At 44.9% G+C, this 144,179-nt stretch overlaps 2 protein-coding genes and 1 pseudogene across 2 annotated transcripts; 2 read left to right on the top strand and 1 right to left on the bottom strand.

The window, feature by feature from the left end:
- The first annotated feature begins 30,932 nt into the window (after positions 1-30,932).
- On the top strand, positions 30,933-32,423 carry LOC132211841 (ubiquitin-conjugating enzyme E2 Q2-like). The gene has a single exon (XM_059656493.1). The coding sequence runs from the start codon at positions 31,038-31,040 to the stop codon at positions 32,178-32,180; it is 1,143 nt and encodes a 380-aa protein (XP_059512476.1). The 5' UTR covers positions 30,933-31,037; the 3' UTR covers positions 32,181-32,423.
- Positions 32,424-56,036: 23,613 nt separating this feature from the next.
- On the top strand, positions 56,037-117,548 carry ACO1 (aconitase 1). Its single transcript, XM_059656491.1, has 21 exons — positions 56,037-56,193; positions 75,049-75,167; positions 76,469-76,637; positions 77,708-77,845; positions 89,613-89,682; positions 89,802-89,985; positions 90,494-90,633; positions 92,758-92,929; positions 95,043-95,143; positions 96,716-96,832; positions 97,600-97,759; positions 98,985-99,120; positions 99,856-99,940; positions 100,735-100,891; positions 102,023-102,147; positions 103,694-103,798; positions 104,680-104,822; positions 106,543-106,690; positions 112,727-112,849; positions 115,693-115,878; positions 116,701-117,548. The coding sequence occupies exons 2-21, from the start codon at positions 75,071-75,073 to the stop codon at positions 116,812-116,814; spliced, it is 2,670 nt and encodes an 889-aa protein (XP_059512474.1). The 5' UTR covers positions 56,037-56,193; positions 75,049-75,070; the 3' UTR covers positions 116,815-117,548.
- A 10,568-nt stretch (positions 117,549-128,116) lies between these two features.
- On the bottom strand, positions 128,117-133,338 carry LOC132212680 (procathepsin L-like; annotated as a pseudogene).
- Positions 133,339-144,179: the final 10,841 nt, after the last annotated feature.

Below are 144,179 nucleotides of genomic sequence, written 5' to 3'. Positions count from 1 at the left end.
TGGAAATTTAGGCTCTCCACTCAGGCTTTGCTAACTGGGGTAGCAGGGGACCAGTGTTTTTCTGTGTTAAAGTAAGGTGGTTATTGTCAGAAAGTTTTGCTAAATTGTCCTCCCAGTTCTTTAGCTAGAAACAGCAGGCTTTACTTTGGCTTTTAATCCCTGCCTATTGATCTTTCCTGGTACAGGCTTCTTCAGCACATAATCTGAGATATATGGGTGGGTGGCAAAAAGGATTCTCAGGGAACTAACCACTGTGTCATTCCTGGGTCCTGAAGTCCCTAATCAGTCTGCCTTTCTCTCTCCACTTTCGGCATCTTTTTTCTTATTTTTAAGACAAGTATAGTCTATTATAATATAAAATGTTAAATATTATATTGTAGGGCGATGAGGACACATTTGTAATACCTTAACCAATAAAGAAATTAAAGATAAAAAATATTATATTGTATGTTATAAAAAGGGAGGAAAAAGAGACACAAGTAGAGGTTTCTACACTTCAAACTGAACTACTAAAATGTTGACAGCACTACACAGTGATAATTTTTATGTGCATAACTGCAATCACTAAAAAAATCTATACGAAAAGATACACTCAAAAACATTATATCTGAATCAAAATGGAACCCAAATTTAAAATTATAAAATATGTTCAAGTAACTCAACAGAAGGCAGGGTCAATAAAAACAGAAATAAAACACAGAGGGAAAAGCAGAAAGCAATTAAGTGGCAGTTTGAAACACCAATGTGTCAAAACTTACATTAAATGTAAGTTGGCTAAATATATAATTAAAAGATAAGGATTTGTAGAAAGATAAAATCAAAATGACTCTACTCTGTGTTGTCTAAAAAAAATCACTTTATTTATAACTGATTGAACATAAAATGATGAAGAGATTTAGCAATCATTAATTAAAAAAAAGAGTGTCTATATTAACGTACGATAAAGTAGACTTCAGAGCAAAGAAAATTACGAGAGACACAGAGGTACATTACCTAATGATAACAGGGTCAATCCACCAAAGAGACACAGCAATCCTAAATATGCATGCACCAAAAAAACAGAGCTGCAAAATATGTGAAATAAGAGAAATAAACAAGTCCACGGTTATAGTTGGAGACTTCAAAACACCTCTCAACAATTCATTGGACCACTAAACAGACAGTCAGCAAGGACATATAACTTAGCACCAGAAACAGAGTCTAATTGACATTTATAAAACACTCCCCACACCAACAGCAGAATATACTATATTTTTTCAAGGAAACAAGAATATAGACATGCACTGAAGCATCTTCTATATGTGCTAGCTATACTTTCTTTATTTGGCATTTTTCAAACAGAAATAGTAATAAGTACTTGTTAATTGTAACCAGTGAAACCTATAATAATAAAAGCATAATATGCTAATTAGACTGGACGGCCGGACAGCGGAACGACCATCCAGATGACCTCCCTGACAAAGCCGGGGCAGCAAGGAAGGCTGAGCCCCTTGCACGAATTTCCTGCATCGGGCCGCTAGTAATACAATAAAATTATGTATAAAGATAAATCTGATCAAACCTACTCCTCTACAATTCCAACTTACATTGTTATTGGAGGTATGAATGATTGGCAATCCACTGAAAAGAATGAATGGTCTTGGCAGCCTCTATAACAGCAAAGAGAGAATAAGGGAGCATACTGATCAAGAGTACAGACTTTAGCCTGCTTGTGTTGCTCAGTGGTTGAGCGTTTCAACCCAGGAACCAGGAGGTCCAGGTTCGGTTCCTCATCAGGGCACATGCCCTGGATTGTGGGCTCAGTCCCCAGTAGGGTGCATGCAGGAGACAGCCAGTCAATGATTCTGTCTCAACACTGATGTTTCTCTCTCTCCCTCTCTTTGAAATCAATTTAAAAAAAAAAATTTTAAGAGCACAGACTTTAGCATCCTATATATCTGTGCTGAAGCCTACCCCTGAGATTTACAATTCTCATATTCTCTAAGCCTCCTTTCCCTCATCCTCATAAGAATACAGCTAATAGCAGCTACATTACAGACATTCTTGTTATCATTCTCAGAGGCTGCACAGTCTCTCACATCTGATTCTCTCTAGATTTGTTCTTTTCTTCCTTCTGCAGACTAAAAAAAGGAGGGTGGGAAGAACTTTTTTACACATATGACAGTTTTAATGTTCTCACATAAATTTTAGTAAAAAAAATAAATACGGAAATAAAAATATCTCTTCACAAAGAATATTAACAGGCAATTCACAAAAGTGTTCATTGAAAGGGCCATAAAAGGTATGAGAGCCTCAACTTTATTCATATAACTAAAATAAAAACACAAATGTATAAAAACATTTCATCCTAGTGACCAAAGAAATGAAAATTAAAACTATGATGTCATTTTTACTTATAAAATTGGCAACGATAAAGTGAAACTAGTATTAAGCATGCAGCATAATTTGTACTTGCTTATATTATTGATAGTATAAATTGATGCAAACTTTCTACAAGAAATTTGGCAACACCTACTACAAATCTTTAAAGAAGTAATCCCCTTTTTTATATTTATATATCATTTTTTCTTACTTACAAGAGTTATTATGCTGCAGAAAATATCAGAGATTCAGACAAAAATTTATGTAGAAGATATTTACCATGTTTTAGCTATAGTCTAATGAAAAACTAGAAAGGGTAGTGATGGTGAAATGAATTGTGATATGTTCATATGAAATAATATTTCATTTAATAATTAAAATTGTTTTCTAAAATTATGTTTAATTTAATGATATAAGTAAATGAATACAATGTAATATTAAAAAAGAGCCACTTATGAATCATGCAGAATATGTTAAAAATACATACATAAGAAAAGACTGGAAGAAACTCTCAAAATTGTGAAGAGTAATTTAGTGCTAAGAGTTGTGATATTTCTCTCCTTCTTTATGTTTTTATATCTTTTACAGTTTTCTTATTTTAAAACGTGTTAGACCTGGCCAGTGTGGCCCAGTAGGTTGGGCATTGTCCTGTGCGCCAAGGAGTTGCTAGTTCGATTCCCAGTCAAGGCACGTACCTGGGTTTGATCCGCGATTGGGGCTGGAGGTCGTGCAGGAGGCAGCCGATCGATGTTCTGCTCTCACATCGATGTTTCTCTCCCCCTCTCCCTTCCTCTTTCTCTAAAAATCAATAAAAACTATTTTTTAAATTAAAATTAATTTTAAAATAAATAAATATTAGTCTGTTTATTTCTCAATATTTTCTACTGGACTGCGGACTCCTTGTGGAGGTCTGTATTTTCTTCCCAGTGGCACCTTCCCTCAGAAACCAGCACAGGGACTGGTACAAAATAGGAATTCCCAATGCTACATTCATAAAGGAATCGCTTTTGTAACAAAAAATGCAATAAATTTTATTCTTAATTAGTCATTATTTATTCGGTGAATAATTATTTTTATTTAAGTGAAATTATAATTGATTGAACCTAATTTAGCATTTTTCAGTTGTTTCTGAAATTTCATATAATTTGAAATTCATAAAAGAGGAAAATACTATTAACATTATATTATAATAAATTAAGAGAGGTTTATTTAAAAAAGTATTCTTATTTTATGTATTAGCTCTTGCTCCATAAAAGCACTTTAGGTGGTCTAAATAAGAACCTATAGTAATAGTAGTTTAATATTTATTAAATGCTTACTAAATGTCATGTTTTCTTCTAAGTGCTTTAACTCTATTAAGTTATTTAATCTTCATAACAACCCTATTATTATTCCAATTCCACAAATGCAGACACTGAAGCACAGTGTTTAGTAAAATATGCACAACCACACACCTAATAAATAAATGAGTTAGGATTAAACTCTGGCTCCGAAGCCCTTGGGACTCAAAAACTGCCTCTACAGATGGAGAGATGTGGGACTGTCAGAATCAGCTATGTTCTGATTTTTCAAGCACGAGGTGATTTCTTCAGGTTCGATATCCAGCCATTATGTTCCACCAATTGAAGCCTGAACCACCCTGACCAAAGGCGGCGGTGGACACGTTCCAATTTTTAGTCCAACCTTCTTTCAGCCCTTCACCTCTCTCCGTGGTGCAGCCTTCTCTTCCCCAAACAACACCCGAACCCTCCTGTTCTCTGCCCTCCTCTCCATTAACACTGACAGACATAAAAGCACCTTTCCTCCTGTTCATTCTCAACATAAAATGACTAATGCGACGCGGCTACCCTCCCTAGAGAACTGGGGCTGTGACAAGGAACAGATTCTTAAATCAGAAGACCAAATCTGCCAAAACTGGTTTGGCTCAGTGGATAGAGCGTCGGCCTGCGGACTGAAAGGTCCCAGGTTCGATTCTGGTCAAGGGCATGTACCTGGGTTGCGGGCACATCCCCAGTGGGAGATGTGCAGGAGGCGGCTGATAGATGTTTCTCTCTCATCGATGTTTCTGACTATCTCTCTCCTTTCCTCTCTGTAAAAAATCAATAAAATATATTTTAAAAAAAAGAAGAAGAAGACCAAATCCCTCACAGTGAGGATGTGAAGGAGATGGTTTAAATACACAGCGATTTTGGTACCGCCCTAATTATCAAAAAAGACACTGGGCTTCTGAGAATACCATAAGCTTTGGCATACCATTTCCTAACTGTGAACATAGAAAATGTAGTTAACTGGGCCTCATTTTTTCTTAATTTTTAAAAGAGAACACAATACCTACTTTTCAGGGATGTGACAAGATTTCGTGATAATGTGCATAAATTGGCACCTGAAGTCTCTGGCGTAGGGTTAAGACTCCATAAATTATTGGTATGGGCATTTAGTATTCATTTTGTTGTTAGCATAAGCATTAACATTTGTGACATTAACATTAATTAACCTTAATGAAAAAGTACAGCAGAAAACTTGGATATGGACTTTCGCTATGCCACTTACTAGACTTACAAGCCTGAAAGTATCAGTTAACCAACTCCAACTCTGTTAGGAGAGACAGACCCATGGGCTCTGAACACGCTGCACGTGCTTGCTGGCTATGCCAAGAACATAAGGTCCGGAGGGCTCTTTATGGGAGCCATTTATCAGGAGCCTTGAAGGATACGGCAGTGTCTCCAGCCAGGCAAACATTGCATATGCTGACTGCTCCCCATAACAATGAATTCCTCTTCTGCAACACGACCCACTGACGTGCAGCACCGCTCAGGAGCTGGAGGCCATGGGGAAATGGAGCCAGCATCATGCTCACACTCTCTGCTGAGCTGCCTTTGTCTCTGACCTAGGAGTTTGTCTTCTGCCAGCATCCAGAGAACATGAACAGGCCAGCTGTCAGCTTGCATGTAGGGTAAAATCTCAGGCCTTCAGAGGTTATAACAGACTCTGAGTATTCTCCTTTACCATGGAAGAATAGTACCACCTGCCCTATATCCCTCACAGACCTATAGAAATAGCTAACAATATATATATTCGTGCAGATTATCCATTTTTATGCAATTCTTCCCATGAGTACTTAGCCTTTTCCTCTAAACCAGCGGTTCTCAACCTGTGGGTCGCGACCCCTTTGGGGTCGCCTAAGACCATCAGAAAACACGTATATAATGACATATTGTTTTGTGATTAATCACCATGCTTTAATTATGTTCAATCTGTAACAATGAAATTGGGGGTCACCACAACATGAGGAACTGTATTAAAGGGTTGCGGCATTAGGAAGGTTGAGAACCACTGCTCTAAACTAAATTCACACAGGAGGCCAGATTTACCACACTCATGAAGGCCAAAGAAGGAACATCTGCTCTGAGCCCTAATGCCAACTACCAAGAACTGAGGTGAAACCAGGACCTTTGAGTGGTGCAAATGCTAGTTACCGCTTGAATCTATCAAGTGATTACTGGATATGCAATGAAATGATCCAAATGCTGAAATCTTCACATGGCCAGATGGATCCTGCCCAAATCCAGAGCACCATGGACGATCATTCAAAATCACTATAACGAGTACCCTTGACATTCACCAAACCATAAACCAAACCTGGCCCAAGTGCATAGTGATGAAGTGAAAAGTCATTAACACAGCTTTAATTTTCCAGAAAAAAAACCCTCTGATTCAAGGGCAGCCTTTTGTTTCAAAATGATCAGAAATCCATATGCATGTGAGCATGACAAATGTTTAATTAATGACAAATGGTTCGAATTGAGATCCAAACACATCTATCTGCAAATGTCCAGTGAGGTAGTGGGAAGCCAAAAGGAAGTTGCAATTTGAATGAATCAGTTTGCAAGTGAGTTTTTGTTTGTTTTTGGTTTTGAGGGGAGGAAGAAGGAGGTTTCTGTGCAGCACCTTTAAAATATCTGAAAAATGGACAAGAGAATAGTGCAGCCCCGCCCCTTTGCCGCTGGACTTGTGAGCACGGGCAGAGCGCCTGCAAGGCTCTGGGAGATCTCAGCTGAAAGACCGCAGCTCTAATTCCAAGTGACAGAATGAAACCTTGAGACATACAGTCTCCCTTGCAATTAGAAATTGTGTTCGATAGCTTTTGTTGCTGCTACACTAACACTTTAACCATGTGTCTGGTCTATTTGCTCTGGTTCAGTGATCCTAGACAATAGACTTTAATGTGAAAAACAAGTCAACAGCTCAGCATTAGTAACTGAACACCACAATAATTCCTTCAACATTTGAGGAGACTCTTTGCAGCCTGCATTTTCTCATCACAATCAGAAGAGTGGAGAAAAGGAAGGAAGAAAGGAGAGACAGGGAGAGGGACAGAAAGAGACAGCAATAACTAAAAAATTAAATTCTTAAAGTACTGTTTCCAGTTAGTTTTCATAAAAAGAGTCTTATTTTTTCATTTCTCCTGTTTACCTTTAATTTTTAAAATCTTGATACTATGCTACATAATTTTCTACACAATCAGACTCTTCATAGCTATAATAGCGCATGTGTTATTTCTAGTGTGGCACACCACTCCTCAGAAAAAGGCCATCGCTTCCCTTCTGGGTCTTTTCCAGCCTCCGGCACTGATCTAGCTCTCCTATCCACCAGATACGCAGTAGATGAACTGCTCAAAAGTAAAGAGGTCAAGGTCATGCCATTCAGCCCCGTGGGCCCTCAGAGAATGTGGACACTTTACTACAACCTCCAGGCTGATCAGGTGGCTCAATCCTTCTGACACAGGACCCAGGAGCTCCTGGATATGAGTCCTTTGTTCCAGAGGAGGTAAATTTGTAAGAAAGATGTCAAAGATTTAAGAACAAAGGGCAGCCCTAGTCGGCGTGGCTCAGTGGATAGAGCATCGGCCTGTGGACTGAAAGATCCTGGTTTCAATTCCGTCCAAGGGCACATGCCTGGGAGGCGGGCTCGATCCCGGTGGGGTGTGTGCAGGATGCAGCCGATAAATGATTCTCTCTCATCATTGATGTTTCTAGCTCTCTCTCCTTCTCTCTTCCTCTCTGAAATCAATAAAGAAATAAAAAAAGAACAAAGTGCAGAGAAGGACACAATAGGAGGTCTGGAAGGTGGGTTCTGCTTTGCTCTCCATCGGAGCCCTCTGTGCAATGCATGTACATTTCACTTATGTCTATTGATAAGACTTGTAATATGGCTGCTCTAGTGAGTGCTCAGAAGTTTGTAGTCATGGACTTGTTGCGCTAATTCTATTTTGTCATTTATTTCACTCATAGATAACGTACCAACATAACCCCAAACCATGTGCAGGCCACATCAACCTGAACACTCAATGAGGAGCATGAGATCTGGTGAGAAATTCTCAGGCTCAGCCTCCCAGCAGAACCACTTTCAGGCCAATGCCACTCATCCCTTCTTACTCAGGTTCAAGTTGTCTCCCACGTGGTCAGGAACAGTGCTCCTCTTGACCACCCCCCACATTAGCAGTTACCTTTGGCACTTAGTTGGGTGTGCTGCTTGATGCCAGTCATGGAATGTCTTTTCACCAAAGTTGAGTAAAAGTGACCAATGTTCTCTGTACCTTGTACCTGCCATGATCCACTGTGTCTGGCTTGATCTACTTTAAAACCATCCTCAGTCTAATACATCTTCCTAAGAAAATAGCTTTCATTCTAGGTTTGTATCTTTTTTAATTTAATGTCCCTCCTGCCTCTCATATCTTAGTACTCTAGTTCCATTGAGTAAACGTGGGCCAAAAAGTGTGGGGAGTGAAATCACAAAAGCTGGGTTCAAGTCTGGGCCTGACACTGTCCAGGTGAATGATATTGGGCAATAATTTCTCTCCATCCCAAGGTGCTTACTCATAAGGGATAATTATCCACATCAAGGGTAGTTGTCAGTTTTGTCTGTTACATTGTCAAATTCCTTCAGACACTGTAGAAGTCCTCTTCTCTAATTGGGACCAAAAGTTCATGGGTTACTCAAGAAAGCCAGAAATATAGAAAAACCTTATAAATTAATAATACGTACTATGGTGGTCTCCCAACGATGTCCACATCCTAGTTCCCACAACTTGAGACTGTTACATTACATGACAAAGAGATTGCAGGTAATGAAGGTTGTTAATCAGATGATATTAACATAGAAAGATTATCCTTCATTATCCTTCGGTGGGGCTGAGGCAACATAATTACGAGGGGCCTTAAAAGTGGAAAAGGAGGCAAAAGATGAACAACCAGAAAGATGAAGGCATGAGAAGCATTCAAGCTGATGTTGTTTTTGAAGAGGAAAGAATGGAGCCAGAAGTCAAGGGTGTAGGAGTCCTCTAATAGATGGAAAAGGCAAGGAAATGCATTCTTGTGACCTACAGGCCTTGTATGATAATAAATATGTGCTGTTTTTTTAAGTAACTATGTTGTGTGCTTTGTCACAGCAGCAATAGGAAACTAATTCACATATTCAGGTCCTTTGCCCAGATTAAAACATGTAATTCCTTATTCACCTGCCGGTCTTCTCACGTGGTACCAAAACATTTTGTTTGAATGTATATCACAAATTGGAGTTATATAAACTCCTTTTAATTAAACCACACCCAAACATTTGACTACAATTCCGTTCAATTTTTTTAAAGTGGAGCAGATAGCTAAAATACTGCATCCAAATATAAAAATAACTCTTACAACTCAAGAAGAAAAACAAACCAACAAAAATAGGCCAGAGTTCAACAAACGTTTCACAAAAGGAATTCTAGGAATGGCCAACGAGCATATGAAAAGATGCTCAACATCATTAGCAGTCAAAGAAATGCACGTTAAAAATCACAGTGATATACTGCTATGTACCCATTAGAATGACTATGCTGTTGCAAAGGGTAAGACTTCCTTATTGTTTTAATGACCAAATAGTATTCCATTGTGTAAATGCACTACAGCTTTTTTTATCCACTCATCTACTGATGGACCCTGGGACTGCTTGCAAATCTTGACTATTGTAAATAACGCTGCAATAAACATAGGGGTGCACATATTCTTTCAAATTAGTGTTTCAGGTTTCCTCAGATATATTACCAGAAGTGGGACCACTGGGTCATACAGCAGCTCCATTTGTAATTTTTTGAGGAAACTCCATACTGCTTTCCACAGTGGCTGCACCAGTCTGCATTCCCACCAGCAGTGCAGGAGGGTTCCCTTTTCCCCACATCCTGGACAGCACTTGTTTGTTGAGTTATTGATGGTAGCCATTCTGACAGGTGTGAGCTGATATCTCATTGTGGTTTTAATTTTCATTTCTCTGACGATTAGTGACATTGAATATCTTTTCATATGTCTATTGGCCATCTGTATTTCCTCTTTGGAGAAGTGTCTATTCAGGTCCCTTTTCCATTTTTTAATTGGACTGATTCGGGGGGGGGGGTGTTGGTGCTGAGTTTTATAATTTTTGGATATTCACCCATTATAAGATGTATTGGAAAATATGTTCTCTCATTCAATGAATGGGTTGTCTTTTCATTTAGTTGATGTTTCCTTAAATTTAAAATACTAACAATACCAAGTGTTGACAATAACTAGACTTTTTATGCAGCATTGAAATAACATATTTTATTACCTTTTCTTAGGAGTTTCATCAATAGCTCAACTCTATAATTATTCAGGAAGCAAACTGATGGACTTTCCAAGAGAACTTTGGTAAATTTTTTAAAGATTTAAATTATTTTAAGATGGATACTCAAAGAAAAAATATCAGAATAGCATGAAACTTCTTCCCCAAAACAGTATTTCAAAGACAATGAAGTGACATGAAGAGTTTCAAGGAAAGAATACTGTGACCCAGAATTTCTGCTCATGTGAAAGGGAAAAAATAAATAAAGCATTAAGAAATGCTGGGGAGCCGTGTAACAAAGAAGGAAGAGGACAAGAAGTGGGGGAAGGAGAACGAGGATGGAAGGAGGAGAGGAATGAAGGAAGAAAGAAGAGGCTGGGTGTGGGACTGAGGAGACATGCTACTTTGAATATGTTTAATAAAACAGGATCTGTATCAACATTAATCCCTGAAAAAGGCAATATGAAATAAAAAATTACATAGTAATAATGCGGACCTAAAATTATGTTTTAATATCTTAGGATCTAGTTAATGACACGAGAAGAAAGGAAAAGCACAGTAAGTTTCTCAGCTTTTACTCTTTACCATCAGCAAAATGTTTTAAATTTCCAAACCTTGAGGTCTTTCACACACCTGTTATATAACCGTTAAAAATACATAATTCTGGTTAAAGATAGCATGATAAATCCATTTCCCCTCAGATCACGTGGGCCAAACTTGGTCCCCACGCCCATCCCGGGACGTAACATTTGCAAAGACCAATCATGAGTCATCCTGGGCAGGGAGAGAACAGGAGGGGTACACACTTATTTAAACAGCCAACAAAAAAGAACTTCCCCAAATGAACATTCCCAGGCAAGTTTCTGGCCAGAAAGAATGTGCTTCCCTTTCCGTTATAATTCTCTCCAAACAAGGGCTACCCGGGGAGGCCTCGGAAACAGCACAGGCAGCTCGGCTCCTCCTGGCTTTGCGTCAAGTTTCCACCCCAACGAGGGCTGATCGCACAACACAACCAACAGGAGCAAAAGGCCCGGTTCCCACAGGCAGGAGCAGCCTGGTCCCAGAGGGCAACAGAGGAAAGGTACTTGTCACAAACAGAAAGCCAGGCTCTTTCTGTCCCCAGCTTACCTTCCGAGTGTTGCCATTCTGAGCTTTTCCACCATCTAACCCTCTCTGCTCAAGGAAAACCAAGTAAGAAGAATAAACTCGCAATCATTCAGACAGACAAATAAACCCAAAAATTGCCAGCTTGGTAATGATCTTCTACAATCGCCTGACTGGGCTGGACTCCGAAAATGGCCAGAGACACGGTGGGCTAGTGCGCCTCCTGGGAACTGGCAGCCCAGAATCCGGGCGGAGCAGGGACTGCACTGCGCCAGCCCACCCAGGGGCATGGCCGCCCAGGGGCACGGCCCGCCCTCGGAGGGCGTGTCCTGCAGTGTGCTCATGGGCCGGGCTGGAGAGCTCACTCCGCAGTGCTGCACCCTTTTCCCATCCCCTGCTCCTGGTCCATCCCAGGCATCCTCTCCAACCCATGGTCTGCGGGTCAGAGCGGCCTTCCCTCGGGTTTCTACATGACTCCACACAGAGCCTCCCAGGAAACACTCCCCGATAGGGGGGCCCTGCCTTGTTTCTCTGCTTTTGCCTTCCAGCCCCTCCCATCAGAGACACCTGATGACCCATATATAGCCCCAGGTCTCCGTGTGGCAGGAACACGAAGTACAACAGCAGCTTCAGATTTCAAAGCGGTGCCTGGAAGAGATCCTTGGGCCCAAGACTTAGGATCTGCCCTGGGCCAACTCTAGTCACAGCTTCCCTTCCTGTCCCCACCCCTTCCTCGTCCTCACCCAGACTCTGGGACATGACTCCTTCCTTGATGTTCCTGCTTATACCCCACTGCTGCCCAGGGCCACCGGAGCCCAAGGAAGCCTGTTTAAGGCACAAAGGTCATGCCAGTCTCTGCAGGGACACTGGGTGCTATTTCAAACCCCTGCCTTTGGCTGGGACCTCATTTAAATTGAATGGGCTTGGCCCTAACTGGTTTGGCTCAGCGGATAGAGCATCGGCCTGCGGACTGAAGGGTCCCAGGTTCAATTCTGGTCAAGGGCATGTACCTTAGTTGTGGGCACATCCCCAGTAGGGGGGGTGCAGGAGGAAGCTGATCCATGTTTCTCTTTCATCGATGTTTCTAACTCTCTATCCCTCTCCCTTCCTCTCTGTAAAAAAAATCAATAAAAAAAATATTTTTTAAAAATAAAATAAATAAATTGAATCGGCTTTTCCCTTTCCAAAGCCAAGCCTTATTCTTACCAGAACCTGAGGTCTCCAATTCTCTGCACTGAATGGGAAACAATAAGAATCGGATTCACAGCCTCTACTCTACAAACATCAAATCAATGGTGTGATGTCATCATGTCACCACGGAAGGAGGGTACATGCGACCAGAAATCCGTTTGCTGTGGGTGACGAGTGAGCCCAGTTCTACTCACCGTGGTGGTGGAGATGGCCCTTGGTGAACAGGGCCCTCCTGGGAAACGCCCACAGGCCCATGTGTGATTAATCAGCTCCACAGAAAGGTCACGTTATAAACATCGTTACATATGTAGAAGTTCAGAAACGTGGTCCCTTCTCCCGTGGAGACACATCCCGGGCTGAGTGGTAAATCACGATTCCCAGGGGCTCGCACGTCCTCTCCCTTCCCCTCTTCCCGGGACGGTGCTGAGAGCCACACACTTGCCCTTCAGCAGTGATGAATGGAGTATTGTGCTAATTCAGGGAGCCACCATTTTTCATGTCCCCGTCCTCTGCCCAGCCTTTAATGGAAGGATCCTGGAAGTGAAAGCGAAAACTGTATGACAGAGCAAACTTCCATCTCCCTGACTGAAATACCTGATGAAAGGCAGGCTTTTCTATCACTCGCAGGGCCCTTCCCTGGCGGGGGAGGGGCGTTCACTCCTGGACGCACCCTTAAGGTAGGTGAGCAGGGCCCACATCCAGGCAGCTTCACCCGAATGCCGATGATGTGGCTCTGGGGACCTGTAACTTCCATCTGAAGAAGCTGAGCTGATAATCACATCATTCCACCGCCACCGCCTTCATCAGCCTCTTGCGGGGATAAATGAAGAATGTTACTGGGGAGAACGTGTGTCCCAGAATTCCTGACGGCCAGGACCCGCGAGCAATGCTGAATATGAAGTGCCCCAGCTGATCCCGGCTCCCTCATCGCAGCCGCTTATAACCCAGTTCACGCTTATTTGAAATGCCCCGGACTTGTCAGTCACCTCTCTCTCCTTTTCAGTTCCTAAAGCCATCCTCAAAAGAGGGTATTCAGTGACACAAATGATATCCGAAGGATATTGGCCAAAGATTTATTGTTCAATACCTATAATTATAGTGATTTTCGTCATCATTAATGAAGAGACAGAACAAGGGGCAAGCCCATTAGCGCACAATACCAGCATCCATTTGGGTTATAAGGCAGTCCGTTACTGTAGCTGATCGTGGCTTCTGTTAAGTCTTGGAGTCACAGAGGTTGTAACTTTGCCATCTGCTACTTCATCAAACGGTTACAAAAGCTTCTGGCCTGGAGAAAAACGGTGAAGCGCTGCAGGCTGCTGGCTTCTCTCTCTTCAAATAGTCTAGGATCCAATCCAAACTGCAGGAGAAAGGTAACTGACTTTCGGTAGTAGCATGCCCACAAACCCTGGCGTTCACCCTTGTGAACGTTCGACTGAGACGGATTTTGAAGTTGCTGCACAGGCATGCCTCGCTTTACGATGCTTCGCTTGGCTGTGCTTCACAGATATTGTGGTCTTTATACAGCCCTTAACCCGCAAAAAGATGACAACTGGCTGATGGCTCAAATGATGGTTAGCATATTTTAGCAATAAAGTATTTTTTAAATATATTTTATTGGTGTCAGAGAGGAAGGGAGAGGGAGAGAGAGACAGAAACATCAAGGAGAGAGAATCATTGATTGGCTGCCTCCTGCACGCCCCCTATTGGGGATCAAGCCCACAACTTGGACATGTGCCCTAATCTGGAATCCAACTGTGACCTCCTGATTCATAGGTCCTTGCTCAACTACTGAGCCACACCAGCCGGGCAAGCAATCAAGTATTTTAATTAAGTATGTGCATTGTTCTTTTAGAGATGGTGCTATTGTACACTTAATAGACTATAAGACAGTGTAAACATACCTGCTATATGCACAGGGAAATCAAAAACATGACTCTGTATTGCAATAGTCACTTTATTGTGGTGGGCTGAAACCCAACATCTCCGAGGTACGCCTGTACAGGGGCTCTGTCCTAGCCAGTGGGGTACCAGGTAAAGGGAATATGGAGAGACTTGGGATATCTTTACATTATCCAACTGGGAAGGCTTTCCATTGCTCTCTCCACACAGACTCAGCAGACCTCCCTCCAGGTTGCCAACACTGGAAGCCACTACCCAGCAACCTCTTTACAGCTGCGGAGACAGTATGAGGGGTGGGTAAAGATAGGGTCTGCGCCCCTCTATCTGCCCTGGCTCCCCCTGCACCTCCCTTTCCTGAGTCCACAGTAGAGTCCTCGCTCGTCCAAGGCCGACTCATAGAACGCAGACAGTTAGAAGAGAGTGCTGGTCTGTTCCCAGGTGATACACAGCCTGGTGTCCCTGAACAGGCGACTTCAAGGTCTCTCTGAGTGGCTTAGGTTTTACCAAGTAAAGTTTTGTACATCTAAGACTGAAGAGAAAACACAATCAACTACAGCTTCAACTCATCTGTTTTTAAAAAAGATTCAGAGACATAGAGCAAACAGGGAGTTACTTGTCTACAGTGTCAGGAACTGACCATTTTCCGGCAGCTGCTGCCCTTAGCTCCAAAGCTAAGGATCCTTTGGTATCTGGGGCCGAAAAAGCTGAAGAGATTCCCAGTTGGTGGAGATGGCCAATGAAGTTTGAACAGTGGCTTCTATTTTATCTTTTGATCTCCTTCTTCATAGAAGCTAGAGTGTGTGTGTGTGTGAATAGAGGAGAGAAATTAAAACAAGTTTTAGAGAGTTTCTATTCTTCCAGGCATCTCAGTCTATTCAGGGGGATGGACAAGTAAACAACAATAATTGTAAAGCAGGGCATTATACGTCCCAGCAGCAGTGCTGTGTGGGCCCTGAGGAGGGCGCGGGAATGCTGGCAGGTAAAGGCAGACAAGGCTTCGCGGAAGGTGATGGCTGGCTGACTCCTGAAGGACAGTAGGAGTTTCCAGATACCTTGGGGTCAAGGCCATTCCTGCTCTGCTTAGGAGAGTGGTTCTCAGACTTTAGCGTGAAGTCACGGAGAGCGTATCAAAGCACAGACTGCTGGGCCTCGCTCCAGAATTTCTGGATGAACAGGTCGAGGTGCCCCATGAATGTGCATTTCTAAAAACTCCACAAGTGCTGCTGATGCTGAGAACCGGGGGCTTGCGTGCAGGTGGGATACGATATGCTGGGAAGTTAGTATATCCCTGGAGCCTAAGGGACCCTGGGCCCCATGCAAAGACCGTTCACTATCTGGACAGCAAAGCCCCATAGATAGGTTCTGAGCCACAAAGTGCAACAATCATATTTGTGTTTAAGAGGGCAACTCCGGTGCAAGCGCAGAGGGAAAGGGCACTTGTAACACGGTTCCAGTCAGCCACTCAGGAAATGATGAAGTTAGAACAAAGGCCCTGGGGAGCGGTGGGAATGTTGAGGATGGATCGGAGGTTACTTATGTGAAAATGGGAGCAAAAGTCTGGTCTCCTGAGCTGTTCTTTCAAAGGAGGAATATGAATCAGTCGTCTCCTTTGCCTCCCTTGCTAAAATATGCATGATGCATCTTCTAGGAAAGGACACACAGATTTTAGCATCATTTGCTTAATAGCTATCGTTTGTTCATTCTTTTTATACAAGAAAGAGGGAAGCATCCTTATTTGGTGAAGTGAGAGTACCCCCGTGGGTCTTCCACATGCATCTCAGCTACATGCCAAGCCCTGGGCGAAGGGTACCTGGGACAGAAAGTGGGTATAGTTGGGGGGAGCCTGTGCGTTCACACTCTGGGCTAAAGCAGACCAGAGAAGGCTGGAGCAGCCCAGACTAGCGATGTGGAGAAGGAAAAAGTGGTAAAAAGACCAAAAGTTGGTGCACATTCAGGAAATGGAATGGGGGTTCTAGGAAGCCTGGGAAAGATCCCACAGGTGACTGAATCTCCTATAGAATATGCTAGATGAGGGTAACATAAAATATTAGCAGCGACATGAACGCTAATATTTACTGATGGTTACTATCTTAGCCTGGGTTCCCCCAGAAGCAGAACCTCAGAAAAGGCTCACACGCTGGTTGATTTAGGAATGGGACCCCAAACAGCAGGAGTGGAAGTGGGGAGGGCTTGGGATCAGGGAACGCCAGTCCCAGGCTGCAGGATAGACTGCGCACTGCGCACTCCATCCCATAGGATCTAGTTTGTGAAACACTTCTCCGAACCATCCACCAAAGGAAGAGGGCAGGGTTCAACCTTCTCCTCGAGACCCAGGGCTGACCCACTGGATGGTAAATCTCTTGTACCTCTGAGTTGCACGCACAGGAGTGGCCTCTGCAGGTGTCAGAGAAAGAGGCCCTGGGAAGGCCTGAGAAAGGCGAGGAGCGCTTAGCTTGCACCTGCACAGCATGTCAGTATCAGAGGTGAGGCCGAGAGCATATGCGATAGTATTTGATGTATTCGGTACACTTTCAATGGGCCAGGTCTTGAGCTGAGAGCTTTGTGTGCATTCTTTTATTTAATCCATAAACAGTCCTCTCGGGCAGGCATTGCTAACCTCACATTATGGATCAGAAAATGGGAACTAGAGCCCCAAGATGAGACAGCCAGGAAGTCGCAGGTCTAGAACTCAAACCAACTTCTTCCTGGCTTCCAAGCCCAATCTTAACCACAATATTAGTCTGCACCCAACACATTAAACTACATGGCAACTTATAAATTCACTTGAGGAGGCTGTATCAAAAATATTGAAAATACTTATTAATGTTATTTCTATCCTACAAATTTAACTTAAAGAAATAATCGGAATTGTACACACATGATATTTTAACAGTCTTACTTAAAATGGATAAGACAGATAGATGATAGATAGAAAGAGATAGAGATAGAGATATAAATTAAATGTCTATGTGTATATACTAGAGAATCATGTATTTATAATGATGACTATTAAAAAACAATAACACATAGAATTCTATCCTAATAAAGGGGTAACATGCTAATTAGACCAGACATCTTCCAGATGACCGTCCAGACATCCTTCCAGACAAAGCCATGGGGCTGAGGCAGAGGCAGTTAGGGGTGACCAGATTAGCAGGGGAGAGCAGTTAGGGGTATCAGGCCGGCAGGGAGAACAATTAGGGGGATCAGACCAGCAGGGGAGAGTAGTTAGGGCAGTGGTTCTCAACCTTCTTAATGCTGCGACCCTTTAATACAGCGGTTCTCAACCTGTGGGTCACAACCCCTTTGGCGGTCGAATGACCCTTCATAGGGGGTCGCCTAAGACCATCCTGCATATCAGATATTTACATTACAATTCATAACAGTAACAACATTACAGTTATGAAGTAGCAACGAAAATAATTTTATGGTTGGGTCACAACATGAGGAACTGTATTTAAAGGGCCAGAACATTGAGAACCACTGCTTTATTTTTTCAATTGTTTTATTGCTTAAAGTATTACAAAGAGTATTATATATCTCTCCTTTTTTTCTCCCCTTGACCTTCCTCTGGCCTCCCATACCCCCCAGTGTCTTGTGTCCATTGGTTATGCTTATATGCATGCATACAAGTCCTTCAGTTGAGCTCTTACCCACCCTCCCAACCTTCCCCAGCCTTCCCACTGTAGTTTGATAGTCTGGAGAACCACTGCTTTAATACAGTTCCTCATGTTGTGGTGACCCCCAACCATAATATTATTTTTGTTGCTACTTCATAGCTGTAATTTTGCTACTGTTATGAATCGTAATGTAAATATCTGATATGCAGGATGTATTTTCATTGTTACAAATTGAACATAATTAAAGCTTAGTGATTAATCACAAAAACAATATGGGGTCGCCCCAAAGGGGTCACCACCCACAGGTTGAGAACCACTGAGTTAGGGGGAATCAGGCTGGCAGGGGAGGGAAGTTAGGGGGATCAAGTCGGCAAGAGAGGGCAATTAGGGGCAACCAGGATGGCAGGGGAGGGCAGTTGGGGGTGATCAGGCCAGCAGGGGAGGGCAGTGGGGGCGATCAGGCCAGCAGGGGAGCAGTTAGGGGCGATCAGGCAGGCAGGCAGGCGAGTGGTTAGGAGCCAGAGGTCCCGGATTGTGAGAGGGATATCCTACTGCTGGTTTAGGCCCGATCCCCTGAGGGGTCCCAGATTGGAGAGGGTGCAGGCCAGGCTGAGGGGCACTCCCTCCCCCCCCCCACCCCCACCCCCACTTCCCGTGCACAAATTTGAATTTCATGCACCGGGCCTCTAGTACTTACGATATGAGGTTAAGAAAAAATACAGCCTACAGAACATATAGCATGAGCTTCACAACATACCAAATATAAATACATAGAGAAGAAGACTGAAAGGATAAGTAAAAAATGTGAGTGGCAAGATAATATGAATTTATATTGTTTTTCTTTATACTTCTCAATATTTTTTTAATTTTCCACAAAAGCATATATTACTGTTATGTTAGCTTAATGTGCAGCGAGTGGAGTGACTGCTGCCCACCAGGGGCCCCGCACGGATGCCCTCCCTGGGTCACCTGCCAGCACCAGAGGGTAGTCTGTTCTGTCCTGCACCCATCGCAGCAGCTGCTGTCACTGCAGTCACTGAGGAAGGGTCCTTACTGGAGAAGAGAAGGCTGTGTGTCCTCACACGTCTCTTTCACAACACTGCTTGCAACCCAGTGCTGTGCCTCTACTCCCAGGTCAGAGATTCTCTCCAGCCCCAGCTGGGCATCACCGCAGCCTGGCCGCTGCCCTCTGTCCACAGCAAGCCTCCCATCCCTGGAACGCTTGTCTGAGAAGAGCTTAGCAGGAGCAGCCCTGGTGCAGGTCTAGCCTGTAAACATGAGCATGCTGTCCTGGGTGAGGCTAGAACTCCTGCACTCCCTGAAGTCCTGGAGTCTTCCCGGGGCCTGGAGAACATGAGGATGTGGGCGGGGAAAAGGACCTTCTCAACATTTACCAATACCTCTAGTGGCAGCTCTACGTTCACCCGCTCGCCTGCACAACTTCCTTCATGCCCAATGAATTCTTAAATCAGTAGGATTTCTCACCTCTGAGTCTGCCTATAAGCTCCTCCCTTTTCTGTGCTTTTTTTGGGGGGCGGGGCGAAGAGGTGCTGCTTGCTACATCTCTCCTGTAATTGCTGTGGGCCATTTCCTTCATCGTTTTATTTTTGGAGTCTATTCTCTCTACTTCCCTTCTGGGAATAATTCCTGGAGACCCAAAACTAGAAGACTATTATACTCAGAATGGCCATGGCCGAGTGCTTCACATCAACGCTTCCAAAGGCCACATGGTTGCCTTTCGTCCTTTAATATAAACAGTCAGAGCTATTTCAGGGAAAACAGAGTTGCTTGGCAGGGCGCCGTATGGAAGTGACACAGCTGTAAATTCTGGCTATAACCTGAAGAATATCTGTCGTTCTCTCTCACTCTACATGATCAGACCTCGAAAGATAGTCTGACGAGAGCCATTGGGAGGAAACCTTGAAAGCCATGGTTTGCTGTTTTAGCAGCCACACAGAATGTTTTAAACAGCATTCCTGTGAGTCTCCAGAATTCACACATGACATCCTTGGCAATGATGTGATGGCAAATGTGTCACAACCAGCTTTCCAGGGGGTAAAAAGCCCTGATTTTACTATCTGCCAACTTCTATGTGTAAATACTCCTACTATACCTATCCCATGTTGTCAATAGTTTTAAACTGGACTATAAAGCCCTTGAAACTTTACAGTAAGCTCTCATAAGCTGATTTGAGCCATACAGCTGTGCAGGCAAGTGACTTAAATTCCATAATTAGATGCACCTGCATGAAGCAAGCTTTGGAGAGAAAAGAGAGAAATGTGAGGAAGCAAGCGCCACACGGACTCTCTCTTTTTGCAAAGTGCAGAGTTGGCGTGTAGAAGACATGATGGTTCTAGGTCCAGCCCTAGCACCCGCAGTAAGAGTGGCTACGTCTGTTCCCATAGCAACAGCAGTAGAAGCATCGGTTCCTGACTTCAGGGACCCCTGCCCACCTGGAGGCTCTGTGAACATTCTCACGTTGTTTAGTAAATCCCTCCGGTGCATTGACATAGAGTGGATTCTCTTATTTTCAAATAAGAGCCCTAATCGATCCTGTTTGAGGCAGAGATAGATACTGGTAAGCAGAATTAAGTATTGCTTCCATGACATCTGTCTTTAGAGTTTGATTTTCCCCGTGGGGGTGAGTTCAGGTTTCAGCAGCTCCAGGTGCTTCCCATGGATAGCAGTGGTGACAGAAGCCACCTCAAACTCGATTAGCTGCAGCTCAAGACGTAGGAAGGGTGCGGCCAGCTGTACTGCACACCGAAGCATCTGATAAGGGTCTGAAGACTCGGGAGAGTGAAGACTAACTCCCTCCACCTCAGCAGAGCCAGTTCTCACATCCTCTGACGAGCAACATGGAAACCATACAGTTTATCTCTCATGTACACTTTGATAACTTCTAACTATTAATCCCCCAAACCTGTGGATCTAGCACTTTGTGAACCTGCCTCCAAGGTACCTGAAATCCTGGTAAAAATTCTTTCTGCCTTGCCAGATCCCCTGAGTCAGAGTCTTGGTGAGCGGGGGCGGGGGGGAGGGGTGGCGGGCGGGGGGGAGACAAGGAATTTACATTTTCAACTTCTGCTTAAAATGTTTGAGAACCATGCCTGGCGGGCGTGGCTCAGTGGTTGAGCATCATCCCAGAACCAAGAGATCACTGGTTCGATTCCCAATCAGGGCACATGCCTGGGTTGCAGGCTCAATCCTCAGTAGGGGGCATACAGGAGGCAGCCCATTGGTAGTCCCCTCTCATCAATGTTTCTATGTCTCTATCCCTCTCCCTTCCTCTCTCTCTAAAATCAATATTTTTAAAAAAAATTAAAAAAGACAGACTTCAAAAAAATGTTTGAGAACCACACATATTTGATAACCAACACCACAGAAAAGCCCCCCCCCGCCCCCACCCCGCGCAAATATATCTAGCAGTTTCTGTTTAGGTTTAATAGAAAATGCTAGATATATAACACAAAATGGTACTTGGATGGGTGCTAAGCCCACACCTCTCTGTAAACCATGTGCTCATTCATTCCTTTTACACAAGTCCCTTCAACAGTCTGAGGTCTGTGCTTCTGCTTGGGGAACTCACATCTTCAACAGGACACTGACAGATGCAGGAGGCATGCATGTGTCATCCGGCCCGTGTGCTCACTCTCTTTGCAAAGGCAGTACCTGGGAGTTGCAGCACCCAACAGAGGCGTCCACTGCCTGCGGAAGTGGGGAGTCAAGCTGTCTCTGCCTCCACACTCTCTGTCCTTTCCTCCAATGAGCAAGAGCAAGGCCGCTTCCCACGTGGGAATAAATGGAATGCAGCAAATTCCTCTTCCCTTCACAGCTTCCCTCCCACCCTGCTGCCCTCTGTGCATGGGCCACCTCCTCTCTGTGTCTCTCCATGCTGTGCTGCTACCTTGAGACACTGTCCAGAACAGAGAGCAGTGAATCAAGCCCACTTCCAAAACCACACAGAGGAGTAGGACTGCCAGCCCCATCAGCTAAGGTAGGACTGGCTGATGCCTTCCCAGAGAAATGCTACATGGGTTTCATGTCCCAGGGCCCTCAGGGTGGCTTTTTTCATGTATTTCTGACATGTATACATAGGAATAAATGGATTGTTTGATCTTTCTGGATTTCCCTTTCAGTGACTAACCAAGGAAAGAAAAATTTAAATACATAATTTTAAGCCACTGGTTGCAACTGCAAAGAATGATAAGAAATGAACAGGCTCTATTTTTTAACCAGCCAACATGGGACCATTTACTATGTCTTATTGCCTAGCTGCACGCTCTCTGCCCTCAAGCCCCGTGGTCTAGGGCAGGGTTTCTCCACATCAGCAACACTGGCATTCGGGTGGGATGATCCTTTGTCGTGGGAGCTGTCCTGTCCATTGTACATTTTGTAATGCCCATAGCCTCTCCTCATTGGATGCCAGGAGCGCACCCCACCACAGTGGTGCCAACCAAAAATATTTCCAAACGTTGCCAAGTGTCCCTGGGGGGAAATAAATCACCCCTGGTTGAGAACCACTGGAGTAGACAGAAATGTGAATAAATACCTATAATGAAATGAGAAGGTGGTGAAGGTAGAAATGTATCACATGCTACAGTAGGAAAAGCTCATTCCACCAAGGAATGAGGAAAACAGAAGAGATGACAAGTGAGCTAGATTTAAATCCTTTGTTATCAGAAGCAACGCCCTACTGTGAAGCGAATTGGCCTTCTTATACAACTTGCTCTAGACCAGTGGTTCTCAACTTTCTGGCCCTTTAAATACAGTTCCTCATGTTGTGACCCCAACTATAAAATTATTTTCGTTGCTACTTCATAACTGTCATGTTGCTACGGTGATGAATCGTCATGTAAATATCTGATATGCAGGGTGGTCTTAGGCGACCCCTGTGAAAGGGTCGTTCAACCGCCAAAGGGGTTGCGACCCACAGGTTGAGAACCGCTGTTCTAGACTCTCTCTCACGTGATGCTTTGAAGTTAATAAATATAAATAACAGTTGTCTGTACAAGTATTTCCCAGCTCACATTATACCGGCTGACTTCACTACTCTGGACTCTGGCCATGAAGGAGAGAAGGTGGGGACGAGATCACGGGTGGAGCCTCACACACGGTCAAAGAAGAAGAAGACCAAGAAGGGAGCAGGCCCAGGAGAAAACTTGAGGGAACATAACCGGACGGCGAATCACTAAGCGTAAGAATCCAAGTTTACATAAATAACTAAAGTCTGCAAGAACTTTAACAGTCTGATATGTTTTTCTGCTGTGAAATGAAACAAAAGTGAGCTGTAGCTATGGATGTTTTGCATGTAACACTTACCCAGAAGCCCTCTGCATGTGACCCTGCTGCTAGCTAGGGGTATTCCCTTGGCTCTCCTTCCAGGTTTGAACTGTTTGCTCCTCTCCAGGTAAAACAGCAGGTGCTCAGCCCTGGCTGGTGTGGCTCAGTTGGTTGAGTGACTTCCTGGGCACCAAAAGGTCGCCGGTTCAATTCCTGGTCAGGGCACATGCCCAGGTTGTGGACTCGGTCCCCAGCAGCTGCTCAGACACTCACTGCTGCAGGCCATTCATGCCGGACAGCCACATGGGGTCATTGTCCCCGTGTGCAGTTGTGTGAGTCCACAGGAGCCCATTTAATTCACTGACTTTTAAAACTGCTAAATGCACAAAGCATCAGTGAAAGAATGGAAGCATTTGGAGAATGGTGGAACAGAAGCTCCAAAAACCCATTCCTCCATAAAAGCAATGAGAACATTGGCCAAAAAAAAAAAAAAAAAGCCAATATTAAATTTTCAGAGCTCTATAAATTAACTAAAGGTACAATGATCCAAGAAGTATTTATTCAAGAAAAGTGGCTGATTCTCAGTTAAAAGAGGGTGCTCGTTGTGATACCCAAACTTGACCTATTACCACCCTGATTGGAATCCGAAAGTTTGCACCATGATCTGTTAAACACACAGGTGCAATATGCTCTGACTGATTAAGCATCAATTGGTTTGTATGGTGAGGCCAGCTTACAAGCACCGATAGGAATTTTTTATGTAATTATGTTTTTGCTTCTTCTCATAAAAAACCCCTTGCTTTCATCCTGTAATCAGGACACTTTGGGGCTTTCTTCCTGAATCTGTGCTCCCCTAATTGCAATTCTTTGATCCCTAATTAATGCTTGTTCCCTCTCATTTCACTTTTTAACTTCAGGTTAACATACTGAAAGATGCTCTTATCATCCTCTCACTCAGAAAATTCCAAGTTTCAGAAGCTCTGTGCTAGGATCTGGGAGCAAAGATCGAATATATATTTCTCATTATATCACAGTATCACAGAGGCATACCAATTCTTTCACTGAAGAGAGAGATTAAATTCCATGAAGGCAGACCCCCACCTGGCCAGGTCACCCTGACTCTCGGCTCAGGGTTTGGTGCACAGTAGGCATGCGATGGATGTTTTCTAGAGATTACCAATCAGTCAACACAGAGCACGTTGAAAGAGCCTTGGCAAAAACCAAAGTGGAAAAACACTGAGTGGCCAAACCGCTCATTGGTCCCAATGGACATGCAAATGAATCAATGCAAATATTCTACACCAAATATGTAATTCAAGGCTCTAGGCCTTAAGCCTCCTGTATGGAAAAGGTGTTCATTGGTACTAGCAATAAGTCATAGAGGAAATGAAGGTAGAGAGGTAATTTAATACCTAAAAGTATCCAACATCTGTTCATTCCTACCTTCAGTTTCCCTCCCACCACCATACCTCTTACTAGAAACACTGATAAAGAAGGAGGAAAACCAGGCCCTGACTCTCCTCTCCCCACTCCGCTGCCTTCTGGGAGCCCCCAGAGTGAGCTGGCAACAGCAGAAGAAGAATGAAGAATAAAGGGAGGGAGTAATCGCTGCGCCTCAGCTTCCAGTTGTCACGCACTGTCAGTTTCTGACAAAAGATCAGAGTCATGCCCAAGGCATAGGCAACCTGGGGTGCCAGGATTCAGGCTTCTGTATCCCCAGGCCTGGCCCCCTGCTCAGGAAGCATCCCAGTACAGGCTGCTGTCCACCTGAGAACCAGGCTATCCTGGGGGGTGGGGCCCAACTGTCATACACCTGGACAGCTGCTGAACGTGACCCTGAGCATTAGGATGCAGAAACCAACCCAGACTGCACTTTTCCATGGAAATGCTCCTGTTTGATCTGCTTCAGTGCAGACTGCCTTTCCTCTGAGCCTGTCACTGCGTGTGATGCCTCTATTACATACACAGCCTCTGGCACGATGGACAAGGCTGAGTCCCTGCCCAGCATCGAAACGTGCCAGAGCAGATCAAAATATGAAGCAGTGCTTAAGCTGAGGTGGAGAGCAACTCAAAGGCACGGGCACCTAACACTTAACTCTTTCTCTGCTCTGTCCTTCATGGCCATTGTACTGTAGCAGCCTTACTGGATGCAACATCGCCACCATCGTCCCCGCTCCTCAAAGCCATTATCGCCACCACAACTCACCCAGATTCCACCACATCCTATCCATCGGATCCTAGCAGCGAGGCAATGGAAACACACCGTGACATCTTCCATTTCCAGAGTCCAGGAAAGCATCGCTCCTCGGCATGCGCTTGCTTTTGGGCACGCCCAGCTCTGCCCAGGGGTTCCCAGGCACACCCTTGGAGAGGGGCGCTGTCCAGGCTTCAGCAGCTGCTCCACTGAGCCGCCTCAGAAGGTTGCCTCAGCTAAAAGCCACGGTGTATGGCAATGCCCGCAGATGAATAAAGCGTGGGCAAAGAGGCAACCCTCCGAGTAATTAGCCTTCCGATTATAGATCTTGGAAAGTCCTGCCTGATCCATGCTCGCTTGCAAGTCTGGCTCCTTTAACCAGGACTGGTGTGAGCAAATAAGCTATGCCGTGACCAATGCTAGGAGCTTGCCCAGCAGGTTTGGCTCAGTGGGTAGAGCGTCGGCCTGCAGACTGAAGAGCCCTGAGTTCAATTCCAGTCAAGGTACATGTCTGGGTTGTAGGCTCTATCCCCAGTGGGGGGAGTGCGGGAGGCAGCTGATCGGTGATTCTTTCTCATTTCTATCTCTCTCTCCCCTCTCCCTTCCTCTCTGAAATAAAAATGCCAGGTGCCTTTCTTAAAGCACAGGTGAGAAGCACAGGACAGAGTCCCTTCCCTGCTCTGTCCCAGCTGGGAGGCACCAGGGGGTGGCCATCAACGCCCCCAACTAGAATGAACCCTCGTCTGGGGAGAGGTTAGAACAAGGACTGATGCGAGACTGTCTTGAATCCCTACCTGGGGAGGCATCAGAAAAAGGATTGGTATGGACCTGTTGGCATTGATTCTTGCAGCTGTTTAAAAAATAATGTGTTTCTTATTACAAAAGTTATTAATGTTCACTGTAGAAATGCAGACAAGCATAGGAAGAAAAATAAATTAGCAATAATGCACTTACCAAAGGTGAATCACTTTTACTTTCCATTCATGCGTTTGTGTGTGTGTGTGTGTGTGTGTGTGTATTTCCTGTGTGAGCACTGTTCTGTAACTTGTGTTTTTGCTTAATAAAACTTCTCGCCCTAGCCGGTTGGGCTCAGTGGATAGAGCAGGAGCCTGTGGACCAAAGGGTCCTGGGTTTGATTCCGGTCAAGGGCAAGTACCTTGGTTGCAGACTCCTCCCCAGCCCGGCCCTGGTCAAGGCACATGCAGGGAGGCAATCAATGTTTCTCTCTGTCTTCCCTCTCTCTTATCAATGGAAAAATATCTCCCTAAAAATCAAGGGAAGAATATCTGGGAAAGCAGAATGATGGCCCTTCAGACGACCCCTGCCTCGCTCTAAACGGCTCACAGTGTTCTGACTCCTAGGCCCAGTAAACCCCGTGACACAGGTCACCAGGCAGGTCTTCAGGGACCATGTCTGCCAGGGCGGAGCGCGTGTGCAGTTACAGACCTCAGCTGGCTTCTCCGCCCTGCTCCCGCGCAGTGTTGGACCCCGACTCAGTTTCACTGTTCCTGTGGGTGACACACGGCCCCATGTCCTGTGCAGTGTTCCCTGTGTATCATGTTTAAGGCATGTTTCGTGGCCTCTGCTTCAGTCTTGCCGGGACCAGAGCACATTCACCATGCTTTCTCTGTTTCTATCACCTCTTACTAAAAGTGTTGAATTCCTCATCTCTCATCTTGAATTACTGGTCCTCCGTTTCTGTTCTCTCTCACCCTGATTTCATTACTGCTGTGTCTTTGTAAGACACAATGCATTCTCCCTTTCTATGTTCCCTTTGCTCACTGCTCCTTTGCCCATCTCATGGGTCCCTTCCACCAACTGATGGCTCCTCAGCTTCATTTTCTGTAGATACCACTCTGGTCAAGCTTGCTCATTCACGGCTGCTCTCGCCATATGGAGGAGCCAGTAGACAAATTCTCCTCCACAGAAGAAGGAGACGGTGGGAAATCATCCTGTCCAGGAGAACCTGCCAGCTGCTGCCACACAAACATACTCCCCTCACCACGTGAAAGCTGTGTCCCGACTTCCAATTTGTCTGCATTCCAGCTCCCATGTGTTCCCCACAGGACCAAAGCCACTACGACATTGTTATGCTAAGGGTCTTTCCTGGAGCCTCTCCTCTCGGTCAGCATTTGGCTTCACCAAGGGCTACACCTCACAAATGCAAGTACAGGTAATGTGTGCCAGAAGGTTCCCATGCACCCTACCGGGGCCATCTGGAGTCAGCGCTGCTCTGCTTCCTGACACAGGCCACCGTCCTTTCACGGCAGCCCATCCTGCTGGCTGGAAAGCAGGCTGCCTCGTTCCACGTGTCACCAATAACTCAGGCCTAGGAGTCAGAACACTGCGAGCAGTTTAGAGCGAGGCAGGGGTCGTCTGAAGGGCCATCAGTCTGCTTTCCCAGCTGACTCTCCAGCAAGGCTTTAGGGAGCACTTCGTTTTCCGTTTGATTATATTCTCTTCCCATCCCAGGGTCTCCAGCTCCTACTGTCTCTTCTCTGCGGTCCTGCCTAACCCTCCACACACACACACACACACACACACACACACACACACACACACACTAACATATACACCCAAGAATTCAAGGATTTTCAAAACATACTCACTGGTAGGAACCAAGAGCTGTTTATAACAGGTCTTTCGCTGTTGTTGCCTTTTAATTTGTACCATGTTAGAAAATAAAGAAGAGAATTAAGACAGTAGAGTTCATTATGAGGACAAATCCCTACCTATCTGGTGAGACCCAACCACTGCAAGTCTCAGAGCGCTGGGCAGCCCATGGAACTGGTCTCCGCAGCCTCCTGCCTCAGTGTCCCCAGGTGTTGGCAACATCACCTGCAGCTAATGAATGAACCAAGACAAGCACGTTGAGGCTACTCACTGGGTTTGCTTTCTAGAAGTGAATCCAGACCTGACCTGTCCTCCAGGGGTAACACGGGGGAGCTCTTCCACAGACACCCGTGTTCGCAGTGAATGGTAAAAAGCTCCCATTTGGATAATACAAGATCAAAACCCTGCTGCTGCTTTTTCTCCACACAGAGTCTGACTCGAAGCTAAATGGTGGTGGCGCAGCTCTGCTTTTCCCTGAGCTGGGAAGGAATCTGCATGATTTTCTCAAGGATGACGGGAACATGAAAAATAAGTCAGAATACAAATATCTCACGTAAGACCCAGTGAACAGGATTAAGACAAAGTCTATGGAGAAATCAGAAAAAGCATTGATCTGGGGGGATCCCAAGCAGTTAGGAGGCAAGGTTATACATAGCGACTGCTAGCTATAAAAATAAGGGAACTGTAAACTCTTCTGACTGTGGGTTTCCTAAGACAGCAGAGATAGAACTATTCCTCAAACTCGAATACAGGGACAGTCACTGCAATACATACCTCTTAAGGGAATCGATGCATTAAGAGGAAGCATTTGCAGACTAAAAGCCACATAATACACAGAGGTTGCATCCTGACAGCTTACTTGTTAAAAGAATCCATTTGCGGCTCCAATATTTGGGGTCAGTCATTTCTCAGAAAAAGGTTAATGGAAACAAAATGGAACTCAGGCACATTCTCCCAACTGCTGTGCAGAAATATAAGCAAAAATACTCCCTTAGCATATCCTAGGGCTATAGAAGGCAAAATCATTGCAACTTCTATTGAGTAGAATTTGCAGCCGGTACAATGGAGAAAAGAGGGAGGCTGGATGCAGAAAGGCATTTCTGTGTTGATTGGGCAGGTGGACTAAATGTCCGCTGGTCACTTCCAGCCCGGGGTGGCAATGATTCCATGTTTGAAGGCAGAGAATATGGAATGAGCCAAGCGGTGACTGGATGGAGCCGTAGAAACTTTCTCAAGTCAGCTTCCAACCTAGAAGCTGCTCTGAAAATTTTTATAAATGTGTCACAGGCTCGCAGATACTAGGGAAAGTGGATAGGAAATGAAGTCGTAAAACCTAATGGCTGTGGTCTCATCTTCCTGTCCGGGCAGCTGTATTCTAAAAAGGTGGGGATCCGGCTTGGGCCTCAGCCTCTAGAGCAGCTGTGCTCTCTGGGACGTCGCCAACAGTGAAGGTCCCAACAAATGAAGAGAAGAATCGAGCAAGAGGAGATGTCAAGAGGCAGTCTAGAAACCCGAGGCGGACATAGGAGCTTTGTGCACAGAGGTTTGGAACAGGATGGATGAGCACGTGAGGCTGGAGGGAATCCTCCCAGAGGGAATGTCAAGGCCGTTCCAGTTCAAATGACTTTGGAAAATACACCACAGCACCTAAGGCGCCACCCAGCTCTCCGCACGCGTCAGCCACAGCAGGGGTGTTGGTTTTTAGGCTGGGACCTGATGATCCAGGCTGGTCATGAACGGCTTGTAGGGAGGCCTCACTGCCTGCCAGGCTCAGGCACCGTGTTCTGCACGCAGCGTCCTGGTTAGCCTTCACAGCATCCCTCCATCCTTATCAAACCACGCAGAGTAGTCATGTTTACTGAGGATTGAGGGATTCTAAATTGTATTGTTCAATGAAATTATAAAACCATAAAGCTACACTACAGGAATGTTTTGGGGTACATGGTGCTTCCCATCTCCCCACCTTGAAATCCTTTAATTCGGTGGTTTTCAGTGGTGTGCCATAACACCTACTTAGTCAGGGGCATCGACGCATTTTCCCCACATTAAACGACAACAGCCAGCCCAATAGCGGGCTGGTGTGACTGAATCAAAATGATACCTAATTGATTTTGTCAGATCAGCAAAAAAAACTTTTTTGGTGTGTTGTAGGATTTTAATAATTAGTTTACGTGTGCCCTGAGATAAAGAAGGTTGGAAATCGCTGCTTTCATTGAATAGTACTGTGGCATTACCTACCAGCTGACACTGTAAGAAGCAATGGTGTGAAATGTCTCAATGTGTTTGATGTAGGGATATTATCTATTGCATTACAGAGCATCCTCTTCATGAATCCCCAAGAGACATAACTCCTGATCTCAGTATAAGAATTATTATAGCTCTTTTAGCAACTGGCATGTTTTTATATGATAGGCACCAGATCATGCAACTGATCCTCTTTCCCTCCTTGCAGTAGCTGCTAGCAAGTTCCAGGCCAGATTCATGGCCCAACTCAAAACATGCTCTTACCCTGACTTCATCCCATTCTTTCTTACTCCATTTTTTCAATTTAGTTATGCTTTGTTCTTTTATCCTATAATATTCTGCACATTGTTTAAAACCCTCTTTGAGCAAGATCAGGTATAAACACATACATCCATACAGTCATGTGCACAGATCTAAAAGTGCTATGGCCAAATTGCAAATACAGTGCAGGTAATAATGGTTTCATGTACATATAATGGAAATTAGTGAAATTCCTCTCCTCTGTTAAAATTATTTCTTGTTAATATTTATAAGTAACTCAGTTTTCCTGCTTTACATTCTTATTGAATAAATCCATTTTCAACTTGCCAGAATCCTGAATTTCTTTATTACTCATATGGAGGAGCCAAGTCTTCTGATTTATATGGAACAACTTCTCCATCTATTGGCACAATTTAATATTGCAAATGATATATTGTGGGTTTTTTGTTTTCTTTTGTTTTTGTTTTTTTGCAAATAATATCTTGAAATCAAATGTTTCCTTATTACTTCAAAGATTTCCCCTGTTTAGGCGGGCTGCCGCCTCCTGCCGGCCGCGTCGGTTACAAAGGCCGCTGCCGGGCCGGCCGCCCTCAGCCTCTTCCGGCCGTAACGGCGGCGCGGGCCGGGCTCCCCGCCGGAGATGAGGGAGGATGTCGGTGTCGGGGCTGAAGGCTGAGCTCAAGTTCCTGGCGTCCATCTTCGACAAGAACCACGAGCGGTTCCGCATCGTCAGCTGGAAGCTGGACGAACTGCACTGCCAGTTCCTGGTGCGGCCGCCGGGTAGCGCGGCCTCGGCGCTCACGCTGCACTGCAACATCACGGAGTCGTACCCAGCTTCCTCACCAATATGGTTCGTGGACTCTGATGACCCAAACCTGACATCAGTTCTGGAACGTCTAGAAGATTCTAAGAACAACAGTTCGCTTCGTCAGCAGCTGAAGTGGTTGATCTGCGAGCTCTGCCGATTGCACGACCTTCCCAAGCACCTGGATGTGGAGCTGCTGGATCAGCCGCTGCCCGCGGGCCAGAATGGGACCACGGAGGAAGTGACGTCAGAAGAGGAGGACGAGGAGGAGATGGCGGAGGACATAGAAGACCTGGACCACTACGAGATGAAGGAGGAGGAGCCTATCAGCGGGAAGAAGTCAGAAGATGAAGGAATCGAAAAGGAAAACCTGGCGATATTAGAGAAAATCAGGAAGACTCAAAGGCAAGACCATCTAAATGTCCTGGTCAGCGTCTCTGTGTTCCAGGGCGCGGTGTCCGGGTCGGTGCAGGCCTCAGACAGGCTCATGAAGGAGCTCAGGGACATCTACCGCTCGCAGAGCTACAAGGCAGGGTTTTACTCAGTGGAACTCATAAATGACAGTTTGTACGACTGGCATGTGAAGCTTCAGAAGGTCGATCCTGATAGTCCTTTGCACAGTGATCTTCAGATCTTAAAAGAAAAAGAAGGCATAGAATATATTTTGCTTAACTTCTCTTTTAAGGATAACTTCCCGTTTGACCCTCCGTTTGTCCGCGTGGTGTTGCCGGTTCTCTCCGGAGGGTACGTGTTGGGGGGCGGCGCGCTGTGTATGGAGCTTCTCACAAAACAGGGCTGGAGCAGCGCCTACTCCATCGAGTCCGTCATCATGCAGATCAACGCCACCCTCGTCAAAGGCAAAGCCAGGGTGCAGTTCGGAGCAAATAAGAATCAATATAATCTAGCAAGAGCCCAGCAGTCTTATAATTCCATTGTACAGATACACGAGAAAAACGGCTGGTACACCCCTCCGAAGGAAGACGGCTAAGTGGATGGACTGTCCCAGGCTCGGACCAACGTTGCTTTAAAGAAACCTTCCCACCGTGCAGACCAGCTTCGAGTGCCCATAACAGCAGCCCCGACGACGTTAGCTGATAGATACTTTAGTGGATACTCTGTCACCTGACATCCTGCATAAGTTACAGCCTCTCATTTGCTCATTGTAGGTATCTTGGACTCAGCAGGGGGGCCTTTCCTGTATTTTTCTTGATAAATACACACACTGGCCACTCCTAAAAAAAAAAAAAAAAAAAAAAAAAAAAAAAGATTTCCCCTGTTTAAGTATCTTAGAAAGTTCCTACTATCAAATATTAAAAAGATCTCTGCTGCAGTAAGCTCTTGGCCTTCAGGGGTTAAAAATCCTATAGAAATTAAATTCATGGCATTACCGCTGGGCTGAGAGGCCTCCTGGATCACAATCTCTACCTCTTAGAGAGGGAGTCAAGCTGAAGTTTCCAAAATAAGAGATAAAGGAATGAAGAGATATTAAGCATACATATTCTAAGTCAGGTTAGGATGTGATAATCATTTTTAAATCAGGTTTAAGGGCTGCATAAAACATTGGACATGCCAAAATTTCAATACTCATTGGGAATAGCTTATAAGTGACAAAACATATGGGCATTCAGAAGGGCCAATCAATTGTATAAATATGTATCATAATACTAACTATTGAGATGGAACCGGTCTTACCACTCCTCACCTACCAACAATTCTCTACCCTTTTTTTTTTTTTTTGTAGTTTTGGTTTAGTGATGGTGATCTTCAGCTTTTTCTTGCCTGGGAATCTCTTTATCTCTCCTTTGATTCTAAATAATAGCCTTGCTGGGTAATCTTGGTTGTAGGCCCTTGTCCTTCATCATTTTAAGTATTTTGTGCCAATCTCTTCTGGCCTGCAAAGGTTTCTGTTAAGAAATCATCTGACAGCCTTTTTAAATTAAATGTATTGGGATGACATTGGTTAATAAAAGTATATAGGTTTCAAGTGTATGATTCTATGATATATCATCTGTATATTGCATGGTGTGCCTACCACCCAAAGTCAAATCATCTGCTGTCACCATATATTTGACTCCCTTTAACCTTTACTACTCCTACCCCCTTCCCTCTGGTAACCACCAAAAAACAGAAAGAAATCAGTTATAGTCTTATGGAGCTCCCTTGTAGGTAACTAACTGCTTTTCTCTTGCTGCTTTTAAGATTCTATACTTTTTAAAAACTTTATTGTTGAAAGTATTACAGATATTTCCCTTTTCCCCCCATTGACCTCTTCTAGCCTGCTCACACCCCCACTCCAGGCCTTCACCACAATAAGATTCTCTACTTTTGAGTAAAGCACTGCCTTTACCTGACGAGGCAATTCCAATTTCTTGTAAACAAAATACATCACCTTTGAAGATTTTTAAGGCATAAAATATTCTCAAAATCCCTGTAATGTTGCAATCTCTATGTGATTCTGTATGTCTGCTGTGAATTTATTTATATGTACACCTCTTGAATTATTACCCTACAGATCTGAGCGTAAAACCCTTTTCTTCCATTTATACAAAAAGTGCAGCCTTGAGCAAGTTACTTTTACCTTCGAAACCTCCTTTTCTCATGTGTACATTAAAAAAATACTGATTACCTTGTAGGACTGTAGTGAGCAGTATTAAATAGTATTTTAAAAAAATATATAGCACTGAGATGTCCAGTCAAAATGGTAGTGTAGGTGCTCACTTCCTCCCACAGCCACATTAAAATTACAACTAAACTACAGAACAGTCCTACTGAGAACTTCCTAAAGTCTAGCTGAACAGAAGTCCTATAACTAAGAATATATTTTTTTAAAAGCCACATTGAAACCGGTAGGAGGGGCAAGATGCTGAACGGGCTAATCCCACACCCACGTGTGTGGTTTAAAAATTGGGAAGACATCTCTGCTACAGAGGTCTCCCCTGAGGAGCAAGGGGTCCCAGCCCCACACCAGGCTCCCTAGCCCAGGGTTCCAATGCCAGGAAGAGAAGTCCCTATAACTTCTGGCTGTGAACACCAGACAGGAAAAAGCAAATGGGAGAAGGAAAAAATAAGAATAAAATCAGAAATCAATGAAATTACAAATAGAAAATTAATAGAGAAAAATCAAGAAAACACAAAGTTGTCTCTTTGGAAAAATTGAGTCTTTAAGCTTCTATCCAGGTTAACTACACTAAAAAGAGAAGAGGCATAGAAATAGAAATAGAAATAGAAATAGAAATAGAAATAGAAATAGAAATAGAAATAGAAATAGAAATAGAAATAGAAATAGAAATAGAAATAGAAATAGAAATAGAAATAGAAAAAGAGAGGAGAGGATATCACTATAGATCTCATGGACATTAAAAGATAATGAAAGACTATTATGCCCATAAATTTGTTAACCTAGGTGAAATCAGCCAATTCCTTGAATGACACAATATGCCAAAATCCACACACATAAAAAATAGATTATCTGAATACATCTATAGATGTTTATTCAAAAAGTTGAATAACCTTCCAAGATAGAAAGCACTAGGTTCAGATGGGTTCACTGGTGAAATCTACTAAACATTTAAGGAAGAAATTTTACAATATCTTTCAGGAGATAGAAGTAGAAGGTATACTTCATAACTTATTACATGAGGCCAACATTCTCCTAATACCAAACCTAGACAAAGAAATTACAAGAAAACTATCGACCAATATCTCTCATGAACAAGATACAAAAATCCACAACAAAATATTAGCAGATTGACTCCAACGATGTATAAAGAGAATTGTATACCATGACCAGTTGGGATTTATCCCAGGTACGCAAGGCTGGATCATCGTTCGAAAATCAATTATGTAATCCATCACATCAACAGGCTAAAGAAGAAAAATCACATGATTATGGGAATACTAGATATGCAGACAAAGAATTTGACAAAATCCAACACCCATTTGTGATAAAACTCTCAGCAAATTAGGAATAAAGGGTAACTTCCTCAACTCAATAAATATCTACAGAAGAACCTCTAGCTAACAGCATATTTAACAATGAAGTTCAATGCTTTTGTACTAAGGTTAGGAACAAGGCAAGGATGTAATCTCTCACCACTATTTTAACATCTTATTGGTAGTTCTAGTTCATTCAATAAGACAAGAAAAGGAAATAAAAGGTATACATATTAAGAAGGAAAAAATAAAAGTCTTTGTTTGCAAATGACATGGCTGTCTACACAGAAAATCTAAATGAATCAACAACAACAGTAAACCCTCCTGGAACTAATAAGTCATTGTAGCAAGGTTGCAGGACACAGTTAATACATGAAAGTCAATCACTTTCCTATACACAAGCAATGAGCACATGGAATTGGAAATTAAAAACATATTACCATTTCCATTAACACTCGAAAAAATGAATGCCTAGGTAAAAATCTAACAAAATACATGTATGTGTAAGGCTTATATGAGGAAAACTCTGATGATAGGAATTAAAGAAGTAAATAAACAGATAGATAGTCCATGTTCATAGATAGACTAAATATTGTCAAGGTTTCCATTTTCCCCAACTTGATTCACAGAATCTCAGCAAGTTATTTTGTGGGTGTCAACCAGCTGATTTTAAAGTTTATATGGAAAGGCAAAAGACCCAAATTAGCCAATTCAATATTAAAGGAGAAAAACAAATTCAGAGAACTGACTACTCCACTTTAAGACTTACTATAGTTACTATGAAGGTACAGTAATCTAGACTGTGTGATATTAATGAAAGAACAGACAAATAAGTCAATTAAACACAATGTAGAGCCCAGAAGAGACTCACATACAGTTAACTGATCTTTGACAAGAGAACCAAGACAATACAATGGAGCAATGATAGTCTTTTCAATAATCAATGCTGAAACAACTGGACATCCACATGAAACAAAAATTAATCGAGACACAAACCTCACACCCTCCACAAAAATTAACTCCATATGAATCATGGACCTAAATGTAAAATCAGAACTATAAAACTCCTGGAAGATCGCATAGGAAAAACCTAGATAACTTCAAGAATGGCAATGGCTCTTTTTTAAAATTAAGTTTTATTGGGGTGACATTAGTCAACATGAACATATAGGTTTAAAGTGTGGATACTGATTTACAAAATCTGTATAGAGGACCATGTGCCCACCACCCAAAGGCAAATCTCCTGTCATGGGGGGAATAAAGGGTTCGAATGTGAGGCAATGACTCCTCAGATAGAACACCAACGGCTTGATCCATGAAAGAAAGAAGTGATAAGCTGGACTTTGTTAACATTAGAATTTCTGCTCTGTAAAGAAGGTGTCAAGAGAACGAGAAAACAAACTAGGATAAAATAATTGCAAAAAAAAAAACATCTGATAAAGGACTGTCATTCAATATATACAAAGAATACTTAAAATTCAACAATAAGAAAATGAACAACCTGAATACACACCTTACCAAGGAAGATATACAAATGACATAAAGCACAGAAAAGATGTTCAGCATCATCTGTCATTGGGGAGTTAGAAATTCACACAGCAGTGAGATACCACCACCTGCTGTGCGCTCCCCAGGTATTGAGACAGGACAGACTGACAGAATTAAACATATTAACAGTAATGTCATCCAGGGATGGTGGGATTATGGGTAGTTTTTAATGGAATGTGAATGTGTGCCTGTGTGTGTTAATATGCACACATGCATGCATACACATGGGTATATTTTCAGATATTTCTGCAGTGACTGTGCCTTACTTTTATAATGATAATGAAAGTGATGTAGAGAAATATTTTTAATGTCACCTCTGTTTAAAACCACTTTTTTATTTTGCTGCACGGCAATAAGTGTCTCCTTCAAGAATACTTCATTTTGCTCTCTCCCAAAGTTGCAAAAACAACTCTGATAACGAGTAGTTTATTTTCAGTAAAAACATATTGGCTCTACTTAGGGAACTAGCTCACAGAACTTTTCCCTATGGCAAAACAGAAATGTCATACACAGAGTTATTACAGGGTTTATGCTAACTCTGGCATTTTACATGCTTTAAGCTCATTATTATTCTCATTAGTTTTATGACTGTTAATAGCAATGCTATTTATAGGATGACTTAACCTTTACAGATTTCAATCAAAGATTTGAAAACTCATTGAAGGATGTGTCTAGAATGTAAGAGGCTGTATTTCTGAGTGATTTTCCCTAGTGGGGAGCATCCTTTGATCCTCAATGTATTTAAATGACTGGGTTGTCTCACCAGAGAAAAATCAAGTAACAATTATCAGTAAAGGTATAAAACTCATGAATGAATAATTGGTTTTCATAGGAATATGTATGAATGTCAAATATACATATGAAATGAAAACACCTATGGGGTATTTTTTAGATATTCCCTTATATGTAATCTTAAACTAGGCAAGGAATAAGACCTTTCGAACAAGAGCTTTATTTTTTAGCTAAAGCTGTTCTGGAATTAGATCTGAGCAGTTAAACTATAAAAATTCAGAGGGATACAAATATAGAAAACACTCTATTTTAATTGTGAAGAATACAGCAAGGACACCACTGTTCACTTTTGCCAACAGACGGTTTCAGCTGTCCAGCCCAGCCATTATATTCTTCACCATAGAGTTGTTCATTAGTCTGTGTCAGCTGTGTTTCTGCATAATTGTGAAGTGTTTTATAAGCATTTTTAAAGCCATAAAACCAATAAGGAATAACATATCTCCCATCATTTGATGAACGTCAGAACAGTTTATAAAGCATGACAATTACCTGTTGTTTAAAAGAGCCATCTGATGGCAGAAACATTAAGTTTGACAAGGTCATCTTTTGCTGGGGTGTGATGAGAAAGCTGCAGGGGTCCTCAGCGGTGGAAATGCCTGTCATACCACGCCCACGGAGACGGGACCCACAGAGATGACTAAAGTATTGCCTCTCCGCTCTAAATCTACCCACTTATACTCTGCGTCTTGTCGCTGGGACCAGGACTCTCCAGCCACCCTTCTGTTTGTCAGGTGGCTCTAGGGCAGGATATGTCAACAGAGGCACCAGAGGGAGTCTGAGAAGCTAGAGAAGGAGGAAGGGGCTTGCTCCTCCCTGTCTGTTTCATGGAGGCTTCCTGACTGCTTTCAGTTTTCCTCATACTTACAAACTCCTGTTCCCCACAGAGACATCACCTTCTTCTTCAAGATCTGGGTCCACTGCCCCCTGTCACACTGATCCCGGTGCTGGGAGGCATATTACCCTTTTACTATATAGGATAGAGGCCTGATGCATGGGTGGGGCTGGCTGGTTTGCCCTGAAGGGTGTCCTGGATCAGGGTGGGGGTCCCCCTTGGGTGCCTGGCCAGTCTGGGTGAGGGGCTGAGGGCTGTTTTCAGGCTGGCGGGTGACTGAAGCTCCCAACTGCTCCTTTTTTTCTTGTTTTTTTTATTCTGGGCCAGCTTTAGCTCTGAGGCTCCAGCTCTTAGGCCTCCACTGCTGAAAGCAGGTTTCTGGCCTTTGTTTACCTTCTGTATTTGAAACAATGTTGCGATCCTGCTGGCTGAAGCCCGGAGACTAAAGCAGGTTTCTGGGGTTTTGCTTAGCTTCTATATTTGTAACATAGTTGCTTAGAGTTGCAGCTCAGTGGAGAACGTTGGAGTCCTCCGTCACTGAAGCAAGCAAGCCTCATGTTCGCTTCCAGCTGCCTGGCTGCCGGCCGCCATCTTGGCTAGCAGTTAATTTGCATATCGCCCTGATTAGCCAATGGGAAGGGTAGCGGTCGTACGCTAATTACCATGTTTTTCTTTTATTAGATAGAATTATAACATGTTAAAGGGAAAAAAGAGGGCATTAAATATAACTACAGCATTTTGGGAACATTTGCACAACATTAAAGGTATAATTTATGATAACAAAATCATAAAAGGAAAAAAAGAAAAAGGTCTGAACAGGTACAGGTAAATGATGACAAGAGGCAATCTAAAGAAAAAGTGCTACTGTATGTATGAGACATTTTACACAAACCTAATGGTGACCACAAAACAAATATTCAGAGCTGACAAACAAATACTTTTTAAAAAGGAAATAGAGAAAAATATCATAGAAAACACCAAACTAAAATAGAAGATAAAAAGAAGGGAAAAAATACAATAGAGATACAGAGAAACCTGAAAAAAAAATTAAAATGGCCATAGTGGGTCCTTTTATACCAATAATCACCCAAAATGTAAATGTAAATCACAAAACAACAGAATACACATTCTTCTCAAGTGCACATGGAACATTCTCAAGGACAGACCATATGTTGGAGCACAAGACTAATCTCAATAAATTTAAGGAAACTGAAATTATACAAAGCATATTTTCAGACCACAACAGTATGAAACTAGAAATTAACTACAACGAGATGCTGGAAAAAACACAAATTTGTGGAGATTAAACAACATTCTACTGAAAAACTATTGGATCAAAAAATAAATAAAAGATCAAAGATACATAGAGACAAATTAAAATACAACATACCAAAATTTGGGGGATGCAGCAAAGGTGGTACCAAGAGGGAAGTTTATAGTATGACAGGCCTACCACAAGAAATAAGAAAAATCTCAACTAAATATTCTAACATTATATCTTAAAGAACTAGACAAAGAACAAATGAAGCCCAAAGTCAGTAGAAGGAAGGAAATAATAGAAATTAGAGCAGATATAAATAGAATAGAGAACAGTAAGAAAAAAGAAAAGAATTAATGATACAAAGAAGCTGTTTCTCTGAAAAGATAACAAAAATTGACAAACCCCTTAGTGCCTAGATTATCTAAGAAAAAAAAAGAGAAAGACTCAAACAAATAAAATCATAAATGAATGAAAAGTTACAACAGACACCACAGAAAAAGCAAAGACAATATAAGAATACTATAGACCATCAAATTTGAGAATCTAGAGGAAATGGTCAAATTCTTAGAAATACATACCCTTCCTAGAGTGAAACATGAAGAACTGAAAAACTTAAATGGACCAATCACTGACAAGTAAATTGAAAGAGTAATCATAAACCCCCCAAAAAACAAAAGTCTTCTAAACATGCAAAGAAGATTTAATACCCACTCTTCTCAAAATCTTGCAAAAAACTGAAGGAGAGGGGACATTTCCTAATTCATTTTTATGAGGCCAAATTACCTAGATACCAAAAACAGAAAAAGACAACATACACAAAAAAGAAAATTACAGGCCAGTATCTCTGTAATTCACAAAAGAAATACTAGCAAATGAATACAACAATACATTGAAAGGGTTACACATCAGTCAAGTGGGGCTCATTCCAGGGATGCAAGGATGGTTCAGCATCTGCAAATTGATCAATGCGATACTACACATTAACAAAATAAAAGACAAAAATCATTGGATTATATCAGTAGATGCATAAAAAAGCATTTAAAAATCTATAACATCAATTTAATATTTAAAAACATTCAACAAAATGGGTATAGAATTGTAAGTACCTCAACTTAATAAGGGCCATATATGACAAAACCTCAGCTGATGAAAAAGTCAGTGTTGAAAAACTGAAAGCTTTTCCTCTAATATCAGGAACAAGACAAAGACACCTGTCACTGTTATTCAAGATAGTACTGAAATCCTAACCAGAACAATTAGGCCCCAAAAAGAAATGAAAGATATCCAAATTGTGAATGAATAAGTCCCTATTTGCAATGACATGATTCTATATACAGGAAACCCTAAGTCTACACTAAAAGATTATTTGAAATAATTAACAAACACAGTAAAGTTGCAGGACACAAAATCAACACTCAAAAATCTATTGCATTCCTATAAACAAACAACAAAATATCAGAAAGAAAAATAGACAAAAGTCTCATTTACAATTTCAAAAAAAAAAGATAAAATACTGAAGAATAAACATAACAAAGGAAATGAAGGACCTGTACACTGAAAGCTATAAGATTTATTGAAAGAAACTGAAAACACAAAGAATTGGAAAGATAATCCATGCGCATGGATTGGAAGAATTAACATTGTTAAAAAGGTCACATTACCTAAAGCAATCTACAGATTTACCGGTAATGCAATCCCCATCAAAAGCCCAATGACATTTTTCATGGAAATAGAAAAAAAAATCCTCAAATTGATATAGAACCAAAGACATACAACAGAATAGCCAAAGCAATCCTCAGAAAAAGAACAAAGCTGGAGTACCACACTCCCGACTTCCAACTACACTACAAAGCCAGAAAACCCAAAACGGTCTTGTATTGTCAGAAAAAGAGACACACCGACCAATGGAACAGAATTGAGAGCCCAGAGATAAACCCACACATATGTGGGCCACTAATATTAATAAAGGAACCAAAAACATACAACAGTGAAAAGTATCTTCAATAAATGGTGCTGGGAAGACTGGAAAGCCATATGAGTGAAACTAGACTGATATCTGATACCATACACAAAAATTAACTCAAATTGGATTACAGATTCGAATTTAAGACTTGAAACAATAAAATACATATAAGAAAACATATGCCCTAGCCACTTTGGCTCAATGGATAGAGCATCGGCCTTTCGGTCAAAGGGTCCCGGGTTCAATTCCAGCCAAGGGCACATACCTTGGTTGAAGGCTCCTCACTGGCCAGGGGCCCTGGTTGGGCTCCTGCAAGAGGCAACAAATCGCTGTGTTTCTCTCACATCGATGTTTCTCTGTCTTTCCTTCTCTCTCGTACTCTCTCTTAAAAAAATCAATAGAAAAGTATCTTCCGGTGAGGACTAAAAGTTTCAACCCTCATCTCATGGTTGGCTGCTCTGGCAAACAGCCCCCATCCCAAAGTGCTTTCCAAAATCACCTTCATTAACATAACAAAGATACCTTGATGGTACTTCATGATTCTCTCAGTACTCAGGAAATACCAAGGGTTTTAGGCGCTTTGTGCCAGAAAAGGCAGGAAAACCAAATACGTATTTCCTATTGCCAATCACAATATCACAACTTTGAAATAATGAGATTACATAATCATTAATAAAATTAAACTTTAAAAAAGTTTACAAGCTTTACAAACATATAGAAACTCTACCCATTGACATTGTTTCTACAAATACCAACCCAACAGCAGTGAGTGTCCAGATCACGTCTCTAAATACTGTTTCCCACTAAGAGGAACCAGAACTCCTTCTATGAAATGGCAGGTGTAGGTCTGGGGAAGAACATGTACGAAGTGAGTGAAGAACCTCTTGTTACACCAGAAAGCAAAGAAGCTACGAAGGACAGCTGGGTTCTCTCAAAAGGACCCAAGCGCCAGCCTGAAGAGACTCCATTAGAACATTTCCACTGGACCTGTAATTAATGAGTCCAGGCAGTGATCATCCATGCCTGGTCACAACACACACACACACACACACACACACACACACACACACACACACACACGACAACCGGATATCAGGTACCTCCTGGTAAAAGTTGACATCATCTACAAAGTATTCTTGTGCAAAACATGGAAACATATTCAAGCTTCAAGAAAAACATGGAAACATAATCAAGCTTCAAGATATATGTATTGTCCTGTCCAGTTTGGCTCAGTGGCTGAGTATTGACCTATGAACCAGGAGGTCATGGTTCGATTCCTGGTTGTGGGCTCAATGCCCAGTAAGGGGTGTGCAAGAGGCAGCCGATCAATGATTCTCTCCCATCATTGGTGTTTCTATCTCTCTCTCCCTCACTCAAATCTCCCTCTCCCTCACAAATATATATATATTTGGTTTATATATATATTAAAGATACATGTACTATACCTGAAAACAAAACCAGCAGCAGATGTTCGACGGGTGGAGTCAGACCTGACCTTGGTTTAGCAACCTCAGTACTTAAGTTCTGACTAATAAAGAATTCAGAGACAAGACTCAAACTATATAAGAGAATGTTTATTTAGAAAGTCACAGAAATAGAAGTGAGCTATAGAAGAAATAGTCTCAGTGTTATCTGTGGAAGTGGGGTGTCCACCAGCGGAAGTGGGGGATCCCTTTCCCCACTGGGTGCTAAGAATTGGGTTCTTATACCCTGAGAAAAAGAATTTCCTAAGACTAGAATGGGATAATGAGTGATTTTTATGTGCATGGAGTCATAACCCTCTGTTTCAAAAGTCCCATTTCCCTTACCCCAGTCCTGGAAAAGGCACAGCTGGGGATTCAGCAGAGCTAAAAGCAAAGCCAGCCAGTGTCGAGTTGCAGTTCCATGGAGGAGCTGGGACCGATGCAGCATCAGGCTAGTTTCAGTCCATTCATCCATTGTGTGGGGTCCACAAGGCTGTGAGCAGAGCGGGCAAATGCAGGGGAGTGAGCCCCCTGCAACAAGAGAGCCAGGAGTGCGGGCAAGCAAGAGTGCAATAGAGGGGACCCCTTTGTTTAGTGCTTAAATATAAAACCAGCCGTGCTTGCAGTGGCCACACCTACACGCCTCCTCTGGCCAATGCCCTGTTCCCAGGTCTGACTGAACGGCAGGCAAGCACCCTCTGTTGTCACCTAGACTTTACTGGGCGTGCATCTATTCTTTGTCTAGTTCCCAATGTGGGGCACACACCCCACAGGGGGTAATTTGATTTTTAAGGGGGGCAATTAGAGAATGAGTTAACAGTGAATTTTTTGCATTTCTTATGGTTCTAGGGGCCTCATATACAGTATATAAATATCTATTGTGACATACTTATTCATTTCAGTTCTCTATTATATGTTTTGAAACTTTATTTGCTATTTTTTCATATCATTTCATATTATTATTATCACTATTATTATTTAACAATTTCTTAGTGATTTCTTCCTCAGTACTTCAACTGTCTTTTCCTTCTTTTATTTTTCTCTTTCATGGATGCCATTTCTTTAGACGATTGTTTAGACTACGTTAATGGCCTTGTAGGCTTCCTCCACATGAATAGTTCACTTTTTGAATAATAAGAATTACACATCAGTGGGGGGTCGGGGGAGGGGGAGAGAAGGATTTGAGATGCTTAGGTGGGGCATGGCCAAAAAAAGGTTGGGGAACCACTGGTCTAGTCCCTCCCCCCAGGACCTGCAGGGCACAGACCTGGAGAGGGTTAAGCTGCAGCTTCTGGCACAAATGCTTTGCCCATATTATCCGGCCCTCCCTTTCCTCCTTTCCTGGTAATTACTTAATCACTGGGTTGGATACAATGGTATCATCAGAAAACAGGTTCGGGGGGGAAAGAAGGGGCCCTTGAGCTTAGGAGGGAGAAGGATAAAGGCCATGTGCCGGGGGAAGAGGACAGGGGAAAAGGGGGCAGTGCTCCCAGGAGGGAGAGGCCCTGCGTCCTCCTCTTGAGGACATTCCTGTGGAGGTCTCAGGGAGGATCCCAGCAGATTACCCATCACCCTTCCAGGTGTGTCCTTTCAGAGTCAAGGTCTCTACTGATTGGTTGGCACCAGGGCAGGGGGTCATTAGTCACTGCGGCTCCCGATGATGTCAGCCAGGACACTGTTTGTCTGGTTTTGCTGCTTTTCTGGGCCAGGAGCTAAAACACACTTGTGGCTTAGATGTTATCCCTAGAGGTGAGTGCTGAAGGGGTGGTCATGCCAGTTCCTCCTCCAGGGGGTCTCCCCAAGATTGGCAACATGACACAGGAGGAAAGGTCAGGGGAGGGTCTGAGCGGAATGACCAGCGATACAAAAGGTCAGGGGCTCTAAACCGAACAACCAGCGATATACTGGGGAGAGAAGGTCACCCTGGGGTCAAGGCCCTTGTTTTCCCAGTTTTGCCCAATGTTCACCCTGGTGACCTTCTGTACCTGGCCCATCGTCCTGCTCTGCTCCTGTTTGTCTCCCTGCCTACCACGCACCTATTTTGCAAGAACAGAGGAACATATTGTGACATCATGGAAATGCAATTAACAATACAGGTGTTGGAACACTATGGAACAAACAATCATTTCCCCGACAAATAAACTGCAAGAAAAAAAATTAGAGTGTACAGATCTGTAAATTAACAGAGAAAAAGCTATGGGCCTAAATTAAACAAACAAATTCTAAGACAACTGGAGAAATATGAACACAGATGGGATATTTTATGGCATTTGGGAATTATTTTTAACTTTCTTAATATGGAAATGATATTGTGGTTATATTTTTAAAACAAAATATATGATATATGAAATTGTATAAACTTGGGTATTTTCTTTGAAATTATCAGGTGTGGGGAAGAACTGAGTGACGATATAGAAGAAATAATATTGTCCAAGACTTTATAATTGCAGAGTCTGGGTCATGAGTTCAGGGGGGTTTATTAATAATTCTTTTTCCCTTTTCATATGTTTATATTTTCATAATAAAAAGTCCACTTTTAAAAATCAAAATCATCTGAGTTAGTGTTTTTGGATGTAATTCTTTGATAACTTTTCCTATTACCTACATTATTATTGCACTAGAGTAGACCTTTGTTAATTATATGTAATGCTGTGAAGAAACAATGTATTCATCAGAATTTTTCTTAGATAAAAATAAATAAATAAGTCCACTCTCTATAGAATGTTAGCAAACCTGACTGTGGGAAGAACAATGCCTGATAAAATAAAAATTTTAAAGTGAGAAATTTCTTGGTTATATCTGAAAGGAAATGAGGAGAGAGAGAGAGAGAGAGAGAGAGAGAGAGAGAGAGAGAGAGAGAAAGAGGAAGGGTGAGAAAGAGAAAGATGGCTGCTGGCTATGCTATGTAATGAAACCATTCCCCATTACTCTTGAAGTGAACAGAAACCATCCATACGATATAAAAGGCTTGCTGATCCTATATAATAAAAGGCTAATATGCAAATCGACTGAACAGCAGAACAACTGTTCACTATGATGCACACTGGCCACCAGGGGGCAGACGCTCGACGCAGGAGCTGCCCCCTGGTGGTCAGTGCACTCCCACAGGGGGAGCGGCACTCAGCTAGAAGTCAGGCTCATGACTGGCCAGTGCAGCAGCGATGGCGAGAGCCTCTCCCACCTCCCTGGCAGCACTAAGGATGTCCAACTGCCGGCTTAGGCCCACTGTCAGACATCCCCTGAGGGCTCCTGGGCTGCGAGAGGGTGCAGGCCAGGCTGATGGACCCCGCCAAGTACACAAATTTCATGCACCGGGCCTCTAGTAATAGATAACATCTAGTGAGCATTTACAATGTGCCAATCAGCTTTGCTAAGAACTGTATACACATTAGCTCACTCATGCTTCATCACAACTGTATGAGGTAAGAATCATTACCACTGTTTTCAAAATGAGGAAACCGCCGCACTGAAAGGTGAAATATTTTTCCCACGTGACACAACCACAGCAGTAGAAAGTGGAGTCAGGGCTAAAACCCAGGATGGAAGGCAAATGACTCCAGGAACTTCATTCTTCATTCTTTATATCCTATTATATAGGATCAGGGTTCAGAAAACTGCCCACCGGCCCAGCACAACCAGGAGCCTATTTTAGTACCTTTTTTCCATGTGGGGTGGCTGCTCTGCTTAGGATTGTGGGGTTTTGGGGGGCCCAGGGCCTCCTAGGCAGCCAGTGCTGCAGGACCAGGTCGCACTGGTGGCTATGTGTCCCGGGTGACAGGAGGGCCAGCTGTGCCTGCCGGTAGCTATTGAAGTCCTGGGTGGGTGTCAGCTGTGGGTGTCAGCTGCCTGAAGCAGGAGAAAGACAGGGAAGCCACCTGGCCTTGGAGGACAACGAGGAGGAGGAAGGAAAGGTGGCGCCCCCAGCGAGCCTTTGCCCATGGGGAACCGGTATGAATGCGCAGTGAATGCCAGGGTTGTGTACCTGTTCACCTCGTCCCTCAGGGCCCTTCTATAACCTCAACTCCACTTTTATTCTTGAGAGCTAAGAAAAGTCGTTACATTTTTAAAAGGTTGTAAAAAAGCATATGTGCCAACAAAACTTTTAAAAGCTGACCAGCCCGAGCTCTACCACCTTGCTAGGGTTTCCACGTGGAAAATGGAAAGGGGCAGCACATTGACGCCTGCTGTGAGTGGCTGGAAGTTAAGGTCAGCCACAGGCTGCGGGAGCGTGGATGCTGTGAGAAAGACGAACAAGTCACAACATCTCGAAGCATGAGAGGGTCTTTGGATTGCCACAGAAAATAGAAGTAGCATTTGAACCAAAATCAACCGAATCTCTGATAAGTGGAAGCTACCACGGATATCGCTTTCAGCGATCGCCAACTGGTGGTCCACGGACCACTGGTGGTCTGTGAGGTCCGAAAGGTTGGTGACCACCGGTTTAAGGAAACCTTTGGAACGGCGGTTGCCAACCGGTGGTAGGTAGATAGATAGATAGATAGATAGATAGATAGATAGATAGATAGATGATAGGTATTTGTCAGAATATTTGGTTTGGGTCAGGCACAGGTACATGGGTGGTGTCACTGAGTGGCTCTGGCCTTTTTCCCGTTCAGGGCATCACCCACGACCTCTCAAGCCACAGAGACGCGTGTGTATTTGTAAGTCACAGTGAAATGAGGTTGCACTTGTCCATGTGTTTGCACCTGTTTAATGGGGGTCCTACTTGGGAACTGCTATTGATGGCATCAGACAGAGCAGAATAATTCGGGTTCAGGCCATCGATTGTCGGGTGCAGTTCCTACTTGACAAGTGGCCGTGTTGGATCGAGGCCACAAAGAGATTGCTAAGTGTACGTCTGGGGTAAGGTGTTCCCACCACAGGTGCCAGGGTTGTTTAATCCATCAACCTACAGCCTTCCCAGCTGGACCAGAGCCCAGACCAGACAGCCATGTCATTGATAACATCCCAAGAATCAGTAAAAACATGTATGAGTTTCATCACAGGGAGGATTGGCCAGAGTGATAAGAATGGTCTTGGGCTGTGCCCACTGAGTGGACAGCGGCAGCAGTGTTCAGGGTGGCAGCCCAGGGGACACTGAGAGGGTTCGGCTCACTGAGCCATCACTAACCAGGCCCCGGCGCTGAGGTGAACCTCTGTGAATGGGGCCCCATGCAGCCAGTGGCTTTACTTCAGGCGGCACAATGCAAATAAAGGTTCCCCTTTAGCCGCCACTTTTTCATATAAACTGAGATGCTGCTGGGACCGGGCCACCGCATCCTTGAATATTCTATTTCCACTTGACAAGGGAGGTATATTGCGCCTTTTCCTTATTAGTTGTCAAGTCTAAGTTGACACACCCGGAAATGGGGACAGCAGACTGCAGCGTGGAGCTGGGTAAAGAGGTGTAGTTGACGCCTGCTTCCAGAAGGTGGCGGTGTTGTATTAGGAAACGGCCTCTGCGTTTTGCAACAGAACTAAAGCTCTGACTTTCATTTCTTCTCAGATTTTACTGATTTTCCCTAGACGGCTGCGAAGGGGACCGAGGTTACCTCTCTACGTGCCACAGTCCCCGAATGCAAGAAAACCTTCTGGACTTCATGAGCATTCACAGCACAAGCACGTGTGACATAAGCATCTTCCATATATTCGACACTGACAGCCACAATGATACGGACTCTGCTCAAAAGGTCCTCCCTACAAGGTCACTTTAACTTTCCTTTCCCAGACACATCAGTTTAAACGTGGACCGCCCCCTCCCCCCATAGCAGGGTGCTGAACCTCGGCATTAGAGACGGTTGGGGCTGGATAATTACTTGCTCGTGGAAACATTCTGTTTACTCTAAAGTGTTTAGCAGCATCCCTGCTTGTACCCAATAAATGCCGGAAATACACACATACACCCTCCAGTTGGGACAATTCAGGATGGATCCAGACAATGTCACATGAGGGGGTTGGAGGGATTAAACGGACCTGATTGAGAACCACTGCCCTCCGGGATCATGGACCAATGGACCAAGAAGTCTAACAGGCATATTAAGGGCTACAGCTGCTAAAAGTCCAAAAAGTAGAAGGGAAGAAGAAGATAGGCTGTGGAGGATGGCTTTTTTTTACATTCAATATTACTGCAGTCTGGTTTCAGGTGTACCGCACAGTGGTCAGACCATCATACATTTTACAAAGTGCTCCCTCCCGTGATCTTTCCAGTACCCCCACCTGGCACCACACATAGTGATTACAACGTTATTGACTGTATTCCCTATACTGTACATTGCACACTGTGACTATTCTGTAACTACCAATTTGTACTTCTTAACCCTTTCACTTTCTTCACTCAGTACCTTAACCCCCCGGCAAGCATCAGTCTGTTCTCTGTATCTATGAGTCTGTTTCAATTTAGTTTGTTTGTCTTTTCATTTTGTCGATGATTTTCTTTGCTATACACAAACTGTTTATAGAATTTGATATAGTTCCATTGGTTTATTTTTTTTCTTTTGTTTCTCTTGCCCAAGGAAGATATATATATCAGGAAAAAAAATTTCACTAAGAGAAATGTCAGAGATTTAAATGCCTATGTTTTCTTCTAGGCGTTTTATTGTTTCAAGTCTTATATTTAAATCTTTAATCCATGTTTTGTATGTGGTGTAAGAAAGTGGTCTAGTTTCTCTTTTGTGTGTGTGTGTACCTGTCCAATGTCCCAACTCCATTTATTGAATAAACCAGGGGTCCTCAAACTGTTTAAACAGGGGGCCAGTTCACTGTCCCTCAGACCGTTGGAGGGCCGGACTATAGTTTAAAAAAAACTATGAACAAATTCCTATGCACACTGCACATATCTTATTTTGAAGTAAAAAAACAAAACAGGAACAAATACAATATTTGTATTTGCATGTGGCCCGCGGGCCGTAGTTTGAGGACCACTGGAATAGACTGTCGTTATACCATTGTATGTTCTTGCCTCGTTGTTAAATATGAATTGCTCATAGAGGGGTGTGTTTATTTCAGGGATCTCTATTTTTTTTTAATTTTTTAAAAATATATTTTATTGATTTTTTACAGAGAGGAAGGGAGAGAGATAGAGAGTTAGAAACATCGATGAGAGAGAAACATCAATCAGCTGCCTCCTGCACATCTCCCACTGGGGATATGCCCGCAACCCAGGTACATGCCCTTGACCGGAATCGAACCTGGGACATTTCAGTCCGCAGGCCGACGCTCTATCCACTGAGCCAAACCGGTTTCGGCAAGGGATCTCTATTTTGTTCCTTTGATCCATATGCCTGTTTTTATGCCAGAATTGTGCTATTTGATTACTATAGCCTTGCGGTTCAGGTTGCTATCGAGCAGCATAAGGCCTCCAACGTTCTTCTTTCTCAAGGTTGGTGTGGCTGTGCAGGGTCTTTTGTGGCTCCATACAAGTTTTTGGGTTCGTCTAGTTCTGTGAAATATGCCATTGGTATTTTGATAGAAAGTGCAATGGGTACAGCAGGTAGAGGCCTAGGTGGGTGCTATGCATATAGTGAGTTTACTTTGGAGCCGAGGGAAAATGAGCTCTGGGAATCCACTGCTTTCACAGTAAATGGAAGGCAGGTCAGTCAGAAATGCCCAGAATGAAGGACAAAGAGACGAAAGCATGGGAAAGAGTCAAGAGAGCATCAGAGACATAGAGGCTATCGTAAGACTTTAAAAATTACTCACACTGATATGTGAAAGCAGTCTCTTCGTAAACTGGGAATGGAAATGAGTCCAATAAGCAACAAGTGTGCTACCTTTTTAAACTCTCAGTTGTCAATGTTATCGAGTCATTGTCTGAAAAAACAAACTGGTGAGTAGCAGCAGCCTCTGAACAATGACCTCACTGCACCCCCAGGTGCACCTACAGTGCAGGGCTGCACTCGGCTGCGCTGTTATCACAGAGAAGACGCCCTGCAATAAATGAATAGGGGATCCTAGACTCTATGATAGACCAACGTTCCCTCCCAGGACTCCTAAGCTCCCCTTCTTTCGTGCAGAGGGTAAGTAATGTGCAACCTTAGGGTATCCAGTGATTTCACGTCAATAAAATTGCATGTCATTGCGTAGACGTTAAAAGCACAAGCTCTGGAGTTGGAACAGCCTTCGTTCCAAGCCCAGCATCAGCATTTACGAGTCATGTGACCTGAAGCAAATTATGTGAAGCCAATTCCGAATCTCATTTGTGAAGTGGCCACAGTGTCGCCAGCCTCAAAGGGCTGTTGTGAAGATTTCATGGGGCGTTTGGTCACGTTTGGCTTTTATGATTAGCCAAGGCCAAGGGAATGGCACTTGATTGCTAAGAAGGTGGTCAAATGACCCTGGCTCCCCGGAAAGGCAGCTCAGGACTTGAGGCACTGGGACAGCAAGAAAGAGAGCACAAAATTAAGACTATAACAGGTGTGGAGGGGGTGGCAATTACATACTTTGGGGGGTCAATATGCGGCTAAGAACTGCCTTTCCTTATAGCACTTTTTTTGAGGAGCAAAACATTTATTTCAAACTTCCTCGCGTATGAGGCAGACATCGTTTGGTGATGAGCTTTAGTATTCTAAAGTCCCTTTACACAAACACTTCAGGAAAGACTACCTCATATTTCGTTTATTGCCAAAAAGATGTCCCCCTCTGTGTTATGAGAATACTGCACAGCAGACAGGCCAACAGAGAGCAGTGAAGCGGGGTCAGAAGAAACTGGCTGTAAGTCAGTCAACAAACATGTATGTGGTGCCTACTATGTGCCAGGCTCCTGTTAGGGGAGATGAACAAACTGACATGGTCGCGCCCTCACGGAGCGAGTATTTCCAGGGAGCAGCTCCCTGGTGCCGATCTTGGACCTGCTAGAGCCCAGTCACCTACAGCACTGAGATTCCTCAGGCTCAGTGCAACCCCACCTGCCCTAATGAGTCAAATGTTCTGGGAGGTGGGGGACACAGGAGGCTGTATTTTTATGTTTTTCAAATCTGCCTCCAAGTATATGTTTTTATTGATCTGGGAGAGAGCGAGAGAGAAACATCCATTGGTTGCCTCGCAATTGCTCCCCAACCGGGGGTCAAACCCGAAACCTGGGTATGGAATCAAACCCGTGACCTTTCTGTGTAAGGCATGATGGTACAACCGACTGAGACACACTGGCCAGGGCAAAGAGGCTGTATTTTTAAAAATATTTTTTATTGATTTCAGAGAGAGGAAGGGAAGGGGAGAGAGAGAGATAGAAACACTACTGATGAGAGAGAATCATTGATCAGCTGCCTCCTGCATGCCTCCTACTGGGGATCAAGCCTGCAACACAGACATGTGCCCTGACTGGGAATTGAACTGGTGACCTCCTGGTTCAACCGCTGAGCTACACCGGCCGGGGAAGGAGGCTGTATTTTTAATAGGTGCCCCCTGGTGATTCTACGAAACACCCAGTTTGAGACCCACCACTGGTGTCTCTCAAAGGGTGGTCAGCTTCTCGAACGTGGTCTTTGTAAGAGTGCAGCCTGGGATATATGCTTCCAGTGCACCAAGAGGTTTGGGGACTACTTTCCATCAAATAACATGTCTGAACGTGCATTATAAATTGCGAAGCTGTGGAGGAGAGACGGTTCCATGACGTGACAGCTGCTGGAACCCTCCGGCTGGACCTGGGCCAGAACAGAGATTGCTTACCAAGCCCCGCTTAGAGATGGTGTGACTGTAAACGAGGTTCATTCTGCCATACACCAGCCTTCGCCTGCCTCTGGCTATGTGCTGGTTCCTAGAACAGGCCATTACCCTGACCTGGCCTGTGAAGCAATTTCCTGTCCTTGGTAGCAGTCACGGACTAGTATCTCTCATCATCTCCGCCCCCTTCACCCGGTGTAATCCCTGGCGCCTGCCGAGCCATGTGGACAGTGTCCGCTTTGCCTTGGAGCTGCTCAAATGCACCTGCTGTGTACGCTTCCCGTAACAGGCCCCACTAGCTGCCAGACGAAAGTGGCCGCCTCTTTCTTCAGTTTTTCCTGCCTCCCGCTGACTGAGGTAGCTTTTCCGTCTCAGGGCTTTTCCCTGGGTCTGTGTATAAAAACAAAAGCATGAAACGAAGTTAGCTGGGGCCAGTTTTTCGGACCCTTCTATACACTGAGTCAGTCCGATTCACCTAAGTAACTGAAGTCAGTGGGAGTGCAACGAGACATTCCTGAGATCGTAACGGGTCCAACCAAATCCTCATGGTTCTTCTTACACTAGCTGGGGCTTCTGATGCTAAGGCAGCTAGAAAGAGCAATGCTGGTGCCTCACCTGGGGACCCTTCTGCCACTGGGCGCAGATCTGTGGTGCATGAGCAGGTACCTCTCCCGGTGGCTTCCTCTCAGAAGGTCCGTGAAGCCTATGCACTCCTCTGGGCCACGTGCAGAATCTTTTGTTATGACAGGGCTAGTTCCCAGGCAGACCCTGCCTGAGCATAGTAATATGACTCGGAACCCCTTAGACCAGCGGTTCTCAACCTGTGGGTCGCGACCCCTTTGGCAGTCGAACGACCCTTTCACAGGGGTCGCCTAAGACCATCCTGCATATCAGATATTTACATGACGATTCATAACAGTAGCAACATGACAGTTATGAATTAGCAACGAAAATAATTTTATGGTTGGGTCCCAACATGAGGAACTGTATTTAAAGGGCCAGAAGGTTGAGAACCACTGCCTTAGACAGTTAGCTTTCTCAGCACACCGTGAGAGCCCAGTTCAAGAAGTGGTGTTCAGAACAAGGAAACAACTGCACAGCGAGGAGGGGACAGACAGGAGGTGTGAGAAGATACTGAAGTCCCACTTCACATGGGAAGGGTGCCAGGTGCCTTTGGAATATCCATTGGCGGCCGATGCCCCACAAATGGCTGGAAATAAAGAGCATAGAGAGCTGACGGGAGTTAAGATCAAAGAAGGCGATGTCACAGGTCAGCTACAGTGGCAGGAAGTCTGCCTGGGAGAGATGAAGAAAGCCCCTCCGTCTGTGAAGTCACAGGAAAAGGGAGAGCACAGAGTGCAGTGAAAGAGCCGAAGGAAGGGTAAGTCAGGGGAGCAGCGGGCTCTGAGGCCAATAGGAGGTTAACATTTCAAAGAAAGACTAGTCACCAGTGTCAGATGCCACAGAGCAGTCAGCAAGGCAGGCACAGAAGAGAAGCCACCGGAATTGCATGCAGGACGCAGGCCACTGGTGACCGTCCCAAGGGCAACAGGGTGGTGTGATGTGGGAATGATTCCTTATGGTTTTTCTAATAAATCTCAATTCCCTTTATAGTTCTGATGTAATTACTTCCTGTCAAGGATTACCAGTGATCATATTACTAGAGGCCCAGTGCATGGATTCCTGCACCGGTGGGGCCCCTCGGCCTGGCCTGTGGGGAATCAGACTGAAACTGGCTCTCTGACATCCCCCGAGGGGTCCCGGATTGCAAGAGGGTGGTTCTCAGGTGACACACCCCGGAATCAGGCTCCCTCCTCTCTGGTTCCCGGGGCATCACCGGAGAACCACAGCTGCCAAGTCTCTGCAGCTCAGCAGCTCCTGCATTGAGCATCTGCCCCCCTGGTGGTCAGTGTGCGTCATAGCTACCAGCCGGACAGTCGGATGGTCGCTAAGGCTTTTACTATAAAGATATGTCTGCTATCATTAACATTAAGACATTTTGCTTTCTGAATGGCTGTCTCTGTAAGAATCAAAATTTAGCTGGAAAATGTTCTCTCCCTACCTCCCCGCCTCCACCCTTCCTGCTGTCCCCCTGCTCTCCCACGGAGGGGGCTCTAGTATTATTTTTCTGGGTTAGTCCTGAACCTCTGGCCTACAGTGGACATTCAAGGAAAGTTTGTTCAATGAATGTTAATGGAAGGAATTTAGAAACTGGGTGAGAAGTCTTCTCTGATATAGGAAATATAGGAAATATCCCCTTTCAAAATTAAATATAATCCTTTATGTTGAAAAATTAAATGTGACTAGGGGATAGCTGTACTCTATGGTATAGCATGATGAAAACAGTGTGGCCTTCAGAGTCAGACAGGCCTGAGGGCTGCATCCCGGCTATGGGACATTTCATATTTGCAAAACGGGGTGCTACTCCTCACTGCATAGGGCAGTCGGAAGAGTGGAAGCACATAACCAGCAAAGCTCCAACCACAGGGCTCTGCGGACTCCGGGCATGGTAACTGGTAGCAGTTGGCATTCGTATTAGCTGTTATTCATCTTATCGCTGATTTCTCCGGATACTCTAGACAGAAAACTACATTGTCAACCACTATGCCGTTTGCCTGAAACTAATATAAAGTAATATGGCAAATAAAGATAGAAAATGACAACTTTCCATCTAACTGGGCAGGGAAACCTCACCACCTTTCATCCAGAAGGACCTAACCACGTCGTTGAACTCACAGTTGCCTGAAAGGGTAAAATTCCTACCAACATCCCGAAAGCAGGTCCCGGTCCCGTGGAGAAGGCCAGTGCTGCTCTCAGCCACTTCTCCTGGGGCCCAGCAGGTGTTATAAAGAGCTCACACACGTTTTTAAAAAATTCACACCTAGAAACTTTGCTTTCGTAACCATGGAAACCTTGCAGTCTCCTATCATGTCAGCATGACCCCGAGGCCCACTTGGCACGCTTGGCATGGAATTAAGGCGTGTGTGAGAGAGAGAGGCGGGGTGGGGTGAGGGGGCGGGGGAGGAGCGAGAAGATCACACCTACCCAGCAGCCAATAATGGAGCCCTAGGGTGGCCTTGCAGCCAAATCCTTTTTAAAAGCTGCATTTCTGCCCCCTCCCTCCCCCACCCCCCCTTCGGCTCACTTCCCAGCGCGACCCTGGCAGTCGCACTCCAGGCCCCAAAGTGGCTAAAGTCGCCCTGGGCGCAGGCCCTGGGCGCGCACGAGTGGACCCGGGCTCCAGGAACCGGGGGTCCCAGCTGCGGCCGCCGGGCAGCTACCCCTCCCGGGACCAAGTCCCTCCCGCGGGGCGGGGCGGGGTGCCGGGCAGACTCCGCCCCGCCCCCCGGCCCCGCTCGGACCCTCCCGGCCGCGCTCTGGCCCCGCCCCTGCCCCGCCCCCTGGCGGCCGGCCCGGTGGCGCGGGGAGGGGCCCGGGGAGGTGGCAGCGGGTGGACCCGTGCAGCTCGCGGAAGCGCGCCCCGCAGCGCCCTGGAGCGGCCCCGGAGCAGCGTGGTGTCCGCCTGGCCCCCGAGCCCGCCGTGCAGCCCCGGTGAGTGCCGACCCGGCCGGCCCGACGTCGCGGGCGGGAGCGCGGCCGCCCTGTCCCGGGAGGAGCCGCGCGAGCCTCTTTCGCGGCGTCCGGGCCACGTTCCCGAGCGCGTCTCCGGCGCTGGGCGGCCCGGGGCGGGAGAGTCCGGGAGGCCGAGGGGAGCATCGGGGACTCGCCCTCCCCGGGACTGACCTCCTCGCCTTGTCCCCAGCCCGTGCCGCGCGGCGCGCAGGGGTCGGGGCCGGAGTGGCTCCCCTCGCCCCGGCGCCTGGGTGTGCGCGCCGCCGGGAACCCTCGCCAGGCTGTGCGGGCCGAGCGGGCAGTCCTGACTCCGAGGAGGGTGTGTGGGCCTCCCGGGTAGGCCTCGCCGGGCCCGCGCCGGCCGGACCGGGAGATCCTCACGGCGGTGCCGGCCGATCGGCAGTCCACACCAAGTGGCAGGAGGAAAACGGGCGAGGGGACAGCACCCCTGGGTGGCAGAGGGAAGGGCTGGCGCGGAGCACATCCTGGTAGATCAGAGAGCAGCGGGGAGCAGGGGCCGCTTCCTCAGTCCGCCCGCACGCGGAATGGCTTGTCTTCCTTCCTGCACCGCGCAGAGCGCCTGGGGGTCAGGGCCCTGGGGCACAGCCTCCGGGACAGCAGTTCTCAGACTTCTGGGGAGAATCAAACCCCCTATCCACTCTTAAATAGAAGTGTACTAAGGAGCTTTTGTCTATGTGGGCTATATCCTTCGATACTTACCATCTACAACAGAAATGTTTACTTTATTTTAAAATAATAGTGGTCCTGTTATAGTTAGCCTACCATGTTTTTCTCAAAGTGGCCATGTTGTCCAAAACAGAATGTTACCGAGAAGAGCGGCATGTTACATTTTTGCAAATCTCTTTGATGTCAGGTTTCATAGTAGGCGGCTGGATTCTTCTATCTGCTTCTGCATTCAGTCTGTTGCAAGATCACGTGTCATGTAGCCTTGGAAAACCTCCCTGTGTGTCCTCCTCAAAACTTGAGCGTGAAAAAGCAAACAGCCCCTTGATGTTATTGCAAAACTGGTGTTGACCTGTGGACTCCTAGGCTGCCCGGTTCCGCCCCACACCCTGAGAACCACTGGTGCGGGGAATGCTCCCGAGGCTTAAACCGTGGGCCCCGCTTCTTGTTTGCGGTCCTTCCTCTGAATGGAGCACGCGCCAGCCCATGCCATGGGCAGCGTTAACCTCTGCAATTTGGGACCAAGTGCTGGGGCCCCACATACGCGAGGATGAGCCCTGCTGGCCTCCTGAAGGCTCCGCAAGGCTCACAGGTGGCTTTGGTTGTTTCTGCGCCTGCAGAGCGACCTGTCTGCATCCAGGTGGCAGCAGTCCGGGTCAGACAGGACCTGGGGTCCCGAGAAGAGCCCACCCGGAGCTTGTGTGGAGTGTGCAGAGGTCTGTGTGACTGTGACCAGAAGTTATCTCCGCAAGAACAGGAGCGCGTGCATGCTTTTGTCTGTCTTTGCTCTGTGTTCATGTCTGCTTGCAGTTGCATAGCCTTGAGTTTGTTGGAAACTGACTCCCCAGCCTCGGTGCTCTGGCACTTTCCACGTGCAGAGGTGTGTCACTGAGGGGCCCTTCATGCATCCTTCCTGCTGTGTGGTAGGTGGGCTCCCTCTCTGGTTATTTCCTCCACGTCAAGTTCGGTCAGCACCAGTTCAGAGAGAGGTGACATACGTCCTAGACAAGGAGTTCTCTAAGTCTGTCCTTCCTTCCGCTCCTCCATCCTCAGGGCCTCCTGTGCTCCGCACTGCAGCCGCTCCCTTGGAAATGGTGCAGGCACGCGGGCGTATTGCATCTGTAGTTACACTCCCCGCAGGTGGGAGCAGCCAGTGGATCTAACCTCTGAGCACCTGCTCTGTTCTTGGTATAAAGATATGTATTGACCTACTTACCTTGCCCCAGCCCGTGCCCGGCTCTGCCCTGGATCCCGGGGAAAGTAGGAGCAAACACAGATGCGGCCCCGTCTTACGGGAGCTTCCCGTCTGGCGGTCCCCCAGGGAACTGCTGGCTCATTGAGACAGAGCGTCCACAGGAAACATGGCCCTGGGTGAGGACCAGTTCCCCTTCCAGGTGTGTGCTTCAGGGCAGGTGCTGAGAAAGCCAGGCCCCAAACTGTGAAACACTAATAAAACCAACGTTTATGGCCACGCGCCTAGCCAACAGCTTCCTTTGCCTTCCTCCCTCCGCTCTTTTGTGGAGGGAGTCCCTCCCTGTGAGGCAGCCGGACTCTACGGGGAAAGGAGCTCCAGCCCAGCCGGGTCTCGGTCACCAGCCCGGTCCTGGGCAAGGCACTTGCTCTCTCGGGGCCTCAGTCTCCTCGTCTTTAAAGTGAGGGCTTGGGCCACCGATGTCCCCAGTTGGGACACTGCGGATGTCTGGAGGGGCCAGTGTTTTGCTGGAGCCGGTTGGCACTAGTGTTTGCATGCATTTCTTCCAGTTCCGTTCCAGTGGCATCACATGTTTTAGCTTGGAGTAAGCCATCATCCGTGTACGGACACCACGGAAATCTGCTCTAAAGTCAGGGCTCCCCCACGCTCGGCACGCTGTTAAAGGTTTACCAGCACACCGCTGCTGTTGTCAGAACAGGGTGATTTTCCTCTGTATTCTAATAGAAAACAGACTCATTAGGCAGGACAGAAACACTGGGTATGGGGTGCGTGATTCAAGCTCTCCACATTTTTGATAGGGGAAAAAATAGTGTTTTCACTATATTCTAGAATATGCGTCAGCATATTTCTGTAAAGAGTCAGATAGCATTTTACACTCTGTGGGCTCTCCTGTCTCCGTTGCAGCTATTCAGCTCTGCTGTTGTAGTGTGAAAACAGCCAGAGACAATATGTGAATGAACGGACACAGCTGAGTTCCAATAAAACTTTATTTATAAAAACAAGTGCTAAGCTTCGGTTTGCTGACCCCTGTGCTAGAATGTCGAAACAGGAGCCATGCTTCAAGGAGGTAGTTTCATGGGAAAGGAAATTCTTTAGGACTTTATGCATGAATACTAGGGACTTGATAGTCCAAGATAGACATGGCCAGAGTGACAACTGCCAAGGACTTGGAATCAAAGGAGAATCCATAGTAGGTTATTTAAAGGAAGGCCGAGTATGTTCAAGTTTTGAGGACACAGCCATGGGTGGAGGAGGGAAGGGGTGTCTTTGTTCCCAGCTGTCTCGCTGGAGCCGTCTCGGACACGCTGGGATGGAGGGACCTGCAGCGTAGCCCAGTGTGATTTTGGGTGTCCATTGGTTGGAGCATCATCCTGTACAACAAAAGGTTGCAGGGGTTCGATTCCCAGCCAGGGCACATACCTAGGATGTGAGTTTGATCCCCATTCAGGGCGTGTGTGTATGGGAGGCAACTGATTGATGTTTCTCTCTCTCTCTTTCTCCCCCCCCCTCCTTTCTTTCTAAAAGTCAATAAAAGCATATCCTCGGGTGAGAATTAAAAAAAGAAAATAAAAAGAAAAAATCTCATTATATGTATATAGGTTATACACTGTAAAGGTACATTGTGTGTATGTATGTGTAGATGGGCATTTGTGTGTCTATATATGTACCTAAGTCATATGGGTGTGTCCTTGCATATCCCATCTATTTAAAATTGCCTTATAGATGTTTGGGAGACAGATATACTGAACTATTAAAGTTATAGTTAGTGTGGAATGGGTGGAAGAAGACAGTGGACTTTTACTTGTTACATTTTGTGATACCATATGTGTGCCTACCCTGCAGCATTCATGTATTGCTTTTACAACCTGAAAACAAAACACTAAAATCCCAACAACCTGTATTTTAAAAAAGAAGATAGTTATTTCTCTAGTAAAAAAAAAATGTTACTGCAGCCTCCTCTCCCCCAATAAAGAAAACCATGTTAATTGTCACATCATGGCTCTGAACAAGTGTGTGTGGTCCTGGTATATATTAACGCAGAATAATCTTGAGCAACAGCCCTCGCAGATCGGAATATTTCGTTAAACAGCATGGTTAGATTTAAGCAACAGATCAAAGTGTTCTTTACTGGACTATCACGCAGCCTTTACAATGGTGTTCAAAATGCTATTTCACGAAGTAGCCAGAAGTACAGTTTAATTAAAAAACATATTACCCAAGAATATTCCCCTGTGATCCTGTTTTTCAAGGAGAGGAAGCATGTGCCTGTCTGTGTGGGTGTGCACACGCGTGGGCCGAGGCCAAGGCTCTGCCACGCACCGAGGGCTTTGCTCTGCGCTCTGGCTCTAAATTGTCTTCACTTTGCTTATCAGTATTTTCTAGCTAGTATTCAAAAAGTATTGAATTTGATATGACAAGTATTCAATTGGACATGGCCAAAAATACGCCCTACAGTTACCTGTACGCCTAGTGTGAGAACAACCTGGTAGCCTTCATTTGTCTTAGGCAGACTGACCACCCACTTGCCTGGGAGCAGACCCCTGCAGCTCCCTTCCCCCCAGTGGGAAGTGGGGGACCAAGCGCCGAGTGACAGGCGTGGGGAACCGAAAACAGGCCCGCTGCCAGGCCGTCGCCCCGCTGTGCTGTCAACTTCCCCGTGGCGTGGGCTCCAACCTCGGTCCACCCTCTCCCTCCGGTTGACCCAGAGGTCGGAAAGTTCTTCATCAACACCATCATCTGAGAAGCCATCAGCTGACCCCCTCCCTAGATCGCCTGCCCTTCATTTCTTTTTTGGCCATTTTTAATGGAAAATGTCAGACATACGATGAAGTAGAGAGTAGATACCTCCAGCTCAACCAATAGGAACGTTAACATTTGGCCAATCTTGTTTCATATATATTCACGTGTTTTTCTCTCTGACATCTTCATTTTCAGCTGTATAAATGAACAAAAAATATTCCTCTTTGTTGTGTCTTTTTAGCAACAAGCATGGTCTGACTGCTGTAGCCAAACCTTTACACACCCCTGCCCCAGTGTCAGCACCGCTCAACCACCGAGTGGACCTTGAACGCTTGCTGTGCTGTCCTGCTCTCTGGGTCGTGTTTGCTCTGCCGTGTAAATGTGTCTTCCCTCCCTCCTTCTCCACTTCTCTGCAAAGCCTTTCTCTACTCCCCTCGTTCCAGCTGTCTCTCAGGGACCTTTCTTTTGGTCCTTATCCTGCTATAGTAATTTGTGTGCTGATCTTAGTCTCCTGGTTTCATTTATTTGTATGAAGCAAAGAAGTGTTTTCCTTGTCTTCAGTGTTACTTAGCAATGCTTAATGCAAAGGAGACACTTAGAGAATAGATGCTACATTAATTTGAATCAAGTTCATTGAAGGGAATTTTTTTTTTAATCCTCACCTTTTTTCCATTGATTTTTAGGGAGAGTGAAAAGGAGAGGGAGAGACAGAGAGAAACACTGATGTGAGAGAGACACATCGATTGGTTGCCTCCCACATGCCCCCGACCAGGGCCAGGAGCTGGCAACCAAAGCATGAGCCCTTGACCGGAATCAAACCTGGAACCCTTAAGTCCGCAGGCCGATGCTCTATCCACTGAGCCAAACCGGCTAGGGTGGGAAATTTTTTATTATAAAAGAAATGCATCACATTGAAAGAAAAATTCACAGATCCCGCCTAGCACCAAGAACATTTGATGTCAGCTGTGAGGATTTTAAAACGTTTTAAAGCATTGTGACGAAAAGACTTCAATTTGGTCTGTTACCATTTTTTTCAAATACCTATCTGGAGCCTTCAGGTCTTTTCTGATTTTATAATGTTTTTCCCCCAGTAGATAAGAGTGGCTCTGGATGGATTTCAGAGTATCCATAGTGTTTTAAAATGTAGATTTAAATCTTCAGTAAAGAAATGGGCCATATCTAGAATCCCCCTGCCCCATGAAGTAAGTGGATAGCAATCTCATGAATAATGGTAGGTCACAGGTATAGAGTTCCCAGCCTGCACTGTGCTTCCCTCTGTTGCCTTGTTTAGTTATACAGCAGCCACTGTGAGCTGGGCAGAGCAGTGCAGGCCAGGTATCGTTACCTTAAATCTGCAAAGAAGTAACTGAGCTTTAGGGAGGTAAGTGAATCTTGAATACTTACCTCCAGAAAATGGCAGTCGGAGTTTTGGTGTTGATTGGAAACCAGAGGGCTTTGAGATTCTCTGTTGCAAACATGCAAAGACAGGGATCTGTCTTTCTGAGCATTATATGTCTTTTGGGAGACATACCAGGCTCTTGAGGTAAGTAAGTATGTGTCCCTTACTGCCATAGAACTACTAAAGCAGGGGTTCTCAACCTGTGGGTCGTGACTCCTTTGGGGGGCGAACGACCCTTTCACGGGGGTCACCTAAGACCATTGGAAAACACATACATGATTACTTATTGTTTTTGTGATGAATCACTATGCTTTAATTATGTTCAATTTGTAACAATGAAATTGGGGGTCACCACAACATGAGGAACTGTATTAAAAGGTCGTGGCCTTAGGAAGGTTGGAAACCACTGTACTAAAGGGATATCACACTCTCTGAGCCAGTCGTTTCTGATTCCTTGTGTTCTGCTCTCATCTTTGCTTTAAAAGTTATCTACCTTCTGATGAGTTGGCAAGGCTAGTGCATGAGTGCTGGTGTGAGTCTCATTCTGTTCTTGACCTAAGATGACTCTGGGCAAGCCCGTGTTTGGATAGTGTGATTTGCTCAAGCAGATGTTTACGGAGCACTTAATTATTCCTTATCCTCATCATTCTTTTAAGACAATTATTGTGACATTACGAAGCACAGCTCATGCTATGGCATCGTTCACAAAGAAGCTGTGTCAGGGTAAGACAGTGCCCTCCCACCTCATCGCCAGGTTTGACTCTTTAGGTGAGGAGGGGTGAAAATCGTTGCTGACCGTCCGTTCTATGCAAGCGCTGCGCCAGGGCAGACGCACCAAAAGTACAGTTGTGTAATCTGGTGGGGCCTGACAGCCTCGCTAGTCTGCAGGATGGTATGTTTTATAAAATCCCTGTTTGCTCAGGTAAGGAGTGAGTTGCTTTGTTTGTGCTGGTGATGTCTATACTGGTGACAGCAACCCACCCTTTAAAAGTTAGCTATCATATAAATGTTGCCAAAGTTAAGGATATTTTAGGGGAAATAGAGGTTGACTAGCTAGTCCTCACATGTGTACCTTTGAGTTTGAAGATTGTTGTAATGTGAGATTTAATTTTTTTAAATCCATTTGGCTAATTTGAGTCCTTATGTGAGGAGTGACTATAAAATGCTGTCACTTGTGCAGCCCGGGCACCAGGGGGCCTAGGTCTGACTCCCAGCTTGGCCAGGTACCAGTCGCTAGACCTTGGCAAGTTCCTGAACCCCTCTGATCCTCGATAAAATGGGATGGTGATGCCTTTCTCACGCAGCTGCTGAGAGACCATATTACACAATGTGGGTGAGGTGCCTGGCACCCCACAGGCACCCAGCACATGCCATCGGGCCCAGTGCTGGTGGAATGATGTGGCGCTCATGGCATAATGCCTGGTGATTGCTGCTGTTCTCCTGCTTTCCGTCCCAGCCCAGAGCTCCTGAGCTCCAGGCCAGGTATGCAGCTGCCTGCTGGATGTTGTCACCCCAAATCCACCCCAACATCCTGGTTCCCATGTTAGTCATTGGTCCTGCCAGTTACGCCCAAATGAGGGACATAGGCGCCCTCCCAGACCTCTCTGTCTTCAGTGCTCACCCTGAGTCCATCTTGCTTTCCTCACTCGTGCTGGGATTCTTGAACTTGTCTAACTCAAAAAGGGAGCCTCTGGCCCTAGCTGGTTTGGCTCAGTGGATAGGGGTCGGCCTGGGGACTAAAGGGTCCTGGGTTTGATTCCGGTCAAGGGCACGTGCCCGGGGTTGCGGGCTCAGATCCCCAGTGGGGGGCGTGCAGGAGGCAGCCAATCAGTGATGCTCTCTCATCATTGATGTTTCTGTCTCTCTCCCTTCCTCTCTGAAATCAATAAAAATCTTTTTTAAAAAATAAGAGATCGAGAGCCTCTGTTCTCTTTTCCTGATGTGACTGTAGCAGCACTGTAGCCTGCCTCCCTGCCGCCTGGCCGTGAGTCAGTCCCCACCACCGCCAGGCTGACCTCTGACAGTCAGACCAGGTCTTGGAGACTGCGGCTTCGGACCCTTTACTGTGCATCCTTGTCTTCAGGATGAAGCCGAACCATCTGCGAAGTCCCTGGTGATGTGGACCCCGCCCTCCTTTTCCTCTCGGGCCTGCCCAGCGTGCACCCTGTAGGACTCCCACCTCCGGGGCCTACGCATGTGCTGTTTTCTGCCCGCAGTTTCTCTTCCTGACTCCCTCCCGCTGGCTGTGTCCTTCTGCAAGGCTCCTGCAAGGTGTTGCCTGCACCTGGAGGCCTTCCTCACACCTCCCAGGCAGGTTAAGGTCTCCCTCCATCTGCCACTACCTCCCGACCAGTCTGCGTGTGACCGAAGCACAGGGGCTTTTATCCCTTTGGCCTGGTGGTCCATAATGTCCGCATTAAGCTCGTGAACCTGCGCCAGGCCCTTCTCTTGAACAGCTCAGCCACCAGATGTGTCATGGCCCAATCCTCTCTATTACTTGTCACATCATGGACCCAGTGAAGTGGCCTCTGCGTGTGGATACCATGCCACTGTGTGGTGGGGACCCTGAGACGGGCCAGAGCACAGTGCTTAAGAGCCGGGCCTCAGAGCCGGTGGACTTGGCTGTGCGTTCCGTTCTCCCTGCCGCACGCCTGCAGCCTGGCTCCGGTCTCAGCTCCTGACCACACAGCCCCGCTACTGTGGGCCCAGCCAGTGCGGGTCGGAAGCCAGGAGCATCGGGTCCTCCCGGCAGCTGCCTTCCTTCCGGAAAACCAGTAAACATACGGGTTTATACCTCCAGCTTCTGGGCGCTTGTCTATCGTGAGTCATCATTCTTGAGTCCAAGCAGTTCTGAGGTGGGTGGGGTAGATGCCTTCTGGAACTGGGTGAAGCCGTGGAGATAAAGGCTGCCCTGGGAGGCCTGGGGCTGCCCTGCAGCCAGCCTCTAGTGGGGACACTCTTTCTCAAATCTGAGTTAGACAAGGTCAAGATTCTAGGAAATGAGCTCGGGGGCTGGAGGACGTCAGGCTGCTTTCGTAAGGAAAGGGTGTCGACTACGCATCCTCTGTGATGCTCTAACACCCCAGCCGCCTGCCCCTACGCCCGCTCTCAGGACTGGGCTGCGGTAGGCCTTGGTTGGGGTCTCTCACGGGTCAGTTTGGAAGCCCCACTGGTGATGGGGGTTGCTGCAGGGCAGGGGACCCACGTTCTAGGAAAGCTGAGCACTGACCTTCACGAGGAAAGGAGGAGGTCGGGAGCAGAGCTCGGGCTGGGTCAGGACCCCTGGTTCTGAGAAGGCCCGTCCAGCTTCGTCCTTTATTTCCCGGCCAAATGTTTCCTGACCCCAAGATGCCTTTCTTTTCTCAGTGCATCGCTGGAATTATAAATTCTCAAGTTCGCCAAGGCTTCTTGGGGAAACTCTGCTTATATTCGCGCACTATTTCGTTCTTTTGAGTTAGTGGTAATGCAGTTGATATGAAGTGAACTTCAAGGATGTGTGGGGCTAGCCTTTCTCCTTGGGGATTGCGTATGATATTGTGCCGCCTTGGTTGCTGCCTAGCACTCAGGAGCCTCGAAGAGGCAGGCGTTTTACTTTCTGGCCAGAAAGTGAAGAGCAGGGGCTGCTGGTTTAGGCAGTGTAGCGGCCATGGTCTGGCCCCCCAAATCCTGACCCTTGCCTTTGGCAGTGGCTGTGCACGTCTGCCGAGTGAGTCATGATCATTTTAGGATACATCCTGGAAATTTCCAATGTTACTTCATAATGAGGTTCAGAAACAGAAGGGTTAGATTTGAGGAAGTAGCCACTTTTTAAATGCAGTCTTTATATGACAAGTTAATTTCTTACCCAACTTGAACAAATTCAGATGTTGGAAATCTACAGTTTAAACCTTAAGGTAGAGCTAGGAGAGTACTCTGTAGTTTGTCTTCAGTCAAAATCGCTAGAGTGGCCTGCTCTGTGCTCCTCTTGTCCTCTTTTTCTGCACTCATCCTTGCCTTTCTCAGACCTACCTCAGGGCCTTTGTATGTGATCTTACCCCTCCTCCAGATTGCACGTAACTTGTTCTCTCGCTTCCTTCAAGGCTCTGCTCGAGTGGCTCCATGTCAATGAGGCCTGCCTTAATCTCTTGTCGTCCTTTAAGGCCCCAGCACTCCCCACTGCTCTCACCCTGCTTTATCCACACAGCTGCTCACTGTCTGACATTGCTTGTCTATTTACGTATTTGTTTAGTCCGTCTCCCTCCACTAAAGTGGGAGCACCGTGAGGGCAGGAACTTCGTCAGTTTTGTTCCTGGGTGTATCCCTACTGCCTAAAACAGTTTGTGGCATATGGATACTATAAATATGTATTGAATAAATGAGTGAAGGAATAAGTCAGATTTTTTCTCACTTGGTAGGGCCTTTTTAGATCATCGACTAACCTTATGTTACAGATTAGGAAACCGAGGCACAGAAGGTAATGTGGCTTATCTGAAATGAAACGGAATCATTTAAAAGCTGTTATAACTCTTGAAAAGACCTAGGAATATAGGTGGAGGATTCTGGTTGATCGTCAAGTAGAAAACAGATTAACTTAAAAATTTAGCAAAAAGAGACAAGTCGTTGTGTGATGTCAAAGCTTTCTGATACAGAAGGCAGACTCATGTTCATTTTTAAAGTGTAAAGTGCACCTTGCATGTAAATAGAAAAGAAAACTATGTTGATGGATTTGGTTTTACTGTTATAAAGCCATTTCTCTCTCCAACTCCCTCCTTCTGCACTACTTTTTCTCTTTTTCATTCTCTGCCAAAACAGGCAATGGCTCTTATCACTTCTCTTGAAAAATTCTTTCGATTACAAGTACCGCATTCAAGAGATTTTTGTTTTGTTTTTGTTTTGTTTCTTATTACTTTTTATGATTCTAAGAGGATCAAAGAGGCAATCTGGTGTCTGGAAAAATTCAGAGATACTTGGGCTACTCCAGTTTCCTAGATGCATCTGCAAACAAGTGATCTCTTGCTCCCCGCTTGGCGAGAGAACCAAGTTAACAGGCCGTGGTGGTTTGCTGGCCTGAACGGTCCTGACCTCAGGCTTGTTTATGGTCACATAGACATCCTTGGAATCTCACTTTGGTCAAAAAGTTGTTTATAAGTAGAATGACGTTTGGATACATGACCGTCCGTTTAGGAGTGGAACCAATTAATTTCTCTTTAAACAAACAAACAGAAAAAGCAACATATCTAATTTTTATAGTGCACTGAATTGAACTCTAGAGATGTAGTGATATTTGCCCTTGGAGTTGGAAGCCATGATAATTCAGGTGGGTGTTTTTAGGAAAGTGAGAAGAGAGGAAGAGAGGCAGGTAAACCACATGAAATACAGAAGGAACTCTTTTTGTTGTTTGCATACATTTTAAAAATCTACTCTCCTGGAAACTGACACCTGTGCACACTGTGTACCCCCTAAGCCCCGTCCCCCCCCCAGTTAGCTCCATCCTCCCACCCCTTGCTGACTGGCGTCCTGCTGCTCAGGGCTCCTCCTCTCCTCTGCTCCTTCCCACAGGTGCATGGAAAGCCTGGGGTTGGCTGTAGGGCCCACTCAGCTCTATGCCTCTCTATGTCCTTGGGCAACATAAGAGGATCCAACTCTTGACAGCAGAGGCAGCTAAGTCTTGGACTTATATTCTCCAAAGGCAGGAAATGATCTGAAGAAGTGAATCTTATTTTATCTGATCACTGGAGTTTGGCTAAAGTCAGTCGAGTGTTCCACACATCTCTACAGATCTGGCTGTGCCAACTCGCATCACTGTGTGGCATTCACCGTGGCCTGGGTGTAGGGTCTGAGGTGGTCTCCTGGCAAGGTGATGGGGTAGCAGTGTTCTGCCCGGAATGCTGTACCCAGGCTCCCTCCGAAGGCCCACGGGCAAGATGGCTGCCTGGGCTTGGACGTTCAGTTTGGGTTACAGATGGCAAAGCCTACTACTGATCACAGAGGGATTTTGCCCGTGACTTCAGCTAATTGGCCACTTCCCTTGCTCTACCCATCCAGGTTCACGATACACCCGAGCATGGGCTGAAATGGAACTCGGATTGTAGGGCCTACCCTCCATGTGCAGGGGAATCTTGTAGACTGCAAGCCTGAAGATCAGAGAGAGGCCAAGGGCAGTGCTTGCTTCTCCGGGGTTAGAGTCTCATCCACCTCGTTCGCTCCGTCAGGTCCTGCCCGAGATGAGAACATTTGGTCACCAGAGGCCATCTCTGTGTCACTCAGTGTGGCCTGTCTGGCAGACACGCAGTTTACGAAGGAAGAAATTCAGATGTCTGACAGACAGATGGAAAAGTATTCATCTTCACTAGCAATTCAAGAAATACCCAAGATTAGCTTTTTAATCCCTCAATTTGGCGAATGGTAAAAACAAAAATTATGTTGCCTGGTTTAGGCAACTCCATTCACTGCTTCAGACAAGGGTCACAAACCTGGAACAGCCTTCCCCGGCACCCTGGTGCCGTGTGACCGGTGGAGATGGGCAGCCTCTCTCCCGCGGTCCTGCTTCTAGGAATTGAAAGCTCAGAGTTTATTTTAAGGAAATGGATTAAGAACCTATTCAAAGAAATGTTTGCAGAGGTTGTAGCATTGTTTGAATGTAAATATTTGGAAACAACCTACGTACAGATGGTCCCCAGCTGATGATGGTGCGAAAGCCATACACATTCAGTAGAAACTGTACTTTGAATTTTTAATTTCGATCTTCTCCTTAGCTAGCAATAGGCAATATGCTACTGTCCCATGATGCTGGGCAGCAGTGGTGTGATGATTTTGCCCAAGTAGGCGAGTGTGTGTGTTCTGAGCATGTTCTGTCGGCCTGGCTAAGCTATGTTATTCAGTAGGTTAGATATAATAAGTGCATTTTCGACTTAGGATTTTTTCAGCTTACAGTGGTTTTAGCAGGATATAACCCCAACATAAGTTGAAGAGTATGTGTATTTTATTAAGGATTTAAATAAATCGTTATATATCTGAATGACTGATTTTTATGGTATAGTTAAAAGTGATATTAAATATCATATGATTGCCCTATAAAGTTGTTTGTGGTCTATTGCTGAGTGAGAAAAGCAATTTACAGAACAATGTGAAGTTTATAAAATATCGTATGATTGCCCTATAAAGATGTTTGTGGTCTATTGCTGAGTAAGAAATGCAATTTACAGAACAATGTGAAGTCTGATCCATTTTGTTAAGAAATTCAAATACGTTTTAAAATCATGTTAAATGAAACCATAGTACAGATTGACTTTTCTTTTTGTTCACTGCATTTTTTAACATTTCTGCAATGAGCATCTATTTCTCAGTGTAATATTTTTAAAGTTATCACCACCTACCAAGATGGGGTTCACCAACAAGCTTGATACCTGCTAGGATTCCATAGGACGGAGAGGGGGCGGGGCTGGGGTGAGAGGAAGGGGTGCAGCTTGGATCGACTTCTATGAGTATGGAGTTGTCCATCTAAAGTTAAACATGAGCCGCTTCACTGCGTTGGTGGATAATGGAGGACACATTTTGGGGAGTAAGGTGGGTTTATCTAAAAAGTCATAGTCACAGATTTACTTTTAAAGAAATCCTCATCAGACATGATTAAAGAAAGAACTGCATATTGTAGTTCCAGAAACGTGTGGACTGTTTTATCATCTTTTCAAAAGACATAGCTGTCAAATTCTCATTTTATAGAGACTATGCCAGTGATAGCGAACCTATGACACGCGTGTCATTTTTTGGTTGATTTTTCTTTATTAAATGGCATTTAAATATATAAAATAAATATCAAAAATATAAGTCTTTGTTTTACTATGGTTGCAAATATCAAAAAATTTCTATATGTGACACGGCACCAGAGCTAAGTTAGGGTTTTTCAAAATGCTGACACGCTGAGCTCGAAAGGTTCGCCATCACTGGATTATGCCTTCCTGTGTGAAATAGCCTCTGAAGATATTTATGTGAAAATTGAAAATGGCTGCTTCAGCTTTTAAACTAGTAAATAGTAAATGAATCCATGCTTATGGAAAATAGAATTTGGGTTATATTCAATGGTGTATAACATAAAAAGTTAAAGCCGCCCCCCCCCCCCCCCCCCTTATGCAATGTATTCTTCTACTTAGGGATAATCAGTGTTAACTTTAATCTTTCTTTGTTGTACGCATTTTCAATCCAGTGGTATATGTGTGTGAATGAATATATACTAAGAGTCTTGAAGGTTTTTAAACTTGATTCTAGTATATATATATCTTTTCTGTAACTTTATATGTCACTTACTATGACTAAGTCTGAGTCTGGGCTCTCATGTCTTAATGTTGAATCTGAGTAAGGAGTTGTATGTTTGATGTTTATATTGATAAAGTTGATTTGCCCTTATTCTTGGGAATAAACTGTTCACTCCAGGCAGACTGTCAAAACTTAACCATAAGTTGTTTACCCAGAGCATAGCTATCAGTCAGTTCTCTGGAATTCTGAACCCCATGGAAGGTTCAGTAAATGATTATAGAACTAAAAGTGCCAGAGGACTGTGATATGCCTACATAGTACATTTTCAACTCTACTTATAAAGGATTTTACGTTGTTGTTTTCCCTGCCGGAAATTTGTATTTCATTGGAGGGAAAGTCAGTTCTAATTTCTTCCATATTCCTGTGATCCCAGGCAGTTCACTGGTCTCAGGGCCTGGCTTTCCTCGTCAGGGGAATCTCTGCAGAAGACAACATTCTCTGATTCCCGCTCACACGTCCGTATCCTCCGAAGTCAGCAAATCCCTCGGGTGGGTGATGGGTTAATGCCTATCCACACATGCACGGGTGAAGGCGTCTCTGCAGGTCAAAAGGTCAGTTGGCTGCAAGACTGGATGTAGTTGGGGAGGAACCCAGCTCTGGACTCTCTCCACCTTTTTGCTGGGAGCATGGTTCATTTGTTAAGTATCTCAGATCTGCCTCCCTGTGCCTAATATTTAATATATTCCATGATTTAACTTAAAAATCTGGTGTTTGACACTCTCTTCCCCATACCCACTCTCCCAGGCACAAAATGTACCTGTGATGGTCATGATATTTTATCAGTCACCTAGCTGGAATTTCAGGAAGGCTTAGCTTTGAAACACACTGTTTCTCGACCAGTTGTCAATTGTCTTGACTATCGAAGGTGAACTAGATATGGCGAAGGGCTTGCGATGCAGTGCATGTGTCTCTTTTTGGATTCCTTCATAGAAGAACTGTGACTGTCTGGTCAGCAGTCCAGCATCTGAAGGCAGGTGTTCAGGAAGGACAGGTCCCGAATGAGCTCCAACCTCCAAGCTGAGAAGATGCCATTTCCTCAGCTCTCCTTTCCTCTTCCTTTTTCCTTTTTCCCTTTACCTTCAGGCCGTGCCATCTCCTTCTGCGGAACAGAAAAGGCAGCAACCCAAACATATCTCCATCCTTCTAACTCTCCCCCTTCCAAAAAGATAGGGTAACACGCCACCCTCTCCTAAAAAATTCACACGGACTCTCTCTTTTATGAGATTGAATGGGGAGTAGGTAAAACTGAAAAATGTAGGACAAAGTGCCGCAGAGGAGGATGGGAGATAAGAAAAGAAAGGGAATGAAACCGGATCTGTGCTTAATGCGCATGTGGAAAGCAGGCAGGCTCCCTGGCCAGTTGGTAGGGTTCCTAGACTAAACCCCAATCTTGGGACAGTTTGGGAGTCAGCAGGAGCTGGTATTACTCAAGTTTGGGCTGGGGGAGGGTTCTGGGCAGGGGAGGAGGCCGAGGAGCACTAGATTCTACTCTGGTTCTGATGGATCCCAAGCAAAGGTCTTCCCCCTCCCAGCCTCCTTGGGGCGCTGTTGTGTGTTGGCTTTCTCTTGGGATTGCTAAGCACTGGGGACCCCTGGAAGGGGATTCGAGACAAGGGTCATAGGGTGAGTGGAACCTTGGAGTGGCTCTGATTTCCAGAGCTCTCCCGGCTCATGTGGAGGGATCGTTTCCCAGCTTCCAAGCAAATCCATTTTGGGGGGCGGGGGGGGGGGGGCGGTGGTTGCCAAAACACAGCTGCTGCTCTCTCCCCCGGCAACAGGTAACAATGGCTGGCGCAGACCAAGGTACTGGGTGACCCCTGAGGAGAAGCTAAGGCAACTCCAGGCAGGCAAAACAGCAGTCTTGCCATTTCAGCGGCTCATTCGGGGTGGGAAAGTTGAGTCTGGGGCAGCAGCATCCGTGAAGGATCAGAGGGATAGCAGCGTGATTGCCTTTTTAAATTCCCGAGAGTTCCGTCAGTGGAATGGTTAAGCCGTTTCTGAGCCCACGGGTTTGTAAACTTCTCCTGGGGACAAGCCAGCCTGTTTCTCATCGGTATCCGTATGGTTTTGTCCCTCCTGCCTGGCCCCGCATTTAGTGGGGATAAAGAGCAGGTCTCTTGCATTTCTGTTCCACTTCATGTTAAATGCGCTCTCTCCTCAAACACTACAGCCACAGTCTCTCTTTGGCACCCGGAGCCCAGCTGTATTTTTCCTCCTCCCTGAGATTCCCATTCACTTAGCCTTTTTCTCTCCTTTTGCCTCTTCAGCTTTTGCTCCATCCACTGCTTTTCCATTCCAGCTGCCCGCCGTCCAGTGCCGGCCCAGGTTCCGTCTCACCTTCACCCGAGTTTCCTGCCTGGGTGTTCTCTGTCTGGTTACCCCACCATTCCTCCTGGCCAGTACACCTGCCAGGGCAGGTCGGGACACAGGTCGCGGACGGACCGGCAGTCAAATAGGGCCCACAGGCGTGTTTGGTTGGCCATCATGGTGCACAGCCACACAGTCGTTTACAAAACGTTACGTACCGACATTTATAAGTCAAGAGAGCGCATGTGAAAATCCGGACGGCCAGCCGTCCTGCCTCAGACCTTGGCTGGAGCCCAGAGGCTGCCGCCCTTAGCCGGGCACAGGCTGCCCAGGCTGCCCGGCCCTCTGCTGCCCGCTCCGTGTAGGTTCCCTGCCTGGGCCATGTAGGCATGTGGGTTGTGACCCCCTCTCTCCTTTGAACACGGCCCTCCCTTTTTCATACACTTACCCACCTTTCCTGGTACATCGCTGCCTCCTGAACTAAGTGTAAGCTTCTTACCCCACAGTGTCCGCCAGTGATTCTCAAACTGAAAATGTGTCCGGAACACTTGGGAGATTAAAGACTGACTTGGTAATTCAGGGGGGACACTCAGAAATACTCATTTTTTAACAAGAAAGATCCCAGGTAATGCTATGCCGATTCTAGGGCACATACTTCTATAAGCGCAGTTCCAGTATGTTCCATTGTCCCTTGCTGACCTTTCTTAGTTTCAGTTCCAGAATTCCTAAAGAAGGAAGTGGCTTGGCCCGAATTGAGGCAGATACCTTTCCTCCCCCCACAGATGGCAGCTCTGACAGACCCCACATGGGACCAGGGGACAGAAGCCATTCCCAGCAGCGTTGCTGGCGCACAACCCCCTCTTTCCTCCAGCTTCTCTTGCCCCGTCAGGTGCCTGGCTTGTCACCCGTGCTGGTGGCCCCAGGAAGGCAGGGCTGCTTCTCAACCAGCTGCCTCTCCCCAGAACTAACTAGTACTGGGCTTTAAGCACAGTAGATGTACACAGCCCTATTTCGGAAGTTATGTGTGTACACAGTTAAAAATGCAAACCATGCAAAAGGATATACGGTAAGACTGAGTCCTCCTTCCCCACCTGATTTGGGGCCGCTGTCCCTCTTAGAGGAACCGGTCCCTTTTATGTCTTGATGAAGATAGGGACCTGTCTGTGGAGAAGAGGCCCGTTTGTAACTTTTTATCTCCACAAAGAGTTGTTTCCTATACATGTTGTTTTTATTTTCATTTTACAGCAATATGTTGATCATTCCACATCAGTCATCTCAAAATTATTTGAGTTGAATATTTACTCATGAAAATCTTGGATTAATTAGGGAAATGTTACTATTCTTATCTTAAAATTAAGACTGTTGGGGAATGGATTCATTAAAGGGTTTTTGCCCAAGGGGTAGGAATAGAGAGCAAGTCTCTGTCGCCCACCCCATAGTGTTCTGCTCTAAGTTGTACATATATGATTTGAAATTGCCGTTTATGTGTGAGGAGGCCACGAAAAATGCCCTCCCTGTTCACTGCTTATAATTTATAAAAAGAGAAGTCCTGCCCAGAGCTGGGTAGAGGGTCCCCTGCAAACCTATCTTGGAAGTTTGGGCCTCGATGCCACCACAATATTACCTTAAAGATTCCCTGATGTAAACACTCCATTGTTGTCAGATTCAAAACTGAGTCAGGAACTCTTCTGACCAACACGTTTATCGTTTACTTACTTTGCTGCAGAGACTTACAACAGAAAGCAGCGGCTTTCAAATCCCCATTTCCAAAGTCCAAGTTTTATACAGTTGCATAATATCACCTGCAATGGACCTCTTACCTCCTGTCAAGCAAGTCACGGTCCAGCTCAAAGGTCTGTTCAAATATTCAGGATTTACCATGAGACACATCCTTCATTTCACTTCTTCCTATTTCTTATCAGTGGCAAAATGTTGGAAACTTGTAGAAAGAAGACAAAAGAAGTTTGGGACTTTACGCTCTCTTCAGAGGTGAATGCTGGGTTTCACAATAGCTTCACAGAAACCCATTTTATTTGCTAAGATCATTCTTATATTCATTTATATCCCACCTCCCTCTCTGAAAAGACAATGATTTCTTGAGGTAAATGTGTACCATAATTGTTATACAAAGCAAACACTGCTCAAAATAAATGAGGTCCAGCTTTGAGAGTAGAAATTAAATGTCCTTGTTCCTTTTCAGGGACACATAGCCATCAGGAACCATGAGCAACCCATTTGCACACCTCGCTGAGCCTTTGGATCCTGCACAACCAGGAAAGAAATTCTTCAATTTGAATAAATTAGACGATTCAAGATATGGTAGGTACATGGCTCTATGAAGTAAGTGCTGTGGCAGCAATTGGTATCTCATTTGCATAGTAATTATGCTATGTAATTAATTAGCTTTTAGGAGAGTTGAAAAGGGCATAGCAGAGAACAGATCTTGGATTAAGCTTTATAAATACATACGCACACACGCGCGCGGGCACACACACACACCTTGCATTGCTCATTTTTAAGTAGTAATAATGATGATATACATGTAGCATTTATATAGCATTTTATAGGGTATAGAGTGTATTATATGATATGTATTATATCATTTAATCTGAGTAACAACCCTAGAGATCATGTTTATAAAGTGTAATAACTGCTAAGGGATCTGAATTCCAAAAGAGAGTCAATGAGATGGTCAAATAACAACTTTGTGATTACGCAGAATAGGACAAAAACACGTCTTTTTTATTCAAAATCCTGTGCTTTTCTACCTTTATACTCTTGTCTTTTCCAGATAATATTGGGGAATAATTTCATATATCAGGATGGAACATTTCCTTTTTAAATGAACAAAGTCGTTTTTCTTATGAATTACCATTGTTTTACCCTAGAAATCCCAGTTACCACACTATATGTTGTTTGGGATTTTATTTCCTTGGAGAGATGTATGTTACTATACTTTGGTCTTAATTACAATAATTGTAAAGGAGTTAATTTCTCATTTCTTAGACACTAGTTTTCATGAGAAATATTACTGTGTGTATGTGTGTTTTACTTGCTAACATATAATACATTAAATATCTACATTGGTTTCTTTCATGATGACTTGTGAGGCAACCATTTATTCTGAAAGAATTAACTGTAATATTTTGTTTTTGCCTAGTATGTGGGTATTTTCTAGTACTGAATTTGTCCTAAATCCATTCAATATCTTCAATACCTTCATATTTTAAACTTTTAAAATCAGTTTACATTTACCTTCTTTCCCAGTTGGAAGAATAGTGTAATGCCTATATCAAGACTAGAGGCCCGATGCACGAAATTCGTGCACGGGTAGGGTCCCTAGGCCTGGCCAGCGATCAGGGCCGATCGGAGCCTTCTGGATGCAAGCCAGGGCCTTCCTTCAGGCTGCCAGCTGGGGCCTTCCTTCATTCTATGCCACACCCTGGTGGTGAGCACATGTCATCGCGAGCGAGCGAACTCCTGGTCGAACTCCCGAGGGGACACTTGGCATATTAGCCTTTTGTATATATAGATTACATAGAGATGGGCTTTAAAGCTCTCTTATGATAAAGAGTCTCATGATTTTTGTTTGTTTTATTATGCTTTCTCCTTTATCCTAGGACGCTTACCATTTTCTATTAGAGTTCTCCTGGAGGCAGCCATTCGGAACTGTGATCAATTTCTGGTGAAGAAAGATGACATTGAAAATATCCTAAACTGGAATGTCATGCAGCACAAGAACATAGAAGTGCCATTTAAGCCTGCTCGGGTCATCCTGCAGGACTTCACGTGAGCCTCCTGTCACTTTGCTCTCTTCTTCTCTGCCTCCCTCATCAGACTTTAAAGAAAGCTTTAAATAAAAAGCCAACCACAGTGACTATATAATTTATTACCCAATAACCAGACACTTTTGAAAACGAAAGGGAACTACTGATCCCAGTCAGCAAGAGCTAGTTTCAGGCAAGCTGGGATGAGTTCCCTCCGCCTCTCCCAGTGACAAAGGTCACTCACTGTCTTGGTCTTGAAGACTGCAGTCCCTAATGGACCAGCGAAGGGGGAGACACATAGGAGTGGAGCTCTCTTGGAATCTCCCCCCCCCCCCCCCCGCCACGTCCTGCCACTCAGGGAGACAAGTTTCAAACAACTGTACTTGAACATTGATGTGCAGTTCAACACTGTCGTGCAGTCCCTTGAGGGGTGATAAGGAGTTCACAAGGCCTGACCTATTGCTGTTAAGCCCCAGTTCACATCCTGCTGTTCCCAGAAGTCTTTGCTCCCCATCGGCCTCTCTTTTGAGCTAGCACTCACTACCTTTCTATTTTTAAACGACATTAATTTACTCCTTCTGGAGGCCCAATTTTATTTTTCTATGGAAAATACCCAAATTTTATACTCTAATATAATAAAAAGGAAGGATTCACTTGTAAATTTGATGTATAACCTGTTTTTCTGAATTATATTCATTCCTTCAAGTTTGGTCTGAAGTTGAATCTGTGTTCATATGTTTTCTCTAGGTCTTTGTCAACCCACCATGTGAATGGGAAACAGTCATGCTAGTAACAGTTCCAGAGTTTTTAGGCACCAGCTTTCCCAGAGTTTCTCTATTTAGACCAAGTTGGTTGTTAACTTTAATGCAGTGATAAAATTGCACATAGAGGTACGACGCAGTCATGTCACTTACTGCTTATGTGATTTCTGCTCAAGGAAATGTGTTCAGAAACTTTCACTTCTCTAAGTCATCGTTAGCTCCACTGATGAGAGTTTCATTGCCAATTTTTTGTCAGTGGAGACAAAAACTAAAAAACTCAATGACACATGCTTGACAGACTTATCTTCTGCCTAATGCCTTCTTTTCTTAGGGGTGTGCCCGCCGTGGTAGACTTCGCTGCAATGCGTGACGCTGTGAAAAAGCTAGGAGGAGATCCAGAGAAAATCAACCCCATCTGTCCTGCTGACCTTGTAATTGATCATTCCATCCAAGTCGATTTCAACAGAAGGTGAGAGATTAACACGAATACCTGGGTTTTCTGCTTTGTGCAAAATATTGGAGTGTAAGTCTGCTCTGTGTGTGTGTGTGTGTGTGTGTGTGTGTAATTAAATAAATGAAGAAAATATTAAAACGAATATTTAGGAAAACTCAAACTTAATATAGATTTTTCAGTGAAGCTTTTTATTTGGGGGGTGAGGGTAAATTTTTTAAAATCCTTTTTCTTTTTTTCCCCTTTTTTCTGTTTACTTCTTGGGGTGAGCAGCCTGTGTTCAAATCCAGTTTGAAGTCTGAGTGAAAAACATTCATGTGAATTTCTGCCATGAGAGTTTATCAATGCAAGTACTTGTTTGACTTTAAGAGTTAAGGTTTCTTGTTGTTTTTAACCACTGGGTCCTTATTCCTTTTTTTTAAGTCCCAAGTAACTATTTTATATCTGGCTATCTCCCCTCTCCGTGTCGGTTTCTATAATGCCGATGCCTTTTTTTCTCCTTTGTTCTTTTTTCTGTTGTTTGTGATACTCCTTTCACTGTTCCCCAAAATTCTTCCAAACATGCTAACATCTCCGTGGCAGTCAACCATAAGAATTTATTTCTTACACGTCTACAAGTTGAGTGGGAGGTCAGCTGATCTAAGCTGAGTGCAGTGGGGCGGCTCTGCTTCATTCAGCCCTGGCTGGGTACGCTGCTGACACTGCACTGCCCCTGTGCGGAGCAGCTGGGACAGCACCACTCCATGGGTGCTTCTACTAGGGCCCAGGTTGAAGGAGAAAGCAACTCTTCACAGGCTCACAAAGGCAAGCAGGAACCCACAATATATTGAGGCTAGATCCGGACTGGCATAAGTTCACTTCTAGTCACAAGGACATTAATCAAAGCAAGTTACACAATTAAGTCCAAAGTCATAGAAGTATTTTAGCAAGATAACACAAGGGAGGGCAGCCAGGTCCTGCTAGAAAATTGGTATCTTAACTAGAAGTATAGCTAGATAAAGTTCTTATCAATTATCAGTGAGGAAAGAATTATTCTGCATATAATGCTGGGAAAATTAATTATTTGATAGATGTAGCAGTTCATATGAATTAAAGCATTAATATTAAAAAATTAAATCATTAAATTTGGAAGAAAATTCAAGAAAATGTGTCAAATATCTTTATGAGACATACCTTTCTAAATTTTGAAGCAATGCATAAAACAAAAAGGGGGGAAATCTATAGATTTAATGACTTCAAAGTTAACAGGAAATAACTTGAAAAATATTTGCAACAAATATGGCCATGGGTTAATATTGTTAATATATAAAGGGGGGTGTGGAAGGTGATGTCAGCAGCATGGCATTGAGAGAGGTCCTTCTGACCTCTTCCCTTGAAGCTAGAAGTTGAACAGCTGAAATTCAACAGAGGATTCCCTGCTTAACACACAAGCGCGTCTGAGAGATCCACACATTGAAGCATCTGAAGGTGGGAGAGTCAGAGCCAAGGGGAAGAGGGAAGGGGGAGGAACAAAGAAAGACGGGGGTCACAGAGGCAGCCTGGAGCTCACTGCGAGACTCGGGAGCTGGAGGAATCGGTTACGGTGGGCACACTCTGCAGTCCTGAGGAGTAGGGGGTAGAATCAACATTCCTGCCTGAGTGGCCAGCACATATGACAGCTGAACCCAGTAATGGGCAGAGACAAGACAGTTGCAGCAGCTGCGGATCAGCAGCTGCCATTACCAGGCACTAAACAAAGCCATAGAGCCTCCCTCTCTCCCCCACAGAACTTGCCTTCCCTCACCCTCCCAAAGCTCACACCTGCCCCCAGCAGAAGCTCTAGCGGCAAGTGTGGGTTACAGAGCACAGGATCTACAGCCCTGAGAACTGGAGAAGGAGAAACATTCCTCCCCGCGCAGCAGGCGCACGCTGTGGCTAATCCCAGTGGCGAGTAGAAATACAGAAGTCTGGCATTAGAGCTGTGGCAGCTGCTATTAGTGGGAGGAGAACAAAGCCATAAATGCATGAATTGGCCTCTCCCAGCCCAGCCCATCCCAACCCATTGCAGCTGAGTCCCGCAGAGGCTTAGCCAGTGCAGCACGGCCAGCAGCATGCAGTTGCCGGATGCAGTGCGGGATTCCACCAGCGTGGAGCACCGTTGCCCACCACATTTACCCCTGAGCGTGGTGCCCGGAGACCCAGGTGACCCGGTGAGGGGACACCCACCTCCCCAGGGACTACAGGGCACTTTCCACTGCCCTGCAGAGAGCTGAGAAGTCGGAGCAGTTCAAGATGAAATGAAAACATGCCAGGGCCACCTACTGGAAACCAAAAGAAAGACCTTCCTATCAACCTGCTGACAGATGCGCTAAACACTCTTTAAAAGGCAGATTCCATTCCCATAAATGCCTTGGCAGAGACACAATCCATCAAATACCACGAATAACCAAGGTAGCAAGGCAGCTCAGAAAGGAATGAAAAATCTCCAAAAAATAAAGACAGGGAAATGTGTGACTTAAGTGACAGAGAATTCTAGATTGCATTTCTGAAAAAAACCCTCAGTGAGATACAAGAAAACTCAGGCAGTTTAATGAACTCGGAAATAAAATCCACAAACCAAAGAGATTGAAATTTTTAAAAAGAACCAAATAGAAATTTAGGAGCTGAAGAGCTAAATAAAAGAGATGAAGAATGAATTAGTGAGCTTAGGAAGAAGAGCTGACTAGATGGAGGGAACAGTAGTGATTTTCGAGATAGAAATCTAGAAATGGCACAGATGGAAGAAGAAAGATTTGAGAGTAAAAAATAAAAATGGAAGAACTCTAGAGAACTATTGGACTCCATCAGAAAGAGCAATATAAGAATAGTGGGTGTGCCAGAAGGAGAAGAGAGGGAGAAAGGAACCGAGAGCCTGTTCAAACAAATAGTCAAAGGGAACTTCCCAAACCTATGGGAAGATGGATCCTCGAATCCAAGAAGCTAACAGAACACCTAAGTATCTCAATCCAAAAAGGCCTTCTCTAAGGCATATATTAAAACTGTCAAAAATTAATGACAAATAATTCTCATGGCAGCCAAAGAAGATAATAAACTATAAAGGAAATCTCATTAAAGTATAGGATTTTTCAGCAGAAACCCTACAAGCTAGGAGAGAGTGAAATAAAATATTCAAACTATTGAAAGAGAGAAATTACCAGGCAAGAATAATATATCCAACCAAGTTGTCCTTTAGATATGAAGAAGAAATAAAGACTTTTCCATATACAGGAGCTAAGGGAATTCATCACCACAAGTCCTGCATTACAGGAAATGCTGAAGGAGGTTACCTGAAACAAGCAGACATGCGTAAGATGACTCATGGACAGACAGAAACAGGAAATTGCAATCTTGTAGAATAGAGTAGAATATTATACCCTTCAGTGTAGTGTAAAGATTAAAAGAGGTAAAAACATTTTTAAAAAAGAAAAGACATAGCTACTACAATTTGGAAATGCACTCACAGCATAAAAAGATAATATGTGACAAAAATATAAAAGGAGGGGGGGAAAGGTCTGAATTTGCACAGAGCAATAGAGATAAGATGCAACCAGAAGCAAAATGACTGCTGCATATATGAAACTTTCTATTACATAAACCCAATGGTTACAACAACAACAACAACAAAAATCTAACATAAAGAGAAACCAGGAAAACATTATAGGAAACTAAAATAACAGACAGAAGCCCAAGGGAAAAAACAGTAGAGACACAGAGCTACCAGAAAGCAAAGGTTTAAATGGCTATAGGAAATACTCATACATCAATATCACCCTCAATGTGAATGCTCTGAATTCATCAATAAAAAGGCACAGAGTGGCAATTGGATCGGAAAACAAAACCCAACCATATGCTGCCTTCAAGAGATACATCTAATCTACAAAGACAAAGATAGGCTCAGAGTGAAAAGGTAGAAAGTAATAGCAGGTGTAGCCATACTTACATAAGACAAATAGATATCAAAATAAGTAGTAACCAGACAAAGATGGACATTTTATTATGATAAAGCGGACAATACATCAAGAAGATAGTACACATCCATAAGTATGCACCCAGTAAGGGAGTACCAAAATATCTAAAGCAACTACTAACAGAACTTAAGGGAGAAACTGACAAAAACATGACAACTGTAGGGGGCCTAAATATCCTATTGATAGCTATGGATAGATCATCCAAACAGAAAATCAAAAAGAAAGTGTTGGTCTTACACCACACTTAGACTAAATGGTCATAAACTCATTTGCAGAGTATTTCATCCCAGAACACCAGACTATATATTATTCTCTATTGCACATGGGACATTCTCAAGAGTAGACCATCTGATGGGAAACAAAACTAGCCTCAGCAAATTTTTAAAAATATATATATTTATTTTTGTTGATTTCAGAGAGGAAGGAATAAGGAGGGAGAGAGAGAGAAACATCAATGATGAGAGATAATCATTGATCAGCTGCCTCCTGCATGACCCCAGGTGGCAACGAAGACAACAATCCAGGTATGTGCTCTGGATTGTGAATTCTAATCTCCGGGTTGATGCTCAACCATGGAACCACACTTGGCCAGGCTAGCCTCAACAAATTTAAGATTGAAATCTCATCAAGCATATTCTCTGACCACTATGCATTGGAATTGGAAATCAACTACAAAAGGAAAGTGGGAAAAGCTATGCATATGTGGAGATTAAACATGTTACTAAACAATGACTGAGTCAAAGAAGAAATAAAAGGAGAGATCAAAAGACATAGACAAATGAGAATAACATTATGACATATCAAAACTTTAGGGATATAGCCAAAGTGGCGAAAAGAGGGAAATTTATATCATTACAGGCTTATCTTAAGAAAAAAGAGAAATTCTAAGTAACCTAACATTTCAACATAAGGATCTAGAAAAAGAACAAAGACCAAAGTCAGCAGAAGGGAGGGAATAATAGAAACTAGAGCAGAACTAAATGAAATAGAAAAGAAAAAGACAATAGAAAAATTAATGCAAGAGGTAGTTTTTAAAAAATAAATAAAATTGACAAACTGTCTAGACTCACTAAGGAAAAAAAAGAAATACTCAAATAGACAAAATCAGAAATGAAAAAGAGAAGTTACAGTGGACACCACAGAAATACAAAGGACCATATAAGAATACTATGAAAAACTATATGCTACCAAATTTAATAACCTAGAAGAAATGGAAAAGTTCTTAGAAATATATAATCTTTCCAGACTGAATCATAAAGATCTGGAAAATCTATGCCCATATGGTGTGGCTCAGTAGTTGAGCACTGACCCATGAACCATGATGTCACTGTTCAATTCCTGGTCAGGACATATGCCCGGGTTGTGGGCTCAATTCCCGGTAGGGGGCATGCAGGAGGCAGACAATCAGTGATTCTCATCATTGATGTTTCTATCTCACTCTCACTGTCCCTTCCTCCTCTGAAATTAATAAAAAGTATTTTTAAAAAAGAACTGGAAAATCTAAATAGACCAATCAACAGTAAGGAAATTGAAACAATCTAAAACCTCCAAAGGCATAAAACCCCAGGACTGGATGGCTTCACTAGTGAATTCTAATCAAACACTCAAAAAATCTAATACCTATTTTTCTCAACATCTTTCAAAAAAATTAGAGGAGATGAGGTACTTCCTAACTAACTCATTTTTACGAGGCTAATACTATCTTGATATTAAAACCTGGCAGGGATAACACAAAAAAAGGAAATCTACTGACTAATACCTCTGATCGATACAGATGCAAAAATCTTAACCAAAATACTAGCAAATCAAATACAACAATACATTAAAAAAATACGTCGTGATCAAGTGTGGTTCATTCCAGAGGCACAGTGATAGTTCAACATAGCAAATTGATTAAAGTGATACATCACATGAACAAAAGGAAATCAATATACTCAAGATTAGAAAATAAACATTATTAATTATAAAGGTGTAATGAAGGTGACATTTTTATGCACTGCCGATAGCACTATAATTTAGAAATGATGAAAGCAGTATGTATCAAGATCCTTAAAAACTACAATAACCTATGTACTGGAATTTCCACTTCCAAGCTTAACTGGTACAGATACAGAGAAAAGCTTAATGATTTAATAGTGTTCATTAAAGTATTTATAATAATAAAAATGTAGAAGTGTTCTAATTATACAATAAAAGAGAATGATTTATTAAATTATTGTATGTCCTTTAAGTAAATTGTAAGATAACTTTTACAGTTATACTTAAAATGTGCTACATAATACTTGGAACCTGCTTATGTCATACAGCTCAATGAGGCAGGTCTAAATTGCATATATAGAATGATGTCAGCTAGAATGAAAAGTTACGCAGAGATTAAAATATTAGAAAGTGAGGTGCAGTTATTTCTAGGATTGTAATTGCTTTTTATTTTTGCAATAAGAAGCTATTATAATAATAAAAGCATAATATGCTAATTAGACCAGACGTCCTTCCAGACGAAGACCTTCTAGACGAAGCCAGGGCTTCAAGGGAAGCCCGGGTTCCGGGTGCCAGAGGGAAGCTGGTGCAGGCAGCCGGGGGAAGGAAGGCCTATTCTTGCACGAATTTCGTGCATTGAGCTTCTAGTTTTATAATAAGATATTTAAGAATATGAAACAATCCAAAGGGAAAAAGGAAACCGTTATTTGCTTCTTTGGGGATTTAAGCAGGTTCTATACAGCCTCCAGAGAAATGTAGAAACTGGTCACTCTCCAGTTGGTGTTGCCAATATCCAAACCAGATAAATCCAAGATAAAGAGAAACCTGCTTTGTCCGTAACTGACCGTTCTTGGAACAAACAGACTGGATGCTTGCCAGCTCTTCCTTCCCTTTGGACTCTTAAACCCATCCTTAGGCAACATGTCCCTCCCCCACCCCCCTCTTAAATCAGATGAACTTAATTTAATGTTGGATTTCAAAGGAAGAGTTAAAAATAGATACACAAAATGTCCTATTTGAGATTAATGATGTTTTCCTAAAGTCCCACTTCAGAAGCCATAAAAAGTAGCCTCACAAATTCATGGCCTACTTGATCTTTCTTGGAAACTCTCATTGTAGCTGTATTTACCTCATTTTGCTGGCCTGGTGAAGACAGAATTGCAATTGTTTTAATGTCTCAAGTCTTTCCTCTCAATTCATAGAGCTCCTGACTTAAGCAATTAATGATTTTTGGTTACCACCAAGTTCAGTGTGATTTTTTTTATTTTTTAAACCTTGACATCATCAACTCTGATTTTAATTTTTTATGGGCATTTCTATTTATACTGTAGTACAAAAACATTTTTATGAAAACAGCAAATCTAAGGTGAACTATGATTCTAAATTGATACCCAAATCTAGCAGACCTGTGTTGTTTTTTTGTAATTAAACAAGAACATTTCTGTTAGAAGTATTTTCATTGGTGTAGTTTTGTTTTATTTCTTGAGTTCAGTTTTGCAATTTGATCTCCTATTCTCTTTCCTCATGTTTGTAAGGAATCGAATGGGATATGTCTCAATCTTTGTGGAACTGTGTGCCGTGGGCGTATTTCCAGCTGTTTCCAGAAATGAAGTAGAAAAACGGGGTAGAGGTGGTAGGGTGGTAAATTTTCTCAGTTAAATACTTCCCAGCTCTTTGCCTGGTTTGAATGATATTAATTCACCTCACATCATCTTTAGGCATTGAGGATCTAACTAACACATTATTGTAAGGTTTTACAAAGTTATCTTAGAAATAACTATTTTTAAAATCCCAACAAGAATATCATAATAATTTTTGACCAGATTTCGTGAGTGTGAAAACTTATCTCCACTGTTTGTGAATTTCTGGAGTACCATTAAATATAACCCTCAGAAACTTTGAAGGCCATCCAAATCTGAATTCAAATTCTGTAACTAACGAGGAATTTCCTCTTTAATCTGTGAGGCCACCACATTTGGAGACCTTAAAAGCTCACTAAGATTGGGTGAATTTGGGGACATTCTGAGTGGTGCAAAAATCTGAATCCTAGGTCTGTTTATTCGTGTTCCTAAATAGAACTAAGTTACTTGAGCCAAGGTAAGCACAATCGATGTTTTGTTTTCATGAGAAAATACGGTTTTGCCTGGAATTAATATATCATAAAATAGCCTAAGCATTCCTGACTTCCTCTTGTTCTGTAAATGCGCTGTTTATCTCAAACTGACGTTCCCAGCATTCTCTGGGCGAATGTTCCGCTCCATCCCTGCTTCTGCTGTGAGGAGCTCTGATACCCGCAGGTGCTGCAGACAGGAGGACAAAGCTAATGATTGGGAGTTAGGTCACAGGTGGTCAGAGAGCAGAAGTGACAGGGTGCCAGAGGCAGGGGCTGCCTGTGATTCAGAATGATATTCCAAGGTGCTTTTTTTTTTCCCAGCTAAATCCACTTAATAGCCCTACTATGTACCAGTATTTGTTCAAGAAATAGGTTAGCTAGGAGGAGATTAGTGAACATACAACTTTAATGCAGTTAGTAAATGTAGCCAGGGCCCGATCATCCTGACTTGGGCTGGCGGAAGGTCCTTCAAGCAGTGTCCCTAGTCAGGTCCTGTAGGGCGATTATCACAAAGAGAAGAGCCAGGAAAAGCAATCTACTCTGAAAGAAGGGAGTGTGCAAAGGCAGGAGGACAGAAGCTTGGGGAGAGGGTGAGGGCTCCGGTGTGTGTGCAGCTGAAAGTTTGCACTGCAGGATAGGAGAGGGCTTACAAAGAAAAGCTGAGATTGAAGTATTTTTTCAAAGCATGACATTTGTATATTACTTAAAAGATGGGAAGTCATTGGCAGATTCAAGATGGGCATGATCTATTTTAGGAAACATTCTGATGACGTTACAAAAGGTACATTGACTAGGCTGACAGGGAAACCAGTGAGGAGGCTATTTCTGGAATAAAGACTTTGATAGCCACCGCTGCTAAGGCAGCCGTGGGCAAACTACGGCCCGCGGGTTGGATCCGGCCCGTTTGAAATGAATAAAACTAAAAAAAAAAAAAAAAAGACCGTACCCTTTTATGTAATGATGTTTACTTTGAATTTATATTAGTTCACATAAACACTCCATCCATGCTTTTGTTCCGGCCCTCCGGTCCAGTTTAAGAACCCATTGTGGCCCTCAAGTCAAAAAGTTTGCCCACCCCTGTGCTAAGGGGTAGGACAGGAGGTCGTTAGTAAGCACAGACAGACGAGGACAAGATTCAGGGAAAAGGCCAAGCGTTAGGGTTTGCGCATTCAGTTTGTATTCCTGACACAGATGCCCCGGATACATTGGGCCTGTGGGTCTGGACCTGAAGAGACAGGTGGGATTGGAAGGATGGAGCCCTCGGTGTCCGGGTGAGAAGGTGATGAGTACCTTAGGGAGCAACTGCCCCTGGCCAACAGTGGGGTCCTGCCTTGCTCCGCTGTACTGGGTCTCCTCTCTCCATTCCTTCCTCCTGCCTTTCTCTAACACACACACCTTCCCACACATTCATCCCTATGTCAGGCATCAGCAAACTTCGGTAAAGGGTCAGTAGCTCAGGCTTTGCTGGCCACATACTGTCTCTGCTCACATTGTTTTTTTCAACCTTTAAAAATGTAAAAAAATGATTTTCTGCTTGAAGGCCACACACACAAGTCTTGGACTGCGTCTGGCCTGTGGGCTGTGGTGTGTGGACCCCCGAGGTAAGGCTCCTCAGGGATTAATTCCATTAAAGCCACCAGCACTGTTCTTGGAGGATATTCACATCAAGAGAAAAAGGGGGTAACTGAGAGTGGTTTTTGTAGAGTAAATAAGTGCCTTCAGCTTTTTTCGTCCCAAAGAGTGCCTGCCCGTTTGTATCTGGTTGACTCCCCTCCACTCCCTCTTCAGACTACATCGATGACATTCCCATTGGGAAGGCGCTTCTGAGCCCAGTCTGAGTGCCCACGGCACGGCGGGCGTATTTCCCGAATCACAACACTGATGGTCACTCCTGTAAGCACCTGGTTGAGTTCTGCCCCTCCCCAGGCTCTGGGCTCCCAGGGGCTGGTGCACATGCTGCTTTTGCATGTTGTGTTCCTTGAGTACCTGCGGCACAAGGTGGGCTGAGGTCGCCAGTAAGTGAAGGAAAGGGGCGGATGAGGGGTGTGGGGGTTACGGTGAGGCCCCAGGCCCTTCAGACCTGGGTTCAGCTCTGTGACTTACCTGCATCTGACCTTGGACAAATTACCGGAACTTCTGGGCCTCAGCTTCCTCCTCTGCACGTTGGGGTGACAGTAGTGCCTGTGCCAGGCGAGTGAGTTCACACTTGGCGCCGGCAACATAATCCTAGACATCAGCTCCCGCTGTTACTGTGCTGGCTGCGGTCATTCCTGCGACCCACCCCCGTGAGCGCTCCTGTTTCCGTAGCAGTAGCTACAGGAGGGCAGCGCAGCCTAGGGATTTAGAGCATCGATACTGGAGTCAGACTCTCGGGTTTGAGTTCCAGTTCCACCCTTTACTAGCTGTGTGGTCCTGAGCAAGCTTTTACCCTCTCTGTGTCTCAGTTTCCTCTTGGAAAATGTGGATAGTAGTTGGGCCTAACTCAAAGAAAGGGTCATTATAGAGACTAAATGAGAAAAATAAAACATGTAGAATAGTTTCATTTTCATGTCATGAGGTTGTGGATGAGAAGGGAGTAGAGAAGGGCTGGTTCCTAGGAATGTCAGTAAGTGTTAACTATTAATGAGGTCATCCTTGGGTCTTAGCTACTAATTTTACTATCCTTTTCCATGTTCCCGCAATCCAGGATACAGAGCAGCAGTTCTCAACCTGTGGGTCTTGACCCCTTTGGGGGTCTGATGACCCTTTCACAGTGGTCGCCTAAGACCATCGGAAAACACATATATACTTACATATTGTTTTTGTGATTCATCACTATGCTTTAATTATGTTCAATTTATAACAATGAAAATACATCCTGCATATCAGATATTTACATAACGATTCATAACAGTAGCAAAATTACAGTTATGAAGTAGAAACGAAAATAATTTTATGGTTGGGGGTCACCACAACATGAGGAACTGTATTAAAGGGTCGTGGCATTAGGAAGGTTGAGAACCACTGATATAGAGTTTATGAGCGCCCCCTGTGTGCCGAACCCGCAAAGTTGCAACGATGAGTTACTCTGCCTTGACTCAACACAATGTAGTTTGATTACAAAAATCCTGGGAAGTTTCTTGACGCCCTGAGTGGCTGGTGTCATTCCCGAAGGACGGAGTGACTTGGCATAAACCTCGGCATGCAGCCTAAGCCTTACAGACATTCTTGGGTGTCCCCATCCTCTTCACGGACCTCTGTTCGAGAGAGAAGGGATTATGATTCTGTAAATGCCTGTCCCTGCTGGCACCGGTTGCTCCCTGTCTCCCAACATAAACAGATGGAAATGCCAGCCCAGCCATGGCTCAGCCCAGAGGGGAGTTGTCATGAGGTTGTGGATGAGCAGGGAGTAGAGAAACAAGGGTTCTTTAAATATCTAAGCTGCTGGTGTCATCAGAAATGCCTAGCGTCTGTTCCTATGGGTCACACATTGTGATTGAATTAATTTAAACTTAAATTCACTTAACATTTTCTACCCACCATGTTTAAAGGGATTGTAGGGATCACTTTCATCAAATAATTGTTCTTTTACTTTTGCTAATTACCTTTCCTTTCCCATGTGAATGAATGTATACTACTACCCAGCAGGCCTGCAGATAAAATTACCCTTTTGTGTATTCTTCTCCAATAAATTTGACAAGTAACATCCTAACTCTTTTCTCTCTGACAGGGTAGACAGTTTACAGAAGAATCAAGACCTGGAATTTGAAAGGAATCGAGAACGATTTGAGTTTTTAAAGGTATGGGCAGAGCTTGGTCCATTGGTTGATCCTTTCCGTCTGTGGGTGCGAGGGAGAGGTGCGCAGGAGCTGGGCTGCACAGGAGCATTCTGAGTGTTCTTCCCGTTTTTCAATCCTAGTGGGGCTCTCAGGCTTTTCGCAACATGCGGATCATTCCCCCTGGCTCGGGAATCATCCACCAGGTGAACCTGGAGTATTTGGCCAGAGTGGTATTCGATCAGGATGGATATTACTACCCAGACAGCCTCGTGGGCACGGACTCGCACACGACCATGATCGATGGTTTGGGCGTTCTCGGGTGGGGTGAGTGTTCTTCCGTATGTTCCGTACTATAGCTTGTACGTTCATTTATGTTGGTACCATTACATCCCAGTAGCATGAATTTGCATCACCACAAGAATGGGAGAGGTGTTTTTGTCTGCTTTGTTTGCTGCTGTATTTCCAGTGCCCAGAAAAATGCCTCAGGCCTTTGTTTGGAAGAGTGAACCGGAATAGGGGTCAGGGTCATTTAGAATAAGTGAAAATCACCTGGGGTGAGTGTTACAGGTGGAGGTTCCTGAACCCCCGCCATCCACTTGGTGTGGAATCAAGGGGATTTTGATACAGATGTTTGGGGACCACACTTGAAGAAACACTCATTAAAAAGTCTGTGGAGGGAGATAGAAGATAATTGCTCCTTTTAGAAGCATAATCTGTACTAGTCACTAGTAGCGTTGTAACTGGGTTTATCGCCTGGTAATGACCCTGAATTCTGCCTGGGGATACGGCTAGAAGTAATGAAAGCATTCTTGTGTCCTTCCACTCCTTGCAGGTGTGGGTGGCATCGAAGCAGAAGCTGTCATGCTGGGTCAGCCAATCAGCATGGTGCTTCCGCAGGTGATTGGCTACAGGCTGATGGGCAATCCTCACCCGCTGGTCACATCCACTGACATCGTGCTGACCATCACCAAGGTAACAGACGCCGCCTCTTCTGTGGTCCTGGAGAGTCACAGTGGCAAACGGGGGAAATACATGATGGGTCCCTCTTGGCCTCCGTGTGTTCTGGAAATGCTAGGAAACCGTATGTTGATGATTTTCAAATGCAATGGATGGGATAAGGGATAGTTCTGTGGTTAAGTCTTAGGTAATTATGTTCATTTTCCTGTTCTATTGCCTCATGGGTCTTTTTCTTTTTTAAAAAAAATATATTTTTTTATTGATTTCAAAGAGGAAGAGGGAGTGAGAAATAGAAACATCAATGATGAGAGATAATCATTGATCAGCTGCCTACTGCACGCCCCTCACTGGGGGATGGATCCTGAAACCCAGGCATGTGTCCTGACAGGGAATCAAACTGTGACCTCCTGGTTCATAGGTGGGTGCTCAACCACTGAGCCACACCGGCCGGCTGGATCTTCTTCCTTTGAAATTGTGAAATAGTTCAAGTACAGAGAAGTGAACAGATATTCATATGCCTGCCACATAGACTTCACAGATGGTATCATTTTGCTTCAGAGCTCTCTCTGTATGTTTTAAGAAATGAAGTGTAATACTTACAGTTTAAGCTATCTTCTCTGTTCCCAGAAATAACCACTACCCTGAGGTTGTAAGAATCATTCCTTTGCATCTGATTACACTTCTACTACATTTCCCCCTTGGTTCTTCCTTAAATGTAAATAACAGACTTTTCCTGTGACTAATGTTGGGCTTTTTAAATTCCCTTCTCTGTACTGTAAGTTACATTGTGGTAAAGATGTTTTTCTAAACTGGAAAATACTGTTTTTTTCCCTTTTTTTCTTTTAGCCCTTTTAGGAAATAATCTCTTTTATGTGATTTGCTTGCTTTGCAAAAAGAAAGCAGTTTTTTTTTCTTTTAAATATATTTTATTGGTTTTTTTTACAGAGAGGAAGGGAGAAGGAGAGGGATAGAGAGCTAGAAACATCGAGAGAAACATTGATTCAGCTGCTTCCTGCACACACCCCACTGGGGATGTGCCCGCAACCAAGGTACATGCCCTTGACCGGAATCGAACCTGGGACCCTTCAGTTCGCAGGCCGACGCTCTATCCACTGAGCCAAACTGGTCAGGGCAGAAAGCAGTTTTATTTTGAAAGATTATTGGAAAAGTAATTGACTTACTATCACAAACGTAATTTTTTCTGGTTGTAAGTTTGGAGGCTTGGGGTATTTGGGATGGACGCTATACTGGGGAAGGCCCGGAAAAGTCTCCCTTTGATGGGATCTCTATGGAATTTGGAATTAGGTTTATTGAACACACTAGCTTATCATAGATGTCTGTGCATTGTTCTTCAAATGTGGGATAATGTAAGGCTTGCACACAAAATGTGGCAAAATTTCACGTCACCCAAAGAGCCTGTCCCTGTGTTTGTCCACAGTTCCTGGAACTGGCTTCCTGTAGGGCCGGGGGCTCGCTCAGAAAAGATAGGGGAGTCAGACTGGATCTTTTGGTTACATTTGACTTGTACCTGTGTTTAGGAAATTTGTTCATCATACACTTGAAAATAGCCATTTACTTACTCAAGTCAACATTTATTTGAGTAAAAAAAAATTATTTTTAGCACTTCCAGGCATTTCCAGTGATCTCATCACAGAAAAAGTGTTTCACATTTTTAAAACCTTTTCTTAATAGTTTTCTTTGTGTTTATGGCATTACTTTTTTGAACGGTTTTGACATAATTCTAGATTTACAGGAGAGTTTATGTAAAGATGATACAGAAAGCTCCTGTTACCTTTCTCCTGGCTTCCCCAAATGCTACCTGGCATAACTGTAGTGCGTTTATCAAAATAAAGATGCTGACATCTTTACGAATGGCACTGTTAGCCGAGCAGAAACTTCACCTGTGCTTTTGGTATTGTCCCTTTTCTGTTTCAGCTTCCAGTCAGGATACCGTGTTATATTTAGTTGGCTTTAGTTTTCAAGGTTTATTTTTTAAAGTAATTAAACACATGTTGAGCTAACTTACCATTTCTGTTTATCCGTGTCAGTCTGTAGGGATTGTAAGGTGAGGATAAGGTGATAGTTCTGCATGTTAGATGTGGTCTATCCACTCTGACTCCTTTCCATTCTGCCGCTCAGCACCTCCGCCAGGTTGGGGTAGTGGGAAAGTTTGTCGAGTTCTTCGGGCCAGGAGTAGCCCAGCTGTCCATCGCTGACCGAGCTACGATTGCCAACATGTGTCCAGAGTATGGCGCAACCGCTGCCTTTTTCCCGGTGGATGAAGTTAGCATCAAGTACCTGGTGCAGACAGGTGAGTGTGACACCGCAAGAAGCTGGGGCCCTCTGTAATGTTCCCTGGAGTGCAGAATGGGGCGCAGGCGCAGCCTCCAGCCCTTGAGGGGAACTGGGTCCGATTTACAGATGTCTTCCTTCTCTCTGTGGAGTCAAAATAACCGCTGGGATATGAGCAGATGTGAAGTAGGTAGGGGACAGCCATCAGGAAAAGCTCAGATTTTCTGGAAGCCTAGGGTTGAGGCCGTGGGAGGTGAGGTTAGGGGGTGGGCAGGCAGGAACCAGATCCACACAGGCTCGGAGGCCACCGTGATCAGTTAGGATTTTATTCCACACGTTCTAGGAAGCCACTGAGTCAGATTGAGCAAGAAGGTAACATGAAATAATTTTATTTTTAATACCTCCTTCTATGTGACAAAGATAGAGGAGACCTTTTGGTTCCCATATGACTCTGAAAATTGTAACTAAGTCATTAAGGAGAAAGGAGCAGACGTCAGCGTTCTCACCCATGTCCTGTGTTTACTACAGTGGCGGCGGTTCTTTCGCAGCAGGAGTAGTGGGCCAAGTAAGAGCTGGCTGCCCATCCCCGATGAGTCTCATAAGGCCCCTTCGAACTCCGACTCCCAGCTTCTCCCTGACTTTCCCAAGGAGAAACCTCCTGGAGGAGTTACCATTGTCATGAAAAGCTCATTAAAAAAAAAAAGGTTTTTATTATAAACTAGAGGCCTGGTGCATGAATTCGTGCACGGGTGGGTCTGGCCAGGGGGAGGGGCCGTGGGCAGTTTGCTGGTGGGCCCTGCCCCCTGGTCGAACTCCCAGTCAAACTCCCTGTCAAGGGGATAATTTGCATATTAGCCTTTTATTATACAGGATACAGCCACATCGAATCGATTCATTGCTACCACCCTTGATTTCCAAAGGACTTGAAGTGAAAAAGATATAGGAATTAAAGGACAGAATAAATAATTGAGGAAATCAAGCTTAAGAAGAGCGGGGAAGGGGTGGCGGGGAGGGGGGCAGGAGGAAAGAAAGCCGCAGAATCATCCAGCGTGAAGATGAGCATCTGCGGCTCCAGGGGGGCCACTCGGGTAGTGATCGGGCCCCAAGTCTGAAGCCTCTATTAAATCGAAACAAACCCACCCCTCCGAGAAGTGGAGCCTTCTCACCCCAAAGCGAAGTTTCTCCTGCGCATCTTTGTGGAGGGATGGCGCCGGGTGGAGTCAACAGTGGGCTCAACAGTGGGTCAGGATACGCACGTGAATGAGCTCAGACAGTCGGCTGTTGTGAGGCCCCTGCTAGAAGCTGACAACCTTGACAATCATGTCAAAGAAACAGCAAACGACAAATGCTGCTGTGTGGTGGGTCCAAGGATCAGGCTTTCAAACAGTTTTATTCAGAGGCTTGGGTGGACTGCGTGCCCTCTGGGCGTACCTCCTGCGTGTTATCTCCTTCAGCCGGGGGCTTGTGACGAAGGGCTGGGCGTTCAGGGTCATATCCTGGGGGTGCAGCACTGTGAGTTAAGACTTTGGACTTCGGCGTCAAACTCAGGTTCGGATCCTGGTTCTGTCATTCACTGGCTGCATTCCATGGGAAAGTTACTTCATCTTGAGCCACCATTTCCTCACCTGTGAATGAGAATAATAACCGTAGTTGTCTCCGAAGGTCATGGTCAGGGATTAGAGATTGAGATCATGCATTCAAAATGTGTAGCACACAGTGCCGGGCACACAGGGAGTGCTCCTAGCTGGTGACTTGTGGGATCGGGGTGGACTGTTATGTTCGCAGTAATAATGTGGGATGCGGGGAGTCTGGCCAGGTGAAGGCAGAGGCAGGATGTGCCGAGGCCTGGGATGCTCCTAATTGAGGAGCGTAATAAAGAGAAGGAAGTGCTTACAGGTAGGAGGAGACTCTCATAGCCTCTTCTTTAGGAACCACAGGTCAGCTAATAGTCCGCAGGGAACAGCAGACCGGCTAGAGCCAGACTAGTGTCCTGAGTGCTGTGGCATCAGCAGGCCTGCCGTGTGAAAGTGAAGTGCTATCACTGTATAATTGCTGGTGGAGGCAGTAGCTTATAGTCTTTAACCAGAAGTATTAATATCTATTGCTTGTTTCCTCTTAAAATGCCCACCCAGGTCGTGATGAAGAGAAGGTCAAGTACATTAAGAGGTATCTGCAGGCTGTAGGAATGTTTCGGGATTTCAGTGACTCCTCCCAGGACCCAGACTTTGCCGAGGTATGAGAGCGCCATCACGGGACTTGTGTTTCCTCTTCCTGAGGCGTGATTTTAGTGCTGCATGGTTTTTCTTGGGGGGTGTACTTGTAGAAAATTGGTAGAGGAGCTTGGGGAAGGACTTCACTAGAAGGACTAAAGGCTAAGCTCATCCTTATTAAAGACTAGTGGCCTGGTGCATGAATTCGTGCACATTGAAAGGAAATTAATTAGAAGAAATATTTTAACCTCGCTATTCGCCCTTTCTCTATAACAGAAGTCTCAACCAAATTCACAATCGACAATGACAGATGGAAACACACACACACACACACACACACACACACACACACACACGTGCGATTGGCACCAGTGAGAGCTTTATATGTATCTCGATGTGCACGTCAACTTAGCCTTTTATAGATAAGAATAAACTTGCTTAATTAGACCTGCTTTCTGATTTAGCTAAACTTTTTCCAGCCCAGTGAAGCACCCCAACTTCTCTTTCAGGTAATTGTCAGCAACACAGCAGTAAATATCAACACGAAGCAGATTATTATTGTAGATCATGCAGGGAGAGCAAAGGGTGAAATATTTAACTGCAGCAGTGTTTGACTGTATTCTGCGCAGTGAGAAAACCTGAAGTCATTTTCAAGGTCCACCATTTCTTACTTCTTTTCAGTTGGGTCAAGTTTCTAAGCTTTCTAAATCTCTGTTTTCCGGCTAATGAAAAAAAAATAGGATTCTACCGAGTCTCCTATCTACCTACTCCAGGACTTCTGTGAGGATCAAATGAGATGAGGCACGTGAAAATGCTTCACAACATTTGGTTAAACTGTGAAATGTTTGCACCTGGCTATAAAGCAAGTCGTGTTCCTGGACTAAAGAAACTCCAAGGAGGCTAGTCGCTAGGGAGAGGAAGCCAGGCATTGCTACGTGACATCATTACCCGGACAGACTTAGAATATTAGCTTTTTAAATATCTAGATGGCAAAGACATGGAGGTACGAATGGGCCAACTAGTTCTGATTTATCCAATGACTAAGCCTTCATTCATTTTCTAGGGTGCTAACTGAATCCACACTTATCTCAGCAGCCAAGGGCAGAGGGCACACTAAGTGGGGCCCTCATTTTCCTTCATATGACACCGAGGAAGGAAGTGCTGCATTAGACTAGGGCCCACTTCCTGGCAGTGATGACTTGATGGCTGCATCCCTCCCAAATCATCTTAGAAAAAGTACAGTGGGTGATGTGTCATTTCAATAGAAAACCCATCCCAGATCAACTTAAAATGAAAAGGGTGTAGGAGCTGCTTTTCAAAGACGGCTGGCTGGAAGGCGCTGGGCAGCAGCCACATGCCCACCCTGCTCTTCCTGAGAGCGGCACGGCTGCCAGCTGCCCCTCGCTGCCTGCGTGACCATCTTCATCTTTGGAGATTCATCCCTTAGGAGTTGAAATGAACACTGACCTCCCTGGCTTTGAATGGGGTGGTGGTGTTGGTTTTTACTATTGCAGTGCTTTAAGATCTCTGACATGGCTTATGCTGTTTCTGTGTGGGTATAACGTCGGTTCCACGTTTCCTTTCCTTCCCGGCAGGTGGTGGAGTTAGACTTGAAAACCGTAGTGCCTTGCTGCAGCGGACCCAAGCGGCCTCAGGACAAAGTCGCCGTGTCTGACATGAGGAAGGACTTTGAGAGCTGTCTCGGAGCCAAGGTCAGTGGCGGGAGCAGGTGGAGGCCCTCCCCACCCCGGCCCGCCCCACGCTCGGTCATCTAGGGCCAGGCTTCAGTCCACCCCACTCCGAGATGACTCCCCCGGAAGCCTGGGCAGGGGGGCGTGTCCTCTCCATCCTGTCGTCCTCAGTGCCTCCCCACCAGCCAGTGGCCAAGCAGCCTCCTGGGAGCACTTGGCCGTGTGTGAGCATAACCCAGCCCACCTTTGAGAGCATATCTGCCTTCACATGACGCTCCCACACCCTCCCCTCTACGCGCCACGCTTTGCTGGCCCTTGTGCTTCTGTTCCTTCCGTTCCCTGCTCGCAAGGTGGCCTCCGGTTCAGAGCGGACAGGCATCTCCTTCGCTGGAACCTTCGTGGCACTTGATTGGCTGATTCTGACCCAAATGGCCCCTTTTTCTAAATTTCCATCTGGTTAGAATCAGTGACCTCATTAAACTATAATAATGCCATCGAATTCTACTGAGACTAACTTTAAATTTGTAGTTTTAACATTTCCGGTCTTCAGGTAGAAAGGAAGTAATTGCTAATTTCGAAGCAAGAGTAAGATTTAGCATTATGGCTGCTGTTTGTAAAGGTTTTAAAAGACTAAAGAAAACTTTACTTTCACTGTAGCATTTTGGATTTCATTGGCCAAGATATTTATGTTTTGTTAAGAATTGCCCGTTAATGTTACAGTTCCCAAAGTATTTCTTCATCTTTTAAAGGAGAACTTTTGAAAAAATACCTATTTTTTCTTCCTGTAGCAAGGGTTTAAAGGGTTCCAGGTTGCTCCGGACCGTCATGACGACCATAAGACGTTTATCTACAACAACAGCGAATTCACCCTCGCTCACGGCTCCGTGGTCATCGCCGCCATCACTAGCTGCACGAACACCAGCAATCCGTCCGTGATGCTAGGGGCAGGTGAGCGCGTTTGAAACCCCCCTCGTGGTCATGTGGACATGAGGGTGGAAATCCCCCAAGACACGACCCAGGGGCTCAGCATGGGGTTCCCTGAACCTTTCCTTTCCCAGATGAAGGAATTTATTGGCCCAGAAATGTTTACAATAAATTGTGTCCAAAGCAAAGTATTTAAAGTGGAATAATGCATAACTGTGGTTAGAATTAACACAGAAAATAAGTAGAAGGAAGCAAAAGAAGATGGATTTCTGGTAAAGCCCAGAACCTTATGTCAGACTTTAGAAGAAAAAACACTAATTTCCCGTCGCAGGCCGGTCTCTGTACCACCCCTGCTGAGCCCTTTTGTTCAGTGGAATTCAGGCTTAGATTTGTTGTCTTGAGCACCTCAGTCAGGGCACAGGCCTATGCAATTCTGATTAAGTAGCTAACATTTGCATCCAGACTTTTGTTACTGTAAGGTCTCTTTAAGTTTCCACATTTCTGAGCCTCCCCCACAGTTCCTGTGGAGCTGCATGTCCATGGATGATGGAGTTACAACAGCCCTTTCCTTATGCGCTGGACAGTGCACAGGAAAACCAAGGAGTCAGCTGTTGCCAGCTAAGCCGACCAGGCTCCTCCAGAGCAGTCACCAGCGCGTCTGTAGCTTTCTGTCTTCACAGCCCTCTCCTCATTTCTTCCTGCCTCTGGTACAGCCTCAGACAGCGCACCCAGGGCCCCAGGGCCCCTGCAACGGGCTGTGTTTGTGGAAGTCTTGTGGCCCAGGAGCTCCTGCTCTTCCACTTTAAGACATTTTTACATCTAGACCGACTGTACGCCTCACCAGCCAGTGCACCATTCAGATGCTTTAAGAAGGGCCCTTCCAATTAGAATTTTCATCCAAATAAAAGATATTTAGAAAGATTGCTCTCCCTCCCCAAATTAAAAACTCATTTTGTAACATATCCCTAAACAGTTTATCGCTTAAAATACACACACACACACACACACACACACACCTCTTTCTTCACTTTCACGGCCGCTTTTGAGTTTACTGCACACATGTGAGTGACTTGGGCCAGTGAGCTTTGCATTTCTAATAAGCTGCAGAAATAGCAGGAAGTGCCCACAGGAACGGGGCTTGGTCTGGCAGGGGCCGGAAATGCAGACTGAAGAGCCAGTGTCGTTCTTGAATGTCCCCGGTACCTAGAGTAGGCGGCCACCCACATGTGTCTGTGTTTACCGTCCACAGGCTTGTTAGCCAAGAAAGCCGTGGACGCCGGCCTGACCGTGAAGCCTTACATCAAAACCAGCCTGTCTCCTGGGAGCGGCGTGGTCACCTACTACCTGCGGGAGAGCGGAGTCATGCCTTACCTGTCCCAGCTGGGGTGAGGAGAGTTTTCTTTTACGCCGTTGCCTTTGTTGTGTCGTCTTCCACATGTATCTTGCTGGGTCACCTGTAACTGACGTAAGCTCATCTGATGGTATCCAGTTCCGTAGTATTTTGTCAGATGGTGAGTGACCTTAAACCCTCGCATTCCCACAGAGTAGGACCCTCGATTGCACTAGCGGTTCATCGTACGAAGGTGCCCGCGAAGGGCAGTGCAGGGCAGGGGATCCAGCCTGTGCGGTGGTGGGTGCTGCTCCCGCCCTGTGCCGGGGGCCAGCGTTGGTTCTGCCCTGAGAGCTGCCCTTTGGTTTGAAAGCATTGTTACCCTGGCTAAGATGTTCTCTTTCCTCGGGTACTTTAGTTATTTGTCTCCAGATACAGTTTCCCCAGCTTCCCCGTTATTCCTAATTCGGATGACAGGTTTTATTCATGTGCATCATACTAGTCAGAAACCCTTAGGAATAATATATGATAAAAACAGTGAATAGAGCAAGAAGTGGCATATCCGATTTCCACTTTCACTTAGACTTATTTTTATAATTTACTCAAAAGGGAGTCTAATGGAATGATCTAGAATGGATGAATAATGTATGAAAATGCTCCGGGAATGAACGCGTTAAAGCAGCGGCACTGTCCCAGGCTTGTTTCCGGAGCCGCTCTCCTCTTGAAGTCAGCGCTCTGCGGGAGCTGTTCCAGCAGAGGGCGCACTGAGAACTCTCCCTTGTGCTTCCAGGTTTGATGTCGTGGGCTATGGGTGCATGACCTGCATTGGCAACAGCGGGCCCTTACCCGAGCCTGTGGTGGAAGCCATCACGCAGGTAACTAAGGGCCTGTGGGTCTTCAGAGCTGTGGCCTCTTCTCCTATGACGTGTGACCAAAACACCGGTCATTTCAAGAAGGTTTAGGGAAGCAGGGGATGGGGTTAGATGTACGGCCCTTGAAGTCCAGCTGAACTTACTCGTTAGATAACCTCGGGCAAGTTAACGAGCCTCTCTTTACCTGCATGGCCACGACTGTACACTGGAGGTGGTAAAAGCACCGTTTCACAGCCTGCGGGCATTGAGAGGAGAATGGACATCAAAGACAGTGTGGCACCTGGACACAACTGGGAATGAATGCAAGTTCTGACTCCAGATTGTTTAATCTGAAAACTGGTTCCGAGTCAGAGAGGTCTCCACCCACATGAATGTAAACTCACTTGCATTGGCTTAGGTTTTGTCCCATAACTTCTGCAGCGTTTTCAAATACCATTAGGTTTGCTTTGCGTGAACTACAGAATCCATGTAAGTCAGCGTGGCTGCCTGTAGCTTTAACTTTTGGTCATCCCCACCTGTTCTCAGGCCCCAGGCAGCAACAGAACTAGGACGTTGCCTCCTGACCTACCTGGCATCTCCTCATGAGCAGAAACCAGTGACCGTGTCTCTCTGTGTCTTTTGACACGGATGGTCTCCCCCAGGGACACCCCCGGGCGCTCTCCTGTAGAGGAGAGGACCAGGGCCAGGGAAGCTTGAAGAGCTACATCCTGGCGATGGGAAAACTCAGCAAATGGCCTAAAACGAGCCGCCGGGGCAATCTCGTTTCCTGTGACCCGATTCCCTCTCGCCTCACACAGGGAGACCTTGTCGCTGTCGGAGTGCTATCCGGGAACAGGAATTTTGAAGGTCGAGTCCACCCCAATACCCGGGCCAACTATTTAGCCTCTCCGCCCTTGGTGATAGCGTATGCAATTGCTGGGACCATCAAGATCGACTTTGAGAAAGAGCCACTGGGTAAGACTTGGTTTATGGGGTTATAATTTTCCCCCAATGAATTTGAAAATAGAATGGGAAGAGAACTAGTGCTTTCCTTAGTAAATAATGAAGCCTAGAACTTCCAGAGGTAAGATGACAAGGGAGGAGAGTCTTTTCTTTATTCCTCAGCACACAGCCAGACATAACTGAAATAAAGAAGGTGACAGAAAAGAAGTGCAGAGAGTAATAGAGCGCTTGCTCTTCTGACAGCTTCTCCAGTCCCCTTCTCCATCTCCTGCTTTAATCTAATGATAGGCATTGCTTACATATGCCCTCTGTGGGAACACCTTCAGACAGTTTAACCTCCCCAGATTCAGAGAAAAGGATGCTTTGTCTCCTTACCTCTGGTTTTCTTGCTTCCTATCCCCCTTCTCAATTCACTGTATGCAAATTAGATTATATGAAAACAATGCCCTTTCAGCTGACCTCTAGGAAATCATAACTTAGCGGCACAGGTGGGACTCATTATCTGTGTATCCCATATGCGCAAATTGGCCTGCTCACTAGAATGTATTTTATCCCCCACGTCAATGCTCGTCATGCTTCTGAGGTCATTCTCAGGCGCGCACAGAGCGGGGAAACCGAGTCACGCAAGGTGCACCTTCTCAGCGGAAGTCACACGAGGCAGCCCCCGCCTGCTTACCTCAGCTGTCGTCCTGTAACTGAGTGACCTGTTCACGGTCTACTCGTGCCAGGGTGTTTGCGTTGTTGTGCTGCCTGTAGGCGAGGCCACTGTTTCAGGCCCCCAAGTAGAGTGCGGACGCGCTGCCTCCTGTCCCTGAGCCAGCGAGCCTGTGAGGTGTCTGGTGCTCGGTAGGCTTCCTCAGGCAGGGAGTTCGATGTTAATGCATCAACAACATCTATTAACTAAGGCGTCTATAAACGAAACACATAAAGCCAGGTTCTATGCTGACCAGCTGACCGAAATGTTGTGGCCGAGGCTCTGACACCTGCCCTGTGTTTCCTCGGGGCCGTGATTTAGGGTTCACCCTGCAGTGTCGGCATGGACTTGATAGATAGAACTACCGCCAAGAACAAGACTCGACTGTGTGGAATAAAGAAAAAGGCTGTTAAATGAAGTTTTCTCATTAATAAACATTTCTCCCCCAGGGGTGAATGCAAAGGGACAGCAGGTGTTTCTGAAGGATATCTGGCCAACGAGAGAGGAGATCCAGGCGGTGGAGCGTCAGTACGTCATCCCTGGGATGTTCAAGGAGGTCTATCAGAAAATAGAGGTGAGGGCCCGCCCGCCTGCCCGCCCCTCCCCGCCCTGAGCGTCTGAGGGAGAGCTGCTCCTCTGTGTCCTCTCTGCAGACCTGGAGGCTCATAGGGGCAGAACCGGTTCATTCATCCCTCTTCAGAGAGTAGGGAAGTGGCTCTCAGTCATTTTTCTCCTGTGACTCACAGTTTTACAAACCCCACACTCCCCAGATGTTCCAGGTTGAGACAGGTGGACGGGAAGAAAGGCCGCAGGTTGTGAGTGAGTCCCAGCCAGCTCTCCATCGCTCTCCCTTTCTCAGACCCCTGGGCTGCGGCGTCCCTGTGGGTGAGGACCTCCCCCAGGTGTCACTGAGGTGGAGTCGGTTGGGGGAGTGCACCTCTCACAATTATTTGGATGCTTAAGAATAAATAAATAATCAAACAAGCAAACAAATAAATAAAAGCCACTCAGTAGAAAGCACCAAACTGCTTAAATAAATGAAACTCTTTGAGCGTTTTACGAATAGGGATAAAATGTATGGGGCTTAGTGTTGTCTGTTGAGACCCTTGGATGTTTTTCCTTTCCCCGCTTTCTGTGTTAAGCTGACTCACAGACTGCTGACAAGGGCTTGGGTTTGAAACAAGACAGCAGGCTGTCTGAGGGCCAAGGGGCTGTGCCCTCCCCCCAGCGGCCCTTGGGAAATGAATGGTCTGAGGGAGTTTGGTGGGCATTGCATGAAATGCATGCATTCAGAGGCTGAGCTAATGGACCTGTGGAGAGATTTCAAGCTAATTTGTATGCAAAGCAGCTGTGGTTGGCTATCCAATGACCATGTGACTTGGAAATCTACTTCCCCAAATCTTCAGAGAGTAAATGATTTCCCCTTCCGTACAAATCTGGATTATTTTTTCTTAATTTGTGAGTATATGGATTAGTTATCTCTTGCTGTACGACAAATTACCCCTAAACTTCGTGGGTTAAAACAGCACGCATTTATTATCTCACAGTCTGTGGGTCCACGTGTGGCTTAACTGAGGGCTCTGCCTTCGCAAGGCTCCAGTCAGAGGTCAGCTGGGGCGCTGCATTCGTAAGGGCACTCACGCGGTTGGCGGGATCAGCGCGTCAGGGCTGCTGGACCAGGGGCCTCAGTGCCTCAGGACCATCAGCCAGAGGCCTTGCTGGCGGTCTCTGCCCAGCTCACAGCCTGGCAGCTGACACCATCAGGGCAAGCAAGTGAGGAAGCAGGAGAGGCTGAGGGACATAGAAGGCAGTCTCTTCATTACCTAACCTTGGAAATGAGTCACTACGTTCAGCCCACACTCAGCAGGGGGGCTCCCTTTAGGGTGTGAGTCAGGGGTGGGGGTAGCTGGGGTCCTTGGGCTGCCTGTCATAGTGCATATGTGCTGTTAAGTTATTTAGCATGGCACTGTCTTCATGTAAAGGAATTCTTTTGTATGACTAGAATAAGAATGGTTTTTGTCCTCGTAGCTCGCATGTGTGTTATATGTTTATGTGTTGAATTTTCCTTGTGATGGAATGTAATTGGATTGGCCCTTTTTTTCTCTTTTTTTTTTCTACAGACTGTGAATGAAAGCTGGAATGCCTTAGCAGCCCCGTCAGATACGCTGTATTACTGGAATCCCAAGTCTACCTACATTAAGTCACCACCATTCTTTGAAAACCTGGTATGACTTTCTATTTTTAACAAACTGAATTCTTCAAAAGGTTTCTTTCCTTGTAACATCTACTTTATTATCGCACACTCTTGTTTTCACCACCTGTTTCATTCAAACCTCCACAAACCCAAGCAAATGCCCTGAGGGAGGGTTTGGGGAATCTGGGAGATTGGCTGGAGTGAGACCTCAGTTTCCTGCCAGGGCTGTGTGTGGCTGTGTAGAGACTCCTGGGGATCAGATGCCACCTGGGCGTGGTCTCGGGGAAGTCCGAGGGCTGTTCCAGGGAGCATCCAGGCCTACCATCCTCCCTCTGAGACCCGCCCAGACAAGGCGTCCTTGCTGCCCAGGGTGGGTCCCCTGGGGAGGGAGGGGATAGAAGTCAGAGTTCTGTGCACGTGGAGAGAGACAATGCCATTTGCAGCTGCATCCTGTTGCTTTGGAGGGGTCAGGGCCAGTCCTTCTCCCTCCCTCCAAGGGTGAGATGTGTTTGGAGTAAAATCACCTTACTTTTCTGAGCACCCCTGATAAAACTGAAAAGAAAAGAACACCCTAGAATTTCCTGTGCACTGATTAGGGCTGTCACCTGGTTCAGGTCCACAGAGCTCCACGCTTGAGACTTCCCTTGTGAACTTGTTGGAGGAAACCTGGCCAACTCTACCTGTGTTCTTTTTTTCTTTTTAAATATATTTCTGTTGATTTTTAGGGAGAGAGGAAGGAGAGAGAGAAAAAAATATCAATGAGAGAGAATCATTGATCGGCTGCCTCCTGCACTCCCCCCACCAGGGATCAAGCACAAAACGCAGCGCATGTCCCCTGACCGGGAACTGAGCCGGCTGCCTCTTGGTGCATGGGGCACACGGGCTGGGCTGACCGGTTGTGTTCTTCGCTAGACATTGGAGCCGCAGCCTGCTAAATCTATTGTGGATGCCTATGTGCTGCTGAATTTGGGAGATTCAGTAACAACTGACCATATCTCTCCGGCTGGAAACATTGCAAGAAACAGCCCTGCTGCTCGCTACTTAACTAACAGAGGGTAAGTGTGAGTGAGGTGGGAGCTGAGGACCGACCGAAGGCGGCAGGGAGGGACTAGGCCAGCATTGCTCTTCCGCCTGGTCCCATTGGAAGCAGACCGTGGCTCTTCACCGGACCCTGGTGCTTGGAAACCAATCAGTTTTTCTGTTTGCTGCTTCGAAGCTTCTATGGGTGAATCCATCAGCAGGTGAACCCTGTCAGGACGAGAGGGGACAAACTTTGAGCAAGTGTTGTGCGCATTCGGCTCAACTATCATCTCTGCCCCCGGCTTGCCAAGTAGATAAGGCACAAGGGTCTGCTTTTAACCGTGGCAGAGCCTGGCTGCACTTGAACTGCTCAGTGGAAACATCACGTGAACTGCATTGCTGTTCCCGGTTAAGACATACTCTTTACAGAGAACTGCTTCTAAGACTGGCAGTTCACGCACTCATCAGCAGTCCTCAGTCATGCACCGATTTAATTTTAACAGGTACTGCACCAGGGTTCTCTGCTGTTAGCTAGTAGACCCGTATTAATCAAAGTCGGTCCCGACTCTCACTTTCCGTGAGAATCATCTGGGGAGATAAAGACTCCTGGTTCCCCCCCCACCTCCTGAATCAGTTTCCTCTGCGATGGGGCCCAGAGCCAATTCGAGGAGCAAAATCCAGCACCTTGTTTTGATTGGTGATTGGTGACCTCTTTTGAGACATGGACTCTTTAGGGAACTGAGTAAAAGCAAATATAATACCTTCCCAGGAAAATGCACGTATCATAACATCTTGGATATAATTTTAGTTGCTCCTGAAACCCATCTATCGGTTCTCTCAGTCCTCAATATGATCTAACCTTTAAATCACTTTAACACTCACACTCATTTCCCAGCATTTTAAGGTGCGGCCCAGTGAAGGGGTGGGTCTCTGTGTTCGTGGTAAAATGTTGTCTCTGACATTCTGAAGTCCCCCTGACCGGTTTCTCTCTGATCTCAGGACAGGGAGGGATAGCTGCTCTGCCTCCTTGGCCTGCTCTGGTTTATATCTTAGGATCTTGTAAATCCTGCTGCCAGTTGTGTGTCTTCCCTTTCAGTCCAGTTCCTGATAACTGGGGGACAAATCTGAACCCCCTTCTGGTTAGCTTTTGGGACCTATTTTATGTTTCCCCCATTTTGGGCTCCACCTGACCCCTGACCAACTTACTTAGATTATTTGTCTTTACTTCCTTTTTCTTACCCATTTATTTTTAAGCCTCACCCAAGGCTATGTTTATCGATATTAGAGAAAGAGAAACATCGATGTGAGAGAGAAGCATCGATCGTTGGCCTCCCGGATGTGCCCGGAGTGGGGATCGAACCCACGGCCCTTTGTACAGGACAACCCTCCAACCAACCACCTGGCCAGGACTTTCTTACCCATTTTTCATATTTTAATTTTTGTGAAACTTTAAAGGCTTCCGTACTGAATAAATTAAATAAATACTCTTATTAGAGTTCCTCCTACTTTTCTACCCAGATTTATAAGACGGAGGTTGGCCTGGGATAACGTTTAGTTCCACCTTCCACCCCAGATGGAGGGTGGGGATGGCACCTCCCACTGCCTCAGTTGAACTATGGGAGCAGCTTGCTGCCTGGGAGGGCATTCTGGGTAGATGAGAGGAATACTGAGGTTTCTGTTTTCCCCTTCTGGGTGTAAGTGAAGGCCATCTTCACCCGCTCACTCAGCCGGCTCCCCTCCCTCTTGCCTTGGCAGCCTGACTCCGCGGGAATTCAACTCCTACGGCTCCCGCCGGGGCAACGATGCCATCATGGCTCGGGGCACATTTGCCAACATCCGCTTACTAAACAAATTTTTGAACAAGCAGGCACCGCAGACGATACACCTGCCTTCTGGAGAAGTGGTGAGTATGGTGACCTCGCCTGGCCCGGCTGCTTGGGTGTCTACCCGGTCGGTCACTTTCCTTCGCTCTTAGCTCCTTCCCTGCCCCTCCTGCCCCTGGCTTCCTGCGGTCTCGCCAGGTGTCCATGTGGAGTTCATCAGTGAGGGGGACGCCCTTTAACCTGGGAAACCTCGTCCTGCTCAGTGGTCCTGCCTTTGGCTTGACTAAATCTGCTTTCCTGGAATCGACCTTCCAGAGCCTTTGAGTGAAATGCACGAGTTCAGAGTGTTTGAGGGGGGATTCAGGGTAGGGTAGAGGGTGTTAACCTAGAAGTGCTGCTTTAGGACTGTATTGGCATTTAGTTGAGTTCACCAAACCAGGAGGAGAGAAGGAATGTGGAGGCTGGCTCGGGTCCTACAGGGAACCCGTAGGTGGACCTGCCACAGTGGGATTGTCTGCTGGAAGGCCTGAGAGAGACCAGGAAAGCCTGCCCTGTGAGTCGGACAAGCCGGGTTCAAGCCCCAGCTCCACCTCAGACCAGCTGTGGAGCTCCCAGCAATGCATTTCCCTCTGAGCCTGAGCGTTCTTACCTGTGAAGCAGAAATACTGTTCTAACTACCTCGCAGGCTCTGAGGCTAAAACGTAAATGGCGGGACATGTGAAACAGCTAGTCTGGTGTCTGGTCCTCGGTGTCACCTCCCTTCTCAGTGAATGTGGCGAAGCTGCTGGAAACAGGCGAGGCCACTTGAGAAATAACCTTCCCAACCTATTTTAAAACAATAACAGCTAACATTTATGTAGAACAGCAGTTCTCAACCTGTGGGTCGCGACCCCTTTGGCGGTCGAACGACCCTTTCACAGGGGTCGCCTAAGACCATCCTGCGTATCAGAGATTTACATTACGATTCATAACAGTAGCAACATTACAGTTATGAAGTAGCAACGAAAATAATTTTATGGTTGGGTCACAACATGAAGAACTGTATTTAAAGGGCCAGAAGGTTGAGAAACCACTGATGTAGAACTTACTATGTCTCGGTACTGTTCTGAGCTGTTTGCATGCATTGTCTAATTTTAATACTCATAACAACACTTTGAAGTGGGTACCATAGTTACCCACATTTTAAACTGGGAACCACGGCATCGAGAGCCCCTATATCCCTAAGGCCACAAGTAGAGAAACTGAGTTTAAACCCAGGGAGCCTGGCTTCGAAGCCAGTGCTGTTTACCACCACGCCCACTGCCTCACCTGCAGCTGATCATGTTTTTGTAAAGTCTCTTCATAGACAGTCACGGGTCACCAGGACCAGCTCAGAGCCAGAGCCCAGTAATGTTCAGTGAATCAGGGATAATGAGCAAACTATTCGATGAAAAAGATACAGTTAAATGGTGGGATGCGCAAGAGACCGAGGGGAGGCCTTGCGGGCGGCGGCAGACATCGGGGCCTCCGGGTACTGACTGTCGCAGTGAACGTCACTTATTTGCGAGCCCCACCATGTCAGAACTTCTAGCCAGATGTTCAGTGCCTCTTAAATAAGGAGACAGAAGCAGAGAAGGACGGACATTTGAGCCAATCCTTGAACTCGAAAGATAGACCTAGGCCAAGGACAGGAAGGAAGGGAGAGAAAACAGATAATGCGAAGAATAGAAGAAAACAGAAAAACACATTGTTTCTTCAGAGTGATGAGATGGTTTCCTGTTGCTATAAAGCAGGGGTGGGGAACCTTTTTTCTGCCAAGAGCCATTTGGATATTTATAACATCATTCACAGGCCATCAACTTAAAAAGCAGCCTGCTGAATTTGGTCAAACATCTAATTAACTCACCCTAGCGCCTTGGCAGGGCCAGACTAAATTGATTTCATGGGCCAGACGTTCCCCACCCTGGCTGTAAAGTAATTAGAGGGCAAGAAAGAGTTCTTTGAATTAAAAAAAAAAAATCCCTAAAAATTTCACAGGAAAAGTTGGTTAGTTGAAAAAAATCTCTCAAAATATAGAGCAGAAAGATAAAGGAGAAATTAGAGAGAAACTGAGAAAAGTAAAGACTGAACTGAGGACGCCCAACATCTGACTGAACAGAGGTACTGAAAAGAGAAGAGAGGAGATTATCACACACCAACAGAAGGGAAAGTCTCGACTGCCAGACCGAAGGCTCCAGATTGAAAGGGCCGCTGGGTGCCCAGCAGGGTGCCTGAAGATGGCCTGCGCCAGGCACGTCCCCGGGAAGCTGAGATCAGCAGAGGTCTGGCCGGGGCAGCTCAGTTCATTGGAGCATCATCCCTTGCACCGAAGGGTCACGGGTTCCATCCCTGGTCAGGGCGCATGCCTACGTTTCCGATTCCATCCCTGGCGCCAGTCAAGGAGGCAACCGATCGATGTTTCTCACATCAGTGTTTCTCTCTCCCTTCCTCTCTGTCTCTGAACATATCTTCAGGTGAGGGTTAAAAAAGGAGAAGATCTAGAAACTCCCGGAGAAGCTAAAACAGGTTATATACACTATGCCGGAGATCAGAGGTGCCGAAGCAACCCTGGGAACTTGGACTGATTTCTCCTTTACAATCCTGTCCTTCACACCCTGCTCAAATGAAATTAAAGCAGTAGCACATTCAGATACTCAAAAACTTAAAAAATATCCCTCAGTTCCTGTCGCAAAAAGTGTTGCTGAAAGTGTTCCACCAAAATAGAGGAAGGTGTGGGGTGCAGGAGAAGGCAGGGCTGGGACTCCCCAGGATGCGGGTGGAGGAGGGCTCCTCCGTCCTGGGAGGCACCCGGGAGCAGTGCTGGACTCCAGGGTGCAGCCCCCTGAAAAGGGCTTTTAGGTGATAAATTGCCTGAGTGTCTTTAGAGGAGATTTGTACTTTAGGCAGATCGTTTGGGGATTAATTAATGGGTAGGAACATAGAAACAGGTTAGCACACACACACACACACACACACACACACACACACACAATGAAAATTATTAATTTCAGTGAAAATTGTTTTTAAGCTGCCAAGAAAGCGAAGTCATAGTACATTACCTGACTGAGCAGTAAATAGCATTTACATAATCATAATGCAAATACCAAGTATTGACAGACCAACCATCTGACATCACTCTATCGGGAGGTCGGGGGGAGGAGAGGTGTAGAGGAATTCTTGGGAATGGTGCTTAAGAGAACCACATCCTCATCAAACTAGGGAATGTGATGAAACTGGAGAAATGAAGAATGGACTGTTGAAACCTAACCCCTAGGAGTTCTAGAGGCACAGAAGCACGGGAAACCATGTTGGCTTCCTAGGAGAGGGAGCGTGCAGAGCTCGCACGCTAGCCTGGTTAGCACTCAGCATGGCTCCCAGAAGATCAGTCAGGAGACCGAATCCGGAGCCGCTGGGTCCCCCTGACCTTGGGTTTCGTGGCCTGCTTTGCCGTGGGATGCTCAGCTTTGCAGTAGTTTTGAAAGCACATAAAACTCAACTCCCACATTCTTACTACCCAACGCTGGTAACAGGTATTTCTGAAAGCATCCGGCAGGATGTTTCTTATTGGTCTTTGAAGCAGTCTAGCTCAGTGGTCGGCAAACTGCAGCTCACGAGCCACATGCGGCTCTTTGGCCCCTTGAGTGTGGCTCTTCCACAAAATACCACGTGCGGGGGCCCCTTGAGTGTGGCTCTTCCACAAAATACCACGTGCGGGCGCACATGTACAGTTCGATGGAAACTTCGTGGCCCATGCGCAGAAGTTGGTATTTTGTGGAAGAGCCACACTCAGGGGGTCAAAGAGCCGCATGTGGCTCGCGAACCGCAGTTTGCCGACCACTGGTCTAGACTATTTGGTTGGACAGAGAAGGCTTTTACTATTTTTGTAAGTTTCTCTATTCACAAGCTCTGTCCAGCTGCACATATACAGACTTCCACCCAGATTTAGCTAAGGCTGCGGGGAATTAACCACAGGCTCCTGAGGTCCATCACAACAGCAGTTTGTCGAAGCTGGCTTGAAGGTTTGATTAAACGCCTTTCCAAGGGAGCCCTCTCTAGAGCAGTGGTTCTCAACCTGTGGGTCGAGACCCCTTTGGGGGTCTAACGACCCTTTCACAGGGGTCGCCTAAGACCATCGGAAAACACATATATAATTACATATTGTTTTTGTGATTAATCACTATGCTTTAATTATGTTCAATTTGTAACAATGAAAATACATCCTGCATATCAGATATTTACATTACGATTCATAACAGTAGCAAAATCACAGTTATGAAGTAGCAATGACAATAATTTTATGGTTGGGGGTCACCACAACATGAGGAACTATTAAAGGGTCGCGGCTTTAGGAAGGTTGAGAACCACTGCTCTAGAGGGATTTTATTTTCCAACTTGGTAGCCAGGAACAACAGTTGTCACATCGCTCCACCACCAGCAATGACATCAGATGTGTCTGAAGTCTCAGCTCAGTATTCAGAGTTCCTGTGAGAACATATGAATCTACTCATGTAAGGTGTTTCTCATATGTACTGAAATATTTATCTTCTCCTGTCCTTTAATGCTGGGCCTTCACCCATCAACATTTCCACTCTCTCTACCTTGACCTCCATTGCAGAAGGGTGACTAATAGAAGTTTGCATTTTAAATGATTTCAGAACCTTACCTTCTTGTGTTTAGCTACCCTTCACAATTGACCATCACTGAGTCTCTGATACTGAGTTAAAACCCAGGGTTAGGTGGATTCTCTGTTTTTTAAAAGTTTAAAAATAGTTCAGTCAATGGAAGAGACAAAAACAACCTAATCTACTCTCCTTTTTCCCTGGATGCCTTAGGATTTGAATTTTTTCTAAAACACTCACAATCAACCATTTCAGTTAAGAGAATATCAACACTAATAAAAGAGAAAAATGGTAATTGGCGTACGAGCTACCCTTTTCATTGGCTAATCAGGGCTATATGCAAATTAACTGCCAACTAAGATTGGCAGTTAACTGCCAACAAGATGGCGGTTAATTTGCATATGTAGGCACAATGCAGGGAGGCGAAAGGGAAAGCAGGAAGAAGCCCCCTGCCACTGACAGTGATCGGAAACCCAGGGGGGAGCTAAGAGCTGGGGGGCAGGGCAAAGGCGGCCCTGCCCCCCAGCCATGATCGGAGAATCAGGTGCCTTTTCCGCCCTGGCCAGTGATAGCAGGAAGTAGGGGTGGAGCCAGCGATGGGAGCTGGGCATGGTCGAAGCTGGCAGTCCTGGGAGCTAGGGGTCCCTTGCCTGGGCCTAAAGCGAAGCCCACGATCGTGGGGCCGCTGCAGCTGCGGGTCCCCGCTGCCCGGGCCGGACGCCTCAGCCAGAGGCGTCAGGCCTGGGCAAGGGGCCAATCCTGCGATTGGAGGGTGATGGGGGTCAATGCCTGAGGGCTCCCAGTATGTGAGAGGGGGCAGGCTGGGCTGAGGGACACTCCCCCACACACACACCCAGTGCATGAATTTCGTGCACCGGGCCCCTAGTCTTTATCTATAAAAGGCTACGTGACCAGCTGACCTGTCGGTAGGGATGATGCTCACTGACCACAAGGGAGCAGATATCAACGCAGGAGCTGCCAAGCGACAGCAACTTTGCAGAGTGCCCTCTTGCACTGTGGGACCCCTCAGGGGATGTCGGACAGGCTAGGCAGAGGGACCCCACCTGCCAGAGGGTCCCCACTCACTCCGCAGACGACCTTTGAGCCCCCGTGCCCCCCCAGGTGCGGCTGGCCTGGGAGGGACTGCAGGAGTTGGCTCCAGGGCATGTCCAGCCTGTCTAGCCCGGTCCCGCCCTGCCAGCCACCTTATAATTAATTTCTTTTCAATGTGCATGAATCCGTGCACCGGGCCTCTAGTAAAATATAATTTGGTCAGTGTAGATAGATGGAGCTCATTGGGAATCTGTAGACTAGGCATCTGTAGACCATCCTGTAGATTGGCTGAGTTTTCCATTGGCTTTGCACTGACCTGGCTCACTGCAGACCTCTGACCCTGCACACCCCACCAGGTCTCCCAGGCCTGTGTCTGCACTCTGTGCCTTTGCTACATCTGTAATACCTCCCCTCTCTCTTCCTCAGCTTGATGTGTTTGATGCCGCTGAGCGGTACCAGCAGGCGGGCCTTCCCCTGATAGTTCTGGCCGGCAAAGAGTACGGCTCCGGCAGCTCCCGGGACTGGGCAGCCAAGGGCCCTTTCCTCCTGGTGAGTATGACATAGGGACATCCCCACGGGCAGCTGCCCCTGTGGACCGGAAGGGATGCTGGGAGGGGCCAGGAATCCATTCTGGTGCTTTACTCTCCACGATGTGGAAGAGCAGCTCCGAAAAGCAAGTGGTGTTTGTTCCTCCCCTGCTTCTTGGTGGACTGGCTCCCCTTCTCTCAGTGAAGAGCAATCTGGAGGTGAAATGGTTCCCTCAGACCAGACATATCCCGGAGCCATGGTCTTTGGGGGTCGCAGTAGAACAGCTGGGCGGAAGGTCTGTGCAGTCTCTGAAATCATATCCAAAAGTTTGTCTGTATGTCTTTTTTCTAAGGGGAAAGTTCCATGGTTTTCAAAATGTTCTCAGAGGTTGAGGACCCAAAATTTGTTTAAGGCCATTGTCCCCGGTGAACCTGAGGAATAAGCCAGGGCCGCTGCTGCCGACCTGTCTGCCAGGTTCCTGCAAGGGAAAAAGTCAGGAGCCTGAGCTTTGGGTAAACTCAGGAAAGTGCTTCCTACGAGGCTTTTTTCTGCCTGTGAAAGTCTCCTTAGACTCAGCCGGGAAGGACTCTCTCTCTCTATGCGAGCAGGACCCTCTGCAGACCCTTCAGCCTTTCAGGGCTTGACCAGGAGGTTTCCCCAGGGGCGGGGCCACACAGGCAGCAGAGGGCTCTCACCTCTTCAGGGACCGCAACAAAACCTGCTGCCGGCCTTAATCCTCAGGGCAGGTAAAACGGCTTAGCTGATGTCAGTGTAGATTACGTGTGGCTCGAGCCAATCAATGCACCTGGGAAGCCCTAACTAAGTGGTATCCCCAGTAAAACATGTGGCTGTCCAGCTAGCCCCAGACATCCAGGCTTCTGAAAATCTTTGAATATCACACACCTATTATTTTGGTTTTTTAATCAATCATTTTGTTCTGTCGGAAAAAGAAATGTTCTCTGATTATTTGGTAGTATGTCAGGGGTCTGCTCTTTTAGAACCTGCTGAAAAGAACCAGAGAAAAGAAGGAAGAGGTTTGAGGAAGGGAGCTGGTCGCTGACAGTAGTGCCAGTCAGTTGGGTGGGAGGAAAGGAGAACTGGCACCCAGGGGGCGCTCCAGAGTCTAGACTTCGCTGTAGAGCTGCTCTGAGTCCTGGCTGCCCAGACACCATGTCCTTCAATCTGTAGCTGCCCAGCCAGGACCACTCAGCAGTCTCCTGGGCTGAGTTCATGCAGAGAGGGTTATACAGTTGTGATCTGTGGCACTGACAGGCCTGTACAGCCATTTATACAGAACTAGGGACATGAATAGTGTGCATTTACAAAGATTTATATTCCGCCCCCCCCCCAAAAAAATAACTACATAATACATGTATCCAAAAATCCGTACAAAATATCTGCTACCCTGCAGAATCTGCCCTTCCTCCATAAATTTGTTGTTAAATTTGGAAACAGTCTTGGCCAGGTAGCTCAGTTGGTTAGAGTGTGATCCTGATACACCAAAATTTCAGGTTCGATCCCCAGTCAGGGACCATACAAGAATCAACCAGTGAATGCATAAATTAGTGGAACAGCAAATTGATGTTTCTCTCTATATATATTTCTCTCTCTTACTCTCTCCCCCCCCTCTCTAAAAATCAATAAATAAATTTTTAAAAATTTGGAAGCACCTGTGGGATTTTTTTTAAAAAAACCTGTGCCTGGATCTCATCCCAAGAGATTGTGGTTTAACAGGTAAGGAAAAAGGCCTTGATGTCAGGATTTTGAAAGCTTTCCTTGGTGATTCTAATATGCAGCAAATTTGAGAGCCACTGCTTTATAGCCATGCTTTATAGCCATGCTTTTCATGACTCTCTCTTCCTCCTGCCCACACTCCCTGCGTGAGAATCTGTGCAGTAGATCTGGGGTAGTGCCCGAGACTCTACATTTTAAAAACATTTATTTATTTGTATTAATTGGTTAGAGACAGAGAGAGAAATTCCGATTGGTTGCTTTCTCTATTTGCACTGACAGAGGATCCAGCGCAAACTTGGCAAATTGAATCGGGACGATGCTCTACCCAACTGAGCCACCAGGCCAGGGCTCTAAAATTCAACATTCTTAACAAGCTCCCTGAGGGACCCTTATGCAGGGATGTTCTTAGAAGTGTACCCTAGATATCAAGAGACCTTTTAGGGGTACCTAAATATCCTGTTACAGTTAACTAAATTTGGGAATAGGGTGTTTTAGTTAATCAAGTATCCTGGTTTATTGATCACTGCTGTATAGTATTGCCAGTTATAGATTGCCAGTAAAATGTACTTTATAGATAGCTTAATGTCAAGATTATATTCCATAGGATTTGATCCTTGAAGCAGGAAGTATAAAAGCACACAGTAGGTAATTCTTTACTCTCTTGATAGTATGTTCTATAAGTTGCTTCTCTGGTTAAATCTTCCATGTCTGCCAATGGACCTACAATCATAGCAGAATTGAAGGGAAAGAAATGATTTTCTTTATGTTGTTTTGTGATGTGGATTCTGTTACAGTGGAAGTTTGCTAAGAGGTGTTACATCACACAGTGGCTCAGTATTCAGACTGCCTGGGTTCAGAATACTGGATACTCCCCTGACGGCCTGGCCTGGTGCAGGGGGAATGAGAGCAGCCATTTAAGGGCTCACACAGTGCCTGTACTGTGTAGGCACTCACTGAGCCCTGACTGCTGTGCTATTTATAGCGAGGGGGTAGCGTTTAGTGTAAACGATTACTTTGTACTTATAAAGAATGTCGGTGTGAGAAGAGTTTTGACTTAGAGAGCTTTTTGATAAGTTTCTGTGTCTAAGGAAAAACTGGGACTGTGTCCCAACCCCTCTCTTGGTCCTCAGGGAATCAAGGCGGTCCTGGCGGAGAGCTACGAGCGCATCCACCGCAGTAACCTGGTCGGCATGGGAGTGATCCCTCTCGAGTACCTCCCGGGGGAGACGGCAGACACCCTGGGACTCACGGGGCGGGAACGATACACCATCAACATCCCAGAGAACCTCAAACCACGGATGAAGGTCCAGGTCAAGGTGAGCCGGGGCCTCTCCACGCCAGGGCCAGCTCACAGGGACCCTGTGTTTGTAATCCATCTTGCTAGAAGGAAACCAGTGGGATTTGGAAGAAGAAAAAACAAAGGGTAGGACTAAATTAGCCTCAAGAGTTTTACTAGCCCCCTTTCTACCTGCCTCACAACATATCACATATTTCTGTTTATTCATGGTTATCAGTTCCATTCATACCTCCAAGCCTTTCCCATTCCTCCCAGTTTCACTTATCCCGGAGACCAGTGGCGAAAGCTCGGGGGCAGGACATGACCTAAAAAACACCTTTTTTATGATAAGAATGTGAACAACAGACGCGGTCCCCATCTGAGTCTTACCCCAAATGACAGCTCCCTGGTGAGGAAAGGAGGAGATGCCCACGCCCAGGTCCCAGGGGGACTTCCCAGGCCGGGGTGAGGAGCTGGGCCCAGTGCCTAAGGGACCCCAACAAAACCTGCCGACCTGAGGCACCTCCTCTGCAGGGAGCCCTGAGAGGCTTGGAAACACTGTGGCCTTGGGAGGCCCAGAGAGGCCCTTTCTAAGTCTCAGATGCCTCTCACGTCCATCACTCACACTCTCAGTGCCGGCCCATGCGGATGAGTCGCTGGGGGGTCTTTTAAAATGCATCTTCTGAGTCAGCGGGTCAGGGGGCGGGCGGGCCTGCGGCCGCGCATGCCCCCAGGCGCTGCCCGTGGTGCTGGTGTCCGAACCCCTCTCCACGTGGCTGACCTGGGGGCCGGGCACACGCTCCTCCTGACTGAGCTGCCCCCCTGCTCCCGCCTGACTCTTCCTGGCTTCTTACTGTCGCAGCTGGATACCGGGAAGACCTTCCAGGCGGTCGTGAGGTTTGACACCGACGTGGAGCTCACCTATTTCCACAACGGGGGCATCCTCAACTACATGATCCGCAAGATGGCCAAGTAGCCGTTCCCTCGGAGCCCTGCCCTGGGAGCTGCCCCGGAGCGGGTGCGGGTGCGGAGCCACGGCCGCCGAGCCCCTGGGGCAGACGCGAGGCCCCTGCCGCCACAGGGGAGCTGCACAGAGCACTGGCGTCGCGGTGCCTTTCCTCCAGGCACAGGCAGCAGTCCCTACATTCTCTCTTTTCCTTCATCTGTGTATCTTTTTCTAGGGTTTGGAGGCTAGCATGGTGGAATGTCAGTAGTGCCAGGAAGAGCTGAGCGCGTCTTTAAAGTTACTGATCACAGAACGTTTTGATTTTTTACTCTTAGCCTGTTAGCGTTCAGCTGAACACAAACAAGTGTTCTCAGAAGGCGCTCCCTGTCCTCTCTGTGTTTCTCGGTTCTCCTCGGTTCAGTGAAACCTTCCCCTGCCTGTTACACCAGTGTTAACGGATGTGGGTGGACGGGAACTTTTGCACACTTCAGATCACCGTGGTGATTGCGACGCTCCCCCGCCCCCTGTCCTTCGGAGTGAATGGTCCGCGCGCCTTGTGGCCAGGTCAGAGGTGGGAACTTCTTGATTATGTAACTTTGGATCGATCACCATTAAAGAAATGTGAAGTTTTCTTTTACTATCTTTAAAATTTTTCAAAAGAAAATGTTGTTCATTTGTCCAGAGGATAACTTTGTTGGGAGGTGGTTTTGCAGAGAGACAGATATTTCTAATTTGAATAAAATGAAATCTATTTTCAAGGAAAACCTTTTGACTTTGGAATTGAATCCTGCTGTGTGTGTGGCTATAGTTTTGGGGTATTTAGAAGAGAGCGGATCTCAGACGTTAGCTTCCCAAAGCCTGGCTGACCTTCAGGTTCTCCTGTTTGTACAGCCGCGGCAGTGACCTGCAGGTAACCTGGAGGGGCTGAGGAACCAGCATGTTCTCTGCCCTGTTTGGGAGCAGACAAGCAGGTAGCAGGCAGGGTAGTGAGCAGGTCATAGCTTTGATTTTTGTGTCCTCTAGGTTTATCTGCTTATTTTTATTTCTGAAGTTGTTTCAGGGCACATGTCTCTTACTCTGTGTCAGCAGCAACAATAAAATATAGGCTGAAGTGGCTCAAACATCAGAAACTTACTTTCTTATAGTTCCGGAAGCTAGTAGCCCAAGATCAAGGTTCCAGCCAATTCATTTTCTGCTAAGTGCTCTTTCCTGGTGCGCAGGCAGCCACCTTCTGCTATGTGCTCCCATGGCCTTCGTCAGGGCAGGCACAGAGAAAGAACTAGCTCTCTGGTGTCTCTTCTTATAAGGGCACTAATCATATTAGGGCCCCACCCTTACAATGTCATTAAACCTTAATTAAACCTTCCTTTGAGCTCCCATCTCCACAGAGGCACACTGTGGGGTAAGGGCTTCCACATATGAAATTTGGAGGTACACAAACATTCAGCCTATAACAGGGCAAACATAGTCTAAAAGGACCATTTTCAGCAGAAAAATCACCCAAATTGGAGCTAAAAGGACCTATTACAGGTAAAGGAGCAGACTTAGGAAGGTCTGGTAACTTTAGCAGTATTCCCCCTACTATGTTTCCTAGTCAAACAGTTGGGCTGATTAGAGATGTCAGCTTTCTGAAAACCAAAGAGAAGTTCTGTCATCATCTGAACCAGCCCAGGCACTCCACCCTCCCCTGCATCAGCAGTAACAGAGCTACATCCAATGACTGTCTTCGGAGATTTTTCAAACCCTTTATCTAAAAGGTTTTACGAAAAAATATATATAGAAGACTAACATGAGGATATTTTCTTTTTAAACTAAAGAGATATTTTGTTTTCATTGTAAAACTGACCCATAGCCCAAAAAGAACGTTGGGAAAACATGAAACAGTACCAAGAGAGAAAAATGGGAAGGTGCTCACTAAAAAACTTCTATCCTCAGTAAAATTGAGGAGGAGAATTAAGAAGTGCTAAAGAATTCCTTCCCACTGAAAATGTGGAATAGGTGTTTTGAAAAATCCTGGTCTCCAAACTTGAAGAAGTCATGTTTTTTAAAATGAGTCAGCACTGATGTAATGTAACTCTGGCCTAAAGTAAGTGATAATTTGTTGGTCCACTGAATTGTAAGGTTCATCTTTTTGAGTTAAAATACTCCTCACACCTCTGTCCAATATCAGCTCTCATTTTCGGAGCACTTGTTTCATACATCTCATTTTATCCCCCAAACTCCCCTGCGAGTTAAGTACCATTATTGTCCCAACTTTGCCAATGGGGAGACCGATCATTTAGAAGACAGAGTAACTGTCTGAGGTCATACATCTTGTCTGTGGCAGAGCTGGTATTGGAACCACCGATTCCCAGGGTAAAGCTCTCCCCCAGCGCTGCAGCGCTCCGTGCTCACAGAGAGGCTGAGGTGGCGATCTCTGCAAAGGATCTGGAGAAAGTGTGTGGGTGTGCCTGTGTGCCCACAGGTGTGTGCCTTGACCTCCCCCAATCTGGTTCCATGCTTCTGTGTCACAAAGGAAATTTACAATAAAATGAAGGTCACTACCAGGAGGCTGAACTGGACAGGTTTGCCACTCCAAACTCTACGTTCTTACCCATCCCAACGCCTGCACAGTGGGAGCTTTTCTCGGAGGACTCCGGATGTCAGAGAGAGAGAGAGAGAGATCTGAGAGAAAGACTAAGGGTGTTGTCCACAAGCTGAACTGTCAACTAAAGAGCAATTCTAGCTCACTTTGCCTTTTAGGTCTGAAAACATAACTCTAGGTATTAGCACTAATAAAGTATATTTTAATCTCATTGAGATGAAAGCAGGATGAATTAGAAGTTTACTGCAGGACAAAATTTTAAGCATTAATGTACTGTCCTAATGCAACCCTCAGGGTGATATGATAACAGGTACCAACCATGCTCACATCCCACCTATCACTTATGGTCAGATTCTGACAGTGATCCTATATAATAAAAGGGTAATATGCAAATCGACCGAACAGCAGAACAACCGGTCGCTATGGTGCGCACTGACCACCAGGGGGCAGATGCTCAACACAGGAGCTGCCCCCTGGTGGTCAGTGCGCTCCCACAGGGGGTGTGCTGCTCAGTCAGAAGCCAGGCTGATGGCTGGCTAGCACAGCGGCAGTGGTGGGAGCCTTTCCCGCCTCCACGGCAGCGCTAAGCCGTCAGACATCCCTCGAGGACACTCCGACTGCGAAAGGGCACAGGCTAGGCTGAGGGATCCCCCACCCCCACCCCCACCCCCAGTGCGTGAATGTTGTGCACCGGACCTCCAGTGCAAGTAGAAAGATTTAACCTTTTCTTTACATGCTTCATCCCATGTATAAGGCAACAAATGGAGTCATTCATCATGTTTTTCTTTGTATCGGTTTATTTTTTCTTTTCCAATTACAGCATTATTACTAGTCAGAAGAAAGCCCTTGCTACCTTTTGTTCTTCCCTGCCTATCATAAAGTAGAGGAATAAATGGTGATGGATGAAGACTTGACTCAGGGTGGTAAACACACAATACAGTGCACAGATGATGTGTTGTCGAACTGTGCACCCGAAACCTGTATAATTTTAACCAGTGTCACCTCAACAAAAAGGAGAAAAACAAGACAAAAAGTGAAAAAAGAAAATAAAAATTTGATATCTGTGACTTAAAACTGTAATAAATCTGAGGCTATGTAAACAAAGAGATTGGTGTATTCCTAAAATCCAACTTTGGTTCACCGAATCCTGCGTGGGCGCCAAGGCAGGTGTTCACCTGCACATTAGCCATGCGGGAGCTCGCCGCAGCCTGGCCTCCTTGGGGTCTCCGCGGTGCAGGGCGATCAGTGCCACATTATCAGAAATGCTGTTGTCAAGACAATCCAACATGAACCTCAGGATGCCACCAGGAGGGATTAAACAGATCCGCAAGAGCTCTCTAGGAAATGGAAAGTGAGGGGTATTTACACCAGGATGTAGGCGGAAATGAGAAGTGCTATAAGGAAGAGAGCTACAAAACGTTGTGGGCATTCAAAAGAGACCGCTGCCAGCTGGGGAATTCGGGGCAGGTGGTACGGAGGCAGCGGAAGAGGGGAAACTGAGATCATCCATTGCAGCCCATGAGCAGCTCCCCCAACAAGAACAACTTGTGAAGTCAGGCTGGCCGAAGTGAATAATGAACAAAGGGGAAGAATGGGAAATAAGGTTGGAAAAAGAAGTGGGTGCTGGATATGAAAACTCTTTAACATCAAGAAAATTAGGGACCTGGCCAGCATGGCTCAGTGGTTGAGTGTTGACCTATGAACCAAGAGGTTATGGTTTGATTCCTGGTCAGGGCTCAATCCCCAGTGTGGGGTGTGCAAGAGGCAGCCGATTCAATGATTCTCTCTCATCATTGATGTTTCTATCTCCCTCCTTTCTTCTCTGAAATCAATAAAAATATATTTTTTAAAAAAGAAAGAAAATTGGGGAACCACTGGAGTTTCTACACAGGGAAGTGACATGCTCAGAGCTGCTTCCCAGGAAAAGTAATGTGGCAGCTGTTGCTATGGCAATTGGAAGAAGGCAGAGAGACTGGTTAGGAGACTGTCTAGTTCAAGTGGGACAGAAGAGCTCCTTGGAGTTTCCCTCGATCCAGTGGGAATTACCCCCCCCCCCATAAATATGTCAGTCAATGTTGGTCAAGGTACACAGAACTCAAATGGGGTATATGTTAGTGGACAAAGATGTTAATAGCCACCCAATCCGGACCAAGTAAGCCACCTGTAGGGCCAGTGACACAGAGCCCTCTGTGCCATTGGTCACACACCCAGCTATGTCTCAGTAAAGGAGAAACGCCAGAATGACAGACACTCTTGTTCAACATAGCTCTGGAAGTTCTGGCCACTGTACTCAAAACAGCCTGGTACTGGCACAAGAAAAGGCATATAGATCAGTGGAATAGAACAGAGAACCCAGAAATCAACCCAAGCCACTGTGCTCAATATTTGACAAAGGAGGCAGGAGCATATATCAGGGCAGAAACAGTCTCTTCAATAAGTGCTGTTGGGAAAATGGGACAGGTACATACAAAATAATGAAACTAGACCACCAACTTATACCATACACAAGAATAAACGCAAAATGGATAAAAGACTTAAATGTAAGACACGAAACCATAAAAATCTTAGAAGAAACCATAGGCACCAAAATCTCAGACATCTCTCAGCAATATCTTTACCAATACATCTCCTAGGACAATGGAAACTAAGGAGAAAATAAACAAATGGGACTACATCAAAATAAAAAGCTTCTGACAGCAAAAGAAACCATCATCAAAATAACAAGAAAGCCCACCACAGGGAACAACATATTTGCCAATGATACATCTGATAAGGGGTTAATCTCCAATAGGAAACTCATATAACTTAACAAAATAAAGACAACCCAATTAAAAGATGGGCAAAGTACCTAAACAGGCACTTCTCCAAAGTGGACATACAGGAAGCCAAGAGACATATGAAAAAATGTTCAAAGTCACTAATCATCCAAGAGATGCAAATCAAAATGACAATGAGATATCACCTCACACCTGTCAGAATGACTACCATCAACAAGTCAACCAACGACAAGTGTTGGCAAGGTTGTGGAGAAAAGGGAACCCTCATGCACTGCTGGTGGGAATGCAGACTTGTGCAGCCACTGTGGAAAAAAGTATGGAGTTTCCTCAAAAAATTAAAAATGGAACTCCCATTTGACCCAGTCATCCCACTTCTAGAAATATATCCTAAGAATCCTAAAACACCAATCAGAAAGGATATATGCACCCCTATGTTCATAGCAGCACAATTTATAATAGCTAAGACTTGGAAACAGCCCAAGTGCCCATCAGCAGATGAGTGGATAAAAAACTATGATACAGTTACACAATGGATTACTACACAGCAATAAAAAAGGAAGATTCTTACCATTTGCAACAAAAAGGATAAACCTGGAGAGTATTATGCTGAGCAAAATAAGCCAGTCAGAGAAAGATAAGTATCACATGATCTCACTCATATGTGGAATCTAATGAACCAAACAAACTGATGATCAAAAATAGACCCAGAGTCATAGAAGCATGAACAGACTGTTAAACCTCAGAGGGAAGGCAGGGGAGAGTGGGTGGGAAGAGATCAGCCAATGAATTTATGTGCATATATGCATAACCTGGGGACACAGACAATGGGGGGGGTGAGGGCCTTGGGGGGAATGGGAGTGGGCTAGAAGAGATTTATGGGGGGGGGGTCTATGTAATATTTCAACAATAAAGATTTTTAAAAAAACATAATACTTCTTAATATATATGCACCCAATCAGGGAACACCGAAATATATAAACAACTACTCACAGAACTAAAGGGAGAAACAGATAAAAACAATCATAGTTGGAAACCTTAATCCTCCATTGACGGCTTTAGACAGGTCAACCAAACAGAAAATCAATAAAGACATATTGGCCTTAAATGAAACACTAGACCAAATAGACATAATTGACATTTACAGAACCTTTCATCCCAGAACACCAGATTATACATTCTTCTCCAGGGCACATGGAACATTCTCAAATAGAAATGACTGGGTCAAAAAAGAAATAAAAGGTGAGATCAAAAGATATATAGAAACAAATGAGGATGATAATACAATATATCAAACCCACTTGGATACACTGAAAGCAGTATTTAGAGGGAAGTTTATATCATTACAGGCCTATCTCAAGAAACAAGAAAAATCCCCAGTGGAAAACTTGACATCACATCTTAAAGTACTAGAGGAAAGAAGAACATAAGCAACCCAAAGTCAGCAGAAGAAAGGAAATAATAAAAAATTATAGCAAAATTAAATAAAATAGAGAACAAAAAAACTACACAAAAAAATCAATAAAACAAAGAGCTGGTCCTTTGAAAGGATTAATAAAATTGAGAAACCCCTGAATAGACTCACAGAAAAAAAGGGAAAAGACCCATATAAACAAAATCAGAAATGATAGAGAAGACACCACGGACATCACAGTTATAGTAAGGATCATACTAGAATATTATGAAAGACTACATGCCATCAAATTCAATAACCTAGAAGAAATGGACAAGTTCCTAGAAATATATAACTTCTAGACTAAGTCATGAAGAACTGGAAAATCTAAATAGACGGGTCAGCAGTGAGGAGATTGAAACAACCATCAAAATCCTCCCCCAAAACAAAAATCCAGTGAATTCTACCAAATGTTCAAAGAAGATTTAAAACCTATCCTTCTTAAACTCTTCCAAAAAAATTGAAAGAGAGACAATATTTCCTAACATAGTCTATGAGGCCAATATAACCCTAATACCAAAACCTGGCAAACATAACACATTCATCTCTGATGAATGCAGATACAAAAATCCTAAACAAAATACAAGCAAATCAAATAGAACAGTACATCCAAAAAAAAAAAAAATACATCATGCTCAAATGGGGTTTATTCCAGGGGCACAAGGATGGTTCAACATACACAAATCAATCAGTGTAATACACCACATTAATAAAAGAAAAGATAAAAATGATATGATCTTATCAACAGATGCAGAAAAAGCTAAGATACAACATCCATTCGTGATTAAAACACTCAATAAAAGAGGAATACAAGGAAAGTACTTCAACATAATAAAGGCCCTATATGATAAACCCCCAGCTATTATCATACTCAGTGGAGAAAAAAATGAAAGCTTTTCCTCTAAGATCGAAAACAAGACAAAAATGTCCATTCTTACCACTCTTATTCAACATAGTGCTGGGAGTCCTAACCAGAGCAATAAGGCAAGAGAAAGAAATAAAAGGCATCCAAACAGGGAAGGAAGAAGTCAAACTGTCACTTTTTGCAGATGACATGATTCTGTAATTAGAAAATCCCAAAGACTCCACCGAAAGATTATTAGAAACAATAAACAAATACAGTCAAGTTGCAGGATACAATATCAATGTGCAATGTTGTCTTCCTGTATAGTAACAAAACTTCAGGAAAAGAAATGGAAAAAACCCCAATTATTTTTGCAATTGCAACCAAAAGAATAAAGTACCTAGGAGTAGCCCAGCTGTATGTGGCTTAGTGGTTGAGCATCTATCTATGGACCAGGAGGTAGGGGTTCGATTCCCGGTCAGGGCACATGCCCAGGTTGCAGGCTTAACCCCAGTGTGGAGCATGCACCTGATAGATGATTCTCTCTCATCATTTATGTTTCTATCTCTCTCTCCCTCTCCCTTCCTCTCTGAAATAAATAAAAATATATATATTTTAAACATACCTAGCAATAGCCCTAGCCAGTTTGGCTCACTGGATAGAGCATCGGCCTACAGAATGAAGGGTCCCAGGGTTGATTGTGATCAAGGGTGCATACCTGGATTGTGGGCTTGATCCCCAATAGGGGGCATGCAGGAAGCAGCCAATCAATGATTCCCTCTCATCATTGATGTTTCTATCTCTCTCTCCCTTTGCCTTCCTCTCTGAAATCAATAAAAATATATTTAAAAAAAATAATAATAAATAAATAAAATAAAATACCTAGCAATAAACTTAACAAAGAACAAGAAAGACCTATATACTGAAAAATTACAAAGCATTATTAAAAGATATTGAAAAAGACACAACTAAATGGAAAAATATCCGGTGATCATGGATTGGAAGAATCAATATAGTTAAAATGGCCATATTATTGAAAGCAACATACAGATTTAATACAATCCCCATAAAAATCCCTGTCATTTTTAAAATAGAATGAGAAATCATCAGATTTTTATGGAACCACACAAAATCCTGAGTAGCCAAAGCCAACCTGAGAAAAAAGAACCAAGCTGGAGGTATCCTGCCACCTGACTTCAAATTATACTACAGAGCTACAATCATCAAAACAGCATGGCAGTGGCAAAGAAACAGACCCACAGATCAATGGAACAGAATAGAGAGCCCAGCTATAAAACCGCATGTATATAGACAGATAATTTTCAACAAAAGAGCCAGAATTGCACAATGGAGTAAAGATAGTCTCTTCAATAAATGGTGCTGAGAAAACTGGAAAGCCACATGCAAACGACTGAAACTGGATTACAATTTGTCCCCATGTACAAAAAACAATAATTCAAAATGGATCAAAGATCTAAATATAAGACCCAAAATAATAAGTTACATAGAAGAAAATATAGGTACCAAACTTATGGACCTGGGTCGTAGAGAACATTTTATGAACTTGACTCCAAAGGTAAGGGAAGTAAAAGCAACAATAAATGAATGGAACTATATCAAATAAAACTTCTGCACAGCAAAAGAAACTGACAACAAAACAAAGAGGCAACTAACCAGATGGGAGATATTTGCAAACAGTAGCTCCGACAAAGCTTTAATTTCCAAAATATATAAAGACCTCATAAAACTCAACACCAAACAAACAACCCAATCAAAAAGTGGGTAGAAGACATGTGAACAGCCAATAGATATATGAAAAGATGTTCAACCTCACTGACAATTAGGGAAATGCAAATCAAACCACAATGAGATACCACCTTACACCTGTTAGAGTGGCCAATAGCAACAAGACAAGTAATAACAAGTGCTGGAGAGGTTGTGGGGAAAAGGGAACCCTCATTCACTGCTGGTGGGAATGTGGACTGGTACAACCACTATGGAAAGCAGTCTGGCGATTCCTCAAAAAATTAAGAACAGAGCTACCATAAGACCCAGCCATCCCACTCCTGGGTATATATCTGAAAAACTCAAAATAATGTTTCAACAAAGATATATGCACCCTATGTTCATTGCAGCATTCTTCACAGTGGCCAAGACATGGAAACAACCAAAATGTCCCGCGATAGAGGACTGGATAAAGAAGATGTGGAACATATACACAACGGAATACTACTCAGCCATAAGGAAGGATGAAATAGCACCATTTGCAACAGCATGGATGGACCTTGAGAAGATTATGCTAAGTGAACTAAATCAGGAAAAGCTAAAAAACATATGATTTTACTCACATGTGGGATATAAAACTGAAACTCATGAGCACAAACAGCAGTGCGGTGGTTGCCAAAGGGAAAGGGGTGGGAGTTGAAGGAGGTCCTAATATAAGGTGACAGGAGATTTGACTCTGGCTGGTGGACACACAACGCAATATACAGATCTTATAATATAGAAACCCACACTTGAAGCCTATATATTCATGTTTATCAATGTCATCCTAGTCAGTTTGATAAGTAAAAATTTTATTAAAAAGCAGCAAGAGAAAAGCAGTTAGTTACCTACAAGGGAGTGCCCATAGGGTTGTCAGCTGATTTCTCAACAGAAACTATGCAGGCCAGAAATGGAGTGGCAAGAAATAGTCAAAGTGATGAACAGCAAGGACCTACAACCAAGATTACTCTACCCAGCAAAGCTATCATTTAGAATTGAAGGTCAGATAAAGAGCTTCACAGACAAGAAAAACTAAAGGAGTTCACCACCACCAAAATAGCATTACATGAAATGTTGAAGAGTATTCTTTAAGAAGAGGAGAAGAAGAAAAAGGACAGGAAAAAAAGATTAAAAATATGACAATAAAATGTCAATAAATACGTACCTATCAACAATTGAGTCTAGAAATCAAAATAAACTAACAAGGAATCTAATGAACAAAATAAACTGATGAATAAAGTAGAACCAGAGGCATGGGAACATGGCACAGACTGACAAATCTCAGAGGGAAAGGAGGTAAGGGAATGGGAAGAGATTAACCAAAGAACCTATATGCATATATGCATTACTTATGAACACAGACAATAAGGTGGGAAGAACTGGGGCAGGGCAGGAACTGGGTGGAAGGGACAGTGGGGAGAAAAAAGGGCACATTTGTAACACTCTCAACAATAAAGATTTAAATATAAAAAATAAAACCAAAATATTTTTCCTTAGGTTAGAGATCTAAGCCCTTACATAATATATCAGAAATACATCTTTGTAAACAACTTATCAAGAGGCATAACAGAGCACTAGTTGAAACACTAGCATTCTACTCCTCTAAGGAAACAGCAGAGAACACAAACTTACTGGATCTAAGGGTCTTTTTAATTTAATTACAGAGTAAAAGTATTTGGAAAATTTGAAAGGTCTAACAATTAGACAAAAAGTAAAGCAAAGCTATACCAATCAAATTATAGAGCCGCTTAAACATATTTATGAAGTACTTAACATCATGGAGCTATGGGTCAAGTCATATCAAATAGAAACATCAGGCACAAACATCACATGTACAGAATGAACAACTATGTTAAATCCACACACCGAGGAATTCTACATTGAAGTCTACATGCTGAAGAGTCAGTCTTGTTTTATGTCATGGATGTTTTCCAGTTATTCTTCCTAAATTTATACAAAGACAAATGCTTACCTTCTTTGTAGAATTGAAAGTTATCCTGACCTGCACCCATAGTGACAGAGATGAGCCCACAGTTGCCATTTTCATAAGGAACCTCTCTTGCTTATGAATATTTATGAAGTCAGTGTTATTTGCAGCAGAATTCACAGGCCTACAGCTGCAGACTCCATTCTTTCAAAGTTAAAGGGGAAGATCTTGATTACTACCATTCACTTGCCTGGTAACAGGAGGTCAAGACAGTTTGCAGCTTAATAGTTTTCAAGTCAAGTTTGTTATAAAGTGGAAAACAGTATGGAGTTTCCTCACGAAATTAAAAATGGAACTCCCATTTGATCCAGTAATCCCACTTCTAGGAATATATCCCAAGAAGTCAGAAACACCAATCAGAAAGGACATATGCACCCCTATGTTCATAGCAGCACAATTTACCATAGCTAAGATTTTGAAACAGCTTAAGTGCCCATCAGCAGATGAGTGGATTAAAAACTATGGTACATCTACACAATGGAATACTATGCTGCTGTAAAAAAGAAGGAACTCTTACCATTTGCAACAGCATGGATGTACCTGGTGAACATTATGCTAAGCAAAATAAGCCAAAGAAAGATAAATAGCACATGATCTCACTCATATGTGGAATATAATGAACATAAACTGATGAACAAAAATAGATCCAGAGACATAGAAGCCTCAAATAGACCGTCAAACCTCAGAGGGAAGGCGGGGCGGGGGGGGGGTGTCGGTAAGAGGGTTAAGAAATCAAAGGACTTGTATTCATGAGTATAAGCAAAACCAATGGACACAGACAGTAAGGGGGTGAGGGCATGTGCTGGGGGGTGGGAGTGGCTGGGGAGAGGTCAATGGGGCAAAAGGAGACTATGTAATACTTTAAACAATAAGAAATTATAGAAAGTTTGTTATAAAGCATCTCAGGAGGAGACATGCTAAAGGTTGTTTTGAAATTGAAAAACAAGCTGGTGTGTCTGCTCAGTAAGGCACTACATGTATCTGCTCATAAGATAGATGGAGAAATTTATACTATATATAGAATGGTAACTACATCTCCATGTAACATGGTAACAGAAAAACTATCTTAATCATATTAACGGAGAACTGTGCAAAGCTAATAGAGTTTGCAGAAATGGATTGTTCCCTAAAGTGTTGAATTTCTAAAGTAGAGCTGGAATGATAACAAGCACCTTTTGTCTTTGCCAGATATGGATAGGATTCCTCTGTGTCCAGGCCTTTGTTGTCCTTGACGTACTGGAAGGCATTATCCATTAGGCCACCCCTGCAGCCCTCATTGCCCTGAGCGCGAGAGCAGTCCACCAGCTTCTGCTCACTCAGCAGATGAGTTTGCCAGTTTTCCGGAACATCTGTCCTTCAAGGGCACCAGTTGCACTAAAAGCCCAACAAGAACCACACTCACCCTGAAAACAAAATTCAAAAGCTCACAGTCTACCATGCAAATAGCAAGACTGACAATAGCCCCTGTACCTGAAAATTCTTTTTAAAATAGAAAACTGCATATTGTTATATATTCTACATAAAAAGGCCACACATTCGTTTTCGGCTTTACTCTTGGCGGGACCTGCTGGACACCGTCGTACCTGACTTTTCACAGGAACCACACGGCCTTTCTCTGGCCAATCCACAGCCAGGTGAGGTCCGGATCGCGTCCCCCTTCCGGGTTTCTGGTTTTGAAAGCCATTTACCATCCTCCTGAATTCTTTGTTGGTCTTTAAGGGAAAGGAAATGGAGTGGTGCAAAGCAAGATTATTTTTGCTAACATACTAGGAGAAGAAACACAGAAAGCGCAGCCTCTGATGCCACACGCACCATGCCAGCTACATCTCCCTCAGCTGTGTTCCTGATTGTGCAGTTCAGCCATTTTCATACTCTCCTCGCACACCGCTCTTCTGCACCTTTCTTCATTCTAGAGGCACAGAAATTAGCTACGGTCTTTATTTCCATTTCCAACAGGGATGCACGTCCTATTGAGTCAGGACAGGGCGTCATGAAGTGAAGGCCTCAGGAAGCTACTCTGGGCCATAAACTCCCTACAGCATGGACTCTGTGGGCCTCCAGGTGAGTGTCAAGGCTCAGTTAGTTGATCGGAACTTGTCCCAGGGCAGGTCATACCTACATCAGCGAACCTGGGGGAGGCAAACCTCTTACAGGAATCCCTCCACCCACCTCAGTGGATTAACCCTGAGTGTGACTTAGTCCTGTACTTTTTGGTTAAAATCCCTGGAGGACTGACAACAGTGCAATCTAGGCTATTTATTCTGTTTATTCTGCAGCAAAGGAGGGCGGGTGGGGAGGCAGGGCTCACAGGCAGAGGCGCTCACTGTGTCAGGAAGGGCGCAGCTGGGTTTGGGAAGAATGGGGATGGGATGGCCATGCCCAAAGCACAGACATGGAGGTCCAGGCCCTGGTGCTGGGGTGCCTCCAGGGAAGGCGGGCTCTCCTAGTGCTCCTGTCCTGTCCCCCCAGGCAGGGAGTCTTCCTCCTCCCAGGCCTTTCTCCACGTCCCCAGGAAGGACTCATCTACCGAGAAACGTGGTCTAGTTATGGAGGAGCGGAAGGAAGCAAAATGGCTTTTACCTCCCACTCTGTGCGTCATGAGCCATTATGTCTTCCTCAGTGTCCAACCAGCTGTTCTTGAGATTTCACTCAAGAAACTTACTTTGGAATTTTATTCAGTGATTTTTTTTATTTTGATTACATTTAATGTCAGCATTTAAAAGATATTTTGTGAAAAAGTTTTAAATGGAGGAAAATATATATGCCTGTATTAAATATTAGTGTACGTAATTAAGAATTTAGGAAACAAACACCAGAATTGTACATTTATCACATAAAAGTATGTACTTATTATAGAAAATACATTTAGAAAAAAATTCTTTTTATTTCACATTTCTTCCCACATCAGATTTTTCTATGCATATTTTAATTTTTTTTATAAAAATGGAGTCATAGTTCATGAAGTCTAGCAACTACTTTCTACCTACAATTAAATTGACAAATGTTTTAGAACCACAATGAGATACATTTTTTTAAAATTTTTTATTGTGGGGATAGAGACATAACATAAAAATATTGATTGCCTTGGGAAGAGCTGGCCTCAAGAGGCTACTTTGTACAATAAACTCCCAGCAGGTGGACATCTGCGGGTCCCTCTGGAAGCTTCCGGTGCTATCGACCATGTTGCACAGTCTCTTGTGCATTGCCTTCCCCTGGTTCCATGATGCAGCTTAACCGTCACCAAGTTTTGGAGGCTCCTCATTGCACGTCCTGGGTGTGAGCGGGGTGGCCACACTGGACATTCCCAGGCAGCAGGTCCAAACAGCTATTTGCTCATCGCAGGAGTTCCATGGCCTTCCTCTCCCAAGCCCACAGACCAGGGGGTCTCCACAGCGGCTCTCTCCACTTCCTGTGCTTCTGGCTCTGGGATCAGCACATCTCCTGCCTGGAATTCTGCAGTGACCTTCAAGGAAAAGGAAACAGAGTGTTGAGAAGCAAGAGATGATTTTGCTAATAAACCAGAGAGGACACAAGGAGTCCAGCCATCCATGGCACACTCACCTCACCGGCGGGGGCATTTACTACCGTCTGCAGGCTCAGTGCTTTCCCCCCAACCAAGGTTTTCACTACGCTGCCAATGACTGACTGAAGCACATCTGTGAGTACTCCTTTAAGCTAAAAGCAAAACATATAATATATCATGTTTATCTCTATTTCAAACTCACTCACCTTCCCCAAGGGGATTTGCAGACAGAGAGGAAGAAAAACCGGGACCAGGAAGGGTTTAGAGGTCAGGAGCTGTTCTCCAGCGCCCACACAACAGGATGCGCGCCCTATTGTGTCAGTAATGGGGGTGCGGGGGCATGAAGTTATGGCCTTGGGAAGAGCTGGCCTGAAGAGGCTACTCTCTGCTGTAAACCCCAACAGCATGGACCCCTCCCTTCAGGGTCCCTCTGGACAGTTTCGCATGGTACCTACCACGCCAACTATACTTCTGGGTATGGCGATCAATTTATTTGCTTCTGCATCTAAACTGTGATCAACTGTTGGAGCCGCAGAGGCTATTCCCAAGCAGAGAAGTATCAGGAAGGCTGAAGCATTCATGGTTCAAATCCTAGGGAGAAAAAATAAAGGAGTCTCTGATTAGAGCGATCCTTCTAAAACACCATCATGCTTTCTTCTGAAGAAAGTAGGTGGGATAAAACGATTGAATTCACTCTCCCAAGGACTTACACAAGGACTGTGGAGGAAGGATGAGGATTTGTGTGGAGAAAATCAGTCCAGATGGAGGTATGGGATTCAGTCACTGAAGGAAAAGCAGCCGGAGAAGGACTCTAGGTTTGAAACGTGATGTGCAAAGATCATTTAGGTTGGGAGAAGGTTGTGAGGGTGGCTTATGGGTCAGGATATTGAGGCTCCAAAGAGGAATCGAGTAAAGGCTGGTCCAGGGATTTAGCAACAGTGCCGAGGTGACCCAGGGGAACCTCCCTAACGAGGACTCCTGACCCCAGGTAGGGACAGAGGTCCCAGGAGTTAGGTGGCCACTTCCCACTCCTTCCTGACTACTGTATGGCAGGGTGAGATGTGCCTTCCAACCGCCTCTCCTTGAATTGGAATCTTTCCTAAAGGCCCTTCCAGGGGAAGATGGGCAGGAGGACAGCCAAGGCTCAGCTGTCCCCACCTGGCCTGGGCCACCCATTCTCCCCCTCCTCCCCAACCAGGGAGGTGCTCACCTGGCATGATGGGGCCCAGAGAAACCCTCCCACACCAGCTTCTGCATCCGGACAGGGCCAGGCTCTTCGGAGGCTCAGATCACTGGCCAGGGACAAGGGGCAGGGGAAGCAGGCAGGACCTGGGGGAACGCAGCCCCGCTCCCTGCCCACCCACACTCCTGCCTCTTCCACAGAAGCTGACACAGTCAGGCAGCAGCAGGTCCAGCAGCGGACGGGCTGTGGTCAGGCTGCTGTGTCCCTCCCAGCAATGGAGAGGATCATTCCCACTGGGGACCTAGGATCCTGTCCCCCACGGTGTGGACAGGCTGGTCCTGGGGTGCCTAGCCCAGCCTGGCCTGGCAGAAGCACTCACCTGTGGTGGACGCAGCTGGGAAGGTGCAGTCAGCAGTGGCAGTTCCAAGGGTCTCTGATGCATGGTTGTGGCCCCAAGGCCACCCATTTAAGGATCCTGAGCAGCCTGGCCAGCCCCGCCCCCATCTCTTACCAATGCCTCATTGGCTAGGATAGCCTGTGGGCGGGGCCGCCAAATTCTGGGACTCCAGGTGGTAAGTGACAGAGCTCACCTTGGGGGATGGGAATGGCCAGGGAGAGGTCAATGGGGGGGGGGGGGGGGCGAGGAGACATATGTAATACTTTAAACAATAAAGAATTTAAATTAAAAAAGAAAAAAGCTCACGTGGTCCTAACTGGTCCCTGGGCAGATCCTACCTGTCTTGGTGACACCTGTGGGTGACTAGGTGGGCAGAACCAGGAAAACACTGAGAAGCGTTCCAGGGAGGAACTGGAACCCACATCAATGAATTACCTGCAGTTCATGCCCTGGGCAGGGGGCTCAGGAACAAGAGCTCACAGGGGACCCCAAGTGGCCTTTCAGCAGAACCCTGCTCTTCCTTTCAGCTCCAGGGGTTTTGGTTAAAACCTCAGGAGGGCTGAGAACAGTGCCATCCACCTGGTGGCTCCTGTTTATTCTGCAGCAAAGGAGGGCGGGCGGGGAGGCAGGGCTCACAGGCAGAGGCGCTCACTGTGTCAGGAAGGGCACAGCTGGGTTTGGGAAGAATGGGGATGGGATGGCCATGCCCAAAGCACAGACATGGAGGTCCAGGCCCTGGTGCTGGGGTGCCTCCAGGGAAGGCGGGCTCTCCTAGTGCTCCTGTCCTGTCCCCCCAGGCAGGGAGTCTTCCTCCCTCCCAGGCCTTTCTCCAAGTCCCCAGGAAGGACTCATTTACAGAGAAACGTGGTCTAGTTATGGAGGAGCGGGGGGGGGGGGGGGGGGGGGGGGAGGGAGCAAAACGGCTTTTACCTCCCACTCTGTGCGTCATGAGCCATTATGTCTTCCTCAGTGTCCAACCGGCTTGAGATTTTAAGAAACTTACTTTAGACTTTTATTCAATGATATTTTACTTTGATTTACATTTAATGGCAGCATTTTAATGACATTTGGTGAAAATGTTTTAAATGGAAGAAAGTGTATTTCTATATTACACATTAATTTCTATAGTTAATATTTAGGGAACACAACCCAGAAATGTATGTTTGTTTGTATTCATTACAGAAAATCCCTGTGAGACAATGTTATTCTTCTCTCACGTCCCTTCCCACATCAGTGTTTTCTATGCATATTTTCATTTTTTAAAGTAAAGATGGAGTCACAGTTCATGAAGACTAGTAACTATTTCCTACTTACAATTAGATTGACAGACTTTCTAGAACCTCAATGAGGCACTTAACTTTGTTTTTTACTCTGGTGATATAGACATAACATAAAAACACTGATGCAACCATTTTTAAGCGCACAGTTCAGTGCGTGAAGCTCACTCACAGTGTCCTCAGCTGTCTCCACCATCCATTCAGAACCCGTTCATCTCCCCAAACTGAAGCTCTGTCCCCTTTGAGCAGTAACTCTGCATTCCTCCCTCCCCAGTGCCTGGCAATAAAATAGAAATGTTTTACTTTCTGTCTCTATGATTTGACTACTCTACGTACATCACATTAGTGAAACCATGTAATGTTTTCTTTCATACCTGGCTATTTCACTTAACATAATATCCTCATGTTCATCCATATTTTAGCACAGGTCAGATTTTTCATTTTTTAAAAGTGCATAATATTCTGTGAGTCAATGTATCATGTTTGTTTCTCCAGACCTATGTTCAATTTTGTTACACCCACATGAGGCTACTTTGAATAATGCTGCTGTCCTCATAGCTGCACAAATGTTTGCGTTCCTCCTTTCAATTCTTTGGCTGCAAACCCAGAAGTGGAATGAATTTCTGGGTCTGAACATTCTATGCTTATTTTCTTCTATGATTGCCACAGGGGCTGCAGAATTTTAAATTCTTACCAGCATTGCACAGGTTCCCAATCTGATATAATTTGCAAGAATTTTCTCAAAATCTCTGATCTTCCATTTTATTAAGTAAATAATGTCCTTGGGTGGACATTTAAAAACTTTTAATTAATCATATGAAATCATTTTATTTTTTGATTGCCTATTCTTTTAATGTCTTTTTTTTGCCAAAAATTTCTAATACATTTAATATTTTGATTTTCTTCCTTTGTGTTTTGATTTTATAATTTTAGTTTTTATGCTTTGGTCTTTGATCCATTTTGTGTTAATTTTTGCATAGGTTTGAGGTAAGGGTCTAATTTTATTCTTTTTATTCATTTGATTTTCCAAGCATCATTTGTTGAAAAGATCATCCTATCTTTACTGAATAATTCTGGCAACCCCACACAATTTTTAAAAATCAGTTCATTTGAATTTTATTTTAAAATCATTGAGAATATAGAAGCTCTCCTCTCTCAAGCACAAGTACCTGAATCTCTTAGGTGATAAAAAGGTATGTTGTATTCTAAATCAGTGGAGTTGCATTTCACCATGCATTTCAACCCAATCAGCCATCAGGGTATGTAAGCACGTGTTCTGATATATGGCTTTACAGCTTCCCTGGGGTCACCATGGATAAGATAGTGAAACCTGCTCCTGCAGGAACACCTGCTCTCAGGTAATTGCCTCAGCAGCTTGTGGCAGGTGCTGCTCCAAAGAATGGCATCCCCTTTGGGTTTGAGGAAATGCCAGACCACTTTCCACAGTGGCTCCCCTATTTCACATCCCCCTCAGCACACTATGAGGGGCCTGGTTCCTGCACATCCTCTCTCACCCATGCTACTGTCCATTTTTAAGTTGTGTCCCTGCTACTAGGTAGAAGTGGTATCTCATTTGGATTGGATTTGCATTTCCCTGATGAATGATGATGTTGAATACCTTCACAAGTGCTTAAGCATTTGTGCATGTATCCTTTGGGGAAATATGTGTTCAAATCTTTTGCCCATTTAAAAATGGGGTTATTTGTTCTCTTATTGCTGAGTTTTAAGGGTTCTTTATATATCCTGGATATTATGCATGTATGAGATATATGATTTGCAAATACTTTTTCCCACTCTGCTGTTGCATTTTACCTGTTGGCCATGTTTTCTTTTAAAATCGTGGTAAAATAAACATAACATAAAATTACCACTTAGGCCATGTTAAGTGTACAGTTCAGTGGCATTAGGGACCCTCGCATTTTGTGCACCATCACCGCCATCGAGCGCTAGAATTCTTCTCATCGTGTCAATCTGAAAATATGCACCCAATCAATACGATTCTCCATTTCTCCCTCCCACCAGCCTCTGGCAACCATCACGCCACTTTCTGTGAATATAACAAAACCAGTGGATTGTATCTGTTTATATGGCGAACTTTCTCATATGAGAATCATATCTCAGTTGGAAAAATAAAGAGGGGAACATGTTGAAGTCATTAGAAAATCTATGATGCCTCATAACATTGCTGTAGTCCAGCGGGTTGACTAGCAATTGTCTGCCCCTCTCCTATGATCGATCTCCATGGGAATTCAAGAGAAAAGGAAACAATTTGTGGAGAAGCAGTAAAAACAAGCATGTGGCAAATGTACGTGTTAGTCAAACGTCTCCCCTGGTGATTTCCAAGAGTGCCAGCATGGTAGAATCACATGGTCAGCTATTGCTGTGCTCGCCGCTGTTGAGCACTCTGAAGATGTAGGAGCCACACCCCACAGTCACAGAACCCTTCAGCCAGGGCAACGGAGAACGGCCACCTCTGCATGGAGTTTGATGGTTCTGCCCAAATAATGACAGGGGAGGAAATTAGGACTTGACTGAACTTTCTGTTGATGAAAAATGGGTTCTATGGAAAGTGATCTCACAAGGTGATGTGCTCATAATTCCTAAGTGGGCTGGTCATGGTGGGTAGTCACACCTGAGGTATATACATTTTTATTAAAAGGTTTATCTTTGACTCAAGCAAGCCCTGTCCATTGTTTCCATGCATCTAGATCAGTGGTTCTCAACCTTGGCTGCACATTTAGAATCACCTGGGAATCTTTTTAAAATCCTGATTTCTGGGCCTCATCCTCCGGAAATTCTGTTTCTTTGTTACTAATGTTGTGGGCTCACCCCATAACAAAGAAACAGAATTTCCAGAGGATGAGGCCCAGAAATCAGGATTTTAAAAAGATCCCCAGGTGATTCTAATGTGCAGCCAAGGTTGAGAACCACTGATCTAGATGAACACGACTTGGCAATAAGCTGTAACCAACCTCAGAAGAGTACATCATCTCATTAAGTATCCTGTAATCCAATCCCTGCCTGGCTTTCCCCAACCTTCATGTAATCTCCCTTACATTCCCTTTTTAATGTCAAATGCATAAAAGAAACTGCACAACTGTTATTATCTGGAACATCTGAGATTTCTCCCCACCATATGTTTCCAGTTTGGCTCAAATAAACACCTATGAAAATTATCTACAGCAGCTGGCTTGGCTCAGTGGTTGAGCGTGGAGCTATGAACTGGGAGGTCAGGTTTGATTCCTAGTCAGGGCATATGCCCCAATTGTGGGTTTGATTGCCAGTATGGGGTTTACAGGAGGCAGCTGATCAGTGATTCTGTCTCATCATTGGTGTTTCTATCTCTCTCCCTTTCTCTCTGAAATCAATTAAAAATATTTAGAAATATTATTTATAGGTTTAGATTATTCTTAGGCTGACATTTTATTTCTGTTTTATCATTTTGCATTTCCTTTTGGATAAGAGAAGCAATAAAAGTCATTTTTTCTTTCGCTTCTTGTTTATTATTTTAAAACCATTGTATGTTACTGCGTTAAAATAGTGGATAAATGATACATGAGTCGAAACATTTTTTTACCTCTTGATGTCAAGGTTTTACCACAGAATTCCATTGTGGTAAATGCAGATAAATCCAAGTCATCTCTCACAGGAATAAATCTGGGGCAAAGAATCTATCTTCTCCAAGCCACAGAGACAGTCACCTACCCCCGAGAAGCTCATCAACGTGACCCCAAAGCTCATGACAAGATTAAGTTTAGATGAAAAGAAGACACTCTTTGCTCCATTTCCCTGTCAGGTGTCCCTTTGAGCATCAAGTGCTCCTTGGCCTGGAGTGCAAAGGAGCCTTTTCAGCACAGGTGCCTTGGATGAGCCACCATCCAAACGCACTATACACGTGGTTAACATCAAAGATGTTAAGGGCAGCCCTCGTATGTTTGGGTTACAAATGAAATGAGGTGGCACAGGTGTTGATAAAACTCATCATACCCAGAATGTCTCCCTTGAAAATGGACATGTCCTTGAGTAAATGACATTTAACCCAAAGGCCCAGTAACATGGCAGTGACTACTGTTGCCATTAAGTATTATTGGCTTATGATCATGCTTATTGTATACTAGAGGCCTGATGCTAATATATATAAGAACAGATTGGCGGTGGCCAGAGACAAGTGGGAAGTGGGAGAAATGGATGGAGTTCAAAATGTAAAAAAATAAATAAACTAAATTAAAATTTTAAAGTCGGAGATAAAGAAAAACTATTGTTTCTCCCCCCATCTTATCGCCTGTCCTACTTTATTCTCAATTCCCCCTTTAGCTGGAGGCAGGGAATTTAGTATCTCAAAATCTGCAAGTAAAAAGATAAACCGAATCTAAAACATCTTCAATTACGCCTATTCAGAAAGGGTCTTTCAAACAAGTTTTTCTTCCTTTCCTCTGCTTCCAGGTGTGCTAGCAGGCCGAGAATTTTCTCTGTAAAAGAAGTAATTTACTTGCTGGAGCTCAGCGAAGGCTGTAGGAGGCATCAATCCATCCCCACGTGCCACATTTTCTCTGCAGTTTCCTAGTTTCCCAGCCTGGTTAGCTGTTTTCTATCTCCCAGGTACCATAGGTGACCGGTCAACCACCTTGTAACAAATATTTTCAAATTCTTAGCTTAGAACAGAAATTTTCTTACTGCCTTCTACCATATCACAGTGCTGCCCATTGCCCATTTTATGGAAGTTTTTTAATAATACCCTATTTCTAAGGACGGGTTTCTGCATTAGACATAATTTTTTCATGTTCTGGTATAACATCACATTCAGGTGCCCTTCCTTTTCACCCAGACAATCTTGTCTTTGGCTTTATTCTCAGAGTTCTTATACCCACATTTGGTGTTTATAAACTGACTGCTCTAAGGGTGGTATTCTGAGAAGAGAAAGCTCTTGGCTACTAGCACAGCATTGCCGCTAGGTGGCCTGACTGAGACATGAGCTCATTCTGAACAGATCCCTGTGGGTTGCAGATGATTGGCAGGTCTGGTATTCATGCTGGAAGAAGGTTTGATCAGCTGCACCTGAAACACTTTCAAGGCAGAAGAGCTGTTAGAAAAGAAAGAAAGAGAGAGAGAGAGAGAGAGAGAGAGAGAGAGAGAGAGAGAGAGAGAGAGAGAGAGAAAGGAAGGAAGGAAGGAAGGAAGGAAGGAAGGAAGGAAGGAAGGAAGGAAGGAAGGAAGGAAGGAAGGAAGGAAGGAAGGAAGAAAGAAAGAAGGAAAGAAAGAAAGGAAGAAAGGGAGGAAGGAAGAGGGCAACTGAGGGCTGATACGGTTAGGGTGTGTTTAGTTTTTTAAGAACTGCTTTGGTAGAAAGTGGATAAAGGTGTTTAAAATGTACAAACCTTAGTTTTAATATAAATAAATTCAGACGATATAATGGACAACATGGTGGTTATGGTTAATAACACTGAATTGTGTTTTTGAAAGTTGCTAAGACAGGAAATCTTAAAAGTTTTCATCACAAGGAAAAAATGTAACAATGTGAAGAGATGGATGTTAACTAACAGATTGTGTGAATCGTTTTGTAATATATACATATTTTAAATTATTATGTTTTAACTAATACAGTATTTTTATTTATATGTTAATTATATCTGATAAATTGAGAAGGAAAAGACCTCGAAATTATATTTGAGAATAGCTGTCTTATTTTACATTCCTACCAGCCAGGGAGGAGCAATCCAGTTTTCTCTGCATCCTTACCAGCATCTGACAATATTTTTTATTTAAGCCAAACTAATAGGTCTCTAGTAATATATTACTGTAGCTTTCATTTGCATTTTCCTAATGGCTAATGGTGTTGAATGTCATTCATGGGCTGATTTGCCACTGGCACACCCTCCTTGGTGAGGATAAATGTTGGTCAGCACTCCCCTTTACACATACGGTGCGTGGATGTCAGGAGCCCACCCGGTGCCAAACGGATGGCTGTGGTTCCTGCATTAGTTTGGATGGCGGTTTACCTAAGGCACCTGGGCTGGAAAGGCTCATTCACACGCCATGCCCACGAGACTTGATGTTCAAAGTCGCACCTGAGAGAGAAATGGAGCAAAGAGTGTCCTCTTTTCATCTTAACTTCATCTTGTCATGAGCACTGTGGTCACGTTGATGAGCTTCTCAGGGGGCGTGTGACTGTGACTGTCTCTGCCGCAGGAGGCTGTGCCTGTGCCTCTGCAGGTCTGGGCTCTTCCCTGTGTTTAGTGACAGGGCTCACTGGGGTTGCATGAGGAGTGGTGTTAAATGCTCTCCCAGCTGCTTCACTTTGCGTTAGTGACACAGCAAGAAGTCACACAGCCGAACCGAACACATTGGGGCAGGCAAGTACGCCTACCCATGTAAGGGAGTAGAGAGAACTTTGCCAACGTTTAACAACATTTTCTCATGGAAAGTGCATTGAGACCACGACGCCAGTGGAGAGCTGATGCTATAAAATCTAATTTTCAGATTTCATTTTCACATGTTAATTCACACTTTATTTATTTGCCCTTCCATACAATGCCACCAACATCACAGATTCACTGAGTTACCTCACCACATATCGGTTCACATCCTATTATAATTCTTGAGGCTTTTTTTTTATAGTTTAGATACATAATTATAATTTGATGTGGTGAGAAGCTAAGTGAGATCATTCTTCTTTCCTCCCCAAAACTAAAGTAAGCCCACAGATGGAGTTCAGATAACCTCTAGCTATGAGGTCAGTGCCTTATTTCTGGGTTTGTCGTGTCAGCAGGACTCAAACCTCCCAACCCCCTGTATTAATGACCTGGGGCTGTAACACAACATTCCAACTCTCTTCCTGAAAACAAGGGTCATCCGCAGGTCTGTGGTTCGCTGCACGTCTTCTGATCCAGGTGACCAGCCAGCTCTCCTCCATGCACCCTCATCCTCCTTGGATTGGCCAAGTCATGCTCTACATGTGGCCATGACAGAGGGACAAGAGGTGACAGGAAACACACATGGCCTCATAAGGCTTAGGCTCAGAACTAGCACAATGTCCCTTCCCCATATTCTTTCGTACAAGAGAAGTCACACAGCCAAACCCAACATATTGGAGCAGGGAAGTATACCTACCTATGTAAGGGAATAGAGAGAATGAATATTTCTGAATAAAAATCCCTCTACAGCTGGGTGTAAAGATACACGATTGCACTCAGCAAGGAGGAAATGTATGGCACTTTATGCCCCAGTTTCAGAAGTCACATCTCATCATTTCCCCCATACTTTATCAGGAGCCACTAGAGGTTCTACCAGGTTCAAGGGAAAAAACATAGACCCCTTTAGGCAATGGATGGAGTACAAAGGTCATTTCAATAAAAGACCGCATATCATCAGAGATCTTGAAATGGTTATCTCTGGAAAATGCCATCAGCCACAGGAACAATGAACTGGTATTTCCAAGAAACAAGCTTCCAGGGCAGTTAGTGTTTGGGGACTACAGGGCATTCCCTGGACCCCGGGTGGTGGTGGCACCAGTTAGTATCCCGACGACATGATTTCCTCAAAAGGAAATGAGCTCCAGTTCTCCAGGCTGTAACTTTCTCCTGGGACCCTGGGATCTCCACTGCCTTTAAGTGACTAAACTTCTCTGTGGAAGCCTTTCACTCACTGGCTGATGGAACATAGGGCCTCCCAGAGATCTTCACAAGACCCACCCACCCCATGGTGTGTCCCCAGGGGGGTGAGAGAGGCCAAGCAGAGAGGGCTGTGCAGAGTCTGGGTGCAGACGGCCTCCTTCCAAGGGTATGAAGCTGGGGCAGGCCCTCACCCTCTCTCCGCTCCTGTTTCCTTACTCTGTACAACCGGACAAGCAGAATCCTGCTCTGAGGGGTACGCTGTGCTAGGGCATGCAAGGTATTAGCACTGGCACTGGGCAAGTTCTGGACAAACACACACGGATATAAAGCTGGTGGTGACTGATGCTGCCTGGGGTGGGGAAGAGCAGAGAAACACTGGGTGTTTGCTAGGCACTGACTGCTTTCCCCTCCCTGGTCATGTGTTTAACCCCTAACTCCTAGGTGATGGTTTGAGGAAGTGCTACTTTGGGGAGTTAATTGTGGCATGAGGGTGGTGCCCTCATGAATAGGGTTAGTGCCTTTATAAAGAAAGCCCAGGGGGGATTCCCTTTCCTCCTCTACAAGGTGAAGACATGGAGAAAAGATAGAGGTCTATGAACCTGGAATGGGCCCTCACAAGACTCCAAATTTGCTGGTGCCTTGACCTTGGACTTTCAGGATACAGAGCCGTGGAAAATAAATTTCCATTGTTCATAAGCTCCCTAGTTTATTTTACTCTCTCACAGCAGTCAGAGCAACTAAGGCGGTGTTGACTTATTACCATCAGCTGAGTCCTGATTCCCCCACCTGGATCAAGTCTCTGTAGGGCTGGGTGGACAAACAACACTCTCTGTGCTTTCTTTTTAAGATGAAGAAAAGGCTTGTTTTGTTTGAGGAGTTAGATGGCTCCACTCCTCCTCTTCACAGGATAGAAGTTAAGGTTAGTTAGTTAAAGTGATTCTAGATAGCAAACCTGTATTTTGAGGAGCAGATGAATTATTGGGAATAAAATAGATATATTCTGGACAATGTTTCTGAGCCTTCTTTCTATGCAATTTAATAGCTAAGAAAAGCAAAAATTAACCAGTGTGATTTATTTATTTATTTTTTAAAAAATATATTTTTTATTGATTTCAGAGAGGGAGAGGGAGAGAGAGATAGAAACATCAATGATGAGAGAGAATCATTGATCGGCTGCCTCCTGCACACCCCCTACTGGGGATGGAGCCCACAACCAGGCATGTGCCCTTGACTGGAATCGAACCTGGGACCCTTCAGTCAACAGGCTGGCGCTCTACCCACTGAGCCAAACCAGCTAGGGTTGTGATTTATTTTTTAAATGTGTATCGGTTACAATTTATGTGCCACTTAATTTCATTAAAAAATACGGCATGTTCATTTTTTTATGTCAGTACATCTAGATCACTGGCATTCTATATAATGGTTATGTAAAATTCTACTTTATGGACATTCCCTTTGCTTGATATTTTTGTTTTGTGTTTACATATTTTTCCTATTACAAATTTGCACATTGTTATACAAATATTCTAGCAGATTTACATAGATATTTTTAGCTCCTTAAGAACTTACTACATCAATTAGTGTGCCCATTGAAAGGTATGTAGATGTTTTTAAAAGTATCGTCCCAAAGTATTGAGTTGATTGATACCTGCACAGCCAGTGTGAGAGTCTTCCCCTCCCCTACCCATCTCAGCCAAGGCTGGATTTGGATGTATTAGTTGACAATTTACCTATTCATACTGCAATGGGGAGTTCTCTATGGTGAAAGTCAATTCACTATGAGAGCTGATACTTTTGTCTTTATCATTAAAAAATAGTTTAGTGGCATCTGTAATGATCTATAGTAATCAATTCATAGAAATAAAATGATGCAGTATTTCATGTTTATCTATGGGATGGGTATTTACAAATAGGTATATGTGAATAGGAAGCTAAATTTCTCCCCTTCTCTTTTTGTTTTATCTCTATTTTATTGGGTATACAGAATAAATTCTTGAAC

Source organism: Myotis daubentonii, chromosome 11, assembly GCF_963259705.1.
Source record: "Myotis daubentonii chromosome 11, mMyoDau2.1, whole genome shotgun sequence".
In the NCBI taxonomy this organism is placed as follows: Eukaryota; Metazoa; Chordata; class Mammalia; order Chiroptera; family Vespertilionidae; genus Myotis; species Myotis daubentonii.
This window is presented reverse-complemented; position numbering and strand designations above follow the sequence as displayed.

What these genes read in the sequence shown, in the direction of transcription:
- LOC132211841 (XM_059656493.1), top strand. Translation starts at nt 31,038, where the DNA reads ATGTCGGTGTCGGGGCTGAAGGCTGAGCTCAAGTTCCTGGCGTCCATC.
- ACO1 (XM_059656491.1), top strand. Translation starts at nt 75,071, where the DNA reads ATGAGCAACCCATTTGCACACCTCGCTGAGCCTTTGGATCCTGCACAA. An exon ending in AACGATTTGAGTTTTTAAAG is followed by an intron (nt 89,683 to 89,801) that starts GTATGGGCAGAG and finishes TTTCAATCCTAG; the next exon opens with TGGGGCTCTCAGGCTTTTCG. An exon ending in AGGACCCAGACTTTGCCGAG is followed by an intron (nt 95,144 to 96,715) that starts GTATGAGAGCGC and finishes CCTTCCCGGCAG; the next exon opens with GTGGTGGAGTTAGACTTGAA.